We start from the raw sequence: 144179 nt of genomic DNA on the forward strand, positions 1-144179 counted from the left end.
ACTTGGTTAATCCAACAAAGTTGAATGTTTGCTGCGGCCATCTTTTACAGTGTGGACGGCTGGTCATCTGACAGGCTCGTTTACAGCCTGTTTCACAGTCTCAGAACACGAGCTAAGAGAGTGTGGAGGAAAGACAAGTTGTCCTTGTCATGTGGAGTATTTCTTTTGTCTTTTGGACTGTGCCCTTACAAGCATGTAAGAATCCCTGCTGAGTTATGCACTCTCTATCAGTCAGTGTGCATGTCTCTCTCATCATCTCAAGCTCTCACTCACACACCCTACTCGCGCTGCCTCCTCTGTCACTTTTTCTATCCCCTCTAGTTACACTTTGACTTTCTTCCCTCCTGCCTCTCTCACTCTTTGCTTCATGCTGGTATGCATGGCTGTCTTTCAGCATTTGCACTATAAGTTCCCTTGCGCCAATGTGGTCCGCCTGTCACAGTTGGGATGCCTTTCTGTCTTTTTCTCTCATCCTCACTTTATATCTTGATCTCTGGCTGCCTTTCTGGCTGGCTGAGTGTCTGCTTCTATTTCTCTCTCGCTGTATATATATAGGTGTCTGGCTGTGTGTCTCTGTCTGCCTCTTCCTCCCACTTTGTCTGTGTCTGTCTGCATTACTACATTTGAGCATGAATGTCTACTTACCACTAATGTTTTTTTCCTTTGCTCGTCACTATAGTTTTCCAGGTCCATACTTTTTTTAGCAGGTGTGCACTGCGTTCGTCACTACCTGACTGAGTCACATTTCGTTCAGCTGCGTTCACCTGATCTCTGTGAGAGTTTGCTGCTTCAGAAGGTTCCACTCCTCAGATTACCTCGGTCTTTGCATTGAAAAAATGCTGATTTATTACTTTTTGTTTTGTTTTGGACTACCTTGCACCGGTAATGCCAGAGGAAGAATAAACCAGGATTACAGAGCTGGAAAGGGTACACCACCTAAATTAAGAATTCCAATATGTTATTTCCATGTGAACACGGCTGATGTCTCTCAAGACCATAGTAATAACATATGTATGAATTTTGAAAATGGGCTTAGCTCCCCTTTAAATGTTATGTAGTCCATAGCAGATTGTAATTTTGAACATACAATTTTCCAAGTCGCAGCTTTCTGACTTCAACCGGGCTCTGTTCACACGAATTTGTTCTGCTGTTAATATGACACTTAATAAAATATACTTAACTGCGTCTCACACGGACTGCACCGGATCAGTTGATACGATGGAAAGAGCAGGTGGACCTAATGTTTTGCACACAGTGAATCTCGATGGACGAATCGTGATCTAGTGCGTTGTTGCTTTGGCTTTTGTGTAAGCCAGCTTGTTTGTGTCCCTTGGTGTCCATGTGTGCAATGTATCTGCCTGTGCATCTGTGCCACTGTCTGTTTATCTACACGTCTGTGTTTTTCTCTGCTTGTCGCATGTGTAACCGCTCGCCTCTACATGTGTACGCACACACAAGGGTGCAGTTTCACCCATACTGTACTGTTGAGCTGCTGAGTGTGTCTGTGTTTAAATCAGGTTTCCCAGTCAACACATCGAAGTTGTTGACATGGAATTTCCTTTCAAGTGTCCAAACCATTGGAGCCATTGTCTCAATCTGGGGAGCCATAAAACTCAATTTCCCGTGGAGGCGTGATCGGTGGTGTTGGGGTGGCGTGGAGGGGGTTATTTTGAAGTCCAAATGTTCTTATCTCATGCACTATTAAGCGAGGCAGTGGGGTGTGTGGGTAACGTGGTTTAGAGTCCGTCTGTCACAGCCTCAGGGTATGTTGCTTGGAGTGCACACACAGACACACTCGCAGACACACAGACACATTTACACACATGAACGTACTCATATGCATAAACACACATAAAGACAGACTGTAACACACACACACACACACACACACCTCTTTCTCTCATTCCCTCATTTACAGACACAAATATGCACACTGCCTCAGGGCTCTGTAGCTCCAGTCCTATACGGCCTTGTCGCAGGTCAGAGGGGTCGACTGAGACTCTCACTTCATTAATCACATCTGGGGAGCTCGCTGCTGTTTTATGTACATGTTCCCATATACATTTACCCTTTATTCAACTTTGACTTGAGGGTAACGTATGGACCTAAAGCTGTCTTTTCATTATTTATTTTATAGACGTTTGTTACCTAATATGTGACTGAGTTCAGTGAGATTTAGTTACATTTAGATTCCAACAGGATTTTGTTATGAATTGATTTTGTGTAGCAGTAATTTCACACAAACTTTTTGTTTTTACTGTTTTTACTGTCTATTTTCATAAGGTAGCAGAGCTTCACAAATAAATTGAATAACACAGTTTATTTCTGTGTTTCTGTGTGTGTGTGTGTGTGTGTGTGTGTGAGAGACAGTGGGTACACCTGGCTGACACTGTGCTGGGGGCAGAAAGTGACAGGACTCAGTGTTAATTGTATCAGGTCAGTTGATCTGTGTGTCTATTTCGAGTCCTCGCTGACATGCTGGACCAAGCTCTTCGGACATTCAGAGAAAAAGTCAGCAGCAGATCAGACTGATCCCTGATGCTTAAAGCAGCTACTCATTTTGGTGAAATATTTTGACTTTTCAGCACGCAAATACCCATGGAAGCCCCTAAGCACTTAATCTTCTGTCTCAGTCACCCTCAGGGAAATTTGTATTATATTTGTTTTACAAACTATGACATTCCACTTTCACCAGGGCTCTGATCATATCCATATTTCAAATGACTTCAATTTAAGTTCATAGTAAATGAAAACACAGTTTGACAAATGCTTTTCTGACCTTAACGGCCATCATTTATGTAACACAATGGCATGGGTATCTACAATACCAATATCCCTAAATCAGTCACACGATCCGGGCTATGCATGATCTGATTAAAGAAATAGACTATGGTGTAAAGGCATTAACACAGTGTTAATAGTGAGTGCCCTTACAAACCCATGCTGTCATCACCCACCTTAAGCCTGAGAGAGATACCTGAGAGAGGCTTTGGGAGAACAGTGCTGAGCGGTGTGAGGTGTTATCAAAATGCCTGCAGTGAAACTGATGTCACACTGTGTTTATTGTGCGTGTGTGCATGTGTGTGTTTTGCCCTTGACTGTTGGCCCTCCTACATGCTCGGAAATAGTAGGGGTTTTGCTGGCACGCGCGTGTGTGTGTGTGTGTGTTTGTGTGTATGTGTGTGAGAGTGAGAGAGAGAGGTTGGATCATTGTACTAAAAGTTAAAGATTAGCATCAGTGAGTTTACAGAAATACACTCGCTCTGTCTCTTAAATTCTCTGACTTTCATGCACACACACGGTGCAGGATGTCAGTTGGACAGCAGGCACTAAACTAACACCTCTCAGTTGTTCACTGTAGTTGGCAAACATCAGGTGTTTCTCTCACACAAGGTGGCTGTTGTGTGCGTGTGTGTGTGTGTGTGTGTGTGTGTGTGTGTGGGGGGGGGGGTGACAGAGAGAGAGAGAGAGAGAGAGAGAGAGAGGGGAGTATTTGTGTCTCTTTGTGTGAATGCCAGGAGAAGGGATGTTTGATGTGTGTCTGTGTGTGTGTGCATATGTGAGTGTGGCAGTGGGTGAGGGGTGTATTTGTGTCAGCACGATCAACATGGAAGCAGGGGAGAAAGGAAGTGAAGGATGTCTGAGCATATGTGACTGTGCTGTATGTGTGTGTGTGTGTGTGTTTGTGTGTGTGCGTGAGAGTCTTTTGTATCTAAACACTATGCTAACTGTGTGTTACAGAGAGGTTAAGGGGAGGGGGAGGGGGGCACTAATAGATTGACACTGTATTAGTGGCCCCCTTGTGGTCAACACTATACAACAATTCATCCACTTGGAAAGAATATACGCGGCTGAAATGTTGTGTTACCTGCGGAGTCATTCATCAGCTATCAAGCATGCTCTGAGTGGATTCTCTATCCTGCTGGCTTCAGTCTGAGCTCATTCAAAAACTCTGGACTTTACCCAAATAATCCTCAAACCTTAGAATCCATTCTTCTACTTTGTTTCCAGGTTATCCAGGACTGTGTTTTTTGGACCCTCACACAAAACTCTCGCGCACACTTCACGCTTTTGCTGATCGTGTAACGCAGAGAATGACAGACTGTGTGTGAAGTGCTAAGTGAGCAGGAGACTCTACGACAGCCTCTTACAGCGTTCGCCAACAGCATGTTGCCTTGGCAGGAGAACTGTCCTCTTTGCACAGCGAGTGGTACCACTGATCAAGTGGGTTTGTGTGTCTGCGTCTGTGTATGTGTGAGTGAGACCAGTGTAGTTCCTGCTAAGTATTTCTCAGTTCGTTCTGAACAAGGAGTTGAGACTGAGGCCCTGCTCTGATGATGACAGAATAAGTGTGGTATTCTTGCATTTGTGTGTCATCACCGCTGTCTCTCTGTATTCACGCTTGTTAGTATGAGTTGTGTCGCGTCCTGCTGATCACGACAAGTTAACGGCGACATTAGAGAGGCTCCAAAGAGAGTTTGTATTAAGATTTGTAATCAGTGTGCCATTTAAACTCATCTGACAGGCACCGAGGAGGGTGGACATCTTTGTATACACAGACGCAAACACACATTGATCTTATTCCCATTACTCAAATAGCGTGAGGAGGTAAGCAAAATCTTCTGACAGACCAGTGAACTCTAAAGTGGGTCTATCAACAAAGCACTTTGAGGAGGAGGAGGAGGAGGGTGAACAGTTGAAAGTAGCAATAGGGGTCTCTCGCTATTTTGGAAGTTTACCTGAGAGTGAGCTTAGGATCAAGGCCCAGCTGGCTGACTCTCAGCTGACCCAATTCCAGAGAAAAAAGATAGAAACACATCAATTTCAAATTTGAGGAAGTTCTACTCAAAGACTTCAGGGAGAGAGAGAGAGAGAGAGAGAGAGAGAGAGAGAGAGAGAGAGAGAGAGAGAGAGAGAGAGAGAGAGAGAGAGAGAGAGAGAGAGAGAGAGAGAGAGAGAGAGGAGAGATTGGGTTGAGAAAGAGGGGGTGGGAAGGGAGTGTCAGTGAATTGATGAGTCTGAGGGACTTTTAATCTCTGTCTTAATGTTTGTACTCATCCATTTTTTGATTCCTCCTCTTACTGTTACCTCCTCTTACTGTTACCTCATTATACTTTCCAGAAAATCCAAAATGACAGAATGATAAACACGAATGGAAACAGACTTGTGCAAACATTTGAGTCATCAGAATCACACTATGCTTTGTCAAATTTCATCAACAACAACTTAAAGAATGAACACAGTTGTGTTTTACTCAAGACGTTGCAAGACCTCATAGTCACAGCGGTAAGACAAGGAACCAACATGGCTGCCTGCAACTGAATATGCAGCACGTGAGTTATGCCCGGCTCTCATGGTGGCTTTAATTAACCACCTTCCAGCCTCATCACAATTTTGTAGGACTATCCCAAGCTACTTTGATATGACCTGACAAGCCAGCCTGTTCAATTAATTAAGCCCCAAAGTTGCAATCACAGCCAAATTTTCAAGGATGTCCCGAGGCTGCTTATAACATGGATTTTATTTTTTACCACAGTCTTCTAAATTTGGATGAGCATTGGATGAGCAGGCCTAATTAGAGGTTGGGTTTGGTCGCATAGCGTTGGCTGCACCACTGAGTTTTTTATCCAACCTTAAAGCACACCAGAGGGTCGTCTTGGTGTCTCAACAGAATTGAGTGCATATCATCACACGTGTTGATGTTTTTCCTGCCACTCTTCATTTCATGCCATGAAAATATCATAACGTGTTTAAGGAAAGCAACCTTGCTCTCATAGTTTTGAGACAAAGATAAAATCAAAGCAAAAAGAGAAACCTAGTGTGCAGTTCCCTCTTTTTAGCAAAAAACCTCTGTCTTCATTGATTTTGATTCTTATTTAACCATTACTTTATTTCAATTGTAAATGCAGAAACAAGAACGCAGTAGTCAGATTTTAACTAGAGCAGATTTAGCAATTAGGCTTAATGTGCACATCCATCCTTCAAAAAACACATGTATAAAATACCCTAAGAATGATGTCTACATGCCTTATAAGCATCATTATGTGATGCTCTCTTGGGATGTTACTTTTCACTTACAAAGAATCTGCATTGCCAGAAGCAAAGAGCCTGAAGTTGAGCCCATTAAATGGATCTGAGTTTTCCTCAGGCCTCTTCTCAGTCCAGCAGGGTTTTATGAGGGTATATTTCACTGACTCACTGGCAGAGCTGAGCGGGGAAATCCTTCTCTTCACGGTCTAGTTGGGATGACTGATGCAAATATGCTGCTGCTGAGTCCAGACACTGACACCATCATCACACTGACCCAGTGAGAGAGAGGGAGAGAGAGAGAGAGGGAGGGAGAGAGAGAGAGAGAGAGATGTTCCATCTCATTTGTGACCTACAATTATTTTTGCAGACTGTTTTGAAGTAGTTTCCAAGACCGTTAAAGCATTGAGCCACGCAGCCCTATGATGTGGGAAGGAAGAAGAGATATATTTCAGGACATTTGTTTGGACATGCAAGAAAGAAAGAGAGCGGCTTCAGATCATTTTTGAGTTATATTGTGTGTTTTCTGTGCAACCACACATGGATTTTCCCCTTGCTGTACTTTCCTAGATGACACACGCTGTAGCTGTTAGCATGCAAGCTCTGCGCCGGGCATCTTTTTGCTATTAAAGCAATATTGTGGTTTATTGTACTTCTTACTTCTCTTTCTCATTTGTTTTTAAGTGTTTGAATCATGCGTGTGGGGACATGGATGGATGGATGGATTTATACTTTTTTCATCCCCAACTGGAAATTTGTGAAAATATTATTATACTGAATATTATACTGAACATATTGAATATTATACTGAACATATTTTCAGTATAAGGGGCTGCCCTGGACATGTGCATGCGCGTGATACATGCATAGCCGTGAATGATTATAATTAACAATTTTGCGTGGAAATAATACTATAACAAGATATTGCATTAGTATAAATATCTTTCAAAGGATCTAAGAGTCACGTGACCCTCTCTCTCACCTATGTCGGGTTAGGACTCTACTGTTCTTGTTTGTATTCCATGTGAGCAGTGCTGGCCTTACTGCTCGTTAACCTTTCTTAATACGACCTGCATGTATTAATAACACTCAGCAGGAAAGGTCAATCGATGTATGTGTGCATGTGTGTGTTTGTGTAATTGTTTGTCACAGGGAATGCTTCTGCAACCTATAAGTGGCTGGGTTTAGATGGTATATGGGCTTGTCAGTGAACTGGTGAGGGTAAATTGAATTTTCTCTTAATAATTAACCAGGACTGATGGTTTGATGTTGTGGTGTGCTTATGTGTCCTGGGCTGCAGGGGAAACATCTTGCTAATGATATGCAATCAAATGCATTGTGGGTCATACTGTGTGTCCATGGCTCTATGTGGTACAGTCACCGTTTGATTAAAATAGCCCCGCTCAGCCATTTTATTACAAGTGAAAAAACAAAACAGCGTTCTGAGCCGCTGGTCATTCTTTACATCGTTTTTTTTTTTTTATTCAGTTATGAGATTAACAAGATTACAACACCTTCATTTGCACAGAATAACCCTGCCCACAGATGTACACGCTGTATTGGGATGAATTATGTAATTGAATTCAGTTTGACCTTAAGGGACACTATAATTAATGTAAACGTGTACATCTGACCAGGTTAAAGGGTTTGAATCGATTGTCCCATTGAGATGTTGCATGCTGAGTCCAGGTTGACCTTTTTAGTGTGACACCGCTTGGAAATGTGGCTCTAAAAAACAGACCAAATACAAACTAATAGCACTTCTCATGTTGAAGATATAACGGCTTTATAGGAAGGCAGTAAAAAATAAGACAAATAATTATACGAGATGATGGCATCAAAATGATCCTTTTTACATTTCTGTTTGTGTAAATAACAGACACTTAGTGAGGTGTTGTAGGTAGGTGCATGTCCTAACTTTGGACAAAGACATCCATCCGTTACTACTACCTGCTTCTCTTCATGCTAAGCTCAGATGATTGCCTCCAGGCTTCATACTTAAGGCACAGACATGTTAGTGGTATTTATCTTCTCATCTAAATCTCAGCAAAACAGTGAGCAAGCGTATTTACCAAGATGCCAAACTATTTCCTTTAAAAAAATGACTCAGTGAACTTTCATTGGGAAGGGACCACTTCACAGTATGAATGAACATTTACAGTGACCAATAACTTTGGGCACCCAAGTAAAAAAAGGTTCCTATCATTTCAGAGCAAACATATAAAAGCACAGCATTACTCCCTGGAGTGAAAAAAAAGTATACCTTGTTGCATTTGTGTATTTATGCTGTGTAGGCTCACACTGCCTAAGTAAATCTGTACCTACAAACATGTCATATACCGAGCTTGTGAGGCCGCTCCCTGGTGTAAGCTTGGTGAGCGTGGGGAGTCAAAACACATCTGATGCCAGTCCTTGTATATCCAGTGAAGCGTGACTGTCCGCTATGAAAACCCAAGGAGGTACAACAAAGAGCACAGTGAGTTACATGATAACAAATTGTGTCATAGCAAGCGTCAGTCAAAACGGCTGCTTGCATTTTCAAATATTCACAGTTGCACCAAAATGAATAAATAATTCAAAGGGCATTCTTACGCGTGGTGTGTGGGCTCTCAGTGTCTGTGTTGTTGTTCAAAGATCTTTGTGTTCAGCAAATTTTGTTGTGAAATCTCAAAAATACATATTCGTGCCCTTCATTTTGTGTTCCTTTTTCAGGTCAGCCAACTTTTTGCCACAAAGCAGATATAAAAAGAAATATGATGAATAATAAACCATCTTCCTTCAGTCGTATTGATTATCAGCCAGAGCAAGATGAAAAAACAGTAAACAGAGCTAGAGTTCAAGACACTACACAAACGGTGTATTTGACTGTGAGCCTGTACATGGTTGACTGCCAGGTGAATGTGAATGATTCACACAACCACAGCCTCACCCTCGAGGCAAAAGCAGCTCAAAAACTCCCACTTTCTCGCAGGTTGAAATATACCTATTAACCAGCCAACCAGTTTGTTGTGCAGATCAGTGACTTTAGCATGTCACAGCTTAGCAACAGGCACGCAAAGTTCAGCTTTCATTTAATTGCAACCCACCAAAGACCCAATTTTGGGTCCCAACCCATGATTTAGGAAAACAGCCGACACAACCCACTGCAGATGAACATTTCATGTTTTCTCGGTGTGTGATTTCCAATCTGACTGAGGCCTGATAACGGCGTGTTGCTGTAACTCATTCCCTTAGATCCCCTGCCTCAGACGCTGCTAATCAGATTTCTCTGGTTGGGTTATTTATCATCGCCAGCTCTGACTGTGAGTGATGCTTGGCTAATAGGTTTAGCATTCAAATCTGCTGGCGTGATGCGACGGAATCCCAACAAGGGTTGTCATTCCTGTGGCGGCAGCAGCTTCAGAGTGGCGTAAATAAGAGGGAAATGATATTGGTGAAATATGTATTCATGGCATGGTGGATTTTACATTTGGTTAGATTTGTATTGATTTTAAAAGGTGTCAAAATGCAAAGGAGGCAGAGAGGCAGAAATTCAGGAAGAAAGAATGAAAGAAAGAGGGGAAGAAAGTTGAATATTTGTGCTTGAAATGTGATAAAACGTACGAAGATTAAGTTGTCCATCCATGCATCCATCCACAAATAAACCACTCATTTTTTTTTGCCTACTCATTACTTTTCAGAGGTGACAGGACAAAGAAGACTATTGCGAGACACTCAAATGAGAGCCAGGAAATGAACAAATAAACTAAGCAAAGCAAACTATAAAACAGAGAAGCTCTTTGACAGTGTGGTGCGGCATGCACACCAATGAGGCCATGTGGTGTTGAATGACAGTTATGGTTATAACAATAATTATAAGTCACAAAGCAACAGATGTGGGTAACTCTGTCTTCCGTCTTTTTTCACGTCTGCACCTGCGCCGTGTGGTAACATCATGCGGTATCTGGTCATCAGATAGGGCCTCGTGCCTTATTGTTTTATACAATCTGCAGTGATGACAGAACTGTAAATTATAAGACAGCTGCTAGTCAGCCTCCATCTATTTTCTTATTTGGTTCTATGATATGTGGTTTAGTGTCAGGAATGTTTCTAATGTTTGATCTAAGGCCGTAAATTAACTGAGAGCACAGATAACGAGACAGTGTGCACGGGTGTGTGTCTGCGTGTGTCAGCCTCTTCAGTCTTCACTGCCCCGCCACCTGTTCCATGTAAATAGCTCCATATGTGTGAAGGAAAGGCTTTATGTGGCTCATGGGAAGCATCCTGGACACCCTTATCCCCTCATCGGTCATTATACCCCAGTTACAAATACTGACATCACTTCTAACACAGGGGGGAAGGAAGTTCTTTATTTTTTTTTAAACACTGAATTTATTGTTTACACTGAAATAAGGTAAATGTGATGACGAGGGATACTGTGAACATTTTTAGTATTCCATTTCAACCTTCAACACGACGTGTATCTAAAGCTCCTAGATTTGAGATTACTGATCAATCTTATCCATTTTGGCGTCATCCAAGACAAGTCTGGACATGTCACTTGATCTTGTTCAACACACACACACACACACACACACATGGCACCAGTTGACCAGGATTGCACATCCTCATTAGCAGTTTTAAAAAACTGGTGTTACAAGTAAGTTACAGCACGTCTCCATGACCTGACTGTAAAGCAGAGCAACCCGCTAATCAGGTAGATTTGGACAAGGTGTGAATCACTTTTGTGTGGTGTGTGTGTGTGGGGTGTGTGGTCTTGGCATTTTCACAGCTGATGTTATGTTATGATCTGTATTGTGACAAACCAACAGGATGCGCGTGTCTACTACCGGTTAGAAAGTTAAAGTGACGTGACTTGTGTTTCACAATCTATTTAATCTTCCAATAACATAACAACTCTGGTTATATTTACGGATCATAATAGATTAGCATGTGTCTAAGCAGTCTCCCTCCTTTTACCTCTACACTCTTAGGCATTTTATATTGTTGTTTTTTAAACCCTTTCTCCAGCCTTATCTTTTCTTTAGTTGCAGTGTCTACTTTGCTGGATCAGATGCTTTCTCCCTCTCTTTCACCCTTAAATCTATCACACTTACTCAGTTGCCGACATTGTTTTATCTCACTAGGATTTAATTTCATTAAAGAATCAGGCATCATTTTTCAGATTGTCTCCGTTCTCTTTATATTAATCATAACCACCATTGATGATTATCATATCACTCTGTTAAATAACTACCATACATTACTTATGCATATAGAATGTCCTATTCATTTTTCTAATTCAAGAGAAGCTTAAATGGCATTTCGTTTCCACAGTGTAGACATTGTGATCCTCCTTCACATTGATGGGTTGACAAGCCCTTCTGTTCACGTATCATTTTGAATTAGTGTCTGTTTTTGTTTGTTCGTGTGTGTGTCTACGTTATGTGTCTCAGCATGACTTCAAGTCTCCCACTTAGCTTTGCAATTACCTTTTTTCACGCAATGACTGGTAATTGGTGTACTGGAAAATCACTGTTGCAAACACATACGCACATGCAAACACAGGCATACACAAGTAATGAAAACACGACGGTGTTTGTATTACTTTTGGGGACATTACATTGACTGACATTCATTTCCTAAAGACTTACCCTAACCTAAACCTCTTGCTTAATCCTAACCCTAACCCTAACCTAAACTTAACCTTAACCTGTGCCCACAATGTGACTGTGTAAAGCCTCAGTTTCCTGGTCCACGTAGAAGGGCCGCGTCTGATGGTGTCATGTCACTTTTGCCGTGCGGACATTTGCCACTCTCGCTTTTGCGGCAAGCATAAATCACACTTAATCAAATTTATGTCCCCACAAGACAGGTAAACTCTACACACACCCACACACACATTTGATCTGTCTCGCACAGAGTGACCAAGACTCTTAAGTGTTCTTAATTATGAAGTTAAAGCTCTACGGTGACATTCATTTGTACTAATCTTTTACGTTTTTTTGTTTATCATTTGCTGAAACTGATCCTTTGTGTATAAAGTGACACTTCGACAGCCCTGTTTGTTCTGCTGTCTGTGCAAATACATTAAAGAGAAATATCGTTGTTCATGCAGACGCACATGGGGGAATGCTAAATGAGTGGGACGAATATTTTAATTGAATGAATAAAATGTTAATTCAATTTTACAGCATTTATTATTGAGTAACTGGGAAGCAACTTGTCAACATTTGTCACTGGACCAAAGAGAGATTTGATACGACATAATAACCCTTTACAGCTTGAAAAAGTGACCAACTATAGACTATAATTAAGGACTTGATCTTTAAAGCTGTTACCCACCAGATTTTTGTCCGAAAATGTCGCACGGAAATTTATAAAAACTGATATTTTTTTTTTTTATCAAACGCATACCCCTGTGAACATTTGTGCGTGATATGAAATATTTGGATGGACCACCATTTACGTGGATGTCTGCCTGCGGAAATATGTTTGACCAATAAAATCCTTTGTTTCGATTGATGGCACATGTCCAGGCCATAGCTAGCTTGCCGCCAATATGGGGAAACGTTTGATCAATTTGGTTTCAGCCATTATTGTATGACATTATATGATGCAATGGGATTTTGTGAGGAAAAAGAAAGAACTAATACAATCGTAGCCTTGGGTTTGCTTCACAGGTTGGCATATCTGAGAGTCAATGAAACAGGTTGGAAATCTTTCTGTCGGTCTAGCTTTCTTTTTCCTATCTCTTTCTCTGCTGTAGTTCACTTCCATCTCTTGCTCCCTTTGTGACTGAGTCTTAGTTTAGAGAAGCTGTTGAACAAAAAAAAACCCGTCAAGAATTAAATTCACGCACTGAGTGATTATCACCTGCAATCTGTCAGCAATGCAACATCGCTAAACTGAGATTTATTTATATCAAAATGTCACAAGTTCTTACTTTAATATAGATTTTGACAGACTCGTGGGTGAGCATTCATCTACTCATTTCACAGTGCAGAGTGACAGAAACGGGGACAGTGTGGGGAGACAGAAAGAGGAATATCAACTGACAAAAGTTATAAAACTCACATGCATTTCAATTACAATGTCAGAGAATGTCACTTTAATACAATTTCTGACAAATAAAAAACTCCCATGAGCATGAAAAAAAGAAGAAATAAGCAATAAATGCAAAAAGAGAGTCGCAAGACAGACATTCATGAATTGCCACGATTATCACTTTAGACATGTATTTTGGTTTGGTCAACCAGTTCCTATGGTGAACCCCCATCTTCTTTAATGTCTCACTTGTCAGTCTCTCAACTTCAGGGTTGTGTATGTGTGTGTGTGTGTGTGTGTGAGAAAGAGAGAGAGAGAGAGAGAGAGAGAAAGAGAGAGAGAGAGAGAGAGATAAAGACAAACTGTGTGATTGTGGCCATGGTTGAGGCCATTCCTCAGTGTGTGTGTGTGTGTGTGTGTGTGTGTGTTATTTTGTGACAAGAAAGCCACAGATTATTGCACATGAAATGTTATTCATACAAAGCAGCTCTGGCGTGACTATCCCCCTGCTACAGAACTCAACAGCCTATTGGAGAAACACAACAGAACAAATCTCAGTGAAAATAACAGTCTGCAAATCTCATAAGGGAGATTCTCTCTCAAACCTTTCTTCATTTCTGATTTGATTTTTTTATCCGAGGGAGATGCTTGCTGTAGTTGACAATGAAAGAGTTCCTTTAATTAAAGAAAGGATCTGCATATATGTGTGTGGAGACGGGTTACAGTGCAGTGTGACTGTGACTCTTGTGTTTCTAGAAAACCCATGAATGGAAAAAAGCCCATCGAGTGGATGAATGTTTATATTGACTATGCTCTCAAGCTTTAATGGGTGGTAATGTTAAAATAATCTGCAGATTAGATTAGTCGTAATATGTATAAATTCCCATTAATTTTGCTAGTTTGCTAGTTAATTATTTAACAGATCATGTAAGGTGTTACATTTCTTCTAAACATGTGCGTATAGGAGGCGTATAGGAATATAGTTAGCACGAGCAGCGGTAGCCAGACAGCAGACAAAGGGCGATAAGGAAATCAAATTCAAACAAAAAAACATAATTAACTGAAAAGTGATTCCGGGGAAGTACAGAGCAAAAACATAATTGCACTGCACCAGATATTTGGCCAACCAAAGGTAACTTGAAATTAGTGGAGTTAAGAAACATGCATAGAAAAGAACTAACAGATGAACTCGATGGTCAGTGGTTTTTACCTCTGAATGTTTTCTCTAGCTTTCCTGTCCTACCGTTGACCTTCCCTCTCTGAACAGCACAGACACTCACAGACTCCCCTCATGGACTTGTTTCCCAATCACATATTCTTTCCTATCCACTCAACATTTCTCATGTTTCTTTAAAGGTTTTATATACGGGAATCAGAGCATTGACACAGCAGCAAACAGCTACTTGCAATGTAAAGATACGGTGGAGTAATGTCGACCTAAGCCGAGAACGAGGTCGCTCTTCCTCTATGTCTGTTGTAATCCAAGCCTCTCTGTGCTCTGTTTACGTAGCCGGGTCGGCCGCACGTGCGTTTTAGTGCATGTGCGTCTCTGTTGTGCCCCACTGGCCGCTCTGCACTGCGCTGATACGGCGGCTACCGCTGATAACGCTGTCCTGACCTACGGGGTCGTCACAGAACTCCCAATCTTCAGTTCCTACCCCAGGTAAACACTGTTAGGTCAGCACTATTGCTGTTGATTGAGCACATTTTATGCTGCACACAAAACCATAACTACCTCTCTGTGATAACCATAAACTGTATGTCAGAAGTGGATACTGTCACTGTGACTTCACACATTGGTTTGTGGACTACGATTTTGAAGTCGCCATCTTCGCGACACGAGAGGGTGGAGCTAAGCACAACTGAACGCTGAACAAGTCAGATTTTTAGGCAAACAAAATGTTACACTTAACTTTCATGAACTGAAAACACGCTGTGAGAGGGTCAAAGTTGTAAGACAAACCAACGCCGTGGTAGCAACCTCTCAATAACAAAGTAGCCATGCCCTGTGCTTTTTGCTTCAAGTGGCTGCAAGAATACAACTGTGTTAATCATGACGAGGATTCTCTGTTGCATCTTATTCCTGCTTGTGCTGTTTGCGTGTCCTGTGACTTAATATAATGATGAGTGGCATCACAACCCATTCTTGTGTGCAATCAAATTTTCTACTGGAGACAAAAGTTGCGATTAACAAACTGATTTAAATGCTGCAATGCACAGGACTTGACTTGACTTTTTTCTTGATTGTTCGGAGGAATTCCCAAAGTGCAGGGAATATTGGAGATATTAACAGCTGTGATTGTATTGCAGTGAGGAAACTCCCACAAACAATCAGTCCTCAGCTCATCACAATTCATTTCTGTTTCCTCCCTCTCCTTCATTCGTGTTTCTCTCATTCTCTCTGCGTGTCTCTTGCATCCCTTTCTTCACTCAGTGTTAGAGCTATCCTCACGTCTTGGCTCGTATTGTTTTTCTGCTTCTATCCACTTGTCTGTGTCTAAGCTGGATCTTGTTGTTTTTTTCCTCACTTTGTTTTTCTCTTCTTCTCTTTTTCCTAGTTGTGCTCTGTGATTTCTACCCTCTGCTGGTCTGGTTTTGTCTGTTTAATCTCTGTGATCTCCATGTGAGTTGTTTATAACTCCTAAATGTGCCACCTCCCTACACTGACTCATTGTCCCTGAGTAACAGTGCAGAGAGAAATGTATTCATTTTCATGGTGCTCCGGCACACTTATCTTTTATTTCCCTCCAGATTATTTTTTTATGGCAGTTCAGCTTTGTAAGATGTTATATGGTGAGAAGTAAGGTGGAATGGGAAACGGTTTCCTCTGTATTCTCCCTGTGGTAATGTTTTAATGCTGTGGTTTCATGTCTTTTACTGCTTTCTCCTATTTTGAGTTTTACTGCCATGCTGAAAGTGTTCTTAGATTTTATATTCAAACAAAAACAATCACTTATTTTCTGTATGGTAAATTGAATAATAAGTATTTTATTGGTTAGCTCTCAGCTGCACTAAAAAATGTAAAGAACAACCTTGCATGGCTCATTGCTCGGATGGAATTCTGCTAATACATCGATGCAATAACAAAGGCCAACACTGTGCAAGACATTTTCTTTTTAATAAATAAGATTTAAATGTAATTTTTCCTTTTAGCAAAGTCCTTGAACAGTATAGCTAAAGTTGGGTTGGCATGTTCATATTAAAAATGTCTAATGTGGTTATATCTGTGTTTGTACATTTTAAACCAGCAGTCAGTCAAAACTAGAGTCAACAAGCTGTTTTACAGCCGTGTGCATTTCCATAGTGGAGTTTACAGTTCCTGAGGAGGTGGCTCAGTCTTGCTAAAATGAATAAAGCACAAGAATGGGAACAATCCATTTGAAGTCCCATAATAGCATCCATGGAAATGAAAAGGATTTTTCAAATTCTGATTTACTTGAGAGGCATTAGAAATGTGCTCTGCGGCTGTCCTCCATTTCTCGATGCATACAAGAGAAACATCTTTACTGTACAGAAATGAGCCATAATTCAGTCTATAGCCTTGTACTTGAAAAAATAGAAGACAGCTGAAAGAATGGCCTCTGTTGTCTGTTTTTGATGCTTATGATGCCTTCGACTTTTTAACCCCAACTTCCATTGGATGAAAGAGTCTGTCTCCTTTTCCCATTCGCTCCCCTCTGTCTGTCATACCCACCACCCCCCCCCACCTCTCTTTCTCTGTCTCATTACCCCCCCCCCCCCACACACACACACACACACACATATACACGCTCGCACAATGCCTCTCCCTTCTCTCTCAGTGCCTACGGTCATTTTCAGTTGGTGATTGAACTGACTGTGGAGCTTGTGTATGTGTTTGAAACAGGAGTAGTGGCAAAGAGAGAAAGATCCGGTGAAGAGGACAAGGCAATAGAGAGCAACAGGATGAGAGAGGGGAATGAGAGAGCCATGGGGAGAGAGACAGATGCGAGGGCGAATTGTACAGCTAGATATTGCCTTGATGTTGATACTGCCCCACTGACCTTCCATCCACCTGGTATCTCTTCCTTCCTCGCTGCCTCTGGTCTGCCTCTCAGTCTGCCTCTCAGTCTCACTGAACTTCTTCCTCTATGAACTCTATGTTAGAATGATCAGAACCAATTAGTCTTTCACAATGCCATACTCCATTTATTACTGTTGCCTAATTATCTTAAGGTGGGGCAAAGGTCCTTTTTGCAGCAAAACGTGCACACTAAGTTTCATGAATATGGAACTTTTTGAAGCCGTAATCTCTCTCTCTCTCTCTCTCTCTCTCTCTCTCTCTCTCTCTCTCTCTGAATATATCAATGTTTCTCTCTATGCCTCAGCTGTCGAGCATCCCCCCTTTCCTCTCCTTGTATTCCTCTCTTCCACCATGTAATTTGAGAGGGAACACAGTGAAAAAATCCCCCAGTAGTCTGACCCACCGATGAACCTTTGCTTGCTTTGATAGATCGCTGCAACATGAGCCTTTCATATCATCGTCGAAAAAAGGGTCTCTCTCCTCCTTTTTTTTTTTAAGTGTGTTGTGTCTTTCACCGCAAATGGAAAAAGATCAAGTCCAGTGCCATTAACGTGCGTGATATGTGTGCCTTGTGTGTGTTTGTCCACTTTGGTGCCATTGACGTATATGATCATTTGTGTGTCTGTATGGGACCCATTTGTGAGATAAGGTTAGCTATAGCAGAGATAAGGGGAGCGCAGAAAGGGGATCTGTTTTGGCCAGACGTCGCGAGAGGTGTCGCAGACAGTTATAATGATTAATTTGGTCGCACTTTAAAAACACTACTTACTGAGAAAGTACACCCTGAAGCACACCGTGCGCTCCCAACGACCTATGTATTAGAGTTTGGACTGAGAGCGATTAGCCATGGTACCAAAAAAATACAAAAGATGATTTGATCACATAAAACCTTAATCAACTCCATTTCCTCTGAATTGTTGGCAACTTTTAAGCAACTTTATTTTTACATTTCCGCTCGCAAGCACGAACATGCACTAAAATAATGCAATAATGCTATGTCAACAAAGCAAGGAGAACAACAGACTACAACACACAGAGGGGGGGGGGTGACTTCATTCTCTGCTCAGGTAGACATTACTCCACTATATCTTGATTTGACACAGAGTTTGCTGCTATATTAATGCTCTCAATGTTAAATACAGCTAATTTAAAAGTAGTACAGTGAATATTAGGTACAATAAGATGTGGTTTCAAGGTGGATCTGGGAAATGTTAAATGAACTGACCCGACACCAAAAGCCAAACTTAAATCTACCAATTGTCTAGTATTTTCTTTTCACACTATGGTGAATTGCCTGGTTATCAAAAATGCTTTTTAATCATAATTACTATCACTTGGAATGAGATGCGGCTAAAAGATGAATTGAAGCATTTCCATTATTGCGATGATAAGGCCCATTATAAATCCTTGTCAGGCCAGTGTGAACATAACAGTCCTTTTGTTTTGGACAAAATGAAAGGTTATGGCGATTGAGAGCGAAATTAAAGGTTATAAATGAAATTGAGTATTTCCTGCATGGGGGCATTTAGGAGATTGAGATTGTAATCATTACTGTTGTGCCTGACAAAGAGTAAAATGGGTACGGGGTCTATTGTGTAAAGGTAATGAAAAAGTAAGGACTTGACATTGCAAAGGTTAGACTTATGGCAAGAGTGAAGGAAGTGTGTGTGTGTGGGTGGGTGGGTGGGGGGGGTAGAGATAGATGGATGGGATGAATGGAGGCGGAGGGGGAGGAGATGATAGAGAAGGGGAAAATGGGGGAAGATAAGAGAGAGCTGGAGACTGAAAGCGGACTGACTGGCAGCAAGAAAATGCTGGCCAGGTTGATTTGAGAGGTTTCAGGAAGGTCAGTCATTTGACACAGTTGGCTGCACTGTGCCAACCCTGACCGCTTGGTCCTGCTCGCTCTCTCTTTCGGTACCTCCATCTGTCTCTATGCAAAGTAATGTCTGTCCAGAGGAAGTTCTGGCAAGATGCCCGACACCCTCTTTCTCCCTTTTCTTTCTGTCATCTTCCCCTCCCCTCCTCTGACTGCATCCTTCTGTCTTCTCTCTGATGCTTATGGCAAAACAACACGACAGAGAAAAATAATAAAAGGTAGGCTCAGAAATACACAAGTGATACATTTGCATTAATGAAAGTAAAATGGCCCAGCAGAACAAGTCAACTACAGCATCTGAGTGATAAGGACATATGCTTTTCTGTGTATCTCATTGCATATAGTCGTCTCTGTCATTGTTACATAATAGTAAACTCCCTATCTTCTACTGGGGGAATATTTTTTCCTGGTTGGGATCACATTTTGAAAAAAAAGTGCTTCTTTTATTTTTGCAATGTGTGCAGTGTAAAAGGCAATTTAGCTCTGTGAAGGCAGAGTGTCCTGTCTGGGGAACAGGTCTCTCTGTCGGGGTCGACCCATTTCCACTGACAGTCTGTTAGAATAGTTTTCAGTTTATGTTCAATCACAGTGTCCAGGTATTCTGCCACTGTGAACTGCTTGTGTAAAGAGAATTTATCTCTTGATTCCAATTACTTTGATTTGGTATTTTTTCCGCAAGAATTGACTGAGGAGATCTTCCTCACCGCTCTTTTCCTGGCAACAAAGAGCCTCGTCGTGAAAGACTTGGGTGACTGGCGGTAATATCAATTGAAGGGTTTATATTAAATGCTGTATATTGTTTCTTTTAAAGGTGACTCGTTTTATTTCCAAAACAAAATTGCAAAATTGTGGACTTATTGAAAAAGCTTTTATTTTTTTAACACGTTGTGTTATTGGGTTATTATTGGCTGCCTGATTATGTTTATGTTTTGAAGCTCGTATAGTTTGTTACAGGTGGTTCTAATAGGGCTTTGAAGTGATATATCCCTCTACATCTTAACTAGGTGCTCTGAAGACTTTTAGCAGAGGATTTTCCAGTGATTCCACCAGGAGCTTGCTTGTATGAATTCTGCACTCAAACGCAGCTATTTGCAGGTATTGGATTGTCTCTGCTTGTCTTACAGTATTGGAGATGTGCTAATATTTGCTGGATTTGTTTGTCATAGGATACAGCCTACAGCAGAGATGCTAACTAATCAAACAGAAGCGTACCCAATACCAGTAATAATTTCTGCAGTAAATTCAGGTGTGTTCTCTGCATACCTAAAAACCCATCACTCATTTTCACCTGGGCTTTTCATGCAATGACATGTCTGCCCTGACTGTGTTTTGGGGATATCTTTGGAGAGTGAATACATCTGTGAAGAGAAAGAAAAGAGCAAAGATAAAGGAGACATCAGTAAGACAGGAGAGGTAAATAGGAAGCAATAGGACAGAAAAGACAAAGGTGAAAGTTAGTTCAACCCTGAAATAACAGTTTAGAGTGTATGTTCATTTCTTGGACAGGAAGCAAAAAGTACAGTGGGAAGACGAACGTTACTTGTTTCCTATGTCAGAGTAGGCCTACACAATGCTAACATCTTTAAAGTTTTTAGAGTTCATGACCCTTTGCCCTTTTTATGGGTCGAAAGGACATGCACCGTGGGATTGGATGTATCAAAATACACACATCTCTGTGTGTGTATTTTGATGTTTCGAGTGAATTGCACATCTGACATACACTGAACCCTTAACCCCTTGCAATGCAAATCCTTGGCTCAGGACCTGCATTGCTTGGCAGGCGACTCAGGAAACAGCAATGGTGTGTGTGTGTGTGTGTGTGTGTGTGTAATTGCTAGGTGTGAGTAGTTTGTGTTGGTTTGGTTTGAGATTGTTTCTTTGCCTTTAAAAAAGAATAACGAGAACAAGCAGCAAAAGCAAGGCCACATTCAAAATATTACAATATACATCCTAATTTGCACACTGCATGAAAGAGATACTCTTATTAAACTCTTGCCTGAACTGATACGTCTCTGCACTGTATACAATTCAAAGCTAACATAACAAAAATTGCAGTTTTGATTATTTTTAAGTGTGATCACTGCACTACATCTGGATCGCGTATGTTCCCCTTATCCTGGCCCGCACGCTCATTAAAACATGTCAGTATTTGTCATGTGGAGAATCATTTTGTGTGGTTTCATTTTGGGATCCAACGCCATGGCTTGGAAAACCTGTCTTTGTTTATCTTCCACACATTAAAAGAGTTCTGACGTTTTTTAAAATCAGGTAATCTGTTATTTGTAATAGATTACATTCTGAGAGTAATCTTCCCAGCCTCTTTCACACTATAAATGCTTTTATGAGCCTCAGGCCTTGTACAGTTTAAGTCTTTCATGTATAAGGCTTTCAGCTGCGTGTTAGCTCTGCCAATAAGACATGCTGTTTAAGACTTGGCAGCTAGTCTACAGCCTCCACAGTAAATGGTTTGCAGCTGACTTTAACGCACAGTGGCTTTCAAACTTTTCAAAATGATTTTTGTTGCAGCCAAAACAGATTTTGCGAGGTAAGGTTACTGACCTCCACTCTGGGTGTGTGTCAGCCACCCTGTCCCATGTCTATGACTTTGGAGCTTGGGCAAGCCTTACTAAATAAATCCAAAACAATTAAAGGAGCCATTTAACCCCCCCAAGCCACCTTTAAAACTGTATGACCTATTGTTAGAGAGGAAGATATGTGTGTGAGCGCTAGTGTGTGTTTATCAGCAGCGGTGGAACCTGCCGTTCCTTTCTACCTGACATAGCGTAACCACATAGGCTCCCAGACACACACACACACACACCTTGTGTTTTAACAAGATAAGCCTGCTGTGCTTGTTCTCTGTAAAATCGACAAGCAATATATATCAGGAAGGGAAGTTATAATAAAGATAATAAAGGCGCTGTCGACTTGTGTTTGCGTGTGTGTGTGTGTGTGTGTGTGTGTGTGTGTGTGTGGAGGGAGAGAGAGAACGAGGGAGAGAGAGAGAAAGAGAACGCGAGAGAGGAATAGAGGTGAGGAGAGAGCAAGTAGGGGAGGACTGCATTTTAATTATTTACAGCTGGGCAACTGAAACTCCTCTCTCTCTCTCTCTCTCTCTCTCTCTCTCTCTCTCTCTCTCACCTATAATCCAGAGTTAGGTTATAAACACAGTTAAAGTTTCCATCTATCTCGCTCAACCTGGGTGGCCAAACTGTGTGTTTGTGCGTGTCTGTCTGCATGTGTGTGTTTGACTATATGTCGTTTTTTGGTTGTTTGGGTATTTGCATCTCTTGTAGATGAAGTTTTGTGGCCACACTGTGACCTCCCATGACCTAGATTGTGAAACAGAAACCAAATACATCGGATAATAATACTTTCTGTAATGTGAACTCTTGACTACTCCCGCTGGCTCGTCCCACCACAGAGAGAAGTTTAGTTTAGGTGTCTTTGGCAGAAAAAATACACTGCTGATACCTCATGTGCAGCTCAACAGCCTTAAAAGAAAACACTCAGATCACTAGAAATTGCAGGTTGAATAACATAAATCTAATGGAATAAAAATACAAGGAGGGGGTGCAAACAAAAACACATTATAGTGTGATGTATCTCTGTTATCTTTACGTTATCACAGTTTTTACACCTGCGGCTTTAAGAAAGAGTAGTTCTGTATTGGATGGGCTCACAAATTCACAGACTTGCATTCATATTGTCACACGAAGATCAGCAGTTTGTAGGGCTTTTAAATAAGTCTCATGTTTGATGTGTTGTAGCAGTAGTAATATGATGCTTTATTGATCCTTTTACTCATATTCTGTTTTTATTGAGGTCAAAGGTCAAGCTTAGCCACAGAACAGCCCCACTGCAGTCGGGACAGGCAGAGGGTGTCACAATATAACCCTGCCTTTTGCTGTTCGAACGCATTATCTTTACACGGCTAATGAAGAGTTGAGATTGAGTTTTGATTTTGTTCTCGTGCTCTGAACGCAAGTGAGATGTTGTTTGTTCGAGCCGATGATTAAATTCACCCGTCCTAATTGAGATGCTGTATTTTTGACCCATTTCCAACAATAATAAGAATGCAACAGAAATGGAAAAGGTGCGTTAGTTGAAACTAAACTTAGAAACACTTACTGTATACCACCACAATGTTGACTCCCACCAGCAACCCAGAAGGCTTTTAGTGTCACTGCTGCATTCTTGAGCTCTTTGCATTTGTCTTTCTTCGTAGTTGTTTTGTTTCTTTTAGCGGACATCCTTTTGTTGGGGCCTTTAAGGTACTGTGTAACCCTGCAATAAATAGCCTTTGCTAACAGTTTTGCAAAATATACTTTAGTTTGTTGGAATGACACCATTCATTCACCATTGGATGACAGATACTATGGTTCCCAGTGTCAGCTGGGCTACTGTATGCATAGCCGCTCAGTTGTTGGAGTAAGAAGCTTTGATATTTGTGCAAACCAGAGCTCAGTAAAACAGCGGGGCTGCAAAGTTTTATGGTGTCTCTAGATTACCAGCTCTTGCTCAGTTTAAAAAAGAAAAAAAACTAAAACTAATAAAAAAACAGTCATAATTGCAAACTTGTTGCTGAAATCAGCCTATAAGGTCAAGATATAGGAAACCAACCGTTTGAAAATGTTTAGAGCTGTGTTGCAGATCCTGAGAGTTGATATGTGCAGAGGCCGATTTGATCTGTTTTACATGATTGACTACATCATCTTTACATGAATACAAGTAGTTAAAGCTGTGGGAGTCAGTTTAACCGGACAGAGTCAAAGTAGGAAGCAACAGGATGGTATGAGAAGTTGCTGACACCCCTCTTTAGCTGTTGAGTTATAGAGAGCCTCTATATGATCTGTGGGTGGCCTAAAATGCTTTTAAGAGAGACAGGAGGGTAGTTTGAGCTTGTTCTGGGGAAAGTGAAACCAGCCAATCCTCTCAAGTCTTACATCAACATTAGAACGTTATTGATGTGCTCTATTTTAAGGTGAGAGCTTTGAGAGTCTCTCTCTCTCTCTCTCTCTCTCTCTCTCTCTCTCTTTTTCTCTCTCTCTCTCTCTCTCTGTACTGTATATATTTATCTTACTCCCTCTCTCCCTCCCTGTGTCTTTGATGCATGGAGCATTCCTCTCACTGCACAACTATGTGAAAAAAAATAAGCTGGCGTGGTTAACTTTCCCTAAAGTTAATGATTTAGAAGAGGTGTTGGCAGACTAAATTATCACCTTCTGAAAGGACCCATTGAGATCACATATCTGAACCACACATATCTGAAGCAAAGCTCAACTCAGCCAAGAAAGACGCAGCCTAGCCCCACCCAAATTCCAAAAAATGGTCAAAATTGTAATGAACTATGGCTGTTTAGCTCTCTGTCAATCAAAACCTGAAAGGAAAGATCCTCAAAAGCTCTGAGAATATTTGATTAAATATGGGTCATGGGCCATTTGGAGCCCTGGAACACACTGAAGGGAAGTCAGCCTGCAGAAGTGTTTTAAGCTGCTTTGCTATGAGTAACACATTGTATTTGATCAACTATGCCTGAATGATAAAAGCTGAAGTATCGCAGAGACACCTTTTTTGTTAAGTGACGAATTGCTGAAAGACTCTCTTTCAAGGTGTCACTTCCTTTAAGCACTTTTTTTCTGCTCGGTTGAATTCAGCTATATGCAGGTTAACCATGCAAACCTTAAATCACTTAACTGATGTATTAGATGGTTTGACTTCTGAGGCTTTTCCGCACATTCACCTCTTTTGCCAATCCTCCCGTATGAAAATCATGAGATGAAAAATCCCCGAGATGAAAGAGCAGAAAGTGAGCCAGTGTAATATGACAGCTAAATTGACGGCATTGGACGGACTAAGCTGACTGTTCTGAAGGTCTAATGAAAGGTTTCTTTGAGAGGCCATGTCAGCAAGTGAATGGAGGTGAAATATGCTGGCTCTCACCCCCCCTCCCCCCCTCCCTCTCCCTCTCTCCCCACCTGTCTTCTGCTCTCCTATCCCCCCCCCCCCCCCCCTCTACCTCTGTCTCTAGGCTGAAAAGAAAGCCTGTCTCTGCTTTGATAGGCAATTATTAGTGGCTCCAATGGTGGTCTGAGGCCTGGGTGTACTTGACTATGGTTCACAAACACTCATCAAAGCTCATATCTATACCATGCAGTGTTACTCTCGAGGAACTGTAATAATAGCTGAGGTAACATACTACATATGTGTACATATGTATCCACTAAATTGAAATTATTTTATTGCGAGTGAAGGTCTTTCCTTCCATCAAAGACAATGGACTTTTTAGCCTTTCTTCTTGGATCTACATATATTTCAATCTTTATGTCAGTCTGTGTGTGCATGTGTGTGTGTGTGTGTGTGTGTGTCATACTGCTAACAGAGGGAGTTATTCCACTACATCTTCCAACTACCTTTGATGGTCCTTCTTGATTTATAGCAACATTAAAAGGCTGTTGCCGGCGTTTGCATTTTTATTTTATGTTTCCTCTTCCTTGCATGAAGAGATCCTATATGACTTATTAGTGCGACAGATTCTGCAGAGGACAGTGTTTTGGTGCGTGTATGTGTGTGCGGAGGGGCGGGTGGGTGTGTTGGGGGCGGATCAGTTAGACTGCAGTCTGTGCTGCATGCATTTCAATGACTAGATATCAAATCTTAAATCATACTTTTCATGGAAAGTTGGAAGAAGAAAAATATGTGCTTGAATGTGCTTTTTTTGTGCAGATTTAAGAAAATGCATAGGAAAGCAAAATGTATGCAATTTTAATTTACTCAGATGCATTTTGATACTACTGGACACATTGGGCAGACCATAGCAAATTAAATTAACTCACCTGGACAGACATAAATAACTACCTTTTTTGTTTATTCTAAATTCACTGTGAAGAGAAAACACATCTGCAATGCATCACTGGTTTGATTGAGTTTGACAATAATGTCAAACAGGCAATATATCAAATTGCATTCTTGTCCAAGGACACATGATTTTACGTGATCTTTGTTTTTTCCAAATGTCTAAATGAACACTAGTGTTCAAACTGCAGCTTGAGACAAAAATGGAATCTGACACCACCTTGCATTGGGCCCCTGGGCGAGTGAGAGACAATATGTTGTTCTAATATGCTAATTTCGCATTAAGGATTCAGTGAAAATGAGCGGGTGAGATGATCACACCATTAAAAGTTAGCATTAGCAATGTAGTATGTTAATCAGGCCAGATGGGACCATTCTGTTTGTGTAAATTAACTCACTAGACTTCTCTGTCGTTAAGGCCTGGAAATATAAGCTTTGACAGGCCTTTGAGAATGTTTTCATTAGAAATACACTGAAATATACTTCATTGGCTGAAACATTTATGTTGAAGTATTTAACTTTAAAAAGAAACATATGGGCAGAAATATAATAATAAATATTAAAATAAACATAATAATAATATTTGAATTGTTCAGCATTAAAAAAACGGAATAGCGTAATTTAAAATGTATTTATTACTTTGAAACTAAATTCCAATAAACTTGAAACTATTAATATATATATTAATAATGACATTTTATACACTAAACCAGTGAACATGTCGAGTACAGGACTTTACCAGCTGCCTGTGCCATTTGCCCACTGACAATTTGCATGAGAGCCTTCCAATCAGGATGTGCCAACCTGAATATGTGCGGACCGCACTGTATAAGATGCAGTTCTGCCAGCTGCTAATTATTACACCCTCTCCAGCGAGCGGCGTGGGAGCGGCAGAGCCCCCTTGATTGAGGGCTCTTCCTGTGTTTATAGAACTAGGGTTACAATATTGAAAACTTGGTTCTAACTCACACAGGCTCTGCCCTCCACTGGATTCTATGGGTGCAGCCCAATGAATGTATACGCCCTGCCGCGACATGACATCAACCCAACCACACAGATCCCGAGCGACTATTCGCTGCAGCCGAAACTTCTTCTTTCTAACCCGCCAAAGCGGTGAAGTAGGGGGCCCCAGCCAACCCAGGTATATGTAACTGAACAGGGTAGAGCCGTGGTCTAACTCCAAGCTACCAGGAAGAACGCCAGGCTTTGAAGCTAATTTTACATAGTGGCCAAACGGTTTATTTACGGATTATTTGAATGTATATTGTCACATTTCACATAGAGTGTATTTTCTTTTTGGAGTTATTGTGATTTAAACCACACATTTGAATGTTGTGTTGGCTAACAGCAAACTCCCCCTGAATACTGTCATCATCCTAACAACACTGAACAAACTGTCTCTCAAAGAACCCATTATCCCTCTTTAGCCAAAATCAGTATTAGTTTTCCACCACTGTCCCTGGGCATGTTCTGGCTCTCTGGCTCTATAATCCAGGGCATATTCTAAGATCCTTAACCCAGTAGCAAGCTTTGTTTTGGGGTTTTAGTCCAGCTCTGCTCTTGGGAGGTCCAACAGCTCATCCAAACCCCCTCCAGTCATTTTTGGCGTGAAGGATTTTTATTTTCAATCACGCTGTCCCAATCCCCGGGACAATTAGAGGTCATCGAGGAGCAGTTTATAGAAAGTGCAGAGCTACAGAATGTTGTTTTGGAAAGTTGTAATGCTCCCTTGTGTGAGTGAATAGGCTTGGAACACCAACATTAAAAGAAAAAAAGACGTGTACAATACAGAAACAGAAATAGGTTGCTTATCTTTTAATAATTTTTACTTTCCGGAAAATCTTGTTTATCTAAATCCCCCAGGAGTCGAGGTTGTCCAAGAAAATTAAATGTTGTGCTTCGACATTCATTGAAATTCTTCACCAGGTCTTATTCAAACTCTTCTTTCTGTTGCTTGTGCTCATTATCAATCCACAAGTAACATCAAAGATCTGAGGCTTTGACACACATAGGTTGAACAATATCCCGCAGTGCTAAAAAATCATTACGACCCGTGGCATTAATACTTGCAATGTGGGCTGTTTTTTTGAGAAAACAGTCTTAGTGTCATAATCCATCTTCCAAAACCATGAAGATTTGAGACTACAGTCTCTACTGCACTAGATAAACAAGGCAACTGGTGCAACAGATTCCTCACATTCTTTCTGTGTAAGACAATTTGGCCTACATTTTTATATCGCATTTGGCTATTATCCAAATGTTGCTTCACAGCCATTTACCAAATCTATTAAGTACTAAACTATAAAGGGTTTAAAATAACCTTGGTGCACTCAGCCACCTTTCATTTGTACATGTGACTCTTGCAGCCAAACTAAACAGTGCTCTCTCTCTCTCTCTCTCTCTCATTATCTTGTCAGCATGAGATCATTGCTTCATCCATGCCCAATGATGTCATTTCCTTCATAAACAAGTTCAACTTCCTCTCATGGGTCCATATCAGCTGAGCTGTGATTTCCCCAGTGGGACTTTGGTTCATTTCAGCTAAACTCTGTATTAGTTTTCAGTCATTTCGCACAGCTGCATGAAACTATATTTACTCTGCACAATACTTTGTTTAGTTCTACAGTGCTTGTCACAGAATACGAATAGGCTACTAGCATGCTGCAGAACCCCAAAAGACCAATTTGGCGAGTCAGATGTTATCCCTGTATGTATGTAGAAATGACTTTAGTTTCCCTGACTCACAGCACAGATTAACCGAGTGAAAGCATCCGACTTTTCACCGGGTTGTTGGTGGAGTAGTGTTTGTACAGCAGTGTGGATCAAGTGAGCAACCACAACCTACACTGATGTCAAACAACTCTCAGGCACTACAGTATGTGGAATTCAACAGCTTCACTCTGACCATTTAAAAGGCCCACCACTCCCGTACATGTATTCAAGTGCAGCTTGTCCTTCTGTAAATCAGCAAGGTAAAGGGAATGCTAATGAAATGATTTTTTTAATTTTTTTTTATTGAGTGAGGCACAGCTGTTAGCCTGCCTGGAACAACATGGGCAGGGTTACCGCATTCAGCCAAGGTAATCACAATCTAGATGAGCTTTAAAGCTGATGGTTGCCGGCAGGGAAAAGGGGACCTGTTTCTCTTTGCCAAGGCCCCTCCTCTCTGTTTCTCAGGGAAGGTTGATATGGGTTAGGAGTTTAAAAACTGCTACACACCCATGTGTTTTAACAGTTCTCCACCACATGTGTTATCAGCTGAGCCGTGGATGTGGGAAAGCCCCGCAGGCAGAATGACATCATGCCTTCTGTAAAACTAGATATAGTTTAACACACAAGGGTGTAACTTGAAAATGTAGGAGATGGGGAAGATTGTTGGAAACAACCGAAACCAGTGGAAACAAACAAAGATACAAATGCCTGTTAAAATGTAACTCTCAGTGTGTTTTTCGGTGCAGCTTTTGGAAGCTAAACGACACCAAAGAAGAGGCGGTAACTCCAATCTCTGAATCAGACTGCATGTTAGATTTTAATTCCAGTAAGAGTAGTGTTGCATCTCTCAGCCTCTCAACAATAGTATCCTTTACAATATGACAGCGATGTTGACACTCTGGCCTGTATTGATGTCTTTTACTACGGCCTGGCTAAAGAAATTGATTTATTCAAATTGATTTTGCGTGCTTGCCCTTTAAAAGCTTTGGCATAGTCAGCCGTTTAATGTTGAAAGGTTTTAACAGTTAACGCTTCTCTGCATGTGTTATCAGTTTAGCCATAATGAGCAAGAAGCCCAGTGGCAGAGTGACATAATTTATAGTTTAGCACTAACACACAGGGGTGGAACTGGAAAATAGCAGGGAATCTTTGGAAATAAGTGAAATATAAAAACAAAACACGATAAGTTATACACTCACAGTTGAAACGTGAGCATGTTGAAGCAATTGCTTTTGATGGTAATACAAACAGTGAGCGCACAATGTGTCTCATAAGTTTAGCTGAGAATGGCAATGTAGGATGGACTGCTATTAAGCACTGGAGCCTATTTAAACACCTAATAAACATGTGGGCTCTTTTCAGAAAAACACCAGTAATTTCATTAGATCAGCCTAATAATTTTTGGTCCTTTCATCCTGTCAACTCATGATTGAGAGTGACATAATTGCTTTGCTCAGCTTTTAGAAGAAGGAAGTCCTTGTTGTGAAAATCAAGAGGACTACATTTGAGTAAATGGATAACACAATATATATATATACCACATCATACATCATGGCAGAAATGGCAGATATTATGTCATATTGCAGACAGAGTTAGTACATTCTTATTCTTATTAAAGTATATTACATATTTTATACATCCCCAGAGCAAAAATAAGTAATGTAGAAAAAAGGCTCCTGTCAGTCGATCATGTGGGACCAAATTACACTATAAACTATAAATTATTTACCCATTCAGATTAAAATACTTTTACCACAGTTTGAGTGTTTAAAACAAAAAAAAAAAAAAACAATATTCAAAATGTGATAATGAAATGTGATTTTATGGTGAACATTGTAACGTAAAGTAATTAAGTAAGCTTGATTTACCCACCAATTCATGGTCCATTCATGATATTAATATTAATAGATACATTACTGAGGACATTAGGAGGAGTAGTGCCTCCACCACTCAACAAGAGTGTTTTGATAAACAGAACAGAGGTAAATCAGCTGAAGTCATACAAGCACTGCTTTTTCTACAGCACTACCAAGAGAGAAGTAGTGAACTGCTCATGTTGTTAAAAGGGGGCTTTAGGGAAGATTACATTGTCATTGTCATCACCACCATGACCACTGCACTGACCAGCACCATCATCATCATCATCTACACTGCTCAAACCACCATCATCATTATCATAGTCGTCCAGAGCGCAGCACACAAGCATAATAACTCCAACATTTAGGGCCCCATTGGAAAGATGACATCATTATTTTCCCCCTTTATAACTCTCCAGGGTACAACTGACTGAGCTGAAGAGCAGGGATGTAGTTTTGTAAATGATGTGATGTGTTGGCATCTTTGCAGGGATTGTCAGCTGCTTTGCTGTCTGCATCTCACAGAAGCGGCCCTGTAGGAAAGTTGACATCATCCTCATGCTGCAGAACAATAACTGGCATCCCTAATCCGCTGACATAAAATTGACATATGTCTGGAAGAGGGGAGATATATGACAACAATGGAAGTCGTTGGCCCGTCTGCAGGAAATTGTCAGCTGTTTGGCGTTCTGGAAATAAATGGAGGGGATTGAAGTGTTTTAGCAGAGCAGTAGACTTGCCAGAGACACGGTCCATGAACTGTGACTGCAAGGGTTCAAACCTTCCTTGTGAAATGCTGTCACACATCTCTCTTCGATGTTCAAAGTGTATCTGCGCCGTAATGTCTAAAATCAGTTTAATAACCCTCTTGAGGGTGACTTCAGTCTGCGCTTGGGTTAAATTACATGATTCTCAGACACTGTGAGCATATGTGTAAATCCTGAAACTGATATAAAAATGGGGAATCAAGAAGGTTGAAAGCATCTGAAAAAAATCCTAACCGCCGAGAGCTTAAGGTTAAAAACCTAAAACCCATCCCGTTTGGGTCTAAACACAGAATGCTCCTCCACCCTCCAAATGGTTTTGATTTTAGGAAGTTAATTAGGGAAACTTGGAAGCGGGGATTAATCTGCCATAAGTGATTGAGGGAATCATTCAGCTGTGTTTAACTAAAACCAAAAGTGCTACAGGCAAAATGAGTTCAATCCTATTGCCAAGGGTAATGCTAACTGACTTAAACAGTAGTGTGTAAAACTCTTCTGGTGGATTAGCACTCTGAAAGTGACAGCATGGTGGAAAATGATGACCACAGCGCTAGAAAGGTGTGTGTTTGTTATCTGTCAGCAGTTTCCTAAGGAGAGAGAGGGTGTGTGTGTGTGTGTGTGTGTGTGTGTGTGTGTATTTGTGGTAGATGATAAAAAATAAAAATAAAAAATGCCAAATGCTCAAAATGCCAGAGTGCACGCACCTACACACACAACTATAGCAAAGTGGTGAGTTTTCCCAGAGAGGTGACAGCTATGTGATGTCATCTTGCTTATATCTAGCTCTAGCAATATGCATCAAATGTCCCTGTGGGGTGAATGGACTGTGTACACCACTGTGTCTACCTTTGCCTGTCACTTTAATTGATTTTGTAGTAGTGATTTTAATCAGCAAATACAACATGCATCTTAGTCATATATACAGCATACACTACAGGATATTAAACATGTCAGTGTGTGATTTTCCTGTGCTCATGGGTATTAGAGTCTATTTCAACCACTCACAAACACACACACACACACACACACACACACACACACACACACACACACACACACTGTATTAGGTTAATTGCTTATTTTCACGTTCTTCCTTACTGCAGTTCTTCTAATGGCCACTAGATGTCGACTCCAGGACAACCGTTACCATATGGAAGGGGCTGAGAGGGGTCCCCACTTCTGCCTTGATACACAGTGTCAAATTAAGTTTTTAGATAAGAAAACAAACTCAAAAGCTAATATTACTTCAAATGTTTGTCTTGAGGGGGATTTGGAAACATAGCTATGATAAGATATTCGGATTGGAAGCCTGATTGAGAAGGAGTCTCAGCTTATCACTCTTGGCTGTGCTGTTTTATGCTTGCTAGTCACTCCAACCAGGCCCCACCCTATGTCAGTAAACTATTATTATATGATGTATTTGACTAACTCTGTGGTACTGGATCAAAATGCTGGTTTTATTCAAAGACTGAATCATCCCGATTAGCTTAATGGGTTAGTATATATATTTGCGAAAGTGCCCCGTTCTTAATCCCTAAGCGCAGATCATTAGGATCTGCTGGATGGTCTCCATGGAGTTAACAGTTCATAGGATGATGTCTTTGCTATTTATCGTGTTCATTATATTCCTGGCCAGCTTTGTATACACCACCCAACAGCATACCAATACAGTTAATAAAATCAGGGCAGTTGTGAACAGCTATCTCGATCCTCTGTCTGAATGTGCTGACGTCTCTTTCAGGTGAACAGAACTGGGTGGCCACATTTAGTCATCTAATTCATTTCAATCAACTTTTCATAAACATACTGTACGGCCCAGTACAACGTATTGTTTCACAGGGTCGTCTGGTGGGTTCTCACATGATCAGGGAGAAGGATGAGTAAACCCTTTTATTGCTGAGACCACTGGATATTGCTAACGCCCATACAAGGGCCTGCAGGCATTACAAATCTGAATCACTGATATAAAACGAATCACTCAGAGAGACAAAGCAGGGGGCGATAGTAATGAGAGTGGTTAGGCATTCCCATACAAGTAGGACACAACATACTGTGAGGTTGACTCAGTCCTCTAAGGGGTGATGGCGTCACTGTCTGAATAATGAAAATCTGCAGCTTCAAGTGTGCTGTATACCTTACACTCTCTTTAGATGTGTCCTGAGGCACAATACAGCTTGGTCTCTGACTCACGTGAGTCACGCTGATGTCTGTAGAAGAAACATTGTGTATTGTGTTTGAATCAATGAGGAGTCTGCCAGCTGAATCATTCGGGTTATACACACCACGTGACTCATTTGCTAAGGTCCATAAAGCAACTTCCTCGTATCAGATCCCAAAACATGATCTGTGAAACTAGGTGTGGTGCTTTGAGTTCTGGCTGTCGCATAGGGATGTGAAGGTATTATATGGCAGCCGATTCCCTTTGAGAAGCTGAGAAATCGACCACAGGTGTTGACAAACATCCATGTAACAAATATGTTTATGGTCCATACCTGCGTTTGGATCGGCTTTCGCTTTAGTTGTTTTAACGTTCAGGAGGAGTGTTTTAATTTGACTTCAGCATGTGACCACCTGGCCTCAATGTGATCAAAATGTCACCTGAAGCTCTCACCTAATCATTTTACGAATCCCTCTTTTTTGAACCACGCACACGCGCACACACCCAGACGCACACACACACACACACGCATCATACTGTTGAGCTTGTCTTCCTTCCTGCGGAATGACAATGCTTCCTTGTTTATGCAGCAACCATAAAAACACAATCAGCCACAAGTCAACACTGACTGACTCCAAACAAGCTGGATTACTGCTCTAATTGAGCTTTAATACGCCCTTATTAAACAGGCCGCAGGCCTCGTTAGGCAGTTCATTAAGTCATTTCATCCTTTTATTCCTTCATTAAGTCTCTTTTCTACTCTCTTTTCTTCTCAGGAAGTGTGGGAGTGGTGAGGTCTGGGAGATCACGACCTTAATTCTCTCCAAGACACACGGTTTAATTAACACTGGAGGAATCCTCACTGGCTCCAGACCTCTACACTGGGAATGTACAGGGGAATTGGAGTGCCAAGGTAAGGCACTAAGCTAATGTGTTTTTTACTGGCAATATACACTAATAACCTTTTAAATTACAGCTACCGTGTTCCTTGCATTTATGATGTAATTAGATGTTGTTACTGAATGCATCAAAAATGGATACAAATTATGAATATGTAATTTAGCAGTGTTTGAGAGAAATGCCTGATAATGAACACTGGTTTAATTAAATGTGAGCACATTTCTTTTTTTTTCCCACCAGACCCCAACATGAGGAATAAGTAGTAAAGTAAATGTATAAATACATTGAAAAGTAGACAAACACTGTATATACCGGACTGGGAGATATAAAACTATTCAAAGTTACTGACAGAAGGGAAGTTGCAACAGACAGTTACGTCTGTTGGTACTTCCCCTTCATTATGCATCCAACTATGTGCAGTTTCCCACAGTTGACTCTGACATTTCAGCTACAGCAAATGATACCGTCACAACACTCGTGTGCACATGCAGGTTGTTTACCGGTCGAAACAGGAAATGTAGACCTATGAATTTCATAAACCTACAAAACCAAGTCTGACTGTGAACGTGAAGATGATGAAACACTGATTATTTGAAGTTACGGTAATGCTATAAGTCTTTAAATGTTCAAGCTGTATTTTATGTTTTAGGCCTCATCTGCTTCTTTGGTTTGTACCTTGCAATGAACTTTCTCCTCATTACGTCCCACCGCAGCATGCCCTTTAAACAGAAAATAGTTCGCTTTCAGGGTTTCATACGTTTTGAAATTCAACTTCATGAGGACAAGGTTGTCATGCATTTTATGACAAATATTTATTTTACGCTGAGATTTATCGTGGTTCAGTAAACAGAATAATTGAGACCAGCAGAGAGCAACCAGATGCAAAGGGAAACACACACACACACACACACACACACACACACACACACGCACACACACGCACACACACACACACACACACACACACACACACAAACATACACGCGTCATCCAAACCTGTTTTAAAGATTAGAATCTAAAACACTAAAACTGTCCCTTTGAAGAGTGCAAAGCAAATTGTTCCCCCTAAAGCTGAAAAGTTAAAGATTAAAGTTAGTAACATCTGCATGTTTTTGTGTCTGCTGGTGGGGTGGGGGGGGGATTTCCATATTCAGTGAACTCTACACACACATACCCTTTTCCCTTTTCACATGCCAATAAACAGCACCTGAGCCATTGTTTGCTGAAAGAAAGTTATACACCTGGGAATCTTGAGAGAAACAACATAATGCAGTTTAATATTGAGTATTAACTTATTGTACGAACTTGGATAGTTCTATTTAAAAAAAGGTAAAACAAATAAAAAAGGTAAAAAAAACCACCCAAACAAACAGAGTTGACAGTGATAACATACTGAACCAGTAACACACGGAGACTGGGCCAAATTTAGCCGATCTATTTCATCTGAAGGAGGTGTGTATGTGTGATAGAGTGAGAGAAAAATAGAGATTGTGTGAGTGCGTGTGTCTGCATGTGAGCCTGCCTTTGCATGTTTATTAACGGTTTGGATCCTACTGAGGAGACAGATGTTCATGGCAGAGGTATGCAGAGATGAGACAGTGCCCAAATGAATCCACTTGTGAGTGTGTGTGTTGTGTGTGTGCGTGTGTGAGGAGGAGTACTCTTCCCCATGGAAGTCAGAAAAACTGTCCTTTTCTGTGACCTTTCTGTGTTGTTTTCACGACAGTGTGTGCGTGTGTGTGTGTGTGTGTACTGTATGTTGACATGATTTAGTGCAGACAGCTAAGACTTCCACCTTCAGCCATGAGGTGATTGAGTTTTCTGAAGCTTCAGCAGACGTCCAAACCTCAGGATTCACCCCTGCCTCTTTCTATCTTTTGTTTTCTCCCTGTCTTTGTTGTTTTGGATTTCTTGAACTCCTGTTTCTGTTGTTCTTTCTGTTCTCCTTGCCACTTTGTGTCAGTCATTTATATATATATATATATATACACAGATTCAACATGCATGGACAGTACACTACATTCATATACATACACACACATACAGTATTGCTGACTGTTGATGTTGACTGATGATGCAGATAAATATGCACTCACTCAGAAACACAAGGAAGTGCTGGTTTGGGTGTTATGTAAAATTATAGCTCATGTATTCAATGACACACAAGAACACACACACACACACACACACACACACACACACACACACACACACACACACACACACACACACACACTTACTTGTCAACTGATTAGTTACACAATTAGAACCATAAGTTCCATAAAAAAGCAGAAGCTGCCAACTGTTTGTACCTTTGCAAAGGGAGAAATGAAACTTGTGAAGTCAGTTGAAGCCATATATGAGTTAAGATATTTCACGGTTGGCTGCCTTGTTTGAAAAACACATCCAGCATGATCCAGCACACAAATAAAAAGCTCAGAGCTACCTACCGTTACGTGTTATGTGTTGTTTTTAAAAAGCTCACCATCTGTCATTATTTGAAGGTGAATCTGGGACGTGTTTACAGTAATAAACAATGTGTCCAGTTCTTACATTGTCCAACCACCCCTGTTACTCAATTTAAAATGCTGATTCGTAAAATAAAGAATTGGACATTACATAGCTAAATTGGGTACTCTCCATTTAAATATAATTCAGTCATGTCTGAATGTGGAAATAACGGGGAGACGCTTTAGACAAATGCTGAACCCACAAGATCACCTTTGTCTGCTGTGCAGGCCAACCCTTAGCTGTGTGTTGTAATTGTCTGTAATCGTAGCTGTAGTCTACTCAATGAAAGCAATCAAAGGCAAGCAATTACAAGACATTGGTCTGCAGCCCTAGGGGCAGAACTTCAGATCAGCGGACATACACGTGCATGTGCACAAATACACAAACAGTCACACACACACACACATACATACAGGCAGTTACCCACACATTTCCTGTGTGTTTCATGTAAGACGGTCTTTTCTTCTTTCTCTTCTGTTTGGAGAGGAAGTGCGGGTCTAATGACTTTTCCTTTGCGTCACAAACACTGCATGTGGGAGGCAGACAGCCGCACTGCACGTGTGTGCATGTGAGGACCTTTATGCATATGTGTATCTTCAGGAGTTTGTATTTTTGAGAACATTCTCATTTGTGTGTTTGTGCCTGTGAAAGAAAGTTTTCTTTTTCATTTTCGGTCTGCGTCTGAAAAATAAGTTTTTCTCAGAGGAATTGTACACACCGTGTACATTTGATGTCACCTTGTTGCGCTTGTGGGACACTTCTGTTTGTGCTTGTAATGAGGCGTGACCATGTAGTACTGTTTGAGCGTGCGCTTTGCTTTTGTATGTGCCTCTTGCTCAGTTTTGTAAACACCGCTACCACTGAGACCTCACACACTTTGTATAACTCACTGTTTTTCCTCTAGCACTCAAACTCTCTATATCGATCCTAATCCATATTTTATTTCTTATGAGAATTACTGTGGACCGAGCTGAAATCTCAGTAATTATTTGTTGTAGTGATGTATCCTATATTTATGAGGGTTGCTTCCAATGCACCTCGTGTCCCATAGCATCATTTTAATGCTTTGATGGAGAATTCTATCCCAAAATGCGAAATGAGCTGTCAAAAAAAGTCAGCTTGTTGACATAAAACTTTAAAAAAACTTTAGAAACATTTTCAGGGTTTCTTTGCAAGTGATGCAAAGAAAATAACATACTGCGCCCCGATCAAATTCCTTCACTCATAAAATGGATAATAAAAATTGATTTAAATTTTAAGAAAATAGAAACAACAATTGTGGTATATATGCCACACCACGTCCTTTAAACTGCAGTGATGGTTAAAGACATTCTGTGTATATTTGGCGATGCAACCCATGAAAGTATTAGAAAAAATTACCTTTGGTTTTGATTTCACTTATGATGGCATGTCAGTCTTGTCTAACATTACCAACCCATATTTGTTACTAAACTCTCAATGTAAACATAACACTGATGAGTAAACTCCTAAATAATGAGGTTCAGTGATGCAGGGCTCCCCGTGACTAAATATTCCCGCAACCAAAACTGGCTCTGTTCTGTCCCATGTTGGGTTGAGATATTTCAAGCAATGTCAAACAATCAAGTGTCTAGCTCAAAACCACGTCTCCAAAAGTGTGAATAAATCTTCATGGGAGTGAAACAAGGTTAGCTAATCCAGCAATGCTTGGTTCCCCATACAGTTGTGAGTTTGCACAGTTCATCTGGGGCCACATGGAGTGTTCTGCACAAAACGAGTACCCATTCAAAGACCAAGGTTGATGTTTAGCTATAAGCAAGGCACTGTTGAAACATTATTTTAGGTGAAATGAAAAACAGAATCAAAAACAGCCTTTTGATTGGATCCAAGGCCTTTGCTGAACTCTTCTTCCAAACTCATCACTCCCCTTTTCTACCTTTGCACTCTGGAGCCAACTCCATCATTTCCCTTACTATATCTTACGCTGATGGACACCCACTCTCCTTCTGCTTCCTTTTCTTTCTCCCTCCCTACTTTATCACTCCATCCTCCTCTTTTTTTGACATTCCCAAACCGTGAATCTCTAATCTTTGTGTTCTCTTCCATGTACATTTTCCCTGTGCATTTACTCACTGCCTTCACATCCCTCTGTCTTTCTGCATCTCTCTCTGTCGCTTTCAAATTTGGTTTATTTCCATCTTAAATTATGCTTCATTGGCTTTAGGATGACAAATATGTTGACACTAAGTAACAGAAGAAGAAAAGCAAGCATCAGAAGTACAACAAGAAATCATTCATTTATTTTAATCAGCTTGTGCACTGTCATTCTCCAACCAACACAAATTTAGAAAATGGCGCAACACTAATAATGACAATATACCGCAATCATGAATGTAAAAAACTACATTTGATAGTGACAACGTGGTATAAAGACCCAAATAACTGTGGGTGGCAGGGAAAGTGGACCGGACAAACTAACACAGGACTTTCAACCAGGAGACCATTATTTTTCAAGTTACACCGTTTTTGAACTTATGTTAGACTGCTTGCATTTCACTTAGTTTACGTGGTTATTTTAATCCCAAACTGTAATGTATTTCCAAAACCTAAGCAAGTGTTTTTGTTGAATTCAGACGTGAACCCCGCGTTTACTGCGACCGTAGTGGAGCGCCATAGCTTGACGCCCTGGGCTACCCAGTCCTCAAGTAAGTGGCCCTTCCAAAGGCAAAAGGGGGTCTGACCAAGCATCAGTATGTGATGACTTTGAATGTGACCGTTTTGTTACCTCTGTATATGCAGTTCATTAGTAATTCTACGATGTATTCTCAATCAACATTACGTGATTTTGTTGTATGTTGTGTGTAATTCCAGCTGATGGGCAATGTATTGGTTTTTGAATATTGACTCATTTTAGCTCTTTGAGTTACCAAATTTCTTCACAGCAGTTTAAATGATGACTCGATGACTCGAGTTTTGCCTCTTTGCGAGGAACATGTAAAGCGAGTTTGTTTTATCCTGCTCCCCTCCGCTCTATCTTTGTTGCTGTCTTCAGCTCCCTTCAAAACCCCTTCTCCTCCAGCTTCACATCATGAGCAGTGAGACTACCGTTGCAGTTGAGTTGAGTTCAGTTGAGGTCAGACAGACAGTGTGTGCTGCCCCGGGGAGATACAGGCTGGCTACCAACCAGATAAGTTGGAAGGCAATGTCCTGGTATTTCCTCTCTCCCTCTCTCATTTCTGAGAGCTTGTTGCTCCCACTGAGCGACGAAAGCTCAGACGAGCTCCTCGGAAACCAAATCTGACCGTTAGAGCAAATAATAATGATAATAAATTAAGTACATTCTGTCTCTCATTTCCCGATCACTTTCTCAGCCTCCCTCACCATCTCATCTCCATGTGCACACGCAGACACACAGTCTCACACACAGATTTAAATGATTTATTCATGTCAGCATAAATTACAGCAATAATCTCTGTTGTCCCATAAGAGAATCAGATACTGGTGCAGTTGGTGTTCTAGCATTGATGTGTGGTGGTGCCTCCATGCCAGCTAATTTTGATCGTTGTGTGTCTGGGTGTGTGCGCGCATGTGTTTGTTTAAACTCACTTGGCTTTCCCTAACAAGTTTGATCTGAGTAAACAAGGAGCCAGCCAAATAACTGTGGAGTGAGAGGCAAAGACACAGGGTCAGAGAGTGTGTGAATCAGTGAGACAGGCAGAGAGGCAGAGGCAACCACTTACTCAGGCTAAACCCTGAAGTCATGGACAGGAAGCTGATATTTTCCCAGACTTACTTTACTCTTTTTTTTGGAGTCTGATCCGACAATTGTAGCTTCCTCTGAGGGGCTAATAATACAACAGAGCCATTGTGCCATGCGTCGTTTCCCTTCGCCTGGTTTAGCAAGAGAGAAGGCGTCTGCATGAAATCTTTCCACTCCCAGTGTGGTTGGGTGGAGCTTTTATTGCCATCAGATTGGATTGTCACACCAGATCGTAATAATGCACTATTATAGTCTGGCTCGGAGGAATATGAATACACAGATACACAGTGCTCGAGCTAGTAGCCTCAATAGGCACTACATTCCCTGTGTCCATCTTGTACTGGTGTTTTAGTTTTTTCTAAATCAGTTATTTTTAGTTGTGCAGAAAGTGTGAATTATGGGCGAATAATTGCAGTTTTCTATTGACTTTATATGCAATCGTGCTGCCTAAAACATTTGCTTCCTTGGATTTCTGTCAAATCTGCCAGAGTGATTGGATTAATGTTTGCATTATTGGTTGTTTCCAATACAACTTGTTTGAAGAATGCATAGGATAAACCAGTGTTGTTATTTCACCCAAATAGTATAAATGAGATTTGGAGTCCATGGGTCCTACGAGACCCAAAATAAATGTTGCAGATATACATTAACTCTCATGTAGATGGGACTGGGTGGTCATCATCATCATCATCATCATCATTATCATCATCTTTGAATGAGTTTTGTATGACATTTTCTATTGCTATTGCTGGACTTCTACTATTATTAATGGTACTACATTGTCTTCCTGAAACTGAATGCATCCAAATCTGATAAGCTAACTACTTTGGGTATTGTATAGATGGCTTCCTTCTGATAACAGTAAAACTAACAATGCTGATCTGAAATCTGAAATCTGATAGTTAACATCTGTTTTTTATTGCGATTAGAAACAACTTTGAGAAATAAGAACGATTTGTATCAACTTTTGGTTCTCATCGCCTTGGGTGCAAGGTGTGTTTTAAAGGTTGCTTAGTAAACAGGGGAGTAACTGCATTAGCATTTCTTTAGATTAAAAACATCCATAGTGCTTTGTGTCTCATTTGTCCTGTGGGACTGGGCCGAGTTTTATTAGAAACTGTGTTGTGAGCAGGTGTGGCATGAAAATAGTCCCACACAGACTTAAAGGCTGAATGTGAGATGAAATTACTTGTTAGATGGATGGCTTTTGTAGTGTTCTTGACACAGCCTTATAAAAAATATAAGAGATCTTGCAAATGAAATATTAACCCTAGCATTGCTTTCCTAGTCACTCCGTACCTATGCTCCACCTGCACTGCATCGAACGTGTGGGCTTTTATACGGTATAATGTTTTGTTGAATTTTTAAACACACAAACCTTCACTTATTATTCACCTTTCCCAGACACACAAATGATCAATGGTGGGCTGGGAGATGAGATGATAATATAAAATCACGAGAAAAGCATTACTCTTACATGCGTAGTGAGAAAAGAGTCGTTTTTATGACCCAGACAGTGCAACATTAATAAGACAAATCACCGTGTATCCCAGCTTACCCTTGATCATCCACACAGGCAAAGCAAAGCCTGTCTGGTCAGGTTGACCCGTTTGTCTATCTCTGTTTGTGCGTGTCTGGGTGTGTGTGACTATAGCCTTGCATGCATCCCTATCTGTTCATCTGGCTTCTGGCCTGTCATGCTGTTTGTCTCACACGTTTGGATAACCATGCATCTATCATTTTATCAGTAAGTCTATCAATTGGTGTGTGTATGTGTGTGTCCATGGGTGAAATGACCACTGAGTTTCCCGCTGTGTCGACCACATGCTCTACTCCATTCTCCTCACCTCGGGTCCTCCTTTTTAACCCACCTGGCCGCTCTACCTTGACCACCCATGTTGTTCGGTCTGGCCTGGCTTTTTGTGTTGCCCTGAGCGATCTTATTAGTCTGACTCTTTCATCCTCGGGGCCCCATGTGGGGTCCCTGCAGGTGAAAATGGTGCTCCATGAAAACAATTCCTACTGGGAGGACTAAACAAATGCAAAGTGGCATACAGGACATTTTCATACAAATGCATTTTGCTACTCTCAATTGCAAATGCATATTCCATACTAGTGACTCAACAAGTACAAAAAAAGTACTATTCTGTTTCATTTTTATGGCATCTCTGTGTCAGCAGATAACAATCTTGTGACCACAGAACAACCATAGATTTCCACCTTAAGTGAACCAACAAGGCAGTGAGCACACTCAAATTACTACATGAAAAATAAGTCCATTCTGACTATTACTAACCCAGTCATTTGCCCAGAGCACAATCCTCTATCCTCTCCCTCCACCTGATCTCAACTCGTTTCTCTCTCGCCACACAGCCACATTCTCCAGCAGTCAGAGACAATAAAGGTCTAATTTGTCTTGGTCAGAGCTTGTGAGCATAAATACCTGACCAGTGAGCCCTGTGGTTAGTGGAAGTCTAGGGGAAGTGCATGTCTCTCTGTGTATAACCTTAGCTGTCTCAATGCATGACGTGTTTTTTTTTATGTGAACATGTGCGAGGTTGTGTGAGGATTTACCCATTTGTCTGTGTGTGTGAGTGTTTTTTCTGCCTAGGTCTCTTGGCTTATCTCTTCTTATTATGGCGCTAATTACCAGGGTGTGGACTTAAAAGGACAGAGGTTTTTAGTTCAGAGACAGAAGGTTGGACTGACGTGTTCCAGTCCAGACTAATCTGGATGATTAGGTGCGCCACAGTGACATAGAGTGAAAAACAGAGGATTTGGCAGGGGGATTGTTTTTGCTGTACCTGCTTCCTTCCTCTGTTTAACAGTTTACAAAGGATTCCAGAAAAAGACGAAGCAGTTTTGCAAAAATATCGAGACAAAAATTGGAATCTGATCCAATTACATTACACGGCCCCTCTTTTCGCTGATCAAATGATTCTCTTTCAGTGTGCTCGTGAATTCTTCAAGGTATGTTACAGATATCAACTTCATCCAAAACAATTGAAATAAGTGCTTGCACCTCCTTGTCCTGCTGTGAACATTCACTTGTGCCCTCTTTAAACTTTCTTCCAGTATTTAAGGGGCAGACGCTAGTAAAACTACGCAGCTGTCTGCCCTCTCTCTTTCTCTCTGTAAACCAAGCCAGCTGTCTGCCCTCCACCTCTGACCTTGTTTTGATGAATACTGTTGTCTGTGTGTGTGTGTGTGTGTGTGTGTGTGTTTGAGCGCACACATACACATGTGCGTGTGTGCATACATGTCAATGGGCTTTCAGTGCGACCCTTGACCTTTTTGTGACTGACAGGCTAAATCTAGCCACCCTGCCTCTTGCTCTTGTTCTCGTCTCCTTTTCTCCCCTCTGTTTCCTGACTGATAGCCTGTCAGTGGGACAAGCACTCAGGCTCGGACATTATGTGTGTGTGTGTGTGTGTGTGAGGGTGGAGTGGGGGTTGGGGCGTTGGGGGTTGTGTGCCAGTGAGACAGGGAGGGAAAGAGAGCACGTTCAAGTGTGTGTTTGTGTATAGGTGAAGGTGTGTGCACAAGCTAAGGGGGTCGCAGAGGAAGACACTGTCCAGACATTTCAAAAATAACAACCCATATAGTCGTGAAGTTGTGTGTTTGGTTGTGTGTGTGTATGTGTGTGTGTGTGTGTGTGTGTGTGTGTGTGTTTGTCGTTGCAAAGAGTATCTGGTAATTATTTAGTCAGGCTTTGACCTTTGACCCTGTCCTTTGACCTCCCACATCCTGTTCAACTGGAGAGAAGATGGACACACATTCATACATATGCACACACCCACACACACTCTGGGGTTTAAGGGGGTTTGTGTTTGTGTGGGCTGGGAGTAAATTCAGAGGTTTAGCGATTTCACCAATGTGAGTAGTTCAGGGTTGAAAAACACGACTGGACTATCAAGGAATGTGTGCAAAATTGATCAAACATGCCTCAGAGATACTGTTAACACACACATTAAGTAGGAGAAATAGAGAAAGGAAGTAGTTGTTATTGAAAGTTTTTGGACAATTACTGGCAATAACATTACCATTTATTGATTACTGCATGCACCAGGGTTTTGTTCATTCATCAAAAATACCCCAAATTAAAAAAAAAATTATATTGCCTTGGCCACCAAGTTTTTTTCCCGACCAATACAATAAAGGAGAAGAACAGCAGCAGGAGTTCGCTCTGGGCTCTTTCCCTGCTGGATTACATTACTTCGTTCTTTTGTGATAACTTCTACTGAGAGCCTTATATTAGCCCTCGTTATGCCTGTCTAAGCTTTGTGTATTTGTGTGCGTATGTCTATGTGTACTAGGTAATAGCACCAGTGTATGATGTTTCCAGTTTGTTTTATGTTCTATAACCATGTGCTGTATGTCCATTTGTGGTGTGTCAAATATATATGTACAGTATGTGCAAGAGAAGGACACTCTTAATTGTCTCTTTTTTACAGCACATTAATGACAATAATTGTTTCTTTTCTCATCTCTTAGATACATTGTGTCCTATCCCCAGGACCCCCTGGCTGCGCAGCTATAGCCACTGACGATTAAGCAACAATGCAGACAAAAATGAAGGTATGGTGGCCTCCCATTTTTATGGTTACTACTGCAGTGCCTGTTCGAACGGGCCGGTCGCTTGGCCTCCGTTATTGCTGCTTTCTCGGGAACCGCTCATCAATAAAACTTCACGCTCACCACTGAACTTCCTTGGGTCACTAAACTATACACCTGCCATAGCTGCATCCCCTAGCAATGTTGACGGAGAGCGCGCTGTACCCAACATGCCGTTTGGCAGTGAAACAGTTAATAGGGCTCCCCTCTCAATACACTACACAGTGTGCACATAACGCAGTGTTAATAAATGTGTCCCATACACCTCAAGTGATCACACTTGACACTGCACGTCCTTGGGTGCTCAGTGATACATCCGCCAAGTGGGAAGTTGATCAGATGAAAGGTTGTCGAGAAAAATCAAAGGATGGACGGACGGACAGAAAGACAGAAAGATACTCACACACATTTCAGTTTGATGGATGGATAGTAAATCGATTATATGGTAAATCTGGTTATGTTTTTGCTTTGATCAGACTTATAGAATATAGTAACTACACTAGTTATAAGTGTCGTGGTTGCATTGCCGTAGCCATATCTCAACACTGCAAATATCCCAGCAGTGATAGCGGCAAATATCCTCACGAGATGCTTCAAAACAAAACATAAAAAAGAGAATGTATAGTCGCATGATGACATTTATTTCACCAGTGTTCCCAAGGTATCACACATTAAAACACACACAATAAAACAGTGCAGCAGTATAGAAAACAAAGTAAAAACAATAAAGATACTGCAGTGAAGTGGAATTCAATAAAATCACTTGAAAGCGTAGACTCAATTATGGTGAGGCTTAAGTTTAGCTGGAGGGGAAAACTTTGTTTTTTACTCCTGGGGCTGGGTGAATGGGTTGCTTGGGTGAGATATTTGTCTGGGCAGTGTGTGTGTGCGAGAGTGTGTTAGTGCGAGTGCGCGAGTGTGTATGTGTGTGAATGTTAACGGATGTCTGTGTATGTAAGCCACACAGACCCTATCCTTAATTCCAGGGTGAACTTGGACTTCCTCCCCTTTCAAGTCTTCTTGTCAACACAGACTGACACGAGACGTTTCTAAATGAGTCATCTCTCTTTCTCACTCATTCTTCCTTCCTGAGATGTTTGTTGTTCTTATAATATCCTTCTATTGTAAACAGCTAATTTAGCAGCTACAGCATATTTCAACTGTTATTTGGCCTATAAATGACGTGATTGCATCTTTTAAATGATTCTGATGGCCTGCATTTTGATTTGTGGAAAGGAATAAACATGGTGGTGCCGTTTATTTGTTGATTTTATTTGTTTAATGCCAGTGTCCCCTGGTTGTATCTTTGAGGGTAAACGTTTGGGCATGTATTTCTCTCTGTCACACTGTCTTTTATGATACTACCAAAAGGAGTTGCCAAAGTGAGAGATATTCAAAATCCTACCCATAAGGGGCTTAAATATAATTATGGCAACTGTAAGTCTTAAATTAGCGTTATATTACTCTTTAGATTTTTTGTTTCGTAACCTCCTCTCTCTCAGAGCAATTTCCGTTGTCACTTTACCTACAAAAGAAAATTGCAGTACATCTTTATATCGAATATAGTGTTGACCGCCCACATGGGATGCTCTCAAAGTTCCCAAAGGTGTTAGTTGTCAAGCCTTCAGCTGTGTGCTTGTTCAATGTCACCTCACACCAGACCTGACCTTGGTGGCTTTTCACCTTTTGAAGGGTGAACTTTAACCTTCAGAGAAATGACCTTTGATCTTAACAGGTCCTAATAGTGCAGAGAGGACTGCTGGTGACAGGAGACAGATGGAAACACACATACATGTAAATGCAGATACACATGTGCTAGTGCGCAGACATGAGACACTCTAATAGAGTGGAAAGCTTGGCTCTGTAGGCCTGAGGAGTGACAGGAGAACCGTGGGGACACACACAGACAGAGCTCGGCTTACACAGGAAACTGCTGAGACATGCAGGTCATGTCTGTTTCCATGTTTACGCACCGAGCAGGCTTAGAAAGGCAGACCAGCACATACGCATTCACTGCGTAATTAAATTCTTTGTTTTGTGTGCTGTTGGACAAAGTTTTGGCGAAAACAGCATTGTTTGCTTGAAAAAGTGGTAGCTGGTGTTGTCTACCGAGGACCACAGGTCAGCTTGACTTTGTTTTATTACTGTTGTTTGAGAACATGTATGCAAGTGTGCACAAACTCTTAAGAACATGCATGAATACTGCACATGCATACACCTTACCTACAGTAATTGAGTTTTCTGAAGGTTAAACTGGACACAAACTAATCTGTTTTGGCCTCCAAGGGCAACCCTCTCCTGAAATAATGAGCTTCGTAGTTTACCCTTTACTAAACCTCCCCAGTAGACCACAGATGGCCTTTCAATTACCAGGCTAAAACATGCAGAATGGCAATGCATGGCATTATCAATGGACATGCAACAGGGACCACCTTCTCAGCAAGCAGGCGAGCACACACACACAAACACGCACACACACGCACACAGACACACACACACACACACACAATTGCAGACATGCTCAGGCACATGCTGACAAATACACAAGCATACGGTGTATGTATACACACTTGCATGTGTGGACACGCACACATAGAGCCAGATTACTTTGCCTATGTGCTTACCAAGCAATCTTTGTTGGGGTCACCACTCCTCACCCCTGCAGTGCAGCAATCTATAAAGCCAGCCCTCTGGGACACAGTCAAGCCAAAGTGTTTGTAGAGTGATCTGAAGTTAGTTTCTGTGCTGCTGTTGCAGCTGCTGCTGCTGCTGACTGGTCTACCTTCTACCGGAGGTTTCAGATTAAAGATAAATGGAGTATGCAGCAAAAGAAGACAGACTGTGAGGTTTTTTTTATTCTATCAACTCATCCATGTGACATCAGGCCATTTTCTCTCTGATTTGCCCTGATAACTCTTCATCACTCACCGTGTTACATTAGACAGGTCGTTAGGAATATCCAAAGTAAGAAAACAGACCTTTTAGAAGTTGCTGCTAATTGTGGGCGAGTTGACCAACAGCTTCATTTATCATGATCTATTATGAAAATAACATATGTGCACTTGTTCATACAATATTTATAGAATATATGCTGATAGATGGAAAAACAAATCATGATGGGTAACCTCTGTAATCTTTACATCAGTGTGACAGCTAAATGTTACTTTTGGATGCTTTTAGTGATGTTTGCCTGAATGTGTATTTTTTCAAATAGGCTCATTCTCTGACATGATGAGATGAGACAGTTGTGAAAAGCTATATGTATGCAAGTCCTACTGTTTAGGAATATATAATTCTCTATTGATATGCTAAAAAGACATTTGGGATTTTGAGGGTTTTAAAGGCAGATATCCAACAGGGATTTGTGGGCTAGCAGAGGGTAGCTGCATAATCAGCTCCACCATCAGCTAACTGATGTTCTGCACACTAGAGATGGGATTTCTGGGTCAGTGTGTGCATGTGTCTGTGTGCGTGTGTGTGTGTGTGTGTGTGTGTGTCTGTGTGTGTGTGGCGGTAGTGGTGGGGTTTTTTCCTTTTATCTGCATGAATGTGTGCATGTCTGCATGTGTCCTTTCTGCATGCGTATGCATGTGCGCTGTCTACGTCTGTATGCTAATCTGTGTGTTTATGTGTGTGTGTGTGTCAGGGGCTGCGACCTCTTTCCCCACAGGGAGGACAGTCCCTGTCTCATTAGGAAAGAGAGACTGAGTGAGACAGACAGATAGACAGACAGATGGGAAGGAAGAGAACAAACAAAAACACAGAAGATGGGGGGAAAGAAACACAGGGAGCAGCAGTGGAAAGCAGGCATAGAATGTATTAGGGGGTCAAAGGTCACTTATCCATTACCCCAATGAGCAGAAAGGGCCATGGCAAAGGAGGTCATGTAGTTTTCTTATTCACACACACACACACACACACACACACACACATCTCCCACTTCCCTCCATATGATATATGTCACAATCCAGACTTGACTGTAGTTTAATTGGATCAAGAGGCTGTGTGGGTGTTTGAGGTTTAGGAAACAGGGGAAGAAGGGGTGTGGGGGTAGATGGCAAAAGTGTGCGTGCTTATATAGACAGAAAATTAGATTGTTCAGTTCCATGTGTGTATAAATGCACCCAGGGCTCTGTCTGTATATGTGTGTGTCGGTGTCTGTGTACGTGTGTGTTTGATTACTCAGATCTTAAGAGTCTTCATCCAGCCTGTTTGGCTATATTGACACAGAAGGCAGGTCAACATTTCTTTTAAGTTAGAATAAGGGTATGGTATCTTTTATTTTCTTCAGACAGAGCAAGGTTTATGTAAGAACAGAGAGAAAGAGGAGGGAGGGGGGAAGAAACTATAAGAGCAGCTATAAGTCTGAGAAAATCAAAGGACAAAATGTAGCTCTGGTTATTGTACACACGTATCATAATCAAGTCATTAAAGGATATTGAAGTCACACTTTGTGGGAGAAAGAAAAAAGGACTGGGGGTGAGAGAGAGGCAGAGGTTGAGTGATGGGAGAAATGCTGAGTGAACGTCATGATAATCCCGGAAAAAAAGAATAGCACTGAAGTACAAAGCAACCACAACTGAAGCCCTAAACCTCAAGGAAGCCCACCACCTTATGATTACAGAGCCATGCGGTTTATCTGGCAGGAGGTTCTTATATTCATTACAGTCATAATCTAAACTCCTCCTGTGTTCATCTTACAAAATGTAGGCAAACACATGCCTAAAAGATCAGGTTCTTTAACATTTGTGACTTTTACGTAACAAAGCTCTACTCATATTGCTGAGCTCGAGACATTTACACTGCCGACTTGAATGCAGATACCATGCCGTTGGATCACTGCATATGCTTTTCATCTTTGTGCCTTGCCTCTTAAGAAAGTGAGAGATGGAGGGGTTAAGGACGAGAGAAAGATCGATGGATATAGAGAGAAGAACATGCGGAGAAACAGCCGAAGGGAAACAGAGCGTTGGAGCGAGAAACAGACAGGGGAGCACAGACCGGGATGGAGTGAGAGTCAGAGACGGAAAAAAGAGAGGGAGAGAATTAAAGTAACCACAACAGAAGCCCAAAGCCCACTAAGTCCCCTTCTCCTTATGATGGTGGGGTGTGGTGTTGGGGATCTGGCACAACTTCCTACAGTACAGCCCCTCTCTAAACATCTCATATATACACCCAGTCAGAGACAAAGTCACATCAAACCACATCACAACGTTTGTCCATATGTGTGTGTTTGCTCGCAGGCTCACAGAAAACATACGCTGCCTGAGCATGTCAGAGCTGTCTCTTGATCTCATCTGTCTTTTTATTGCCTAATCCCTCTTCTCTTCTCGTTCCTCCCTTACTCCTTACAGTATGTAACCCCCATTTCTGTCCCTCTTCTTCTTCCCTCACCCTCCAACACCCCTCTCTACTTTTTCCCTTTAGAATATAACCTTAGCTGCTCCGGCAACAGACGATCCTTTTCATTCAGGCCAATAAAGGTTGTGCCTTTTCCTACCCACGCACACATCTGTCTTTCTCTTTGGGTTTGATATGGGCCTTTGCTCATTGAACCTTACAAAGTGTTCCCGTTTGCCATAGATGAGTTTCAGCCAACCCACCATATGGGTCATTCATGCACTCTCCCAATGGGTTGAGAGTGAGACGCTGGTTTGCTCATGAATGTTTCATTCCGGTTTACATAACAGTGGCTCAGCTCTTTGGTAGCACACACTGAATGTATGATTACAAAATGCTGTCTGTTCCTTCTCGTCCTCGTCTTACTCTGTGTCTGTCAGTCAGTCAGTCTCTCATACGTTCTCTGTCCCTTTAAATTGGCGTCTCCTTCGCTTTCTGTCTCATTTTTTTTTAAATAACATGCAATCAAGACATATCATCATCACATTGCACCCTCTCTCATTTTGTTTTCATTTCAACCTGCCTTATTGGCATGACAGTTTACATTTGTGTTAAAGCATTTATGGAGGGAAATAGTAGATAAAGGAACAGAAAGACAGTAGGCATAACGAAATATGATAATTGTAAAAATAATAATAATAATTATGATCTCTATACACGCAGTAAAACTAAATAAAGATGACTGGAGTAAATATGAAACCGTACAAATCTGCATCAAAGTAAACATAATGACATACGCTGAAGAATATCTTCAAAAAAGAAGTACATGTTTATTCAAGTGCATCCAGATAAATGTACACACAGTCCTAAATCAGATTAAATATTTGGGAAGAATGTTGAATAACAGTTATGATACATTTCAACAGGTAGAAATAGTTTAGCTTGAGATGGAATTGGATGACCAAGAATCTCTAGCCACATTTTAGGCTGTGCGAAAATGTACTTTAGGCACAGTTCACAGTTTATTAAGTTTACCATCTTAATTTAGGGTACTACAATGCAAATAAACACAAAATGAAGCTGAGGTTATTGGGAATGCCATTTGTTTTGCAGGTATTGGTCATAAACCAATGTACTTCTGTGTCTCCCCAATAGAAAAGGAAGCTTTTCATTTTTCGGCAAGGTCTTGAGTAACTTTTTCATAACCTTGGTGAGTTTTTGGAATGTGTATCGGAAATGTGTTTTCTTTCTCCAACCTGTTATATTGTGGCATAAGTAGAACTTGCAGAGCGCTGTGTCAACTTTTCTTCCCATGCTCTTCTGCTATTGTTTTTGCATTCCTCTATGTATGAGGGAAGGCTTCATGTTGCTTTTATCAAATACGCTTCTATGTTTTTGCCTACGACTACTAAAGTAGGTATCAATTTTGTCCTCCTCGGGCAGAAGCTTCCTTGATTTTGTCGGTCCGATATTCAGATACAATAAACATCTCAATCAACTTATTAAGTTCAAACTTTCAACTTTCCTGCCTCTAAGGGCAGGATATACTGTATGTACATGAAAGCACAGTTCAAATTGCATTCAATTTGTGTGCAGAATCTGCCTGTAATTAGCGTCTGATTCATGAAGGCAGCAGAGTGACTGGTGCTGCCTTCTAGGCGCATTCTGTGAGGGAAGCAGGATCAACTTTGTGAAACATTTCTAGGGAGCACTGCATGTGTGTCAGATAAAGGCATTCTGTACCCACCCACCTTTTTGGTGGTCCAATCAAATGCAAAGGGTTATATTTAAATCCCTCTTGTCACTGTACACAGCTCAAATATTCTATGTCACCTGGAAATACATCACAGTGCAGAAGCTAAAGACGCTCTAATTTAATACCTGTTCAAATTAGCACATCAAATAATGTCCTTGTCTCAGTCATGCAATCCCCACTGTCTCTATTGACAGACATGCATCCAAACACAATCCACTGTCACACATTGCAAAGACACAATAGATAGGACAGTGTGAGTGAAGTGCGCCATCAGCTGTGCTCCAACCGCAGCTCCAAAAGCTGCCATTACATTTTAGCTGCGGTGCTAAGTGAGGACACCACGATGTATGAGTCAGGTTCCTCTCCGCCATTGAGCCGAGTCCCTCTCACCACCCATAAACGTGAAAATAGTTAATGTGTTTCCATGCTGGTTCAAATGCCTATTTCTAGATCAGTCGTGGTCCAACCTCAGTTCCTTCTCCATTATACGTAGCCACCACTAGTGTGTGTGTCAGGGTCTTTTAGCTACATATAAACATGGTGCTGAGCACTCATAAATGTCGGCGTAGGTCTCCACCTTTTGGCAGATGCTTAGCAGGGGCTTAACATGCCACTGAATATAGTTTGGCTCTTATCATTCAAACATATTAGGACCCATGTTATCCAAGTAATAATAATCATCTCCTTAATGTCATCTCACATCTCCCTCTCTCTCTTTATCTCTTACTTGGTCAATGTCTCTGACTTACACTCTGTCTAGGTGTTTGCAGTGGTGATAACTATGAGTCAGGCCTTCTGGCATGTTCTGTTGAGATTTTCTCTCTCTCTCACTCTCCGTCAGGTCGACATTTAGTAGACTGTGAAGCTGACAGACGATGCCCATGAATGATGAATGATGACTGGAGGTCTGTCTGGTGCCAACATAATGCATAATACAGCATAGATACAGCGATTCCAGTCCTCCCCATCAGACACACGGTGCAGTCACTGTATCGGCAGATCTGCTATGGGCAGAAAAGTACAACCACTTAAAGTGGAAAGACACCAAAAACAGCATTCAGGCATGAGAGGTTAGTGTCAACAATGCATAGTGACAAAAAATCAACCACCAGTGCCTGGGCGTCCTTTATTGACAAAGTGAAAGACGAGGTCAAAGACCCTTTACGATTACTGTTATGTAAAAATGTAATTGTTTTTATATTATGGTCTGGGTGAATACCCGATTCTGACTGGCTGCAGGGTGTCCATTAATTCCTGATGATGGACACCTACTGAGTAGTTCTGATCTGTTCACCATTCCAAAAAAATTTAAATAATATATATGCATATCCTTCAATCAGAGGATCGGCGGTTCGATCCCCGGCTCTGCTAGTCCATGTCGATGTGTCCTTGTGCAAGACACGTAACCCCAAGTTGCTCCTGCAGGCTGTTCCTGCGGTGTATGAATGTTAGATAGTTCTGATGACCATGCAAGTGGCACCTTGCATGGTAGCTCCTGCCATCAGTGTATGAATGGCTGCGAATGGGTGAAGTACATGTAGTGTAAAAGCGCTTTGAGTGGTCGGAAGACTAGAAATGCGTTATACAAGAACAGTCCATTTACCCAATTTTTTTCTTAAGACCCGTCTACATAAAGCAGCAGGCTAAGTTTATTTGACCCCTACTTAACCAGCTGAATAATATGTGCAGAACCTTTCCATCCATCATCACATCACCGTTTTCAATATAGATTATTAATAGTTTTTGACCTTTGAAAGAAGATGTGGGAGTGCATCTTTTCCTGTCTGTGTACATTTTGTGGAGTGGGTGGCACCAGACACGTACATCTTATGGACATGTTTATACGCCTGCATGTCTGTGTGTATCTGATTGTGTGGGCTTAGTTCTACCCAGGGTGTACAGGTTTGTTTCTGTGCCTGTGCGTGCATGCATGCATGTGCTGCAGATGCCTGTACTGTAGATGTCTGTGTTCTAGTATAGAATCATTTGCAGTTATGCCAGTGTGTGTGTGTGTGTGTGTGTGTGTGTATATGTGTGTGTGTGTTCCTACTGTAGTATGTAGGTCACCAATATATTCCTGATGAGGTCTAGTCCTCTGGAGAACTCTACAGATATGAGGGCCTAAATTAGACACTATTATCTGTGTGTGTGTGTGTAACCGTGTGAGAGAGTGAACTAGACACCATTATCAGACAAGAGCCTCACAGGCATGTAATTTCAATTTTGTGCACATGCATGCTTTTACATGTAAAGAGCAGTATCATGAGTGTGTTTGTCCGTCTATGTGCGTAGGTGTTAAATTGCATGCTATTTCCAACATAATGTATTTGTGTATGCGTGTGTGTGAAAATGACACACTGGTATCATCTGACAGGCTGCCTGTTACCACTGACCTGGGACAGTAAACCTCAACCCTCAGTTTTAACGACCGTTGGCTCAGAAAGCCTGTCCATATTGCTGTTGCCGAGCCAAACTGCTAATAAGCCTCAAGCACCACTCCAAAAGAACTAGGTGGCCATTGGCAAAGCAGTGGCTGAGTGTTAAGGTGTTGCCAACTGAGGAAACACATATAACATCCATAAGGGTTGTGTTTGTGGCATGAAGGATGGGAAAAAGTGATTTCATTATGTGTAAAATGTGCTAAATTCAGTGATTTTCTTGCTTGAAATAAATGTAATAAGAACTTAAAAAGAACTGTCATGCACTGCTTCTTGTATTAAGCACTTTTGTATGGCTAAAGAACCAAGGGCAATGATAATGAGGTTTCTTTTAATCACACAGAATTCCGCATTCTGTGTCACTTCCTCAGTAGAAATAGCATAGTTGCTGATCTACGACAGTTTGTTGAAACATCATATGTAATTCCCCTTCATTTCAGGATGTCTACGTTTCCAGCTGGCCCACTGTCAGTAAGTCACAGGGACAATACCACATGCAGCCAATCTGTCAAACCAATTTTTGAATTTTGCCAGAGCTCAGCCCAAAAGTTACACTGAACCTGAGAGAGATAAAATAGGAGTGAGAATGTCTACCTTTGAAAAGCTTCATGCTTTGACCAAATCATATGCTGTCACTCCTAAGCTTTAGAAGGCCTGCACTTTTCATCAAAGCTCTTGATGGCTACCTTTCACAGTACTGTCGAATACACCCTCAAAAGCTTCCCTCCCTCCTTTCCTCCAGTCCCCTCCCAAATCTCTTTCTTCTTCCCTCCAATGTCTGCTACCCCTCTTCCCTGCCTCTCCTTCCCCCTCCCTCGATCCTTCCATTCCCCTTGTCCTTAATCCCTCCATCCCTCCCTCCTCAATCAAATCCTCAAATCCCTCCAGGTTTTTTTTCTTTCTCTGTGCATGTGTGACTTCAGTACTGTCAAGGTAGATGAAACACGAAGAATTCAGATTCATCACAGTCATAACCTGCCATGATAATAATCCACTACTATTCTTCCCATGTGGCGGTAGGCCGATGTTACTGGCCTTTTCGGGATTTATTTGCATATTTGTTTCCCCTTTGTTTCTTTTGATGAATTATTTACTGCGGAATGAAATGACAGCAGAGATCACTGATGATTGCTGTCGCGGGTGGATGGGTGCCTTTTTCCTCTTTGTAATTATTCCCTTTTTTCCTGATTTTCAATCAAGTTTTTCCACTCATGTTCCCCCGGTGACAACAGACAAGTAGCCTAAAAACACACACACACACACACACACACACACACACACACACACACACACACATACATTTTAGCATTTCTAGTGGAACCTTTCCACTGTCTAGCGGGAACGCAGCTTCCTTTGTTGTTGTAGTGATTACAGAGTAGGAAACAGCAGGAAAAAAAGAGGAGAAAAGGGAGAGAGTAGGGATCAAATGGGGAAAATAATACTGTAAACACAAATGTGCTGGGAGGGCCACCTCCCACACACAGGACAAATGAGTGAAAACTCACTCACATATAAATCCTGGTTTAAATCATCTGACCAATCGTGAGACTTCATTGGCATAAGATGAACTACAACTACTAATTGAACGGCAGTGTTTGTGATCCTTTGGAGAAAAGTTTGAACACAAAGTCAAAATGAGCCTCCAGGAGCTTAATAAGATGTGGATCGTGTACATATTTGCACACAAAACAATTTCTTCAGAGTTGTAATCACAGTGAGTTGTGTCCACATAGGTGATGTGATTGTAAGCCTCAGAAATTGTATCTACCAGGGTACACATACTCTCTCTCTCACACACACACACACACACTGCCACACTGCCACACTGTCCCGGTATTGCCCTATCCCGAAACAACAATGCATAATTCATGTCCCGAAGTCTCGTCTGCAGACAAAAGTCAGCATTTGCATATATTATTTATTGAAAACAGCTCACATGATGAATCCTTTAACAAACAGAGCTTCCAGTAAGCATTGTAGCTATTTCTTCTTCTCTTGCTGTTTGTGTTTTGGCATGGATTTAAGTGGGCTCATTAGCAAAGATGAGGATGTAAGGAGAGGAGAGGAATGGCAGGGGAGAGAGACGGTGAGAAAGGGGGAGTGAGAGAAGAAATTAGGCCAAAGGATAAAGGAATCATTTTTGTAAAGGTATGAATTAATGAGAGGCTTGTGCATCACAAGCTAATTAATTTAACAATGAAATGCTTTAGGGACTAAGTTCTAACTTTCAGGACTTCATCTCATTTATAGAGTAAAAGTTTACTATTGCTACCCAGTGGGTATTTGAAATTGACTTAACTCCGTTGCAAAACCTGGAGATGTCATTGTATAATTTTCTTGTGCTAATACAGTCTAAAAATCCAGCGGAATTAGTACAAGAAAAGTGGCTAGCACACGTACAGACACGCACACTGTCACAGTTACACGTGTTGTGCGGACAGTTTGCCTTGAGAATGGGAGGCAATTTATTGTAGAGCGAAAGGAGCATTTGCCATCCTATGCTAATGCAGTCATCACTTATCCAGAGAACTTGCATTTTTTTTCCCCAGCTTCTACTCCACCCCTTCACCATCCATCAATCATCCAAGGCATGAGGTATTATCTTTGCGGAGCATTTTATATTCAGTCTCCCCTTAGATGGGTGGACTCACACCCATACACACATGCAGTCATTTTTGCTAAATCAAAAAAAAAAAAAAAAAAGAAGATATATCAAATCTGGTCTAGCAAAGGCTGAATAATTGATGTGTTATGTTAAAAAAGGAATGAAATAATCATACCCTGTAGGATGTTGGAGGAACATCAAACCCAGTGTTGGAGCTTGGCAGACTGGGCTGAGCAGGGTAGGGGCCGTATGTCTTTGGGACGGCTGCCCTGTGAAATAATTATGAATAGCAAAGAGTTAGAGGATTAGGAGATTTTTGTTCTGCACTGTACCTGACACTTTGTGCGTGCCCACCCATGCTTTTTTACAGCATGACCAAGGTACATGTATCCTGCATTAATACAGCAGGGTTTTTCCGAAAAAAAAAACGTTTGGTTTGTTGGGCTGGGAAACATTCCAGCAGGCCTGCAAAAATGTATAAATGACTGCAGTAGGAAAAGGCACATTGCTCACAAGAAGTGCTGATCTAATAGGAAGATATTGGTGCCAATCCGTAAGCAATGCATCTCAGGGGCGCAGCAACAGCTTAGCCAGCATGTTGGACTTCAGTAACAGCAAATTGTTCCATTTCCAAATCAAAAACTCATCTGATTTTACTTCAATACATGAGTATAAAGTTTGAAACAGATTTGACTTTAATAAAACTATGATATTCCAATTATATATGAACAACTTTAATTTAATTTACTCATCGTAAGATTTACATTTTTTTTATTTTTACTTCACCATTAACCAAATAGTCGTACAATAATATTTCTGTACCCATTTTTGTATCTGCTGAAAAAAAAAGACCACTCCAGACTAATGAGTATGCATAGTGTTCAGTTCTGACCACACATATTCGACTTGGGGGATGGTTTATAATAAACTATCAACACTCGGCTTCCCTTTGCTATAAGCTCATGGTGATGAAATGGAATAATATCTGCCTGTTTGCTACCGTGGACTAGTGGGCCTCGTTTTCATGGCTATAAAAGTCAGCCATGAATATATAAACTGTACATCTCTTAGAACCCCCCCCCCCCCCCCCCCCCCCAACACACACACTATGCATCAGTGCTTCAAATGAAGATAAACTGTTTTTTATGTTTAGGACCACCTTTTAAGATTGTCCCCATTTGGGATGCAACAACAGTGTATGATGAATACATTCATTCCAAGCTCCAGTGAGAGCTGTGCAGCCGTGCATCTCTGACCGATACTTTTTTATGATTGTATGAAGGCTGTACAGTATAGATTTTCCCATACAGCAACAGAGGGATATAAATGTTTATTATTATTACTGTTTCAGTTTCCCATTCGCCATCTGCCTTTTTTTTTTTTGCCCACCAGTTCCAATTTGCGTTTAATGAATGATCTCAGGGAATGAGATGTGGTGGGGTCAAGAGGTGCATTTGCTCTCTTTTACTCTGCGGGGGTTGGAATTAGGATTTTATAGATAGTTAGGGGTACTGTGCATACAAATAACAGACACTGTGTGACCAACATGATGAGTTGCTGGCGAGACGGTGAGGAGGGAGGGTGATTGACTAAAAAGAGTGTCCTGTAAACTCACGGAGTCAGAGTGGAGAGGCTTATTTGGGGTGGTGACCCCAAATACAACCTTGGAATGACCGTGTTACTCTGTAGGGAACAAAGAGACAAAGTTTGAAATAACTTGTCTGCATCCGTCAAAGATAAACGCATGAAACATGGTCAGCATGCGTCAAGCTCTTATAAGTCCAGAGCAGATGTGTAAACCTCTGGGTGAATGGTTATAGGGTTAGAAAACTGGCAAATGGTGGCATATCGTCTTTGGTCCCTCTTTTGCTTTACTCCTAAAAACTCTGCTTTCCATCCCGTATCTGAGCCCTCTGACTTAGCGTTCTACTCTTGGGGGCTTATTTTATTAATTCACTGTTTCCTCTGTTACAGCCCCCTGTCTATATAGTCCACATTGCGAGAAGACCACCTCACAGGGATTTTCCCCTTCACCAGGTAACCACAAAGGAAGAAAAGAAGCACATTATCCACATGTACAACATACCCTCCCAACACACCCACGCGCAATACTGACCACCAGCACAGCAAGAAACACGCGCACGCACACACACCATATTATCTTCATGAGGTGTTATACATCAGTGACCACCAACACAGGGTCTCAGTGTTCTCTAATCCACAATCAGGCTGAATAAGGCGCTCCATGCAATGGGGGGATTACACTGTCGGATTAATGGGACTTTTAATTTGACTCATTGTGAGTGCCCATGATAATACGAATAGGTGCAGGAAAGAATACCATTGCCTCCATATGATATTGTTAAATGTGTTACAACTGCACATTTCATCTACTGCATTCACAGCTGTGGCACAGACACACGTGCACACGCACTGTGAAAATGAGCATACAGAAGCTTTAGAAGACTTAATGCTGTTACTATGAAAACTACTGTAGCTGTTGGCACAGCCACCACTACATCATCAGGTAGAATTACTACAAGTACATTTACTCTTTTTAGGGCTTGGAATAGTGTTGTAATGTAAAGTCACTCATCTGCCATGCAATTTAATCGGAGAGAAAGTTACCTCCTTACCTTCCAATATGAAACAGAAACTGAATTACTTCTACTGTACCATCTTTACGAATACAGTGTGACGTAAATGTGTGTTCATAACTGATTGATGAATGAAAGAAGGCAAAAGGCACCTGATAGACACTTTGCACTTGAAAGCCCCTCAAATACCCAGAATGCAGCAAGGCCTGATGATGATTCCCAAGCCCTTCTACTACTTGATTACTGCCACGAATATACAATGATTCATCCTTTAATCAGCTTTAGTTTAGTTAGCTCAGCGAATACTGTATAGTAATATATAGCACATGCTAGCACATAGTTTGATGCCTGCTGCCTAAATAGGTCCAAGATGGAGAGAGGAAGAGAGAAAGGAAAAGAAGAGGCCAACAGTCAGGCAGAAACAAAGCGAGAGAGAGAGCGGCCCAAAGAACCTCAGCAGCAGAGTGAGGAAAGCCTGGTGAATGGATGGGTACAGGGAGGGAGTGGAAAAGAGAGCTGTTTAGTGTTTACCATTCCGAAAGGCAACAATAGAAGCACAGATTTAAACATAACCATGGGTAAACAAAGGCAGGCTTAGAGAACAGCAGCACATTTTTATTTTTCTTCTCCTTCTTTTCTCTTTTTTTTTCTTCTCTTTTGTGCATTCTACCCGAAACCCGACAGCTGCTCTGATTACAAAAGAATTGTATGCTAATTAAATAAATTTGGATTCATTATATTTTGCACAAGGTCAGTGTGGTGCATGATGATTTCATCTTCCTGGGAAAGAGAATACAACCACCAAACCCTAAAATCTTAGTGGTTGTTGAGCTATTTTGCAAAACTGGCTTTTCTGAAACTGCTGGTTGGAATATGAATCAATCCGTTTCCTTAAAATTAAAAACAACAAAAACTCAACAGATGTTGAGAGGAAGCTGAACATTGATCGCTTTACCTCTTGTGCAAAGGTTGCGGAATTATTTGAATTCTATCATTGATATAAATTGACAAGACCTGTGTCATTCTAATTCTGGCTCGACTTCAACCTCATTTTAACCAGATTCCACATACACGCTTACATATGTTCTCTGGATGCCAACCAAATGTATCAAAAACCTGAACAGCCAGACTGCATCTTTTTAAGTTGAATTTACTGTCTTGGGAAGTTTGCTTCTAAACAAAGCATCTGCTGAGTTACTGCTTCAAAGGCGCACTTTTGAATAACGACTCCCATAAATGTAATTATTGCGCAACACAAACAAACATAAGAGATGAAAACTGAGGTAAAAATAAGGTAAATATTAGGCTTTTGAATACTTGTCTTCCCTTTTCTTGACACCCCACTGACTTGTAAGGCCTACATTATTTTATTTTTTTCTTATTAGGCCTTGTGTACGGCAACCTGCCTCGCAGAAAGCGATTACCATCAGCCCAATGAAAGAGCTATTTACATATTTGTATTCAGGTCTTTGAATAAGCTGTATGCATCATGCTGATATACCATACAAGATATTACTGCTCAGACTTCTGAGGCAGGGATAAGTGTCACATATAAGAGAGAGATGCCTCTTCATAGAAACAGTAAGGTTGACATTTGATTAACATTGCATACCCGTAGTCAGTTAATATTTATATTATTGAAAGACCAGCATTGTAATGCAACAAAATCAAAGTTGAATCTGCCCCTTTCATTTATTTTCCATCCTTTGCTTTCATGTCAATTCATGCATGATATGGTTAGACAAAGCCAAACAAAGGTCTTGTATATCCATGATACACAACTTTTAATCACATCACTCTGGATACTGTTCTTGAGCGAACAACAGACAAGCTCAGTTAGGTGCAACTTTGACAAAATCAAAATGGAGAAATTCATCTTCATGCAGAATGAAGACAGAATATAAATCAAGGAAGTTGTAGATTCCTCAACTTGTAATCTTTTTAGTCAGTCCGTTGCACAAATGATAAACCTCAACATTGGTAGCAAGCAAGAATGACTTGAGAATGTAAATGCTGAAACAACAACAAAAAAACAAGACTTGAGCTCCAAAATGTAATGTCCCCCTTTTTTACCAGGAGGTGCACATTTGAATATAGCTGCTAAAATTGTAATGTTTTACAGTAAACATGGGATTGGGATGTGCTTCAAATTGGCAAATTGGGACACCCTCGTTGATATGGAGATGCGTTTGGCAGGGAAAATGGCACGCCTCATATATTATGCTACAAAAATACACATTTGAAGGAAAAGTCTGGTGCTGTAACCAGGAAATTGGGGGTAAATTGGCACATCCACCCAGCTTTACATTAATTGTGCTCGTGCTATTGTCAGGGTGTTGCAGGGTGACAGACAGATGGGTGAGGGCTGACACATGTTTTTGGAGGAGTTTAAAATTCAAATGCTCCTCATGTGTGAATACAGACACCTAGGGTAATCAACTGGCTGTGTGTGTGAGGTGTTAGTGACTGCAACGCTGTATTTACCCATAAGCCTCTCTGTCCCTGCCTGTCTTGCTGTCAGAGTCTCTCCCTTGCTCTCTGGTGTCAGGTACACTGGCACACTGTCATGTTTGCGGACTGATATACGAACCGTCCTGTTAGGAGAAATAAACATACTTTAGCAAAATGTTATATAAAAAAATTAGGTTTAAATTATGAAGGCAAGGCATTTATTTCAGTTTGAGCTCCTGGTACGACTGATCTCAATGCTATTAAAAATTCATTCACTGGTAATACCCTCCCACACGTCCTTCTCCATCTCCCTTCCCCTGTCTCCCTCTGTAGCGCACTCATCATTGGTATCTCTGTCTCTTTGTGTCAGTTCACTTCATTTTATTGGCATGGGGTGTGATTCACTGTCTCTATCTCTTTTTGTTCAGGTTTTTTTTCTCTCCTTTCATTCTGTGTCTCCATCCCTCTCTCGCTTCTCTCTTCAAAAATCTGGCTTGGAATCGAGACAGGAGAGCGCCTGCTGTTTTTCCTGACACACTCTTCCTCTCTTAAATCAAAACCAACTGAGGCGAAATCAGGTTATTACCTGAGCTGTGTTTTTGCTTGCTCCCTCTCATCCATTCTTCCATTTTTGCTCAAGGTCTATGAAATTCTTCACTCCGAGAAGAAGCAGAGGGTAGCCAGTCAGTCGGAGGAACGGGTGAGAGTTGGATTCGAAAGGGGATTGCTGCATAAATAAAGCAGAATGAAATAAATTCTGAAGTGTGAGATGGATGCTTGACATGGTCCGTGACTATGTGTGTGTTTGTGCATATGCTTGCCTCCCAGCCTCCCTTCAACCACCCCCCACCAGATACACACAATCACACTATATAGGGTGGTGTCGACTGTCTGGCCCGGGTTTGTTGTTTGTTCGCAGCCTTTTATCTTAGGAGAGAAAAAAGCATCAACCACAGCGTTTGTCTGTGTATGATCTTATAAGGAGACAGTCTGCAAATGAACTTTTAAAGTTGAGACAGGGAGAGAGGGAGAGGGAAAATAAGTTGACTGACGGGGAATAAGGGACGATATGAAGAGAAATTCTAGAGTCAGAATTCAGAAACCCAAATAACTGCAGATACCTTGTCTAAGAGAGAGAGAGAAGGGTGGGGGGGGGGGGGCAGGGAGTGATGGGGAGGAAGAGAGTGATGATGAAAGAGGTAGCTATAATATAGGTCCTAATTTTCATAAAAGATGAGAGGGGAGGATGGAGGGATGGAGAGAAGGAAAAAGTGGTGATTTTTATAACCTTGAAAAAGTCTGCTCTGAAGTGATAGATGGATGGATGGAAAAAGAGGAAAGAAGTTATAATAAATAGGACAGGCTGAAAAGTTGAAGGAGAGTACTCCAAAAAAGCACGAATGGTCAGTAAACAGCATGGCAGAGAGTCAAGCAGGCATAAACAACCGCTTCTAAAGACGGATGGAAAAAAGATGGTGGAATGGCTGCATGAATGATGGACGATCAGCAATGATGAAGGATGAATGATGGATTGGAGGAGGAGAGAGGGCGGGCGAGTTGTAAACAAGTCTGAATAACCTCATAACAGAGAGGAATCCACAGGAGGAAGGATGGATGGATGGTAGGTTGTTATGCAGAATATAAAAGAAAGTCAGAATTAAGTAACTTTGAAGAGGGATAGAAAGATAGAGGAAATGTGAAAGATTGAATGAAAGGATGGGGATCACAGAAGCAGCATGACAACGTAAAAAAGGAAAAAAAATGGATATGTCTGCAATAGGATATAAAGGGCTGTGAACTAAAAAGATACATGAGAATTGTTTTATATAAATAGATTAGAGACTAGGTTAGATGCTCGCTCAAACAAATATAGGATGGATTTTGGAGATGCGGGAAGGATGCCAGTGTGTCTACAAGTGTGTGTTTGTCTGTCTTTTTGTGTCGCTACAGGGCCCATGTGACAGGGCCAGACTGCCACTTTTGTGCTTCTTCGCCCTGTCAGCGACAGCTCCACGACATTATCCACAAAACTTTCAGTCTACACAACTGACCGAATGAGCACACTTGACCACTTGACCATAGGAATGCAAAGAAAAGGAACCAGGCCAGCACAAATGGAAGATTGAAATAGCTTCAACAGAGAAAAACTGCAAAAACAGCTTATTTTTCAACTAAAATGTGACTATGATTTATTCAGCTGAAGTATAATTGGAGCCCCGACTTGCATGCTATAGGGAGGTTCCTTTCCAGTCCAATTCACCTGATATGTCTTTGAACTGGGGGAAACTGGAACACCTGGTTAAAAGCTACATAGACATATGGGGGAAAAAAGGCAAACTTCAATAAAAGCCCCATTGACCCTGTTGAGGATCAAACTCACGAGAGTTTTGCTTTGAAGAGACAGTGCTTACCACTGAGCTTCTGTGCCACCTCTATCATTTCACTCATCGGACAAAAGGTGATTGTGGTATTAACTTGGTTATTTCACACGTGTCGCTTGAGGCAATTTTGTTAATGAAAAGTCACTTTCAGCTAAGGTTAAAAAAAACATGCTTCATTTAAACTGCTGCATGTTCGTACTGTGTCATGTAGTTTTAATGTATGCAGAATTAAATACAGACTCCCCCCTGTTTTGTTTCTGTACTGATGTTACAGTAATGCTCCCACCTTGAAATAACTCTATTCAATTCTATTTTTAAAACTGTTTCAGAATATTTGTTTTACATGTTTGATTTCAAACATGAACAAATCTTAGTCTAGGATTAATGAATGAAATTAATTCATGACTTTTCCAAACGGCCTCCATACCCCAGTGGAGGGGGACTAAACAAGGCTCCGCTGTATTCATCCCAGCAGCCCAGCCTCTCTCACCTGTGCAAATTACTGTGTGTAAACAGACTGGATCACACTAGCTTCATGTGGTTAGCCACTTCCCTAGCTGGGACTTGGTCTACTCAGGAGAAATAAGCCATTTCCTGTTCACTGGGGAAAAGATATGGCCAACTGTAACCAACTGTAATTCTTTCCAGGTGGTGGCTGGATTTTTATCTTTTTACAGGATGTACAGTACTCGACAGGAAACATGTTCAGCAGTGTAAAGTCCCTTAATGCTAGGGCTGGTAATGTTGTAAAATAAAAAGAAATTGTGAAATTTGTTGAAATTTTAATGACATCCTGAAAGCCATCAATAAATCACATACTCTGCCAAAAAAACAACAACCCGGGCTGTCCAGCCTGTTCTCATTCTCAGGGCGTCAAATACAGGTGCTTTGTCGCGCCCTACGCCATCCGATACCGACGCACAATGCACTCTTTAGTGTCCGGGCTTTCAAGTAACTACAATTAGGGAGACGGATGGATCTAACAAACACAGGTCTTTTAACCCGGAGACTGGTGATCCAAAACCGGTGTTCGGGTCCCAAAGTGTTGTTGAGTTATTTTGAAGTTACATCTATTTGGTACTTATATGTTACATTGTGTACGTTTTTTACCTCCTACCCTCTGTTATATACTTATTTTAAGCCGAACCATGTTTACCCTAAACCTAACTAAGTGGTTTTGTTGCCTGAACCTAAGAAAGTGGTTTTGTTTGAATTCACAACATAAACCACATGCTTACCGCGGGTGTAGTGGAGTCTCATATGTTGACACGCTGGGTTAGAGAGTGATGCCAAAGGTTATCATCAAGCGTCAGTATGAAGAGTTCAGATGAGAATGTGTTGGGCTGTTGCAGGACTGTGATAACCCCGTCCAATCATTTAATTCTACGTGCCCGTCTACTGTCTATTGGAGCTAGTGCTGCTACTTTCATTGGAAAACAGTTGCAACACTGGGCCGGGTTTTTTGGGTGGATATATTTTAAGTTCTAATGTATTCTTGCTAGTTTCTAAACTTTACCATGCCTAGCTTTACATTTTATTTCACTGGTTTAATTTATTTAAAACATGCAAACTATATACAGTTTTCATGGTTAAATATCACACCTCTTTAATTAAAAACATTTAGGTAAGCTTATTCTACTAGTTACGATTTTTAAATAATTCCAGTTGGGGCAATATGAAACTGGGTATGTGGCATGACATTTATGCACACAATTTAATTTGGTAATCCTGTATTGATATGACACATTTAGAGTCAATTATATGTCACACTCAGCTTAAAGTAATATTTAACTTTACGTTAGTATTTAAATTTTTGTCGGTGCTGTTCCAAGGACCCAGTTAGCTCCATCTTGCAATAATCTAAGCGTGAAGGCTGAATGCAAAGCAAACAGAAATACAAGATTGGTTTGAAGATATATAATATTTCTACAGAAAAACTGTAACTGTTGGTAGACGTATTGTCAGTCCTCAGGACTAATTTTAGCACTTTAGTTGCATCTCTTAGATAGAATGTTTGAATTATGTGGACTCATCCAAATAATAATAATACAAAAAAAAAACACATCAGGAAACAGTCTGACTTTGGTTGTAAACACAGCACAGAAGCTGTCTTACTTGAAAAATCCTCTTCCAGCATTAGATGTAAGTAGTACATCCGCGGCTCTTCCTCTTGTTTATCAGACCGATCATCTGGGAGATAATGTTGAGAAAAGACCCTTTTATTAATTGGTTTATATCACTTTGTCACATAATTTGATGTATTTTTAATGAATCACATTGCAAACTTGGGAAAATCCTGAATGCTACTGATCTGATCTGACATCTTATCTCCATGACAACTTATTTTAAACTCCTCCTGTTCTTCAGTGATTTGCATGTTGCGCAATGTAAAATATCTATCAGGGAAGTAAAAAAATACACACATACGGACATTTAAGAAAATATGCTCCGTTTTTTTTGTGACAATAATGCAGTAAGTTTTGCATTAATTATACACAAATAATCAAATATTTATCACGTTTTTAAATATTAAAAGCAGTATCAGCATTTAAAGTGTATGAGTTAGTTAGATCATAAATACACAATGAGCTTGAGCTACAAGAATATATGATGTGATATGTGTTAATGCTTTGGATGGATCATTTATAAATCCTATACACTTTTTAACTGGTTTCTATTATTATGTTATTACATAAATATCCTCCCAAGGTAATTTGAAACACTGCTCTAATTTCCAAGCCTGACCTTGTGCTTGTGTGTGTGTGTGTGTGTGTGTGTGTGTGTGTGTGATAAAGAAGCATTCCAGCCACAGTGGAGGCATGTCCTGGCTAATCCACAGGCCAAAACACACAGGCGGTTAAGTTTCCATGACCTCAACTCCATGCTGCTTGAACATGCACACGCATACTGTACACACACAAACACACTTGTGCACACACAATGTTGTGTCTTCTTCTTGCTGTCGCTCTCCACTTTCTTTCTTTTTTTTCCTTTCTCCCCTCCTGCTGACTTTCATCTCTTTGTCTCGCTGCTGCCTCCTCTCTCTGAATTGCAACATTTTGTCAATTACCATTCAGTTCATTGTTAACCCACTGAGGAAAAGCAAAGTGTGTTCTGTAATACCACAGGAGTTCTGTCGTCTTCAGAACAATTACGTCAATTAGCTCGCATTTAAATGGTTTCCAGAGAGGAGAGGCTAGGCTAATAACAGTCCAATGAAGTGACAACCAACCAATTAATCTCACTCTAATTGCTCAGTAGGTACCGTCAATCAGTCATAATCTCCCCCTCTCTCTCTCTCTCTGCGTTGTTTCTCGCTTTTCACACACATTCCACCACTCAGTGGCCTGACTTAGCAACTGTCAATCAATCAAATATAAACTCGCCCTTCCACCCCCTCTGGAGATGGTGGTGCATTCCAGTGTGTTGACATCACGGCCATGCTGCGAGTCAGCACATTTTAGCTTCTAACACAACAGTGAGAAATACTGTGTTGACAAGAACAATCACTTGGAGAGAGGAAACTATAAGACAGAAAGTAGAGAGAAAAAAATGAAAGAATGAGACACAAACCCATATTTCAAGGAATGGGATGAGTATTACTTTTGGACCAACAGCGACCCATAATCAAAAACTCATATTCATGTAAGAGCTTAAATGCATGCTTGCATCGTAGATAAATTCACTGAAACAGTCTGTATGCAGCAGACTGATGATAGATTGCTGTATCACTGTGCCACATCTTACAGCCTGTCTTTGAACTAACAGTCTCACAAGCTCAAATGTTTTCCTTTGTATTGGAAGAGATTTACTCTTAAGTACTATTTTTAGAATGTGTCTGGAACGCTACAGTCTTTACACTCACTTTGAATGTCCTCTACTTTAATACTGTTGTAGCTTTTCAACGAGGGCTGTGGTTTTTGAAGACATGATAAAACTAATACGTCCAACAATGAATGTCTTCTGTGATTGTTTTTCCATTTCCTCGCGTTGAAAGGAGCTGTTGTTGTCGTTAGCTGAAGCCTATCGAGGGCCAGATGTATGCCGTGATGCATTGGGCCGAGTCTGTCGACGAATCAGAAACTGTGTTGCTGAATGGGCAACAGTGCATAACAGTACTGATCTCAGGAGTATGTGCACAATGGAATAACATGATATTCACCACATTCTAGTTTAAGCAGATCAGTGCTGCAACCAAAGTAATGAGCAGAATATCATGAGTGTAATAAATAATGTAGATTATTATGGGCACACTTGGATAGTATTGAAAGGCGTGCGCCCAGGGTGTACTGAGCAATCCATTGATATATTGCTGTTATTCTGTGTTTACACATTTTATTTTAATAGGAGACTATTCCCTCTGAAGTATGCTCAACCGACAGCCGGGCCTGTGTCAAGGCACCCCGCCAGGGGCTCCCTCACATCTCTGAAAACTATTGCAACAAATTTCCGAACAGGCGTTTTTTTGGAGGATAAACTTACCACATATTGGTAATCTAAAAGGTAACTTTCTCGCATGAAAACATTTAAAAGCTTTTAGCCTAGCTCAAAATCCTTCTCAAGGCCTCCCAGACGCAATGCATTGTTGGGCAGCTGAGTGTGTTCAGTAGGCTCACGTCTCGTACGGAAACATTTCTGCGAATGTATACATCCTGGCATTTCTTGAGAACACAAAATCCCCAAACTATACAGCGTGAACGCACTACATACTCAAATTTACGTAAAACTTAGTATGAATGTTAATATGCAAGATAATAGAAATCACCAATGAAGTGGCTCCTTTAATGCTCACTTGCTGAAATCTTCCTGAAAAATTCCCATCATTGACTGATGTGTCAGGCACAGACACCCCAGTCTGTAAACTTACACCTGACACCTTTACATTCGTCATTCCTAAGATTATTAACATCAGTGTGCGTATGGTTCTCTGTGTGTGTCATTTACTGAAAGAAAGAACACACACTTACTTAAGCCAATGCATATACTGTGCTGCATGTATCATATAATTACTTTATATATGAAGTTTTCAGCACATTTGTAGACTTTAAAGCTTTGCTCACCACATACATCTGTTAGCTGAAGACTCCTTATCTCCAATAGTTACAGGAATTCCAATGAATATCTTTATTTAGTCATTTGACAATATGTTTTGAGTTGGACATGCAGTTTGATGTGGTCTCACACACACCACAGCATTCTGTTCTACAGTACGAGCGAGAAACACATTAAAATTCACCAAAAATGTCAGCTCTTACTAAAAATAGAGATTTCTGCACCGATATCACTACATATCTTATTCCACTTTTCTCAAGATGTGCTGATAGAAAACATGCTCCACCATTGTTTACAAAGCTAAGATTCACATCCATACATTATCCAAAACAACAAAAATAAAAAATAGTATTTCATTTTGGTTAGATACTAGGATTTACCTCGATAGACATTGTGAAGTTTTAGCTACAACTGTATTGTATCAAGTAATGCTACAACAGAGTGGAAGAGGAGATATGAGACACATATTCTCCAACATTAGTTGAAATCCACAGCATCATGAGTATATGTTATGTGCCTTGTGTGGCACCATCACACGCCATGATGTGAAATATTGTTTTCCCTCACTGATGTTTAATTGTTCCTCGGCCGATCTGCTTGTTCCCTTTTTCATTCTGGTTCCCACCACTAATTAGGAATGGGATTTAACGGCCTATGACTTTAGTGCAGGATCAGAACACGCCCAGCCATTATAAAAAGCCCAGGGACCCATAATGTGGTGTGGGCTTGGCGGCTAAAACCATGGGGTGGAGAGACAGGAGGGGAGGGGAGAGCTGGTAACAGTTTCTCTTGGTAGCTCTTTGAATTGTTGGTTGTGTCCTTTATCGCCTTTGGCCTGTCATGAGAGGTTTCTCTCCCCCCTTTTTGAAATGTTTTTCTGTTTGTGTCCTCTGCTCTCCGGCTCTTGTTCTCAATGTCTCTCTGTTTCTCTCTGGTCCACCAGTCTCACCTCGCTCTCTACCCTCCAAACCCTCTCTCACACTCTCTCACCCTCTCTCTCTCTCTCTCGCTCTCTTCCTGCCTCCCTTCCTCACACACTCTCTCGCCACAGTAAGACCTAATATGAACTTTTGACAGGAGCTGGGATCTTTGTTTAATTGCCAGTGTTACTGCGAATGCCCTCATAAATCTAATGCTGTAATGCCTTTGAAACGCCTTCTAGGCCCTTGCAATCTCTCTCTCTCTCTCACACACACACACACACACACACACACAAAATCTCTTTCTCACTTTCTCCCACTTTCTCTCACTTTCCTTCATGCACACCCACGCGCACACACAATCGCACGCACAGATGTGATGTGTGAGGACGAGGGCTTTGAGGTTGTTTGTGCTCACATCAGACACAACAGCTCCAATGTTTGTTTGCAATTTCCACTGGCTGTGGTCCAGTCCACCAAACACATGGGAATTTTAGGATCAGCATCTTCTCAAAAAGCTGCTGGGCGTCAGAGTATAAGTGAGCAAAGAAAGAGTGCAATGAGTTTCTTATTGTTATGCGTTTTTTTTATGATGTAATCTGTATAGACTGGTTTTTAGTGGAGGGTGAAAGGGGGAGAAAGGAGAGCAAGACAAGTGGTGATATAATACAGGAGAGTCTAAATAACCAGATCAATCTGGTTCAGAATTCACATCTAATGTATTACATTTTGTTAATGTTACCTGGATGGGTCTTTTGTAAACTTGTATGTGTGCCTTTTTCAACTATGCATTCCTGCAACTTTATATTGCTGTTTGCTTAAATTCTTCTTTCAACTTAAATACCTCATCCTTTATATTACCTTTTAATATCAGTTACTCACTGCGTGTTCCTTTGAATTCCTAAAGAAGACTCTCCCATGCCTCCATAGTAAATCCTTTATACATTGAAGGAAACGGAGGCCAAGTTGAACAACAGTAAAACCATTTCACCATCTCTTTACAAACTCTCACTCAACTCGTGCGGTGTTATCCAAGTCTTGTTTATCCAGCCGCATGCTCAGTACTTCCAAAAGCGCATTTTCGCCAAAGAATATATACATTTAAATCACTTCCTTCTCTGCGCACACGGAGCCGCAGCACGCATGTGCACACTTGGACGGTAGTGGCGGAAGAGTCTTAACTAGGCGAGTAAGATTTTGGATAAAATGCACGTGTTTGAGAAGTACTGAGCGTATACGGCTGGATAAAAGAGACTTGGATTATACTGCACAAGTTGTGTGAAGTAAATCATATATCAGAAGGCAGTACTGCAGAAGGTTTGATAAAGCATGGCTCTTAATTAACTTGCCATGCATTTAATCAACCTAAATACTAAAAATAAAACTTGAACACTCAAACATTGTGAGCTATAGTTATATATAATTGCTGTTACATATGTAATATGTTATATCAGTTCAGCTCCCATGACAATATTCAGAATATTGCAATCACCATATGGTGATTTGTAATCACCATATGAAGCTACAGTACATAAATACCTTGTCGGAGGAGTCAGACATGGGATTTCATTACTCACGTAGTTGTTTTAGTTTTTGCGTTGTGCAATGTCCCAGGCAGCATGAAGTCCAAACTGGAGGCCTGTCCACCTTTACACCCATACCAGAAAGTGGAGCTCACTGATATACTTACTGTAATGTGGTCAAAGTGTGAAACATTTTGGTCTTTGGTGACAACAGGCTGACTTTTTAATGTCAATGGTGTCACTCAGTCGGCTCATGCACAAGCACCAATACAGTAGGAAGCACCAACATATGCAATAGTGTTTGACCTAAAATGAAACATTACTGGTGCCAGGGGTTTTAAATTGATGAATAAACAAACATATAACATGCTGTAAAGGCACGGAGCTTTTTGTCATCATAGGCCTGAAACAGTGTGGATCATTGTAGTGGGCTTTATAGCAGACATATACACAAACCTAATAAAGTTCAAGCATTATGTCAAAAGCTTACAGACAATCAATTTCATGGGGATATATATTAACTCATGTACAGGTTTAGTTGACATTCATAACCTGGAAGCAGAAATCTGAAGCTGTGCATGTAACCAGAGAATAACACTAAACACAGTTATTGTTTTTTCAGGTGTGGCAGAGAGAGTCAGAGGGGAACACCACTGGGTCTAGACAGGACTATTAACCGGGTAAGTGTTACAATCTCTTTCTGTTGTCTATTACACTATACAATGCCTGTTTGTCTTTACACATCTCTCCATTTCCATCTCTCTTCCTTTCTCTCTGCAGACCTGTCTTTGTCTCCATCTCTCTCTCTCTGTGCCCCTACAGTTGATTACATGAATTATTTACAGCACGTAAATCCTCAGCAGCTGCTCTCTGTTTGCTTTTTTGCCCTCCTTGGTCCTCTCTATTTTCTCTTTCAGGGTTAACATGGTAGGATTTTTCTCAACTTTGTCACCTCTCCTTCCCTCTCTGTGCCTGGGGTTAAGCTCTCTCTCTCTCTAATTACACAGCCCTTAGTTGCAGCCTTGTATTTTCCCATGGCTTTGCTTGGCCTTATCTAAGGACTGGCTGAATTCCATTTTTTTATTCTGTCATGATGGGAATTTTAACCGACAAGTTCACAGTCATTTGTTTGTTTGTGTGTATGTGTCTTTCACTATGTATGTGTATGTGTAGATCGGTGGTACATACATATAACATCCTTACAATCAAGACTTGCATGTGGACTCAAAATTAAAAATTAAAAAAGTTTCAGAAAGTTTCAGAAACTGTGCCATATATACAACAGAGAAGATATTTTCTTTCACTCCAGGCTTCAAATGCTTTAATAAGGATTCCAAACTAGGTTGTCAAATTACTCCCCCCCCCCCCCCCCCCCCCCCCCCTTTCTTCTTCTTCTTTGGTCCCTTCAATCAAATCCCTAGGTTGGACTCCAAGCATATTTTTATCATATTTCATGTTGAAAAGAAGGAAGAAATTAGTGGTTCCACACAAGAAATCTATCAAAAAAATAGCATGAGGCTAATTCAAAACAAAAAAAGACAACGAAAGGGAAGGCATTACCTTTGGCTCTGTTAAATAATTTATTTTTCCCCCATTCACTTTCCATTGTTCGAAGCCAGAGCCGATCTGTCCAATATTACTGCTAATCTAATTTCAAAGGGTTGCAGTCATGTTAAAGCACTTTTTAATTGTGATAAGGAATATGCTTTCATGCTTAAACCCTTCTCGTCAGTTCGTCTGGACAGAACCCATAAATATTGAGGCCTTTTTTTCATTGGCAATTAAAATTAGAATTGGTCACATTTTTCACTGTCAGCCATTTCCTTTGCACACAAAGACATGTGCGCCCCCCCCCCCCCCCCCCCCCCCCCCTGCCCGCCCACACACGCACACAGACACGCACACACACACACGCATTTAGACACATGCAGAACCAGACATTGCCATATGAGTTCATGCAGAATCACATACAAAGTGTATAAATAGTGTTTTTTTTTTGCCAAAGTTAATAACACTTAACACAAAAACCTTGCTCTTGATTTCCTTGGACATGAAAACCTCTGCAAAACTAAACGTGCTCAAAGGCTTTTCTAGCTTTGCAACTCTGGCAGGGCTGATGATTCACCACAGGCTTCCCTGTTGTTCCTATGACACATGAGATGTAGGCTGTGCCCGTATTGTCCAGAGATAACACAGTGAGATGATTCTTGAGTGAATCACTCGCACTGTAGTGCTTTTGACACGGAACATTCTTGAAGTTTTGAAATGTACACAACGTTTTGAGGCAGTGGAGCAGAAAGATGTAATTCTTGTTGTGACAATGGTAGTTTGGAAAGCATGTACATTGTCTCAACATTTGCCTCAAAACGATTCTCTTCTGTTTTGGGCCTTTGCGAATGTGCACGTCTCAAGATTGTTTCCACAAATAAGAGGAATACAAAAAAAGAAGAAGAAAAAGAAGAAGAGTAACTGTGTTCTCTGCCAAATCCACAGTCACATGAGAAAATTGATATTAGTTTTATCTTTGTGCGTCCAGCGTGTCTACAATAGACCCGGAATGTGTTAGCCTGGCAAAAGGAAATATAAGCCTAGCTCTTTTAAAAGCAAACAAAAATACACCTTCTAATAAGTTATAAAATGTATCCAAGGGACATTGAGTTCAGTGTGAATAGAGTCTGAGTCTGGAGAATGAACTGATACTAACCGCATAACTAGCAGTTTTATTCGATTATGTGCATATTGGCCATTGAGTTATATTCACACTGCGGTTATGGTATGACAGACATGTTTGACAAACCCATTAGGACCATCATTTTACTTTATGTTAAGGTTCATATGTTGCCACTTATACATTAATTAGCATGTCATAAGTGACATAAGGCTAAGAGGTTGGTAAGGGGACCCCCCTTGTAAAGGGCCATCAATTCAACAGAGAAGAACTCTTTTCAGTCTGACATGCAGCGTTACTAACGCTGCATGTCAGACTGACAGCTCTAGCTTCACTGTACTAGCTCTCACACTTCACCGCAGCACAACTTCGCACTGCAGTCAGTCAGGGTTTTAGACATACTGCAAATTGTTCAAACTGAGTTTCCCACTGACAACACATGGAGCGAGATTTGTTTCTAAGTTTGGAGAATAAACTATTAGTGACGGTGAAGGAACAGAAGAAGCTTGACTTCGGTTCGTTCCCCCCTCACCTCAGCTCACTACAGCGTGCCTTCACCACTGCAGTCAGTCTGGGTATTGAGTTTTGGCTGACATTGCTGGGTTGGCTCACTGCTTCTTTAGCAGTCTGAGCCAAGCATGTGCATGTGTGGCTGTCTGAGTGAGAGTGTGTTTATGTGCATGCATGTCTGCACTTGTGTTTCTGCAGGATACGTGTGCATGTGTGTATATGACTGACTGTGTGCACGCCCCCTATGTGCTTGCATGTGTCTCGTGCAGTGAGAAAGGTCTGTAAACCTTGATGGGGTGGGGGGGGGGGGGGGGGGGGGGGGGGGGGGGGGGGGGGGGTGGGGGGGGGGGGGGGGGGGGGGGGTTTGGGAGCCGGGGGGGGGGAATGATGACTGTCTGCCGGCAAACATCGCCTGAGGGAAAGATATAGGGCGGAAGAGAGAGAGAGAGAGAGAGAGAGAGAGAGAGAGAGAGAGAGAGAGAGAGACAGAGGGAGGTTGAATCATAGAAACACTGCTTTGTATCTATCTATCTATCTATCTATCCATCTATCCATTTATCCATCTATCTATCTATAGCACATCCATGGGTGCATGCCTCTGTGTGTGTTTCTTTTTTCTAAATGTGTGTTTTCATGTGTGTGTCTGTGTGTCTGTGCCAGTCAAACCCACACTGGCAGGTCATTGGGTTCCTCCACTCCTTCCCCAGTGGAGGGGGAGAGAGAGAGAGAGAGAGAGAGAGAGGAGACATACAAGCTGTTGACAGGGATTTATGAGCTGATAGTGTCAGACTGCAAGCACAACAACAGTCTCCCTGTCTCTGCCTGTCTGCTCATAGAGAGAGAGAAACAGAGACTGACAGAAAGAATGGAAGGGGGAGGAGGGGTGAAGAGAAAGTGAGGCAGCACAATTAGTTGAAACAGAAAGAGCAGATAGAGGGAGGGAAAAAAGAACATAGAGGAAGACAGGAAAAGAGAATTGGGATTACATTTGTGTAGGGTTATCTCTTCTTTCTCCCATCACAATGCATGTTTTTTTTTTCTTTCTTCACACACCTTTTCCTTTCCGCTTCGCTTCAACATCATAGCGTAATGAGCTGACTTGTTGTTGCTGTGTTGATTGGTGACTGCTTTTATTTGTGCTTGTTTTTATTCCTGCAAGTCAGAAACCACGTGTTCACGTTTTAAATATAAACCAAAGGCTATTGTTGGTCTCGCGTGACCCCTGAGATGATGACAAGGACTGCACACATATCCTGGACAATAATATATCCTCCACCATATTGTTGTGTCACATTTTTGACAAAAGCTGAGGATTTCACGTTTGATAAGATAAGACTGTTATAATGAAGTGTGGACAATTGTTCATTTTCAACTACTGTGCAGGAATAAACAAGCTATTGCTAACTTTGAGCACATTACAGAAGGCAGTGTTCCGATTTGTCATGGTGAGTCAGGGGTGTTCACTGAAAGATGACACACTGATATAGTTGGACTGTCTGACTGTCTAGAGACACAGTCTGGCGGGAATTTTGTCTACTTTTCTGTTCTGATTTGATGACTTCTACAATATATCCTCTTTTAACAGCCTATTTGGCCTGGGTTCCTTCTCAGCTGAGGCTGTCGTTTTCATACAGCAGTGTTTTCCTCACCAGACTAATCGAGTTTGCTGTTACCAGGAAATGCGTCCTTTATGAGTTCCATTCTTTCACATAAAGTCACTTTGCTTCCACAGACATTGAGAAATGTGTCAAGGACCTAAATCTGTATTCACATGCTGTATCTGTAAGTTATTGATCAGTTGTATTTAGTTCTACTTACAGTTTACATGGAATTCATAAGTGAGACCCAAATGCATAACCCAATGTTGTCAGTTGTTCCCTTGTATATTGGCTTTAGCTATAAGACACTGGCTTTCAATGTTGGATGTTTAAAATACCATACCCTGTTAAATGTTATGATTTTCATAATAACAGTGATCCAGAAATCAAGTCTGCCAGACTGACATGTTGGGAGACAGACAGCCTGACAAAGTGCACATACCCCCTAGGGATAATATAGACTCTGTAGTGATTTATATGTCAGATCCTGTTTAATGATATAGTATCAAAGAGTGGTGATTTATGAGGCCATTTTCATTTTGCCCATACACTCATATTCAGACTAATCTACACTCTGCAACATGCTGAGTAATGATCCCATGTTGACTTCCCCAGAAAAGCAAACGTCATCTTACAGAGGTCCTCGCTATAGAAAATGGCCTTAAGTCGCAAATGCAATACATGAGCACTAATTGTTATTTGTACAGTAAAGGCAACATGTGGGACCCTCAGAGAGGCCATAAGCGGCAGATCCCCTTAAGGCAAAGTTGGTCCTCTGATTAAGGCTTTCAGTCCAAGAGCAACAGTGCAGGGGGCTAAGGATAGCAGGTAGTAGGGTTGTTCACATGGGGTGTAAAGAGCAACATAACCTCTAGGGACCGCTAGATTATCTTACAATTACTTTGAATTTCTTTTTTTTGAGTTTTAATGTCTACTGTAATTAAACCATCATTGTCTTGGGTTGTATTCAAGGCGTCCACATTCTTACATATTCTAATTCTGACAGTGAGTGAAAGATATTTGGGCAGTGAAATTTACAATCGAAGGGTAAATATATATATATTAAATATACAAATGATCTTGGTGATCATTATGGAGACTGTCACATTGGAGCTGATTGTGTGAAATATCATATATCATCACAGGCGCCCCCCCCCCCCCCCCCCCCCCCCCCCACACACACACACACACACACACACACACAACAGGGAAATGAAAACATGTTTTAAAATTCAATTCATTGTGTTCATATTTACGGGCATTCATCTTTGTATATGTTTGCTATTTGTGTGTGTGTGTGTGTGTGTGTGTGTGTGTGTGTGTGTGTGTGTGTGTGTGTGTGTGTGTAATGCAGATCTTCAGTGAAGCCTGTGTGGAAATGGAGAAGAAAATGAAGATAAAGAGGAAAACTGCTTGATGGAGTTAACAGTTAATTATGCATATCAATCACATATATACGATAACGTGTTCATCATCTCTGTTGTCATATAACTCCTTCATTTCCCAAGTGTTACTTTTCACAGGATATCACCGACTGTAAATAAGTGAGAAAATCATTATGCATTGATGTTACTTTGTGTGTGTTTTAAGGTGTGAATCATGACAACTCTTGCTGCAAAGTTTTGTTAATGCTTCTCAAGACAATGAGTTTGTATATAGCTCTATCAAAATTGACTAATTAATTCATTGCAAATTCAGGGCCACCATGAGCTTTACTACGCTGTACGTGTGTATGATGTATTTGGAAATGACTATTCTTGTTTATGTTCACTGATACATGAGAAAGTGCTGTTTAGATCAGAACAATGTATGCATCTAAGGATTCACAGTGTTAGGCAGCTTCGACAACCCCACTGTGTGGTACAACGACATATTCATGTATGTGCATTGTTTCCGTTAAGAAGTAATACTCCCAATGTGGTCACGGGGGAACAAAGACGACATTAACAACATGTACTCATACAATATGTAAAGCTCTGTGTAGAAATATTCCCAGAATGTAGAGCTCTAATGTGACAATATATGTACAGCATTCCACTTTTATCATCCCACCATAGATTATTAATGCATCTTGTATTGTTCTGCGACAAATCTGGGTAATATAAGGTTGAATAAAGAATTTTTAATGGTGTCTCAACAGACTCATGAAAACATGGGACTACACTTGTCATATGAGAATCTAGCAGTGTAGGAATGATGCACTGTGTAAAGTAGCTCTTATATGCGACGTCTTCCACATCTGTGCTTTAAAGCCCTTTAAGAGTTGAGTGGCTTGCTGCAGGGTGCTGTTGTAATGTCACTAGAGACTTAAGATGCAAAGTGAGCAATGTGTTAGAAATACACTAAAAGCCTTCTTAAGCCTTGTTTTATAATATCTTTGTGGTTCACTTACTGCATGTCCCTTATTTGTGCACGTCCAGTTTGACCTGTAATGATAGAAACAGAACTGTTGTACGGGCTGTGCAAAGTGTGTGACCGCACACAGTCTTTATGTATATGTACTTACATATATATATATATGGGATTACAAGCATATAAAAAGCATATATATATATATATATATGACTGTTCTTGACATGCTTCATGAAATTCTAAGTCAATTTCACACTGCATAGTCAAGACAGAGCACTAAAAATGTTTTGAAATTATGAACGATTCTCTCTCGTTTCCCCTCCGTCTGTGGATTGCTACAATGGTATGGAAGAATGGACTGAAGGCTAAAAGTTCTATTAACAACCACTAAAAGCAAATTAAGTGACGTGTAGTGTTTGTCTGTCTGTTTCTTGTTCTCCTCCACTCAGTTTCAGTGATACACGGACATAGCTGTGCGAGTGTAGGTGCGTCTTTACCCACACACAATGCTGTCCATCGTTCCACAACAACAGTCACACCTATTGGGCAAATAATGTAGCTGTTTTTGTTGTTTATGTTTCTATAGACACATCAAGTCCAAAGGTGCTAAATGTAATAATTCAGGGGGGAACAGGAGGCTGGGCCTCAGCCCAATTGTGGCGCCAAGCCAGAGTGCGTACAGTAGAACTAGAACAACTATGTGCACGTGACTGTGATTCATGCCCATACTTTGCAATGAGCAGGGCCTCGCACCCCCATGCGACGACCATGGATGGAAACCAACTTCAAAAATAATAATAGGTGTACTTTACTCTACTTACCCTCTACAATTATGTGGTTTCCTTTTTTGACTTTACCGTCTACACCAAACTTGTTTATTTATTAAAAAGAAATCACATATTTTCATGACAAAACTCTTGTCAGCATGTTAACTATATCTGCCCTTACATCAGGTTATAATCATATTGGGTTACTTCTGATGTAATTTCTCTTAAAGCCGAGATTGTTTTGATGACTTGACATAGGCTAATAAAACCAAGACTGAGAATATATTCTAGCAGCTTTGCGGGGCTAGGCATTGACTATGACGGTAATAAAAATGCTAATGTTATCCATGTTCAGCATCTCAGTTTAGCGTGCTAACCATGCATACACCTGAGGCTGATGTCAGTGTCGTTAGTTTGTTCATATGCTTGTATCAAATTAAATGGCAATCAATCCATCAGCAGTCAAGATATTTGACTAAAATCCTAAAATGTGACCTGCTGGTGGCTCTGCTGGAGTCAGGACATCACCAAAGGCTTTATCCTTCTGGAAACAATTTCTGCAAACAATGTTTAGATAGTTTTTGAGAAATGTCAACAGCTTTGGAAGTTTAAAACAGTCAAATGTTATAAATCATGAAATTAAACCCTTTTGTTTCTTTTAAATAAAAGAAAACAACATGTAGATAATTTAAAATGCCAGAGCTGGGTTAGCCCATCACACCCCTGCAGTGATCAGTTTTGAAGGCTCCCTCGATCTTTGTCTGTGGTTCCTAACCCCAGCTTCAGTGGTCAGGTCTGGGCCCCAGCTGTCCATGGGCAGTTCATCACACTTCCTTTCCCTCTGCTCTGGGCCCCCAGTCAGTCTGCCAGACAGGAAAATCAAAGACTTTGGGACATACCATTACAGTGTAAATGGTATATTGCAGTGTACAGCATGCTGATGATATATAACATTAATATCTCACTAGTAAACACAAAACAGGAAGGAGGTCTGAGCTGAGCTTTTCTTTAACAACCCTCACAAGTGAACATAAATGTCTGAAGCACACATTGGATTGATTTAGAGTTAGTCAGAATGAGCCGATATTCGATGGTATGGAATTGAATCGTAGGTAAAATTGTTTTACTTGAATGTCTGTGAATGTTATTTTCTATAGGCACTGTATGGGGTTGAGTTTTTATTAAATAAGGCGTTTAATAAATCATTCATGATTCACTTCATTTCACTGTCATTATATGGTATGGATCTAAATGCCAGGCAAAGGGATTTTATTATTTTTTAGGGCAGTTTGTCATACTTTCTGTCAGTCTGGCGCACAGTCATACCGTCAAACATTGAGACATTCATGAACAGATTTCCTGAGAGGGAACAGAGCGTAAAACCTGCTCTGTCCAACATCTGGCCTTATTCCTGTGAGCTGCTATCTGGATCATGAATTGTGCTTAAAAGGTGGAATCAGCTTTAATTAAGAAAACAATAGGAACAGCATTTTTTGTGGATGAGTAGAGTAGACATGGTTGATAGATTTTGAGGTGTAATGTGAACACGGCCCTTGTTTAAAAAAAGACCTTGTTTCTCTGCTTCTTACTTTTTAATGATATTTGGTTAAGCACATGTACATGTGAGGTATAAACACTCAGTTCCACTGAAGTAGGAAACATATGCGTGGCATACAGTATAACGCATTAACTTTAAGTAGGGCAAACATAAGTTATGGAATAGTCTACTAATGCAATATGTTTCTCACAACTTTTTTGTTCACCACGTCATCTCTTAGGGACTTACACATTTAAAATCGAATTATATTATTAAACTTGTTATAAGTGATTTTTCTTTTTCAAAAGTCCACAAAAACCATCCCCACCAGTAGTGCGTACCTTACATTTTTGAACATCACCTGTCTGCTCTTTACCATTGATTGCTTTTTTCACTTAAGCTACAACAATAAGCTGATTTCACTCTGGCTGAAAAGTTAGGACGGGGCCATTAGACTTAAGCCATTAGACAGTGCAAGCAAAAAAAGCCTTGAGGGTTTCAATTTTGAACTTTCTGGAGGAAGTAGTTTGATAAATGACATCAATTTTAACACTCTACAAATACCTTACTGCAAAATGCACTTTTTCTCACGTTTCAAACAGTCTGTACCACCGCTTGTCCTCCTGAGAGGCATACAAAATGCTTGTTTGCAAAGTTAAATAAAAGCTCCCATTTCAACAAGCAAAGGTGATGTTACGTGCTCTTCTTTTGATCAACTAGGGCTCCAACAGATACATACTGTGTAAGGGGGAAGCAATAATGAAAAATTACAGGTTTTATTGGACAATTAAGGAAGACGTATGATTATCATAGCTGCATGATGCTTTATGACACCTGTAATCAACTGGCTTAATTGGACATTATGCCGTGAAATGCCACCATACACATGCGATCTTCCACTTGTTAGCGCCCATGACAGCAATGGCTCCTATTTCGTTTTCCCTCCTACAGCATGTACCTCAGCCAGGATGTGTATGAGCCTGCCAGCCGTTAACCCCGCAGAGGAAGTGTGCAGGAAATGAGATCAGCCTTGAAGAAAGGTAACGCCTGAGCCACTGACACCAGACCAATAACTGTCACTCACTGCACCTGATACTGAGATACTAAAAACACAGCGAATAACAGGAAGGTCAGAAAACAATAGAATAGACAAATGTGATACAGCAGAGTTGGAATGGAATATGCAAATAAGGGAAAAAAGCTTAAGCAACTTAAAATAGAGCAGACAACGCAAAGAAATCAAACACAGCACATCAGAACAGAGAAAAGTGACACAAGAAAGCAGGAAATTTATCACACTTTTCACCATCAGGCTGTCTCAAAGATAGGTTCTGTTGGAAAAACTTCTGTCAGAGGAGTTAAAAATATCTGTAAAGGGGTGGAGGTTGAATTCTAGCACTGTATGTAACTGCAACAGCATGTGGTACACATTTCCCTTTGTGCTGCGATATAATATAAAGGAGTAGGAATTGACAAAAACAAACAATCTACACTAAAGCATTGCAGACAAGACCAGACTAGAAAAACAACAACCCAGTACTGTGCAGAAGAAAGAGCGTTCAGTACAATGTGAAAGGGGATTAAAGACGACAAAGTAACTATCAGACAGATTCAGTTTGAAATCATTTTTTTTCCGCCAGCTAAAAATACCAGCAGGGTTGGGCCTAATTCAGTGGTTGTGTATGTGAAAATGTCACTATGGCCTGCACACATTGTTTTTACCATGATGAAAGACACACTGGAACTTCATCGAAGAAACAAGGTCTGACAGGCCTGCAGTGTGCATGGATGTTGTGCATATGTATACGTGTAGCTCAGCATGCACACAAGCAGCTGAATTTCTGAATTTTCTAAGATTGAAAAAGAAAAGACGTTTTTACTTATTGAGACAGGAGCCAGAAAAGAATGATGAAACATTTACAGTGCCAGCTATCACCTACACCCAAGAACAAGAGCCGTTTGATCAAATGCATAGACACACTGCTTGTTTGGAGGCACAATACAGGACTTCGGTAGACAGAAACCCTGCTTGTTATGTTTTATTTGAGATAACTGATTTGTGTTAAACTCCTGAATACATTTCAAAGACCTCAGAACAGATGGATTGAGAAGTCCACTGACACTGCTCCACGAAGAAATGATATCCTGAATATTGCAGTTGTCAATCACAACTTCATTTATTTGCCTGCCTTGGATCTCCTGTTCCTGTCTCATGATCTGGCTGCCTGACATGTTAACGACACAGGAATACAACTTTGTTATGCTGTTTTTTATGTTGCGATGCTTTTTCATACCTGAATAATGGATGACAGGAGTGAAATGTGTGCATAGCCTTCCTTAGTAGATGCAAAATATAATACAGTCTGTTTTACACTTGTGGGTGTTAAATAAATGTTTCTCTCTGTCTGCAGATCTGACTCTCTGACAACAGAAAATAGGGGGACAGACAATGTTACCTGATCACAGGGCATAAGACCAAACGGCCAAGGGGACATATGAAGATATATTTTGTCATGACTGTGAACTGTCGACTTAGCTTTCCCCAAAAATAGAATTAATGTGTGATGGTGTTAAAGTCTTTGTATCACATTATATGACTCACTGGATGATTGATGAAACGGGCAAATATATGAACAAATAAATGAATAAGTAATGAAATGATTAAGCCTTTAATTAGTTAAACAAAACAGGCGCGTGACAGAGGCTGACAATGGTTCAAAGTCTCATCACCATAGTTGCATAATCAGAAAATGTTTTCTGACAAATTCAACCACATAACTAGATGTATTGTCAGTGATAACATAATTATATCTTGCATTCTTTATGAAAATTATATTATGAAATATGTACTGTATATTCTAATACATATTTCATGAATATTGATTTGAGATGGAAGATACTTTTTAGGAGGAATCTATAATCTATCCTTTGTATGTGTTGCTGGTACTTTTGCAACTTGCCAAAGGATATAATGGGCTAAATTAAAAAATCAGAGCATATCGAGTGCCTCCAATGACGAAGGCTGGGCCGGCGGCTCGCAGCTAACGTTGCTAACGTTGCTAACTGTGCAAACGACGGCAACAGTGCTGAGACAGCTAACAGTGTTACCGGAGGGGAAACAGGAGGGTGGACGCTTTACGTTTCCTCAAGGATGCCGTCAGTCGAGACAACATTATCAGCTGTAACCCCCATATGAGCGCAGTGTAGAGCAGGGGCCATGAGCTAGCCAGTGGGGCACATTTACATGCACTAACATGTTAAATGGACTTGTACTTTTATAGCGCTTTTCTAGTCTTTCGACAACTCAAAGTGCTTTAACACTACATGTCATCAGTAGATGCGCTAAAAGACACATGCGGCTACACAGAGAAGGCCGGATTACAACAACACACAGAGGGAGAGTGACTTCATTCTCTGCTCAGGGAGACATTACTCCACTATATCTTAAAATATAAATAGTTGTTTGCTGCTGTGTTAATGCTGAATATTGTAAAGAGAAGCGTTAAGAGTATTCCGTTAATATTTCATTTAAAAAAAGTCCTGAAGGAACAAATTTGCGTAGCAAAAAAATGAAACACAAAATGACTGGACTTGCCTGCATGTTCAAGTATTTGGCGTAAATTGATCAATGTAAAATGTGTCCCTTTGTTTTTGATTATAAAGCAGCTGTCTACTCAATTCATGCTATAATGTTCCAGCTCAACAATCTATTCCCCATGTTTTGTCTGTAAAATATTTTATGCTTTGAAGTCATTACAAATACATCTAAGAAATTCTGAGGACAGAAAAAAGTATGTGGGTAATGACAGGGAATGAAACCATATAAAAGATAATATATCGATACAGCTATGGTTCACTTTAAATGTGAGATCGAAACGTCATTCGCACTGCATACTCTGCTGTTTTATTTGCTCTAGGAAACGAGGGCAAACTAATTTAGCAAAAACACAGCTGGCTGGCTGATGCAACACAGTGAAATTTGAGGAGCATTCATGCACAATAAACCACTTTTGTCAGACCACCTATTGAGTGTGTGCCTGTGTGTTTGTGCATGTGTACAAATCAATGTCAGTATTTGTGTGTACTGTAGAAGTGTGAGTGTCAGTGTGTGTACCTGCCACTGATGTACGTAAGAAATAGATGCTTCCTCTGTTGTTCACTCCTACAGCGCAGCCTGAAGGCAAGTTTCGTCACTACCTCTGTGTTGTTGCAGGTATTGTGGCCCATTCCTGCAGAATGTTTGGCTTGGAGAGTAAGGATCCTGTAAATAACCCCACTTAACTGAAGTCAAGTAATTTAAAATCAAGCCCATAACCAGCCTGTGCAGTTTAGTGTGGCTTTTGGCCTATTGGTCACCTAGTGTATGACAGAAAGTTCCAAACAGAACGATAGCCCTTAAGAAAAAAACAAACAAACAGATAAATAAATAATCAATAAATAATAGACAAGGAACAACACAAATCATGTGTCTTCACTGGGAAATTATGATTGGGCATCACAACTTGAGCTGTTGGTTGCAGCCTTTTTGACTAAAGCTATATTCAATCTATGATCCAGAACCGAGTCCGAGCTGTTCGTGCACGTCTTTGAGCTTGTTTCTGGGACCCAACAGCCTGGTGATTGGCTTGGCTCAGTTACATTTTCACACCGTTCATGTCTCCTTCTATCTTCTCCTTGATCCACACAGCATTGTTCCTGCTCCTCACCGCAGAGTTCAGGATGCTCAGCATGGAGTCCATCACCCTTTGGCTATTCTTCTTAATTTGTTCCATTTCCTCATCCTTCTCTGCCAACTTCCTGTCCGCTTCACTATTGACCTCCATGTTCAGCCGAATCTGAACACACAGAATCTTGGGCTCCTCATGCTGACTCCTTATCAAGGAACTTGAAATATTGCAGACCAATTCAATAAACCACTCTGATGAAATCCATTAGGGAGGTGATACCATACATGTGGTTCAAATATCATACTTTACTGACGTTTTGTTGTAGATATACTTTCTAAATAAAAATAATTCTTGAGGTTGTCTTTGTTTAGTTTGCAGTGCATTTTACTTTACCAACATGTTCTGGTCTGGCAATCCTGATGTGGCTGTGTTATGAATATTCCATTGACACCGATAGTTGAACTAGCACATTGCCATCTGTGACAGCGACAGACAAAACAATCAGACAAATTTCTTTCTTATTGTTCGAATTCAAACGGTCCCTGTAATATTACAGTATACTGAAACCATTTGACAACCGTACAACACACACTACTGTATGTTATGGTTAAAAAAAGACATTCAAGTAGATGAAAGGAGAACGAAGTTACAATGTACTAAAAAACGTTTCATAATATTAGCTACAATGTAAAGTCATCATCCTAAGCCTCCCATAAGACACTTTTAAATTTTTTTATGTTGCCATCGTTGTTAATAGTGTTTTCCCCAACATAATGTTTGGCTCTAACACACACACTTAACTAGCAGAAGCTAATGTTTATTTATAAAGGGTAACCTTTTTATTTTATTTCTGTCATGGATGAATGCCATCCAACTGATTGAAAGTAAGCTTTCTAGTCTGCATGTTACTGATGGTGAGAACCTTTTTCATGTCTTGTATTGAAGCATGCATCTCCATATTATTCCATATGCAGACAGAAATGAATTGGTCTAAAATGACACTTTGGAAACAGAATACTGCAAAGACGCCAATAAGAAAATGTAGGAAAGATATCAGCAGCTTGTATGGCTTGGGTTTCCTTAAACCACCTACATTGAATCTACTTATATAAAGGGAGATGTAAGACCAATTAATTCAAGTGTGTTACATTCTAAATTTGTTAAACTTGAACAGAAAGTTAAGCGTTAATCAAGGGAAGAACGTGCTTGATGTACTCGACACTGCAGGTTCTTATTCTCCCTCTACACAGTCTCTAATTGAACTAAAGCCTCCTTATAGGAGTTCTTCATTTTAAAGAGCTCAGCGCTCACAGATCTGGCCTCCTCCTGGGCTGCCTCCAGCTCCGCTTGGCCCTCTTCCTACGTGTGCTAGCAATCTGCTAGAACGCAGTGTTATTAATACATCAGTGAAAAGTGAGTAATGACGGAGAAGAGGTTGGAGGACAAGATTAGAGCCGGCGATACTGTAAGCACAGTGTACTCATAAGCCTGCTGAGTAGCCAGCCACCACTTGGCATTGCAGTAAAGTAGTCATAGAGGGTCATTATCAATAATAGATCTGCTATCTTCTCATTATCTGATCTCGTAATGTTATTCACATGCTTTTCTACAAGTGGGATGATGTTGGATTAAACCCTCCTCTTCTTTTACTGATTAACAGCATCTCATTTTTTTCCCATCATGTTTTTTCATAAATGTCATTAAATATATGACTATCTCTTGATGGACCAATAGATTTCTTCACAGCAGACACTTTGACTTTAGCAGGAAAAGCACAGCTGATACTTAGTTAATTAACGATCGCTCAATTTCATCAAGTGACCCGCTATGTCGCGGCAGTGAGTGAAAAATCACAATATCCTGGAACTAACTCACGTAAAGGGAACGCTGTTGTCATGTTATCAATTAAGCCAGTGCATTTCCTGCTACAAGCCAACATATCTGCTGTGTAAAAGGTCTATTACTTTATCAACGTTCCTCTCTTTCCTTGTCAAGGTCAGTGGCCAGCAGCCACGCCATCGCCTTTCTCCACTTCGCTCATTAGATCTGATAATGGTGTGACGTATGATGCGTAATACCATGTCACATCACATCATTTACTATCATCCAACGTATCTGTGTGTGTCTTTTCTTGAAACGTTTTTTTTAATGATGTAACAACGAATAGACCTATATGTCTGCACTACAACCATACAACTTTGTGTTTCTGTGACACATCACAGCACCAGTCAACATGCCAGTAACTTCTGCTCACCACTGACGCTCAGAAGCTCACTGGGAGTCTGGAATAGCGCTTAACATTTGAGCTCATCCATTGGTTTATTCTCAGTCCTTCTCTGCATTCTAAGTATTTGGACAGTGACACATTGTTTGATGCTTTAATTACCATGGATGTGAAACGACAGTAGTTATTTAATTGTTCACTTCATATGGATGAATATAACCGCTAATTAAAGCTGCCAGTCTTTTAGCCCATAATTACTGTGTCATTTCATATTCAGTAAAGTAATAACAGTAGAGAGCTAAAACATCAAACAATGTGTCACAGTCCAAATCTTATGGGGCTCAGCAAATTACTTTTCATTGACTTGCGTCTGTGGCAGTGAACTCTGCAGTGGCATTAATGCACTTGATAGTTGTGTCTGGATGATCAGTGGCCATACCAGTTGGTAGAGATATAAGATATAATATTTCAATTCTGCGTTTCAAAATAAGCATCACACTAATTACAGTACATGCCAGGGTTTGAACACCACACATGGTGATGCATGAAAATGTATAATCTCATCAGTTTTGTTTCATTCTTAAAAAAAAAAAAACTGTATGCTGAGATACAATTTTCTCACATGTTCAAAAATAGATAGCACATAACTTATGTATTACTTGCGGCTCCCTGACTTTTGAAAGGAGCGTTGTATCTATGCCATCGAAGCCAGTTTGTTGCAACGTGCCTGACACAATCAGCCAATAAAAGCTCCAGTTTCCTCACTGTTTAATGTCTTGTGCCTCTAAGGTCAGACAAATGTGATTTATTTTGTTTATGGGCTAATTATTTATTTCCCTATTGAACTGAAAACTCATTCATATGAAAAAGTGTCATGTTTAACTGACAAATGTTAATGATATCAGTAGCTTATGGCTCATATGCAGGCAACTGAGGCAGCTCATTATTTTTTATCATCCCCACCTTTTCAGTCCCTTACCGCTGGCTTTGCCAATGTCACAGCTCTGTGTCAGCAACTGTACTGCTGATAACATTTAACACAGCCGTCAAAGTAGAGGCCGTCCTATTAATACCGTGTCAACATGGTGATACACTGAAAGAGGGCTCCAATTTGAGGAACCTCATTTTGTTTACAACTGCCTAACATGGGCTGTAGATATTGACACATCTTTTTTAAGGTTGAAGAGGTGATTGTCATTCTGGTGATTTTATGGCATGGTCTTGTACCAAATACTTGTGACACGAGGATCTGTATATTAAATCATTCTTGTTAATATTATCTCATCAAAGATTTTACCTTAATTTTGCAAGTGGTGGATTCTGCTGCCTTTTAGCCTTCAGTCACTGCAATGGTGACATTAACGGATGTAAAAAGCCTTCCTGGAATTACTCAGTAAAATACCAGACAATTCAGGAAAACTTGCTTCTTGGAACACGTCCCTGATGGCAGGCAATACACATTATCCACTGACCAGACTAGCTGGACCTGAGAGGACTTGGTTGGTCCTTTGCCAATAGGCACTCTGGCTAGAATTTCCTCCTTCATTTAAGTCAAAAGGCCAATTTGGAGTTGAGTTGCTGCTGTTATGAAAATTGTGTGCTTCAGTTCAGTATTGGATCATTATAACCCATTAGCCTAAATCAAGCACAAAGAAATGAAGAGGTCAGATTTTCTGTTGCTCTATAAAGTTTAACAAGTTTTTAGAGTATCATATTTCTATTCAAGGAATAGGCCCGCCAAACAACTGCACACAAATAGTTGGGGATTACCAACAAATAAACAAACCTAATCAACCATGTTTGCTGAAATGAGCCATGTTTATTAATGCCACATGCAGTATCATATTATACATTTTGTTTTATGGTGACCAAGTAGAAGTAAACCCTTTAAAACAAAGGTCTACACATTGTTAAAATAAAGGCTACTTGATTAGTAATAGTGAATAGAATATGCGGCAAAAGACAGGATAAATCCCACTATGCACACCAGCTTGCATGTTCCCATAAATAGACACAGGGTGCCAGGAAATAACCAAACCCCAAATAATACTGTAATTGTTCCTGCTGTCTCAGATGCTCTCTCCCTTACTGTCTCTCATAATAAAAGCCTGCTTGACAGGCCAGTGCAGTATGTGTGCGGCACAGGAGGGGGTCTTCTATTGCTGCTGAACACAAAATTGTATTATTGAAGGCTGCACCCAGCACAGTGCCTTCTTATTCCTCCCCCCTGTGTCCGTCCTTATATTAGAAATGTTTTCAGATGCCAATAAAAGCATAATACGGTCTTATACATGCAGCATTTGCAAGTGAATTGCGGTGCCCCATATTGCCTCTGATGGTAATCAGAAAAACATTGTGCTATGAGAGAAAGAATAGCCAGTCCAATATTGAGTGTGATTGTGCTGAATGTTATCTGATGGAGATGTTGGAAATAGAGGCATACTGTATGTAAACTGAATGCCACGCTGCTTGGTCATATGGGTAGCAATAAGATACGGGCATATGAAACAGCAGGAACAAATTATTCTTAAATTATAGCCAGAGCACTCTTTGCATGTGGAACCGTAAGTAAATGGGACAAGCATATGGTGCAGAATAACTTAAGGGTGCGTTATATGGGAAATATAGTTAAATTGTTTATGAAGGAATGTGTGTGGCATCCTTTGTGTTGTCAGTAAACGGCATATCAATTCTCTTCCTCTGTCTCATTTGTGTCATCTCATTTTCATCCCAATCAAGCCTCCATTTCACTCTTATCTCTCAGCTGCCTCAGCCTATTATTATTTCCCCTGTTTGTGTTTCTCAGTGTCTCCTACTCTCTTTATATTTCACTCTTGATCTCTCTGCCTGTGATTTCTTTTCGTCCCTATACAGCATCTCTCTGTTTCATCTACTGTTGTTCTTTTGCTTCTAGCCCCCCCCCCCCTCCCCCCCTCCACACCCATACAGTGTATTTCGATTCAATTTTGCACAAGCCATGTTAACTAAATAGCAAGATCTCAAATTACTCCTGTGCACATTTTTCCCTCCAAAATCCTAAAATTCTACAGAATTACTCACCCTACACCGGATAGTGGGATCTTTTTTAGCTCCTGCTTGACATCTTCAATACTGACAGTTTGATCGGTGGCAGGTGCAAATATGCTGCTGGCTGTCTAAAATAGCAGCAAACATAAAACAGTTGAAGAGAGAAGCACTGGAACTAGGAGGGAAAAAAAACAAAGATGCAAGAATAAAGAGAAAATGACTTTGCATCAGAATGAAGCGCAAAGGAGGGAAGACAGTAATGAGGGCAAAGGAAAAGAAGATAGAGACAGATGGGAAAAAGGTAGACAAAATGATTGCGATTTAGGCATGATAATACACTGGATGCTGTCAATGAATACTGCATTTAGACTTTAAAAAGCCTAAAAATCCACACCGCTATGCTGCAAGAGATTTACTTTGAACCACCTGGGACCTGGATTCAGAGACATTGAAGAGTTTTAGCTGGAAGGAACATTTTTTATATCAACCATCATGATTTTATGTAAACTCACACACAGTAAAAACAATTCTCTACAAGGGGAACTAATATGGCAAATATGTTCTCGTGCATGTCAGTGTAAGAGTTGTGCATCTTAGGAAATATGTTAATAAAACCTAAGGGAGCAGCACAGATATATTTTGAACATGAGGTATATTCAGTAAGAGGGTAATGGGTTTTATTGCAATACAATAAAAGATTTATTGCAAAAGGGGAAAAAAGGACAAAATGATGATAAAGAGGAGAGGGAGGAAACTGATGGAGATTGAAAGAAACACAGTGCAAAAAAAGGTAATGCCTGCAGGAGTGAAAATGTGTTACTGGTACTCAATGCACGCTCCCCTTTTTCCTCCCTTCCTCTATCTCATGCAATCCCGTCTTCTTCTCGCATCTGTTTTGACCCAGTAAACTTAGTAGTGAACCTGAATCACAGTTTTCTGATTGGCTGCATCAGTCATGTGACAAACAAAACAAACAAACACACGTTCTGTCTCTCTCTCTCTCGCTCCTCTCCTCTCAGTATCTTCTTGCTGTTCAAACCACTAATGAGGTGTGAAGTGGGATGTCATAATTCAATCCACTAATAAATAAGTTGTAAATATGACACTTCTGACAATTCTCTTCTTTTACTGTTCTGTCTCGCTCTCTCTATCAAAGAAGAAAAAAAAAATCCCTTCCACTGGTTGAACTTGGCTCACTGTCTCCCTCCTCTGACAATCTCTTATTTTCACCTTTTATCAGTTTAGTGTCACATTGTGTATTATTAACACTTCGATTCAGTGGCTTCTTCAGTAACTCACTGTTGTTCAAATCCAGTTAATAAAGCTTACGTCACAAAATTGCTGTTGCTGAATCTGGCTGTCTTTAGATTATTTGTTTTGATGATGTGCTACAGATTTTATGAATAGAATAATAAAAGGCCTACTCACATACAATTTACACCTAGTTCCTCTGTTACAAGAACTCTACTGAGACAGACATTTTACACCAATATATGAACACTACTGTGGTATTAGTAGGCTATATTGTCCTAACATTGTACAGGCTGTAATCCTGCATGTTTGATGGACTGTAGTGGCAATAGGAGCAGTTGAACATTTGAAACACAGATTTGGTGGTACTAAGATGTATTTAAAGGTGCTCAATTTAAAATCCAGAGCACTAATATAGCAGCAAACAACTATTTGCGGTGTAAAGATATAGCAGAGTATAGCATAGTGCCCACCCTCCGTTATTTTGAACCAGGTTAACACTGCAAAATAAAGAAACCGTACTTTAATGCTGACTGAAATACATTTGAAGTACCTCTTTCATTCCTTATAATTAGTATTGAACATGCCATTATGTCAGATTATTCAAGAATAAAAAAAAAATATTACTGAAAAAAAGCTCTAAATGCTTCAAATAATCATTTGTTTGAAATAATGGTGGTGATATAGGAAACAAAACATAATCATTTTATGTAAATGTTATACCGCAAGATCAGCATTCTACTTTTTTGCCAGTGAGCAGCTTGATGGTGCAGTGAAGCAGAGCCAACCTGCTCTGTCACGGGAAACAGATCTTTATTTACTGCCCCCTCACAGCCAGCTTAACTCTACTTTCCCACGATGCAAAATGATTTCTGTCTTTACCCCTGTCCTTGTCCATTTCTCTTTCTTTTTTTTCTGCCAGAATCTTGCACCAGCATACCTTCAACACCTCTGTCTAATCCTCCCGCTGTTCTCCCATGCTTTCATGCCCATAGCTGCAGCAGATCTGACAACTCTCTCCTCTCTCGTGTCCTCTCTCTGCCCCGGCCTCCAGTGGGAGGACCTTGTTTCAATTTGTGTTGTGTAACAAACTGTAATACATGGGGCAAAGCTTTGTACAACTCCTTTCCCTTCAGAGATTTAATCACATTTTTTTTTTTGCCCATTTTTCGCCTTGCCACTCCGGCTGAAAACAAGAACATCCACCTGCATTTCTTCAAATGTTGCTGTATCTTTGACTTGACAGTCTCCCCTCTGTCTGTTTTTTGTCTTCATCTATGATGTAGCTTACATCACTTCCTTGTTCTATTCTATTCCTACTTTACGTGAGACATACATGAAAAGCCAGCTCTTATCTCAGCAAAAACTGCTTTGGAAGCAACTTTTGACCCGGTAATAACTTAATTCTAAATACTGTTGGCTTTTTTTTCAAAGCATTACACAACGCAGTAATAGCCACGGCTAGAGGACATTTTTATGGGTTTGTTCTTTGTTCAGATGCTATCTTTCTTTATTTTCCTGTACTTTTCAGCAGTTAAACTGTGGCGCAACATACCTGATCTGAATCTGGTAAATGAGGCCTGCATCTCCAGCTGCTGACTAGGCCAGACACGTACAGAGAGGACTAGTGTTGGAGCCCAATGGAAACTAGGACTGGATATTGTTGCCACAATATGTCAGGTTTTACCATTTTTTTCTTTAAAGCGATGATTAGCTTGTTGCCTTTACATGAGATGTTCCTAATATACCATGGCAATCTCTTGCAGCTGCTGTACATTGTTGATTTTCTTACAAGCATGTGGACAAATGTATTGAACTGCCATTCATTACACAACAACAATGTCCATATCTCTGAAGACATTATAACGACTGGATCTGCCAAATGACTCAAGCAATTTTCACAGGAATGCGCTTTCTATCCATTCAAACCATGTTTGTGTCCACCCGCCCTGCTTCTCTCAGGGCCAGGCTATAACAGACACATTTGATGTAATCACAAGTCTCACAGAGGGACTATGTGAACCAGACTCTAGACGATGAATGGTGGCATTCATAAACTAAACATCTGACGTTAGCACTTTCCCCTCAATAATAAACATGCTCTGTAACAGAACACTTCAACACACAGAAAAATGTACCCGCAGGCAAGACCTGGTTCAGACATCCAACATGTTAATATAACTGATATAAGTTGTTTTGAGATGGGCAGTATTACAGACTACCAGTAAACGTACCACAGCCTCTGTTCTCCAGCTGACTTTCGTCGTCTCTGTGAACAGTGGCAAAAGAAGAGATTGATTTGTCTTTTTATATAAAGACAAGGAAAGATGGATGCAGACAGTGGCAGAAAAGGGGAAGAAAATGCAAAAACATATCAATGGAGATTGATAGATGGGGTATTGAATGAGAAGACAGATGCTCGGATGCAAATACATTTTTTCTAAATATGATTACAGAGAAAATTCAGTTTATATGATGAAGCACACGTCCACCCTGCTCACGCTTCTGTGTGATGTTCTGATATGAGATATGACTGGTGGTGTTAATTGCATTTTAACACAGTAGGGTTTATCATGCTGTTAATTATACACATGCTGTCTGGGAGTAAGTCACGCACACACACACACACACATAGACATCTAAAAAAGTAATGATAAAGACAGCTTTGCTGACCTGATCTGAACTGAGCTTATTGAGAAAAGAAAACTACGAAAAATTAAACAAAATGAAATAAAATCAAGCCACAACATGCTCAAATTAAAGATGGAATAAGACTGTAAATTTAAGTTCGACCAAACTGAACTAACTGAACACACACGCACACACATACACTAACATTGCCAAACTCAAACCACATGAAAGCACAGCTGGGTGTGTGTCTGTTTTGTATCATGCAGCTTCATTTTGCCATATGATGTCTGTCTTTCCCAAAGTCTTAAATATAGACGTCCTGCCTTTTATTATATTGGCATTAATTATCAAAATGATAGGGAACTCATCCCTGGTGTGTGTGTGTGTGTGTGTGTGTGTGTGTGCCTGCATATGTACCTCCCTAATCTTGTTTCGTAAGAAGGTTGAAATGCTAATTATACAGTGACTCTGCTGTCGTTTGAGGATTAACTTCATATATCAGCCTGCTGTCTGCGTGAGATCCTTAAACAGGGAACTTAGCTGTCCCGACTAAGACGGATCTTATCTAATCACTGCATTTTACATTGTTGTTTTAAAGCATTTCTAATGCACTTACATTTACATTTTTGGGATTTCACATGAATAAGGGAAAATTGAGATTTCCCTCATGTACGTTACAATTATGACATGATTTATTTCAGATCACTGCACAGAGTAAAACGCATCTCAGCTGACACCGCAGCTGACTTAATATCGTTCACCTCTCACTACCGATGACGTGATCGTGCTCTCGCTCCCTGTCTCGCTCTTCTTTTTCTCCCTGCTTGTCTCTTTTTCACTTTCCTCGCTCTCTCCCTTTCCACATCTCTCACCTCTCTTTATCCCTATCACTTTTACAATAAATAGTTCAGAGGCAGAACTCAAAGGGAAAGGCCATGGTTCTACACACACACACACACACACACACACACACACACACACACACAGCGGAGGTCCCTGTGTGTTGCAGTTTCCATAGACTAGAGGGGGTTCTGGGAGCAAAAATAATGAGCTCATCAGTTCAGCCTGGAGGTGGTGTTGGCAACACACACACACACAATTTTTTTCTTTCTTTCTCTCCTATACACAGACACAGAGGCAATTACCACGATCCATGCGCGGTAGGATATTCCATCTCCAACCGACTTCACCGTGACTCACTGTAAAGACTTTGGGCTGCTGAAGCGATTGCTCCCCTGCCCCCCTGCCCCCCTTTTTGCCTTTTCCCTTTCTTGTAGCAAAGAAACGTATGTAGTTTCAAAAGAGGAGTGCCTGCACCTGTGCGCATGTGTCAGAGTGTGTGCTCATGTTTGGCACCATGGCTGTTTGTATATGCACAAAACCGTGTGTGTCAGTACTGTATCCTTGCTGAGATCTGCTCTTCTGCAGCACTGATATGGAGATTTGCAGTTGGATGTGGGTATGAAGGGAAGTTTATGCGCAGCGAGGATATTGTATATGTGCATGTCTGAAGGCATGCATAGAGTAATGAGAGAGGAGATGATGATGAGGAGGAGCAAGAGGCTGGTGATGGAGTGTTTTCAAGTGCTGTCTGCAGGAAGCCTTGACTTGTTTGTTTGAAGGGAGGATTATCATTTGAATGAACTGCATGAACTCAGAGATAAAGCGTGGCAGTTTGAGAAGCGGAGGTCATGAACTAGTAGATTGAATAATTGCCTCAGTTTTCTGTGCTCACTGCGAAGTAAAACATCTAGTGGGTGGTCTAAACCCATACAAATGGGGATGAAAAACATCCATAAAGAAGAAGCGGTGGATTTTCTCATTGAAATATTGTTACTGTTGTATAATCATTTGTAATGAAAAGCTATACGGCTGAGAAAAAAATAGGTTATTTTGACAGGGAAAGCAGATACTTCAATGGAAAACATGTCACATTACTGTGGAGTACATTGCAGAGGATAACTGTTGTTGTTAAATTTCTAAATTTATAAAACAGTTTTTAAATGTTAACAGTTTATATATATAATAATAACTGAGTCTCTTCATTTCTTAATTAACTTATCATGTGTTCTGTGTTTTTATTGTCAATAATGCCTCTTCACAATCCCCTGTGTTCAATATGATAAGCCACTGAGCTGCCAAGTCTCACTTAACTTTGAAGAGACAATACATTTGACCTTAAAATCGATCCCAGGTTAATTAACACATGGTGGTTTGTTACAGCTCATTAATCATTCCCAGCTTGGGCTCCTTGGCTTGCTGCAATTTGCTCTCATTGGTTTAATTGAGATTTCTTATGAGTGAAATACAAAGACAACAGGATGTCTTGTGGATTATTGATTCGATTGTTTTGTCTAGTCTTTCCACTGTCCCTGCTAATCTTCAAGCATTTCTGCTCCGTCTTCATGTCCAGACTCTTCTCTATTCTTCACGATACCCCACAATCTTCACCATTTTTCCTTCCCCTTATCTTCCACCTCTTAATCCCTCTCTATTCTTCCCTCCACCTCGGTCTTCTCTCTCCCTCTATCATTCAGTTGCCAGGTGTTATTTTGGAGTAATGATAGTCTGCTATGTGGTCTCACAGCTCTGGGTTATTAGATCCAATATCATTTCTAAAGCAATAAATGGGAGACAGTACTTGTGTGTATTTTATTCTTTGTATTTCTTTTTTTCATTACTCCCAGAACGTATTAACAAGCTTACTTTTTATCCTTACAGGCTCAAGCTTAATTACATTCAGGGAAACGTCACTATCAGCCATGGAGCAGAATAAGTAACGAAGGCTTTTTTGATTAAGACCAAAGTTTCTGTTTTGGGTTCCATTTTTTATTAGTTAATATGTGGATTCTCAGTCATGACTGGAAGCTGGGATGTATTTTTCAATAACCTCATATTCACATGGAAGTTTAAGCTCTCAAAATCCAGGATGGTGAATATTTAGCAAGTAAAATGTCAAATAGGAATATGACATTAACCTTCTAATATTGAAACACTCTATGCAAGTTATCAACATATTTATTTTTTTCCTTCCAACTGGAGCCTCTGTATGTGCTGGTGTTTGTGTGTGCATCTTTGGTCAGGAAGGTCAGTATACCTCATCATCAATTGCATCTTTTTGTCAACACATGCAAACACACGGAAAAAACAATTCTAGCACGGTTCCACTTCACTTAGCTTGGTAATATTTACTTAATAAATTGAAGCTCCAGTGCCAAACAAAATGGTATTTCATAAATACTGTATGAGGGCTGACATAAAGTATGCACCAGTCTTCTTGATTATATGTCAAGTAGCTGTCATGCAACTGTTTCAAGAGGCACATACGTAAGTCTGCTTAATTCATCAAGATACAAGTATAGAGATGCCAGCCGGTTCAGATATTTGAGCAACCCAATGTCATATTATTTTGAGTCAGGCTTTGGGGTGACAGGAGACTGGAAAGCACTCATCAATTGTACATGAGAGGAAATATATCCCATCCAACTTTCTGACCAAAATTAAAGGATGACTCTGGGGATTAAAGACAGACATCATGCTATAGCACTTTGCATGGTAGCAGTTTCAAAAGTCAGAATGCAGTAACTATTTAGTAGATAATGAAGAATTGAATAACTTAACACTTTATTACCAAATCAGGCTGTAGACTTCAGTGCATTACACTGGCCCAAGGTTTGCTCACAAACATGCATACATATTAGTTTTTGCCACTTTGGGTTAGCACAACAAGCTTAACAGAGCAAACAGCTACCAAATTACACATTCAGCAGACACAAAGCAGCCTTATCTCTAATTTAGAGTCGTATATCTGGCCATATAATGGATGTAAGTCTTAATATTCATTCTCTTTTCAGCTTTGCTTTGGTCTCAAAATCCTCATATGGTGAGGGGGTTGGTGGGGGAGGATGTGTCAAACAAATACAGGAATTTCCACCAAGAGACCTGTGTTCTAGACTGGTGTTGAGTTATTTTGAAGATACGTTAGTGATATTTGTGACGTGTATTCAAATATATTTCTTGTCATGACTCTGGCCTGACTCTTGGAATCTATTGTGTTTGCTGGGAATCCAATCATAACCACAGCTTTGGCATTTGCAAAGACACAAGCAATACAATTTTCAGAGAGAGTTTTCAGGGCAACCTTTCAAGGTCAGGTGGTGGTTTTCTTTTAATAACCACTAACGTTTTTTTTTTTTTATCAGTGACCACACCTGAAAACCTGAAAAGAATAAAATGTTGTCATATTAGGGGAATCTTAGGTAACTCAGTTGCATGTAGAGAATTCTGTCCTCTCTTGCCGAACAGGTCTGTAGACGACGCCGTCAACATGGCCCTTGCTTCATCCTCCAGCATCTGGACGCCTCAGGAAGCTACACCAGGATCCTGTTTGTGGACTTCAACTCTGCCTTCAACACCATCATCCCGTCTCTGCTGCAGGACAAGCTCTCCCAGCTGCACGTGCCCGACTGTCTGTGGACTGTGGTTCACAGACTACCTGTCTAAAAGGAAGCAGTATGTGAAGCTATCTCTGATTCATAGACCATCAGCACCGGTTCCCCTCAAGGGTGCGTTCTTTCCCCTCTGCTCTTCACCAACAGCAGCACCTCCAGTCATCAGTCCGTCAAGCACCTGAAGTTCACGGATGACACTACCCTCATTGGACTCATCTCTGGTGGGGAAGAGTCCGCCTACAGGTGGGAGTTTGACCATCTGGCGACCTCGTCTGACTAACAACTTGGAGATCAACGCTCTAAAGACAGTGGAGATGGTTTTGGATTACCCCACCTGCTCCTATCACCCTGTGTGACTTCCTGGTGGCCACTGTGGAGTCCTTCCACTTCCTGGGCTCCATCATTACTTAGCCCCTCAAGTGGGAGCTTAACATCAGCTCCATCACAAAGAAGACTCAGCAGAGGATGTACTTCCTGAGGGAGCTGAAGAAGGTCAACCTGCCAAAGTCAATGATGGTGCACTTCTACACAGCCATCATTGAGTCCATCCTCTGCTCCTCCATCACAGTCTGGTACGCTGCAGCCACTGCCAAGGACAAGGGCAGACTGCAGCGCATCATTCGCTCTGCTGAGACGCTGATTGGCTGTAATCTGCCGTCCCTCCATGACTTGTTCGCCTCTAGGTCTCTGAGGTGGGCAAGGAAGATTGTAGCTGACCCCTTTCACCCTGGACACAAACTGTTTGTGTCCCTTCCCTCTGGTAGGAGGCTGCTAAAGACCTCACAACAAAATAAACGCTTCTTGCTGTCCACAGTTTGGCTCAACAACAAAGCCCGGGAACCCCACTGACTCGGACACTTAAATCTCCAGGACAATTACTTACAGTTACAAACCTTAGCAGAACTCTACAACTCTACTACACTGCACTTTAATAACATACTTGTTTTAAACATAATCTTAATTTGAGTGTTTATTTATCATATTTTATTGTACATTTTAATATTTTCTATTTTCAAAACGATGTCTTTTACTATTGCACTGTGTATTGCATGTTTATTGTCACCCACCAATCACCGAGCCAAATTCCTTGTTGGTGTAACATACTTGGCAATAAAACCGTTTCTGATTCTGATTCTTTCAGTAGAGTCTTGCCTTTTGTGTGAAACTGAGTTATAGCAGTCACGTAAACCACTCCTTTTGGCTAAACGTGCCGGCCAATGAAGAAAATGTTTAAACACAGAGCCAGAGTCACCTAATACACATTACATTCACCAAAACATATATGTTTCTTGGTAAAAATCTGCTTCAGAATACAGATACGACAGGTACAATATTGGTGAATCAAAGAATCACATACCTTAATACTCTATACCGGTCTGGTCTTTATAAACACTCTATTTAGTAGCATGATGTCAACAGCTGGCTTAGTGCATGGAAACATTCACTCTACAATGGAGAGAAAATGAGTAAGAGTCAGAAAAAGAAGAATTAAAAATGTGAAAGAAGTGAGAGACTCAAAGAGAAAAGATGGGAAGTGTGACAGTACAAATGTTGAATCAGAGAAAGACCGAAACAAATGGTTTTAATTTTCATTATATAAACTCCACCAGTTATGAAATACTAACAATGACTGTGGAGCGTTAATGCAGTGTTATAATCAATAAATAAGTGTTCTGATGCATATCGAAAAAGATAATCTTACTTGTAATGGGTTTTTTATTCAATATCTTACTAGTGCAAGGATATTGCAAAACAGAGGCTATGTAAGTACTGTATCTTCCACTGTTATGCTTAATCCTAAATTTTGTATTAATATCAACTCAAAGACAGAAGTACATTAAAAATGAATATGATCCTAGTTAATGGCCTCCATGTTTTGCAGAATACCCTGATGTATTTATGCAGGCTATGTATGACTTCAAGCACAGAGTCTTTATGAATAGATAACACCAATACTTTTACTTTTAGAATTATAAACCATATACCATTACTGAGGCTGAGTAACCTGTGATTGTGCCATGAGGAAAATGTCATTGTTGTAGCTGGTCATAGCCTTAATGCTTTGCATACTGTAACCTTTTCAGCATCCATCTTATATGCACTTAATGGACATTTGTATGGATATGGGTGATGCTGATATAATGAAGTTATGTGTCGTCATTGTTATATTGCCACCAGTACAATATGGATTCACAATGAATGGGTGTATCATCAATGGTCTTCATGAAATTAGCGATTAAGAAATTGTGAAAAAAAAGGTTAATTTACCCACTAACAAAAAACGTAACAATGCTGTGTAAAGATTTTGCTTTGTCCTTGAGTCATAAAACTTAATTAAACCAAATGTCGGATGAACTGTCAGTGGTCATTTACAGAACAATACAAAAATGGAGATACAAGGTTTTTTACATAAAACTGACAATGAAGAAAAAATACCACAAACCATTCCGAAGCTTACTTTTTTCTTCTCATGAATACTGATGTGAACTACAATCCATTTGCAGCCGCACGTTCGCTCAGTCTGCAATTTATGATTCAAGCTGTAACTACCTCATTTGATCCCATCCTTGTTATGCTAATTTCCTCTCACAATGGTAGCAAATCAGTTTGATTTAACTGTGCAAACTGTGTGAGTTGAGGACTGTGTGTGTGTGTGTGTGTGTGTGGCATTTGGGAGGAGTGGTTGCTACCATAGCTGTGCCTGTGTGTCTGAATGGGTTAGCTTACACACGTGTGTGCATTTGTGTGTGTGTGTCGTACAGCATACAGTTGTCAGAGAAGTGAGAGGTGTTTTTGTGCCAAAGCCAAAGCTCCCAATCTGCATTTTGATGTCATTAGCTTGCCACATCAAGCTGCTCCAGTGGTACTTTAAACCCAGATTGTGTTTTCAAGAGCACTAAACAGAATATGAAATGAAAGGCTTAAAAAGCGTTGAAAAGACCCTTACAATGAAATCAAAATTTATTTTAGATATTGGTTGTTTAGTATTCTACATTTTGATGAGAATTGTTTTTCTAAAATCAGTATAGTGACAATTTGAAAAATAAATATTGGCTCATTTGCAGTGAGAGTAATCATGCACTCTTTTTTTAATCACACACAGGCAGTGGTCTTTCTGTTCAGGTCATATCACATCAGTCCTGCACTAGTCATATCCAGGGATATATAAACGGACGAAAAAAAACATGAACCTATGGTAATTATCTCCACAATGAACATGTGCAAAGACCCCACACATTTCATAGCCTGACATCACTCACGTTGTACAACACAACACAACTAAAACTGTAAGTACTTCTGTACAGAATGTAGTCTCAGTCCACAGAGGAGGCAGCATTGGTATGACCTCTTAACGAAAACAACAGAATCAGCAAAGGGCTGTAGGCACACACACGTACACGCACGCACACACACAACATAATACACTTCCAAGATTTGAACAAAAGTGGTTAAAACTTAAGGTAATTTGGAGAAGTAAAGAACATTAACATCTGAGTAGCTCAAGGCTATGGTGACCTTTGAACTCCAGTCCTTGTTTTTCAAAGTTGACCCTTAATGCTTATCCCCAATTCTGTTCTGAATAATGTGTGTGTGTGTGTGTGTGTGTGTGTGTGTGTGTGTGTGTGTGTGTGTGTGCGTGTAGGTGTTTTTGTGTGTGAGAGAGAGAGAGAGAGAGAGTGTGAGTGTGAGTGTGTGTACAGGTGTTTTATGTTTAAGTCTTTCCTGCTGGGATCTCTGGAGCATGAAACTGAGGGAAAACAAACCAAAGAGGCAGACGATGATTGAGTTAGTAGGCAAGTGATAGTTTCTCTCTCTGTGTCTAACTGACAGCTGGAAGCCTGGAGCTGAGTCAGGGTGTATCACTTTGAATAGTTTTAGCCAGTGTTGCCTCATATTTCGATCTTCCCACTTAATCCGGTAATGTTGATTTTAACACTAGCTTTGCCTTCCATCGCACACACACACAATAACCTCGCCATTCAACCTCGGATGTGGACGAGATTCTTCACCTAAAGGGCATCAGCAGCTCTCCTTCTCATTTCTTCAGCTTCTACAGCGAACAGTGGACCTGCTGACATTCCTTCTGCTCACTGCTTCAGATCAACATCAACTGTAAGACACCACCCTTATCTTCTTTCATGGAACATGTGTTACATACAGCTGACGTCCCACCATGTTAGGTAAAAGCTGAAAGCAGTTGAGGAGGTATTGTAGCGAGAACCCCTTCAGATCAAGACTACCATCTCTGGCTTCACAGATTTCACACACTTGACAACAAGAGGGGGTGGCATGTCACAACTTATTCAGTGTGGGAGTCCAGCAGCCAACCTTGTACTGCTGTGTTCATGTCAAATGTGTCCCACTTTGAATAGTTTAAAAGAAGAAGCACACCAGGCCCGTTGCCCTAATCACTTTAGATGTCCAAAATATCTGGGTAAGCAATATCACCCTCCATCCAAATGACTGGAAAGATCTGCTGAATGCTTTATCTGTCCCACAAGAAATAACCTTAATCAAATACCATATTTCTATAGCATCTACTCTGCCGTTGTGTCTCCTTTTGTCACTAGAGATACAGTACAAGTCAATCAGTCAATCAATCACTTTATTTTACCCAGATAATCCACAGAGTGGCTTTATGTGCTTTGTGCATAGTGAAAACAAAGATGAAACAATTCAAACTTAATAAAAAAAAATAACTGTCAGACACAATCCCTGGGTCATATTATTCCAACATAGCTGCATACTAGCATGCATACTAGCATTATCTTAAAATCAACTGTCTTTTTTCAGTATCTCTCTGTCTCTGAGTTTCCTACAACCTAAATCTAACGAGTTTCCTATTTTCCCCTCCTCTACTTGTCTTTCTCTCTCACTCTGTAAATCAATTTTGGGCTTGAGGCTGCCGTGCCTTGCAGCCATCTCTCTCTTTGAAAGCGTTCCCACCACTGTATGTGTGTGTGTGATAGCACCCACCACAGCTCAACAGGAAGCGAAGCCAGATTTCAAACTTCTTTGTAGGATTTTGGTTCAAACTCAGTGCTGTAGTAGCCAAAACGGCAACTTAAAGACTCAGACACATACGCACACACACGCACACGCACACACACACACACACACACACACACACACACACACACACACACACACACACACACAAAGAAAGACACACAAACAGCCGTACATCTCACACACATGGCTTTGAACCATGGGGATGTGAAATGAGGAGTTTTGTTCTCCTGCTACACATGTGTAGGCTTAGCATTAAAGAGACTGACACACAGAAGGAGAGAAAAAGATAGGCAGCGCTTTGAAAGCAGATGCACCTAAAGGGAATGTCCTTCAAAGAGTTTGTTGCACAAAGCATTTTGATAAAAAAGTGTTTAAGACAGAGAAAATTATGCGTAAATATGAGAGATGATGAGCTGATTTCCACATTTTGTAGTTTCTTTCTCTGTCTCTCTCTCTCTCACACACACACACACAGACACACACACAAACACATGACCTTTCCTGTGTGAGCCTGTCAGTGGAGACAACGTGGGAGTCCAAGCTCAAACAGGATAGGATCTGTGAAACTACTTTAATTAAACTGTAATTTGAAAAAAAGTAAACTCTTTCTCTTTTAATATGAATCTAGGGTTAGAGTAGAATCTGTGTGTTAAACCGCTGGCACATCAACAACGCATCTTTACACAATTTTGTTGTAAGAGAGTGTTTACTGTTGATGGCAGGTATACATTTGAGCATTATCTACTGTCCCCTCTGTACTCTCTGGCCTGTGTTATAACTGAAAGAGATCAATTTATATCTTTCCATCTGACTTGACCATAATTTATAAACTCTGAGATTATCTGTGCCAAACAGTCCTGGTCCTCAAAAACAACTGGCTTCACCAGGTTAAGTATGCATAGGAAAACTGCTGCGAATGCACCTCTCAAAGCCTTGTACTAAACCCTCAGTGCTATTCTAAACTGCAGCGGTAAACAAATGCATGGAAAAGCCTGCAATGACTGAGCGTGGAATGTAACACATAAGCCGGCATCGTGGCCACCTGTCTTGCAAGTGATCCCAGACTTTGAACTCACATTAGAAGACTGCAGTCAAGACCTCACAGTGGGTCATGCTTGGTTAACCGTCTATGGTCCATCTCATGTGAAATAGCTCCACCTGTTGACTGATGACTGTACAGCTGGTGAACGGTTTACTGTTGGATATACTGTACAATACAGCCACAGTCGTGTACAGTAATGCAACTGTATCGTGTCCACATTTGCAGTTGGCTTTTAAAAGAAGACAAAGTGCTATTCTTCTCAGAGTGGGCACACTGAAATGAAAGGGAACTACAGCTGCATTTACCGAGAACAAAACAATCTGGTGCTTTGTGTACGTGTGTCTAAAAATGTCTTGGCACACACAAATATCTCACTGATGACTCAGAGTCCACTTTGCCCACTCAATTTGCAGGGGTAATACTTCATTTTTAACCCATTTACAACTGGGGTATACAGTAGCAGGCACATTGCTGCATCAGCTGTGTGTTTACCTGTGATTCTGCATTTTTAGATTGTTTAATGGTATTTAGTCTATAGATAAACCCAAGTCTAGATTTATACATATATATATATTTATATTTTAGAAAACATAATGTATTATTGATGAAGGATTACCAGATTCTACCTTCACTTTAGATTACATAAATATTCCACTGCAATACCCAACCAAGCCCTTATTAGCTTTTTTTCAAATATAACATGATTACAAGGAGAGCCGAAGTGCCAAATGATCAAAACTCCAACCTGGATTGGTTGACAAAGTACAAGCGCTCTGATTGTTTTTTTTTTAACACTTATTTCTGTTTGCCACTGGTTTCCCTGAAGAGATGTGTCTGGCAGTGAGACACTGAGATGAATAAAAGCTGCCATAAGATGTAACAAATGTGCTTCTGATGATTTTCTATTGAGATTATGAAACGTGAACTTTGAAGTTATAACATTAAGTCAAAGCATGACATCATGACATGCTCTGGCAGATGTTGATGTCAGATTTTCTGCCACAGTGTTTAAAGCCGGTGAGCCCCAGTGGGTGGAAATGATTTCACAAGATTGCCGGAATATAATGAGCTGATATATCTGTGAGTAGATAAGATCTTTTCCTTAAAATATCATTCTAATGATAGTTTTTCCCTTTTTCATACAGTATACACAGAGGAGAATAACTGTGAAGTTTAAGAAGCCAGAAAAGATAATCTTGTGATTTATGTCACAATGCTGCACTGTGAAATATATGGCTTGTATTTTAACATGTCAAACTATACGGTAATGGGGTATCCTTCAAATATCTTTCAGCAGTAATATGACTTGGCCAACCTCTATACATTGCCAATTGACCTTATGATCCTAATCTTTAGGATAATCTTTCACAAAGACCTCCCAGACAAGTGGTAGGCCCCGAAATCCACCATGTGTTTGGATCTTTTTTTATAGTCTAATTAGACCTGCTGTGTTGTTAATGTTAAATGCTTACAGATAAGTCTCGTAAATTCCTTTTAGCTACTTGGACTGCAGATATCAGTGAACTAGTTCAAATTTGTTCTACACTTTACATGCTACAATCATTAGTCGGGGTTTTCTGTTTCAGTTCTCTTTTACTTGATCATAAGATAATTGACTTACTAGATTATGAAATAATATGCTTGCTGTGATATAGCCTTTTCTTGCATTTTTACTTGACTTGCATATTTTAAATAATGAAGAGTTTAGGTTCTGTAGTTTAAACAGACCATGGAAAACACTTGTTAAAGACTTCCCTAAAGAAGTTAACGGCACTGTGTCCCATATTTCCCATCTTCCCTTACTGACTCATTAGGCCCCTGCGGCTTTATTAAACCTACATGTAAATACTCACAGCTGAGAGTTTTAAACTGAAACATGTAATTTATGAAGTGTTCTGTTTAAATGTTCTCATCAATTGTGTGTATGGGGTTGTGTACCATACAGCCAAAAGCAAGGACGTAGAAATGAGTTTTGTCAAGAAAGGCCATACAAAAAGCTAAGACAGCCTGGTCTCACCCCCAGGGTGTCAAATGCTGACGTTGTGGCAGTGCCCCTCAGCGTCTTGATACCAACACACAAGGCACCGTTTAGCGTTTTTACGAAACGCACCGAGCTTTAAACTAACTCCAATATAAACCCATCTGTGTCATTATTAGACCCTTAGAGCAACTGTTGTTGTATTTAAAGAGCGATAGTCCTTGAAGGGTGGGATTGGTGATGGTGGTGGGGGATAGGGCAAACAAACACAGGACTTTAACTCGGGAAGCCAGTGTTCGTGTCCTGTGTGAAACCAAAAGATGAGTGTTTTTTTACTGACAGTGCTATACCACAAAGTCTCATGACGTTATGTCCCTATCTTACATTACATTACAAGCGCAGTTATTTTTGGCCTTTTATCTGGCCTTAGTTAAGTGGTTTTGCTGCCTAAACCAAACAACCTTAACCACGCATGACGACGTTAACTGTAACCGTTTCATAGCGTTAACCAAGCATGAACCCTTAGGAGCAACATACTACTTCGCTACAAGCCTTCCTCAACTATGACACCAGCCGCTTCTGCCCAAACAGACAACATATGAGTATTAGGGATGACATTACGTTGGCTATGATGGAGGCAATTTGAGAATGTGTGGGCCACAGCAGCAAATGGATTGTCAGGATCAGTACCACAGCTCTACTGAGATCCTGACTTTGCCCACAGCCCACAAATCCAATTCTTACACCTGTGAGTAGCTAAATCACACAAGTTGCTTTTCTGACTGGAGACTAAAATGCACTACCGCTAAAATCAATCAGTTCCAACATACAGATCCCACTACAGCGTTTTATAACCTCATGTCCGAAGTCTTAGGGGCTGCACCAGAACTCTCAGCAAACATAGCAGCCTGCTATAACTCAGTTGTACAATTCTTTCTCCATGTCTGTATATCAGGCTCACACGTCAACTCTTTTCTTCCATGCTTGTTTTTTTTAACTACACATAAAGGAGACTTAGTTGTATTAATGCAGACTTTGTGTCAGCATCAGAATCATCATTTTTTTTCCACAGGAAGATGTTGAGTGATGATTTTCAAACCGACTGTAAGAAGCTGAATGCATTTTAGCCGTGCAAAAGTTTAGTACAACAGGCTGAAAGGTCTGAAAGAAATTAACTCAAATATTTTTTAAGAGACGTCAACAAGGAATAATACAACACATAATATGTCAAATCATACGCCTGTAATTTTGTGGAGCAAATATTAAATGGTGAGTTAGAAAGAAAGAAAACCAAAAGAGGTATGCACAACATGTAAAATAGGCCCATGTTTCTACCTAACCAGGCTTCTGAAATGTCAATGAAAACTCCAACATGAAAACTGTAAACCACATGTTGATATACATGACTTGAAGTCTCATTCCTCTCACACACTTTCTCACACATATAGACACAGGTAAGGTTGGGTGTTTCAGTTATCCAGATGTGGTGCTGTATGCAGTAAGGTCCAATGGGACAGAGAGGAATGTACAGTTGGTTTTGGACATACAGAGGGGCCTCTGTGCTGCTCAACTATCCCCAACCCTGTAGTGTGTATATGGAAATACCTGGGTCTAAATGTGTGTGTGTGTGTGTGTAAATTGTATGTGCATGTGTATGATTGCTTGCATGCATACACAAGCAGACAATCTCTCTCTTTCATGTACACACACAAGCACACACATGTGCCCTTGCATATGACCCTTAGTGGCCTGTGAAGGGATTAAACCACAGCAGGGTGCCATGGCTGTCAACCTATCCTCAGTGCCTGACATGCACATGTGCGGGTGCACACACACATGCACATACACTCACACAGTAGTTGTCATCCTGTCCTCCACCTCTGTAACCTCTTCCACAGGCTTGCAGATGTTTCCTGAGACCAAAGTCTATGGGAACTGAAGCAAGACTTGCACATTGTTGTCAGAATGTTGCTGTCCTGTTCACTTCTACAAGGTACACCTAAAGAAAACCGACTGAATCCAAAAAGCAGCATCACAATCAGGTAGTTTGTTTTTATTGAGGACTGTCTCAAAAGCTGCCTTCATGTCTTTACAGTATAAGACTTATCCTGTGTCAAACTAATTATTTGAATGTATTGTCCATTCTATGGCATCAATTAGTTGGGCTGTTTCTCTGTAAAGTCCTTGTTTTGTGATGCATCGTATTACTATCTTATGATCGAATGATTACTGCTGCAAACTCTGCATCGCAGCCATTCAAGCCACTCAGCTTCAAACATGATGATGGTGCCACCTAGAGGCACATTTGCATACTCTTGATGAATGAGCTCGCACAGATTACAACAAGTTTTCTACAAGGCAGTGCATAAAAGATACAATACAGTGATCAGGCTTTGATCACTTTTTACATCATGTTGAGTATACAGAAGCTTTATTATACTTTGGTATACTGTGGTTAATCATTCTGGGGGGAAAACTACAAAATGGACAGTAATGGATATATATTTATTTATATAATCCAACAATTTCAAATTCAAATCTGTACGTACAGTGAGACTACATGCACAATGTGTAATCACAAGATTACTTCTTTTATGTTTCTCCCATCAAATACATACCTCATACTGAGTTAATTAGATGTCTGTCATTAGTCCTAATTTACCTCTTAATTGTAATTAGTAATTCAAATCTGTATCTCTCAAATGCCTGCGTGGGCACCCACCCGCACGCACGCACGCACGTACATACACACACACACACACACACACACACACACACACACAACTTGTCTTTCTGGGCTCCAGAGATAGGATGACCCTCCTAGTGTGTAACAATGTGTGTTGGAGCTAACAGCACTTCCGGGGGTTGCTGTTGTGTGCGAGTGTGTGCGTGATGTATGTATTTGTGTGTGTGTGTGTGTGTGTGTGTGTTTTTTCATGCATCTCTTGGGGTACCCCAGCTGAAGCCAGCTGTATATCACAGCAATATCCCAAGTGTAACTTCAAAGTCGCCGTATGCTCGGTTCAGGCTATTTATGACACAGTCACAGGAAGGACACATGTGTTTATGCTGGGCTTTGTGTAACAAAACCTGGACATATAATACTGCTCACCTTCCTACTGGATATCATGTCAGTAAGTCTTCTCAGTGAGATTCAGATCTTATAGGACCGCAGCGAAATCTCTCCGGCCCTGGACAGAAGAGGCCTTCATGCATGCCGTATGTCCTTCACACAACTTAAAACTAAAATAACCGTGCTTTGAAAACAGTCTTGCCATAGAGAATTGGACTTTCTTCATTGTCTGGCTTTGTTTTTCACGTCTGCTCTAAAACTTTGGGACTGTCACTTGGGTGAGAATGAGATGAAAAAAAGAGAAGACACTGGATGGGGGAGCGGGGACAGAAATAATCTTTAAATAAACATAATGCAAAGTGCTTTGCATCTGTACAGACTAGATTTCTACAAGAAGGGGCAGTGTGGCTCCTCCAGAGCTGCAGACCTGCCTTTTTCTGTCTTCATCTTGAGTTTTATTTACATTGTTTGCATTTTTCTTTTCTTATTTCAGGATGGGATTAAGGTAGATCTGGATACCATCTCAACTCAGGCCTAGACCTTATGTTGACTATACACTAATTAAAGGTTTTTTGGATCACTCATAGCTCTGTGGAGCATTTATTTTATTTATTTTTACAAGGAGCTCCCTTTATTGTATGTATTGTGCACAAGGAGGCAACTATGGGATAATGTGGGCGGCGTTTGTGCCTGCTTCACGCTATTCCGCGGACCAACAGTTTGTGGCGGTAGTAAAGTGCCAATGAACTTGGTGAAGAAGAAGACTGATATCAAGTAATCAAGCATGTAGACAATGCAAGATATAAAACATCTAAATATTTGCAAATGTCTTTTGAAGAAAGAAAAGATTTGCAACAACACATTGGTTAGACCTCAAGGATACACACAGTGTGGTTTGGTGAGAAACAATGACTTTTGTTTGTTTACAAGGAAATTGTAGAGGACACCTTTAATGTCAGTGCCAAGAACAGTTTACTTTAGTTTTGTGGCTGGATCCTGGATGTTTAGGGTGAAGTCACCTTTATAGACTTCTATCCTAATCTACTATTTTGTTTTGAGAATACATGTTGCCACCCAAACTATGTTTTTGAATCAACATAAATTGGAAATGATGTCAATGATTGAATAACAAAACGTTCACTGAGAATATACTTAATTAGTTTTCCTACAAAAATATACTTGTAGCAATACAATGTACGCTTCTGCATCTTAAGCCTAATAACGTTTTGTATGCTTATATGTAGGAACTCAAAGCACTTGCCTAAAGTTAGGTAAAGGTGGGGATTTTGGTTAAACATTGAAAAAGTAAAATGCAAAAGACAGAATGTTTTGTACCCTGAACGTTTTGTACCCTGAACCTAACCACAGGTATTCCTCAGGATTCCTCAGAAGTCCGGTCTCTGGTGCCAGCATCCTTAGCACTGTACGCTGACCATTTCCAAGACCACCTTCGATGTCTGTGTTACAAGAATCTAGCACTTTTCTCTCTTTTCACTGGAAAGAAATGTTGCCATTAAATCCAAGCAGCATTTATATTTCTTTCAAAACTATCAAACGTAATTTCTCGGAGACAAGACTATGAATTTGATACAAGCACCCGCAGGCAGCAAGTGGTAGGGTTGGTGCATGGCATTGCAGTGTTTTGGATGAGCTGCACTACTGTTACTATTTATTATAGAAATAACTTTAAATTTCCCAAAAAGAGCTTTAAACGAAACTGCAGAACATTCATTGTTACAGCGTTTGCAAACTCAAAACATCATACACATTACTCCCAAGCTCTCACATTCACTCCCCCTCCCACCCTCTGTCTCTCCTTCTGTCGGTTCCTGTGTGACAGAGTCAGTAACACCACAGCAGGAGGTGAAAGAAGGAGAGCTGGAGGCAGGAAGAGAGAGGTGGAGGGAGGGAGATGGTGCAAAAGTGGAGCACAAAATCACGCTTGACATTAGAAGTGAGCAATGCAGAAACGTGTGACACCGCAAAAAAGAGAGAAGGGAAGAATTTTCACTAAGTGCTTCTGTTTGTGCGACAGGGTGTGAGTCTCTCCTAATAACTGCGTGCATGTGTGTGTCATTGTGCAAATAAGTGTGTGTGTGTGTGTGTGTGTGTGTGCACACTGAGCGGGGTGCCAGGCAGCAGCAGCTGGGAAGGCCTTCCTCTGTTCTCCTGTCATCAATAAATGATCAGAGTGGGCCATCTGGAGAGAGGGAACCACCAACCACCAGGACCTGGCACTGAACGAAAGACAGAGAAAAAGAGAGAGAATGTGTGGATAGATGGAAGGGGACGGAGAAGAAAGCAGGGGGAGATAGGAGAGAGAGCGGGAGCGAGGGGAGAGCAAAGAATAGAATTACTGTAAAATTACACAGGATGGCAACAAAAGAGATTTGTGTTCATGTGTGTCTTCAAAATGTACCCGTTCATGTGAATATGAGGAAACAAAGTGGGCCCCCCGTTTAAAGACAATTTAGGATGTACAGTAAGAACTGTACAAGGAGACAGACAAGGATGCAAAGAGAAGACAGGAAGACAGGAAATGCAGAGAAGACAGGCAGGAGAGGATGCCGTGAGATGTCAGGAAACGCTAAGGGCAACCTTCCTGATGTTGAGCCTAATGGCACGCACAAACACACACACACACACACACACACACACACACACACACACACACACACACACACACACAAAAGGACACCAGATTTATTTTGACTTGTTTCATTTCCTGAGCTGAAATGGAACAAAATATTAAGACAGTTTGAAGCGTAATCTTGAGTTACAATTTACCGGTGTGTTTTTAAACTAAATGTGATCCTCTGTAGAGTATATTTAATACGTTCAATAAGCTATTTATGCTATGAATTAAATTCTGCCTTGCACGACATTCACAATTGATTTCATTGTTCAAAGCACATCATACTGCAATAAGCGATCGGAAGACAGTTTCTGGAACCATCTGGTCTCAGAGAGACAAAATATGTAAAAAATGTAATTCTCACCTAAACCAAAGAGGGGAATCTGATTTTTTTCAGAAGTAAGTATGTGATTTTTAATACCCACATATATTATTCGTTCATTCATACATATTCACTCATTCCGAGTTAGGGTCACAGACAGGCTATTGGCTATCCCAGGCAGCACACACCGAGCAGAAGGCAGGGAAACACATTCATGCAAATTCACACCTGTAGGCGATTTACTGCCCTCAGTTCACCTTACTTGTTTTTCAGTGGATGGTGGGAGGACACTGGAGCACCTGAAGGAGACCCATGCAAACATAACAATGCTGATATATGACCAGTGCCAATTCAAGTGTAACCTCTGGAGCCGTGTCTGGATCACCTCCAGCAACAGTATCAGCAACTGATGTCAGACAGTCCTCTCTGGGCCGAATCTGCCTCTGTTCATTCATAGCCAGCTTTCCTGAAGTCTTTTCAACCACCACCCTAATTTCCCTTCGGCATGTATAGTCACAAATCATATCTTGAACGTGAAAGAATTGTTGTCACTCCTTTCCATTTAAATGAAAATAGACAAGTGTTTTGCTTTACCTCCTCGATACAAAGTAAATGTAGAATGACGACACCATTTGGGTTTAGATTGGTTCCCTATGAGCCTCACCTTCACTTTGTACCCATTGGCATACAGAATTACAATCTCCCAGGAAAATTAAGGATTGATTTACGTCACAAAGGAAATGCGCCAACCATTGCGCAAACTAAAGAGATGGACCTTCAGTTATTGCGTAGCAACTCAAATTCAGCCAGAGCAAACCCCAGCACCGGGGTCACAGCGGGCTGGTGGCCAGCTGTTACGGGGTGCCTCAAAACCGGCTTGGCCATTGCTTATTTAATTGTGAACAGTCTGCTGGTAAAATCACAGTTAATCGTCCATTTAGTTGGCAGCAGGTAGTACATACTGATTGAGTATGTAGTGTGCAGTAGTGTGTAATTTCAAACCCAGCTGGGGGGGGGGGGGCATGAAACCATCCTTTTGGGCAAAAACGTAGACAATTAAAGTTGCGTTGGCGGAGTGGCGCTGCTCACGTTAGCTAGCCACTCGTGCTCGTTAACTCCAGGGGAGTGAAGTTTGGTTGTAAAGTTATCCAGCATTCACGAAGCATTAGCAGGCTGAGCAGCCAAAGTGAACTGGAGTCAATGAGCCGCGGCCTTCCCGCTGCGGACGATATGCTGGACTCTGCAGATCCTTGAAGCCTCCCCCGGAGCGCTGTTCGCTGATTAATCAGGGTGTATTAATATTGATCTTGTTGCGTGTTTAAATTGTACCACTCCCTTTGGTCCGCAGCAAAACACCTGCCAACTGTGAGGTAGATCAGATGAGCGGTTCTTGAGATCTGCAAAGGACACCCAGTTATAAAGCACATTGAATTGCATTTGATTTGTTTGAAAGGTGCTATATAAATAAAGCTTGTTTGATTAATTGAGTTGCAAGAAAAAACTAGCACATGCAATCATGACTTAGTGCAGCCATAATATAATTCCACATATCTACCTTATTGTCAATATGAAAAAATACCTTTTAAAGAAGCAAGGAAACAAAATGTATGACCATTATGAATAATCAAAGCTGCTGTTTAGCCACATGTCAGTATTTAAATTTATTCATGACCTTTTTCACATCATAAATAGGTATTTTATTATCTGAGGATTATTCTAGGCCTATTTTGAAAGATATTTTTTGCTTAATTTACTAAAGTCATAAATGTATATTTATATTTCATTAATACCATATTGTATATTCTTTTGCTCATTACTGTGTTAATATACTGTATGTCTTTCATATGCACATTTATTTTATATTTTATTTATAACATAAAAGCACATGGCCAGGCTTTGATTTTATATGATTATACTTTAAAATTGAAATGTGTGCATTTGTTCCCTACATTGTCATTTAACATAATAATTCTACAGTGGTCTACCGCTTACCCTGGAGATAAAACACTAAATTAGGAATTCATATTTAACATCCCCAAGCTATACTTAACAGCGAACCACTATATCGGAATGTGTGTCTACATGCTTGTATGTGTACAAGTATGCCTAATTTGAATATGCATGGTCATTTCAGATTGAATTTGACTCACCGTGTGACTAATTTGTGCTCCAATAAGTAGAATATACCCCAGGCCATGTAACCTTGCCATTCTTAGGTTCTAAATAAGCTCTTATAATTCTTAGATGCTAAAACTGTGTGCAATGATTAGCCACTGTACTAAAATGAACCTATTAGAGCTCAGTATGGGTAAGCCAAGTATAGGTAAGCTACACAGCACGCAACAAGCAACTACAACATTATATGACAGAAACAAAATAATAGAAGCCGTATGTTCAATTCAATTCAATTTAATTTATACAGCCCAAAATCACAAATCACAAATTTGCCTCAGGGGGCTTCTTATGCTGCAATTCTTACAAAGTATGGTAATCCTTTACATTTTTTTTTATTCTTAAAAGACTGAATACAGTAAGTGAAGGCTGTACATTGATTAGTAGCCACTTTATTACTGTTCCTGCTTAGGGTAGGCCCATCTCTCCCATAAGAACAGCCATTATTTGTTTAAATGTAGACTGCTGAACAGCTATAAATATTCCATAAATTCCATGCAGAGTCCAACTAGCTCTCACTCCCAAGTTGTCAGATACCGCCGCTTGGTCAGTACCCCTCGGTGTTGATACTGACCAACCGAGGCACCCTTTAGCGCTTGTCCAAGGCTTTCTACTAACTCCAATGCAAACTCATCCACGTCAATATTAGAGGGTCAGAGGAACTGACACAGTATAAAGAGCAAGAAAGTCTGGTAGGGCAAGGGGGAGGGGTGGTTGGACCAAGTCAACGCTGTCGTCTTTCACTTTGTTACTTAACGTTACATAACTACCATAACAGTTACAGTTACATACCAAACATGGTTTAACGGTATTTAAAAATTATTTTTTTTAATCAGATACATGGCTACAATGTTATTATATTCTGCACAACAAGCTGTATAAGTGACATGACCACAGTGAAAAATAATATCTACCGCTTATTTCTATCGAAACAGAAAGTGATACACTGAATAAGAATTAAAGTTGTTAAATTCTTGTCTATGGTGATTTAATGTGTATTTGTCAGCCACATTCCAAAAGCCAGTGGACCCCTTATTTAACAATGACATTTGTGATGTATATTACATAACACTGTAAGCTTTACATCAATATAAACTGGACACATCACAGTAATGTGTTGTCAACACTTTTTTGATGTATTATCTTTTCATCATCATCATTATCACGTTAACTGCAGTTAGAATATATACAACGGAACGCACCAACCCCGTTTTTTTACAGTCTGATTGTGGCCATCACTGCTAAGTATGAACATGATAAATGTGTCATGTTTAAATTACTTCCCCTCATTTCCTGTTTCATAGAAGCTCTTTCAACGGTGGAAAAATGGTGTCTATCCACTACCGATATATACACTTATAGCACAGTAGTCTGGCACTTATCCAGGTACCAGCAATGATATGATGAATTGTCTTTATCCCTTAGTCTCCAGATTGGGTAATATAAAGACAGACATCTATCCACTGGGGATGAGCTTCACATAATTGAATCCTCTGTGGCTACTTAACCTGTCATTGCTGCTCTGTACCATGCGGGTGGAACATTGTAAAGCCCTCTAACCTTGTTCTCAGGTACGAGAGTCCGTCACAGACACAGAGGGCATAGGATGAATTAGACGATCTATTGGAGCCTTGGCAGTAATCATAAAAAGTATGCAATATAGTAAATGGGCTAAAGCATTCAAAACACTGGTGTTGTCCTTTCTATATGGAGAATAACTCGTAAGAGGGGACTTTGTCAGGCTTGTTTAAAGACAAACAAAATTAGTGCAGGACTTTGGCTGAATGCTAAAGTATGACCAAAAACATCATAAAGTGAATGTTATGTTTCAGTTCATGTTCACACAGTTATTTGTTGTTCACACCATGTGCCATTTAATGTAAAGGAAAGCATTGATGTTCTCCTCATCATCCAGCCCTCTCGTCATCCATCTCTCTTTGCATTCATTCGTCCTCTCCAATCTGTCTCTCATAAACACACTTGAGTAACACGCCATAAGCACCAGCAAGAGATCCTGCCATATTGTATACAGTCATAAATCCCTTCTGAGCATGGAGGGTCATCTGTTTATTAGTGAGTGCATATAACCTCATTAATAAATTAATTATTCACGTAAACCCAGTGCTTTCCAAACTATTTGCTGCAGCAGTGCCACTTGTAAGGTTTGAGAAACTCTTTGAACAATGTTATGCTGAAGGTATCATGTATCCGTTCCTTTTTTCGGCGGGTGTTTTTTTCCCCTTCTCTCACCTTGCTGGTTGTGATCACTGACAGAAAGTGCTTTTTGAGTATTCACATGTGCTAGAGACCACCTGCCGAGAGAGCTGCTGTCGACAGCTTCACACACATGCACACAGACACACATCTTAGAATGCCTGTGATGTAACCTCTACCCCTCCTTGTCAAGGAAAGGTATTTTATATAAATGTTTATGCAGGACAGAGAGGGTTACCACCAACTCCTGTTTTCGCTTCTCTTTTAGCAGAAAGCAAAATCCAGGACATTTGGAGTAAATCAAACAGCTTCAGATGTTTATTTCGGTACTCCGTGTTCTCAGGGGTGTTTGGTAGACTTTCAAATAGTCTTTGATTAAATACATTTTTTTTTAAAGTCTGAATATGACAATGTGTACAGTGCTTTCATAGATAAAGGCACAATTTGTCAAAATCAACAGATTTGTCTTTTATTCAACTTTTATATCTATCAAGGTTAGCTAGTAGTTTATCGCACAAGTTTGTGTCATAGTTATTCATCAAGGCTATCGAAAGCTGACATCTTGGCATGCCTTGGCTGCATTTACACCGGATCAGGCTTACTGGCTAAAATGCCAATCCTCCCATTATTTTAAGTGGGGGTAGTATCTTTGGGTTGAAATAGTTGGCATTGCAGAGGATGCCCCAAAAAAACCGCAGCGGCGAAAAGTTTAAACGGAATCAACTTTCGAAGAAACACAATTCGGAGTCACAATAATGTGATGAATCATGTAACCAGTGATCCAGAGCTGAACAACCCAGCCAAGAGGGAACAATAATACAATAATTGCTTTACAGTCGCCTGGTATTTATGGGCCAGTAAGTGTCACTCCGACATTTACTGCAACGTGTGCAACCCTGTGCTGCAACGGCAACATTTTTCGTGAATGCAGCCTTACAGCTGCCTACATTGCAGTTCAGTCAAACCAACACCTAAGCACTTGCAGGCTGCATGAGGAGCTTGTCCTGATAACTTGTCATGCCTATAAGAAGACTAAGAGACAAGCTGAAACTCAATAGACACTTCCAAACTACCCTCTATAGCAGGGGTATTGAATTAAAATTCGACGAGGTCCATTTAGAGAGAATTTCTTCCTGCAAAGGTATGGAACATCACAATAATGCTTAACTTGCGCTATGATTTAGTCCTATATATATTGAATTAGTCAACAGTTGTATTAATGTAATGGTGGACCGTCAGGGCCCGCAAGGGCTTCTCTACTGGCCTAGACAGAATCACAAAGTTATAGCTATTTTTTTTAATAATTTAATTAATTTTCAAAATTAGTATTCTAAATATGTTTTCGCATTAGCTTATTATCTCATTACATAGCTACTCTCTTCCTCAACACAGCTTGTTTTAAGTAGAGCTTTTATCCAATCAGATTTCGTAAAAAAAATCTGCCCGGAGGCCTTCAGAATTACAAGTGAATCCCTTTGCAGTTTAAGTGAATGGGGACGATTGTCATAGTCTTTAACCAATCAGATCTTTAGTTTGACATATTGGGCGTATTCTTTGACATGTCAGAGCCTGGCCTACAAGTACGTCAGCATTAACGTGCGGCTTGATTGGTCAGTGGGCTAGCGCAACTGTTGTGAAACTAGCTAGCAGAACTTTGTAGTAGTAAGAGTTCAAGTTTAAAGATATGCAAGACGTTTTTACGTGACATAATATTTTTAGCGTTTTGGCATGTTTGGCGGTGACAATCCCAATATCTACTGCCTCTGTCGAGCGGACATTTTCAGCCCTCAAACGCATTGAAACGTATTCAAGAAGTACAACAGGGGAGGCTCGACTGTCATCACTGGTGTCCATGAATCGAGAAGGAACTCTGGCTGGAATTGAACCGCACCGATGTTCTGTACAACCGTGTCATTGAAGAAAGGAGGATGGACTTTGTCTTTAAATAGTGAACAGGAGCTTTGGTAAGTGAACTGCTTTTGTTTTTACATCTGCTGTAGGGTTACTACTGTGTTAATGCGTCTATCGTGTCATTTGTATGATATGGTTAATATTGTTCCCTCTGATGTGAATAATATTTGAATGGCCCGTGCCGTCAAGTCTGTGGCAGAATGTGTGTTTTAGCGCCGCAGTTTTGCTGGAATATGCAGAGGCCTGTTGAATCGTGTTATTTGGGTTTTATGTTATTCTACCTGCTTTGTTGTCATATAAATATATGTGACTGGTTCTTTTGAGTTTGTTCTTGTCATTGTGTTAATTACATTGATTTTGACTATATGCATTGCCCGTTAATGACGAAGCATCCCGTCATGCTGGCATCATAATGAGCCTATTAAGAGGTGGTTCACCTGTAGTAGGACAGCACTGAAGGCCCAGGTATAAAATACACAGCACGCCACTGCAATAAAGGCACATACTTCATGTATATCAAGAAGTATTTATGTCATCTGCAGAAGTTCTCTGATGACTCTGCAGTGGTCGGGTGTATAAGGGACGGACGGGAGGAGGAGGACAGGGCAGTGGTGGATGACTTTGTGGAGTGGACCGGTAGAAATCACCTGCTGCTGAACGTGGCCAAGACCAGAGAGCTGGTGGTCGACTTCAGGAGGAAGACGACGGCTCCACAACCACTGAGAGTTCTGGGAGAGGATGTGGACATGGTGGAGGAGTACAAGTTCTTGGGTGTCTCTATCGACAACAGACTGAACCGGAAGACCAACATCAACGCTGTGTGTATGTGTTCTTTGTTCTGTTCCATGTTCTGTTCTGTTTCCTGTTCTGTGTGCTGTTCTGTGTGTTCTGTGTGTGTTCTATTCTGTGTTCTATGCTGTGTTCTGCTCTGTGTGTGTTCGGTGTGTGTTCTGTGTTCGATGTTATGTCTGTGTTCTGTGTTCCGTGTTCCGTGTGTGTTCTGTGTTCCGTTAATAACATCTGTATGTATTCAACAACTGACTGTCAAATCAAATAAAGAAAGTTCAATTGAATAATATCTCAACAATATTCATTGTCAGTTTTCAAATTGAACTGGATGAATATTAGAATACATTATCTAATTATAAATCAATGTTCTTCTCTCCTTTCAAGTAAAATAGGGCTGCATTTATGAATTACTTAAATGACAGGAAGCTTTTGAAAAATGTGACTCTTAAAATAAAGTACTTAATTAAAAAAAAAATAATAATTACACTAAATTGCCCTGCAGCTTTAAATTCAGTTCATTCAGGTTGAAGTGATGTCAACCAAGAAAACCATGATATTATATTCTTCTCATCTTCTAAAAAGAGAAATGTGTGCACAGGGACTTTATAAGTTGTTATTCAAACCACTCGTTTCAGCTCTATCCCTCTCTGTTATCATCATTGTTGGACAGCTAATTAATGTGTTTGGATTCTGATCATATTGGGCACTTAAATTTATTTTTTTCTGTGTCTTCATTTTGGATGTGAGTGGGTAGGTTTGCTCAAAGGTTTTGTGCTTTTTCTCGTGTGAAATAACTTCTCTGACTCACGTACTATTCTCAGACTACTCGGCCTGTTGCCCGTCTCTCCTGTGTGTGTAAATCTCACTCGAGTCTGGAAGTTTATCAGAATACATTTATTTGATTGGCTGAGTAGCATCACGTGAGATGATTTACAACACATGTAATTGGTCGGTGTGTTTCCTGGACCGCTGAACGAGTACCGTAAAGGCTAGAAAAGTTGCACCTGTTCAAATGGAAGAGCTCTGTCCTTATCTATCGGTTGTTGGTCCAGGGTCCAGATACAAAGGCATCTGGTTCTGGGTTTGCCTAGTAGTGACCCCTGCTCAATAGTTTGATCGTGCCAAGCAACTGGAGGTCAACAATGGAGCTTTCAACCTCCAGTATCAGGTTTTAAGGGTCATGAAGACATTTAGTGTATTATGTGTATATATCAAGACTCAGGGAGGCAGAAGCGTGCACAGCATGTGACTGTGGAGCAGTTACTATCTCCTTTTGTTGCGCACAATGGACATTTTGGGAACACTGAACATATTCTTCGTATTCTTCTCTCTAGAAGTAATCTTCTAGACAGATAATGAATCCATTGCAACAAATTTGTACCCACTTGCATTATAAATCAAAGCCTCACTCAGAAGAGTATTTGCTTGAAATCCAACTATGAATCCAACCATGTATATATCCATTAGCATTACCATATTCTGTTCATTCTCTTCAACAAATACTATACTATAAACCCACCGTTCTACACAATCACTCTTGTTTGTTGCAGTTATTTTAATTATAAGTTTTTAGTGGTATTACAAAAATTCATGGAACAATCCAGTACATGAGTTTTCTTTCAAGCCATGGTCCCCATCTTATTGTTAAAGATATGTGAACCTGTAATGTAAATGAGGCAAAAATAAAAAGAATTCATTAATTAATAGAAATAAAACATCCGTCTTTGCTATGGGCCTATTTTTATTAAGTTATCCTTGATTGTGTACAGTGTGTGTCTTTCATTTTCTTGACATTTAGCCAACCGTCTCAAGCTTGATGGGGCATGAAGACGGAGTAACAAGCACAATAATGTCCCTATTTTTACTCCCCCTTCTCCTTCCCTCCCTCCCTCCTCTTTCTTTCTCATTCTTTATTTGCAGCGTACATTTTCACTGTTAAATGGAATTATGATCAAAGAGTTTGTGGCTGCGTATTGTGTATCCTAACGTTAGTCACACATCAGTGAGTTGAATTTTGATCTGCCTGGAGCGTCGCAGACTAAAAAGCAAGGCAGACGGAGAGAGCAGTGAGGAAGTGGAGGAAGGGGAGGGGGGGAAATAAAGAAAGCGAAAATAGGAAACATGGCAGAGAGCAAAAACAATGCACTCTGGTGCCAGGATGTTTTTTTTTATGTATATCACTGCCTCTCTCTACCTCTTTCCCCCTCTCTCTCTCTTGCCATCTCTTTTCCTCTCTGTCTCCCTTGAAGCTTGTCAGTAAGAGCCGTGGCTGCCTCCAAGGGAATTGGAGGGTATAGGATGTGTGTGGAGCAGTGGAGGAAGGGTAACAGACAGGGAAAGTGAGATGAAGAGAAAGAGAGAGTGAAAGAGTCACAGGTGGGTTAAATAATGAGGTAATGTAATGAGGTATTGTGTTCTCTTTGTGATGACACTACAGATTTTTTTTTTTTTTTTAATTTCCAAATTCTCCACCGTTACATGTCAACCTTAAGGAAATCCATATATGAATGCAGAATATGTTGTGTATATGCAGCCTTAGATCCAGTACTGAAAACGTGTATTAACATAATAAAAAAAGCATAACATCATTTTATCTCTTCCTACCCTGTTTATGCTGTACCCACAATACTGAAAACAGTTTTATAACAACCCAATATTACTGAATTCCCTGTTTATTTCTTTCTAGTTTCTTGCCTCCCACACATCCATAGTGATATGGAGACGATGACAAACCACATATCCTCCAAATACACAGATGGGAAACTAAAGCAAGAATTTCAATCAAGTGCACTCTTTTGAAGATATGAAATTTCTGCAGGGCACTGAACATATTCAAATGAAAAAAATAAAAATAAAAACAACCCACAGCTTGTTTGTCTGTAGACCCAAGTTACACATTTAGTTGAGTCACAAATGATCCTGTCACTGGCCCTTTGGCGCTGTAGTCTAATTGTCATTAGCTTTGCCTCTGGTTTTGAAGCCACAGTGCGTAACCCAGTGCTCAGTTTATAAAGTGAGCAAAAGGATGATATCTTTTAAACTGCCCTGTGTTAATATTACTAATGTATTGAATATAAGGGTTGTTTCTTTACAGGAAGTCTTTTTAATCCATTGCCTGTTTCGCGATTTGTTTCTGTTGTCTTTGTTCTTGACAACTTTCCCCACTCACTTATACAGCAGATACTCCAAATGCTCAGTTCCTCTCAAGCTCTTGTCTTTTGAGGGATTCGAGGGCTGATATGTTACATCAGCAAACCCAAAGCTGTCAGCAAGCTCGTGCTTATACAATAAAGGCTCGCTAAAAAGAGTTATTTGCAGTACTTGTGATGAATAACAGTAACAATGTGTTTTCATATCAGACTACAGCAACCGATGCACATATCATACACACATAGGTACACACACACACACACACACACACACACTCAAATCGATAACTTCACCTTTGCTTAACTCACCATACATTCTCTAGCCCCCAGAGGTTTGACGTTGAACCTCTTGCAAAGACATTAATTTGCAAAAGCCTGAACAGTGTGCATGGATTTGATTGTGTGTGTGTGAATTGATATGACATAACTGCTGAATAGATATTTAAAGGGTGGGAATAATGACAGGCAGTATATACTTGCTTGTGTGTGTTTTTTTTTTCCAGTAAATCTATTTGGCTATTGTTGGTACATCTTACAAAGACCATGACCCTCCCTAAGACCACTCCATCACTCTTCTCAAGAGGGTCTGGAGGTCGTGTCCTGGGGAAGATAATTGAGAGCCATAACACAGGAAGGCAAAGACAAAAATGCCAAAGCAGTTATAGTTGTAGTTTACCATGGCTAACCACATATAGACCACTCACGGCAAATCCAACAGCAACATTGCATGGATTAAATTAATTATCCATCAGTTAATAGAAATAGCAAATATTGTGAACATTACAGTGATGTCAACTAAAGTATACAATCATGTCTCGGTTGTAGGCTAGAAGGCTTTACAAATAGTTTGAACAGTCCGACCTATCCACAAGCAGGCAGAGATCTCTTGCCTCATTGAAGCAGTACTGACCGGGCCAACCTTCAGTGACACAACTACAGCACACATGGGATCTACACATCTGTCCTAAGAGGAGAGAGTTCAGGGGTTTTGGCTCTGGGAAAATAATTGGGTAGCAGACAGACAGGCCATCGTCAAGCCAGGCCAGATTTATTCAAGTTGCAGTCAGACATACAGACATAAACTAGGCAGTTAGTGAGTCCAGTGAGGCCAGAGCAGCTTTGACCAGGGCAACCAGTATGTTGACATGTTTTCACACCCAGAACACACCAGGGGATATATAAGGGTTCTGCTGAGACAGAGATGTGGAACTGCTCTGAAGAAGGCTGGTCTTTCAATCAGTGGTCTGTCACTCAATAGTTTTTTACAAAAACCCGGTAAAAAAAAGGAAGCATTTAATGGAACAAATGAATTAAAAGATATATACTTTTGTATGTTTAATGTCTTGAATTAACAACAATTTGCTTGTTGTAAAGGCTATGAAATATTTTCACTCTGGTGGATATTATGTCAGCTTCAAGTTCAGTTGAATAAGCCACATGTTAAGTATGGCCAAAACTAAAGTAAAGCCTGCTCTTCTGTCGTGAGCTGACTGAAAAATAAAACTGTGTTGTCATGGAAATAAGTTACAATAAGCTACATTTTTGAATAGCTTAAAAAAAATCAACCTAAAATTGGATTGTTTGACACAGTCTTAAATTGAAATTTCAGGCAGGTAATGTTTTGCCAAGACAGCAAGTTGTATTTTCATTTCCTGTGCACCTAACCATTTCCTTCTTATTTTAAATATGTATTATACATATATTTGAAGCACATTAATTACTGCCCTTATAAAAACCGCCAGCAGATTCATATACAGTATAAAAGATTAATTAAAAGTCATTAAGAGTCTCCTAATTTAGATTCTGTGGCCCAAAGCCAATGTGCATGCAACCCAGCAAAAACAGCAGTAACTGACTAAGCCAGCCTGCCAGATGACATGCCCCCACCATGCCTTCACATCCACAACACACTGGGGATCTATGGGGACAGCCGGAGCAGACAAGGTGAAAGCCTCAGTTCTCGGTGCTGAGACAGATACAGTAATTGGCCAACAGACAGAGACAGACTGCAAAACCTGCCCAACACAGTTTCAACTTGGGTACTGTTACATTTGAAGAAGTCCCACATCATACATCTATAGCATTGCATCTACCCTGCATTGTACTTCTTAGAGACACGGGGAATCCTGCACAGAAAAATATTAGCAGCAAACTAAAAACCAAAAAGAGTAAGCAGCGGTCAAAATCTGCATTCAATGTCATTCACTTAATCACTGTAATTGAAATAGTCAATAACACAGGTCAATTTAAACATTTTCACTCATAACATTTGACTTTTTATATTTGAATGCGCGCCGTGTGTCGGCCCGTGTGTTGGTCAGTCGATCAGTCAGTGCACACCTTTGGTCCATACTGAAATATCTCAACAAATATGAGACAGATTGTCTTGCAGTTTTGTGCAGACATTCATGGTCTGCCGCGGATGAATACTGATGACTTTGGTGACACATGAATTCTTCATCTAGCGCCGTCATCATGTCTAGATTGAATCTTGTCCGAAAGTCTGGTTTGTGAGCAGACACCTGCCTAATGGTAGATCATTGAAAGATCATGCTGTTTGCAACCGTCATCTGCATCAAGTGCTGGAGATGTTTTCATTTGAACCTTTCACATTTTTCTTTCAGATTTGGAGCCCTTGCTCTGTTATAAAAACACTGTCGCACATGTGTTGTCTTGTTAATGTCCTTATTAAAGAGCATGCCCAAATATATAGTAAAGGGGATTTGGGCCAGGTTTGAAATAGAGCATGTGCACATGAGTGCATACAAGTGTGTGTGTTTTTATTTGTGTGTGTGTGTGGGTGTGTGAGTGTAGTGTATATGTGTTATTGGCCCTAGGGAGTCCGACTCAGACCAAATTACCTGTCAGGGGTTGACATCACCTACCCCCCAGCCAACCATACACAGAGGACAACTGGGCCCTGCTCCAAGGCTCCTGCGATCTGTCAGCTCAACTAGCCTCTCCTTCTTCCTCTTTCCATCTATCTGAATATGTGTTTCTTCTTTCTTTTTTCCCCATCTCCTCTCCTTTCATTTCCTTCCCTTCTTTCCGTGATAGTATAAGGTCAGGAAAGTCAGGCCAGTCTCTTAAAACAGAGGTGCCCAATGTCTCCCTCTGGTGCTGGTTATTATTGCAGCCTGATGACACTACACTATACACACATTCCCACACAAACACGCACACGTGCACACAACCACACACACATACACACACACACACACACACACGCACACCGAGCACATGTTAGACAGATATAAATGCTGGTGTCTCTTTCTGTCACACACACCTGGAGGTAGATGTGTCAGTGGTCTTTGTATCCTTGGGTCCTAAGGCCCCTGGCCACTATCGCCACTTGTGAATGGATGCCCCCAACAGCCAGATACTCATTCAGACACTGAGACACAGCCCAAATTGCCCCCAAACAAGCCCACATACACACACATAATTGAAAATGAATGTCACCCATAAGCATACTATCCACACAGAACGATACACAGTTTCCCCCACACAGTTTTCTCTCTCTCTCTCTCTCTCTCTGTCCCTCTCATACACACACAGAGACACACACACACAGAGACACACACACACGCACCCTATGACCCCCCCACAGTCACCAAAGGGTGAGAAAATGGAGCCTTAACCAACATGTCTGATTGGGCTTCACTTGTCAAAACAGCAGTAGGAGGCATGGAATGAAGCTGAATGTTCTCAAGACTGTTCTCTCAAGGTCACCAATATTTTAACTATAGACTTCCTACAGGGAAAAGACTTGACTGACTACTGACTGAGCACATACAATATGTGATATGTATAATGCATTTTTTAACACTATGAGCCAATGCTAAATACAACTGCTGTTGCTTGTATGCAACAATGTTTTGCAGTAAATGCAACCCCGAGCTATGGGTGTCCAAGAGTTGAATGATTTCATCACAACCCAAAACAATGCAAACCAACTACTGTATTAATGGTTGCTGCAAGGTCAGTCATAAACTTGGGCCTCTTTAGGGAATGTATAAGAAAATTAAAAGTTGTTTTCAAAGTGCTGGTTTACTGTTGGGACAAAACACAAATTTAGATTTTGTTATTTCAATTATTACAAGATAGTTTAAAACTCAGGAAAGATTCAATTTCTTTAGTATGTCAGAATGTGAAATAATGTAGCGATTGGCTGCATTAATACAACTGTAGAGAACCCCTCACCATGTCCAACACTTATCCACTAGTTCTGTGAATAAATAAATCCAACATGGAGTGCTTTATATGGTTGCTTCAGAGATGTAAACCCGTTTTTTGGCTTTGAAACTACCACTCGTGCCAATTGTTGGTATTTTACTGGACCATCCTTGTGGCCCTATGGTCCAAGATGCATTCTTAAGAAGATTCTTAAAAAATGATTTACACCATTACATGTTTGATATGAGGGGCGGGGAATCGTTGATGGTATTTTTTATAAATCCATGCTGGCCACTGAAAAACAGGAGCCAACGAGTTGCCTTGTAATAGAGAGGCACCTGTCCATGGTGTACCCCGCCTCTTATTGTAGCCCTTGTAACATAAGAACAGGATAAGTGGGAAAAAAAGCCTCAACACTGTCTGAGAACATTTGTATTTATCTCACAGGGAAGAGAATAATAAGGCATTTGCTAATAGTTTCTCTTGTACTTAAACTTTTTTATAAACTAAAACAAGTCTGCAAAAGTTGCAACATATGCAACTTATGCTAAACCGTCTTAAAAAGAGAAACATACTTCTCAACGCAATAGACCAGAGGATAACAAACACCTAAGCTTAATGGGGGATTTTTGCAACACCACTGATATTGCCTGATAAATCAACTCCTGCATGCACACAGAAATGCATCATCTGATTTATCCAACCACCGTGAAAGATTGAAATTGCTTTTTTCCTGTGTGACAACACTCCTGCTTCATGCTGAAGGGCTTCTTTTAAGACCCAGGAGCTTCAACCAGTTTTTCGATGTGTCAGGACTTCTATTCATTTGGCGTCCAGGCATGTAAAACCACCACAGGCTCACCTACATGTAAATGCTCTGAGTACAAGACGACGTAAGCCCATTTTCAGTCAGGGAAAGCTGGACTTAAAGTTATTTAGTGATGCTGTCACGCGATTTATTCTTACTTGCTCCAATTTACATGGAGCTTTCTCCGTCTTGGGCAATGCGGCTTCCTTGTTGAGATTGAATGTGTGTGTGGAAGATCCGTCCTTTTAAGCAGACTGGAGTTTCAGCATTGAGTCTAAGATTGACTAGCTGTCACCAAATATTGATTTCCTCTCGCCTACTTAGTTCATAGCAATAAGCCAAGGGTAAATCCCAGGGTACCACACAGTTCCTGCATGGACAGGCGGCTGCAATTCACTAATGGAGTGTTTTGGTCTTATTTCTATCCTGTGATGTAAAATCCATGTTACACTAGGTAACTTTGAAACATTGTCCCAGCAATTATACAACACAAAACACTGTATTTTCTTTTTTTCTCTCTAGAAAGAACAAACATGTCAGTCAGAGACATAAATAAGCTATATGGCCCAAAGCAGGTAATACATGAACAATTAAAGGTTTACTATTAAAATGCCATCAAGAAAAATGAGACTTACAAGTTCCTGAATTATGATGTTGTGGTGTTCATCAGCTGATTAGTGATAATGATCGTAACGATCCCAGTGGTTAATCAGCTCGCTAAAAGAATAATGAGAAGGCGCTTGTTAGAAAGCCAAACACCTGCAAGGGCAGACGCTCTGTTGGCGTGCGTGTGTGTGTGTGTGTAGGTATGGTGTGCGTGTATGGCTGGACGTGGTCCAAGTGGAGTACTAATACCTGCACTCGTTGCCACTCCAATAAGAGAATCTGGCACAGACACCGCTCCTCATCACCCACAGCAGAATAACAGATCTCTGCGGCATTCCTTGCTTCTTTTTGTCTTCACTACCATGTTTTCTCTGGCTTTTTCTTTTACTCTGATTTGTTTTTTCTTCACTCTAAAACTTTCTCGAGATTCAATTTCTTTCTTTAAAAACAAACAAAAAAAAGTTTTCACTAAAACCAATAGAACAAAACAGGCAGGTAAAGGGGCAAGGGAGGATTGTGATCAACGTAATATATCTAACCGGAACATTTTTGTTCTAAATGAGACTTTTTATTGAACAGACAAATACATACAACTGCTAGTTTATTAGGCAAAACTGGCTAAATGCAATGCAATTCAGCATCACAATATAGTTGAAGCTTGCAATTTTCAAATTTTCTAAATATTTTGTTCATCCAAGTTAACATAAATAAGGTTCGACAAACATTACTTTCAGTTTATGATGCCACAAACTACACCCTCCAAAATCACAAAGACAGATAGATACAGTAGACAAAGAGACATAGAGCAAACAGTGTTTTCACTGTTGTGGCAGCTCTACAGGGTAGTAATATTTATTCCTGCTAGTGTGAGCCCAGATAACTAATAAATGTTATATTCAGTACTGTGTGTGTGTGTGTGTGTGTGTGTGTGTGTGTGTGTGCGCGCGCAATATGTGCATGTGTGCAGTGGAGGGTGATTTGTGTGTTTGTGTGGTGGGGAGATAGTTATGTATGCAGGACCACTAAGTCAGATCAAATAAATGTTTTGCACCCTCCAAATTTCCTCGGCCGAAGCTGAGTAGTCTATGGCGACCAGCGGTAGCCCATGTGCATTGCCCAAGGAGAAACATACAAGTAGCTCTTCACTTACGATTACATCTTGGTAACTCGGAATTCCCAAGATTTGCCACTACACACAGTCCAGCCTCGCTAAACTTTTTTTTCCCCCAAACAAACAGGCAGGACAGAAAAAAATGACAAAATACATGGCTCACAGGGAGGAAGCACTGCGAAAACAGTAAACTTGGCAAAAATATCATTATGTCAGATTTGTGAAGCCTCTACCACAAAAAACAACAACTGTCTGAGTCAAGTTGCTTGCAAGAATGGACTAAAGTAATCCAGTATCATTGATACGTCAATGAATTTGTCCAGTTCGAGATGTTTCTCTCTATGATCCATGATAAGTTAAAATGTTACAAGCTGGTTACCTTAGGGTACCAACCAGAGGATGTTTTTTCATTTTATTTGAAGAACAAAAAATAAATTTGGTCGCAATATAAAAACCTCCAAGCTTCAATTTAACTACTTGCTATGTTTTCTTAGTATCGGTCATTGGATTAGAGCATTGTTGGCACATAATTTCCTGAGGAAAACCCCTTTTCTGCATTGTTTTCCAGTGAATGTCACACCAGATTAGGGGCAATGCAGAGGGACAGTGGAGGGTGAAGGGGTGCGTTTGACGTGCATCATGGGTCGGGGCAGGCAGACCCCCTGCCGGGTGGCCTTGGCTGTCGAAACCTTTAATTACAGCTTCATTGACAAGGTTGCAGATGGTCCAGCTGAAGAGGGATTAAAGACACAGGACAGTACACATCCTCCTATCTTTGGTCTTTTCTGTGTGTGTGTGTGTGTGTGTGTCTTTCTTTCCTACTATCATTTGTCCTTGAATACAACTGCATGTGGCCTTGTGCAACCAGCTTTCTGCAGAAAATTATAGGTCAAAGTGTGATTTTCATAAACTATGAAAGTAAAGTGGCTTGTGTTGCGTTCAACACTGACATTATGTTTTTGCATCCCATCTCATACTTGTTGTTAATGTTGACATTTTAACCCTGTATTTTTCAAACTACGTCATCTGATGTAAATGATAATCAGGGTGTAAATATGATATAAAAATCATATTCTATGAAGACAATTAATGATCCTGTATTAATACAAAACCTTGCATTCATGCTCCTGAAAGCCCCAATTCCCCTCATTTATACAAACACAAGTTATGCTTTACTTCTGTGGGATGACCGAAGAAAAAGCTCTCAGTGATTTATGTCATTACCATGCATCACCTGTCATTGCCTCATTAAATGCACAGGGACTCACCCAAATGGCAGCGAGGAAAAGTCTGGCTCAGGAAAGGTGAAACTACACAATGGAGTGCACTTGGCTAATGGTATGCATTTGTACCTTAAAGCCACATACAGACGGGAATAAAGACAGAGAAAGACTGACGTACAGAAGGACATAAAAGGAGGAAGAGAAAGACACAGAACAGAAATAGAGAGGAAATGCTAATGAGAGAGAAGAGAGCAATCATTTCTTCAAGTGATTGCATAGATGAGGGATAATTTATTATAAATGTGTGCCTAGCTTCCTTTGACTTAGATGCATTAGCTTTGCCCCACAACTGTTTCTCAATAGATCTCTGGAATTGCAATTTTGTCCCCCAGTATCATGCAAATGACTGACTGTTGGCCAGCTCCTCATTCATAGATTGTATTCGGTGGCCCCTCGTCAAACCATTGTGCCATAATTAATGACTCATTCCCAGTTCTTTCCTCAAGTATGGTTATTACTATTTACAACTTAAACCTTGGAGGGAGAAGAGGAGCGAAGCCAAACTACATTTATTTACAAGATCAATAAAATATTCATTAAGGATTTCTAAACTTTTAACCACATACATTTCACATAATAATAATAATTATAATAATAATAATAATAATGTAGGTGATACTAAAAGTAACATTCAATTTACAGATTGTTATAGCAAATGTATTGTCATAACGTCACTTATCGTCTGCACATAATGGACAACTCTAGGTAATAAACACAGCATTCACTCAACGCAAATTAATTTGTGAAGCAGTTTATGAAATGATGCATCCAAGCAAATTGAATTATACCATCTGTGGTTTATGTGGTTTTAAGCCTCAAGGGACAGCTTAGATTGCTGTTGACATGTAGCCATTATGGTAGCTACAGTATGTCTGTATCGCTTTGTGTTCAAACATCTAAACACATTAACACATGCACATCCAAGTCTGGCTTCAAAAATTAAGCGTGTAGGAATATCTTTTCATCAGTGTCATTTAACTTCACAAACATACAAGCACAGCTCTATGTCTACGTACAGTGCAGACCTACAGATTGGTTGTCAAATTAGTGAAATGGCTGTATTTCTGTATGCCACTACATTTGTGATGTTGAGATACAAATTGGTACCTTTCTCTATCTTCAAAAAAAATCTACTTTCATTGTATATTTTCTACCAAAAGTATGCCTCCTGTGCTTTACATATGTGCATCAGGCCTGGGCCAAAGGCCAGTGCTGTCCCACATATGTGCAGAATCTCACAGGATTAAGCAACATAGAGCCTATATAGGAAATGGTCCAAGCAGAAATCAAATCTGCCCCTCTGAATAAATATCATCTTATCGTCTGAGGCACATCCCTCCAAGATAACCTGACTGCTGAACGCAGCTGCTTGACACACATACACACGTGCACACACAAAAACAAAAGTTGCTGCCTATATATGCACGTACACACACATACACACACGCACACGCGGATCCGAGCTGGGTGAAAAATCTGCTTTGGACATGACAGGAATGCAGACAGACAGCCATGTGTAAAAATGCCTATCCATCCATCCATTCACCCATCCACTTATCCAACCATCCATTTGTTCATCCGTCCATCTGTCTGCCAATTCGTTTATCGGTCCATCGATCCCCCCATCCATCTGTCTGCTTATCCATCCATCAAACGTGGTTTAGAATTAAGGTCTGAGGCAGCAGCCCCAACCAGGCCTAGATGATATGGAGGGTTCTTGGAATAATCCAAGGGAATAAGGTAAAGGTGTTGACGATTTATAAGTGTACTGCCATGTCTTAATTGTTGTAATGATTGCCACAGACTTGCTATGTTAATTGCACATTGTTAGTATTAGATGTGTTAAAAGGTGTGCTTTCGTCATGAGCTGAAGTGCTATTAGTAGAGTCAAAGAAAGAAGAAGGAATTAGAAGGAGAAAAACAAACAAATCCTTTTTGTACAAGGTTAAGAGCAAGGATTACACATTTGGAGATGTCAAATGTTTATTATAGTTTCAGTTTCAGATACAATTATGTAATTTATTGGCTTGTTTTGAATGCTGAAGTAATTTATCAAATGTTATCTTTTGGCCACAAACAGCCAGTATGAGTTGTCTAAATGCCAGTATGACTAATTGAGGTATAGCAGGCACATACTGCATGCAACCGATCAGACAGACTGATTAAAACAATTACAAGAGACTCCTCTATCTCTGATTCTCCTCAAAATTGTGTTTCTGTTCCTGTCTCTGTACGTCCATACGTAATACGACTTTAGATCACCTCATATTTTTGCTCAGGAGTACACACTTTCACCTCAGTTTGCTCTCCTCTGTCCATTGTCCATTTAGTTTTCCATCCGAAGTGAACTTGTGTATTTTTCTTAATCCAGTGGGAATACAACTATGATTTGATTTTTGATTTTGTTTCACTGAAGCCTAAATGCCTGTCATAGTCTGTTTAACAGTCCCAAACCAAAAACTGCAGACTAACTTGATCGGACATTATCATCCTTGCTGATTTCTTAGGTCTCCTGTTAAGATCGCAAACACCTCCCAGTGTATGGAGCCCAAAACATCAGGTACCAAGCGAGGGACTGTGATCTGATGTCTACTGTCAACATTAAATGTATTTCTTTCATCAATAACAATAATTACTGACATTAACAAAGTCAATGTGTCAGGGTTTACTAAACAGCCAATTCCGCACTTACTCGTAGAAATGAGTGACTGAAAGGAATGGTAACATATTTTTCTTCTTACATTTTTTATTTATTTTTCATAGTACAAGATTGTTTGGATTAGAATTCCAATTACAAAATAATTGAATAGGATATATAGGAGAAAAATATGAATTATTCGGTTTACAGTCTAATACTGTTTGTATAAAAGCAAATAGTGCAGCTACAGTCCCCGTGGTGACCAAGAGTAACATTGATGACTTTGTGTGTAACATGTTTTTGATTACAACTTTTGGCTGTAATAGCCCGTTTGTAACCAATTATTTTTTCCCTAAAAAAATCCCTAATTCAGTTTGCAGCCTGTTAACAGTTTGAAAGACATTTAAACTGAGATCAGCTATGCCCATGGTGCCTACACCATTCATAGAAAGACCAGCATTAGCACCGTTGACAGGAGCAATTAAGAATCAGACAGGTTCAGCCATGTACACACACACACACACACACACACACACACACACACGCAAATACAAATGTATTCGGCACACATGGAATATGTGCAAAATCAGTGTGTATATGTGTCTGCAATAAAACATTTGTACACTTGAACATCTTGTATACTCATGCACACACCTCACACACATACACACAACTAACCTGCCCACAGCCAAGGTCAGGCAACCGCAATATAGATGAGCATATTTGATCAAACTAGGAGAGGTTATGCAAATAGGATCCCCACAATTAAACCAAATTCATGCATAATAGATAAAGCCTCTGCACTGGTCTGTGCATGTGTGTGCGCGTGTATGAATGTCTGCCTGCTTGCAGTTTTATATCTGCGAGACAAAAAGGGATGTGACCACCTTCTCCAAAAGTGGTATTGACATGTTCGATAAATCATTTGGAAAATACAATACAACAGCAGTTCATTTTGTTGTTTAATATTGCTGAATTATTTCCTTTAGCAGAACATGTTCATGCCCCAAACCAGAATTAATCCTCATCTTTGAGATTTCGTTTTAAAGCTATGTAGCATATCTTTCTACTGCAAATAGATTCCAAATAAAACAGATGGGACAGGCAAAAGATGGTGGTTTCAACAGTCTATTAATCAATTACTATTCTTTAATATGCATTTAATTTTAAAATATTCAAACATTCTACCTTGGCTGAGTGCTCACAGCAGGTTACAAGCTGTGCTTAGTCAGTGGGAAATTGATTTTATTACACTGAATAAAGTCAATAAGGCATTTTTGAGTTTTTGTCTTCTGAACAGACCATACCGATAAAACTATAGATGCCCCGGCAGGTGTAGCTCAGTGGGTTGAGTGGGTAGTCCTTTACCACAAGGTTGGTGGTTTGATTGTGTCTTGAGCAACCCACGGTTCCTCACCAGGTGCTTTAAAGCAGCCCATTTCTCCTAGTGCTCGGATAAGTGAAATGCAGAGGTTCAATTTCATGAACGATTGTTTTAAAGTTGTTTTTGTTTAGATTATGTGCATTCATTTAGTGAAGTGAGTTTGCGTTATGGTGTTGCTGATAAACCAAAGGCAGAGTTGGTGGTAATATTGTATAATATGTTGTAATATTTATTGAAAATAAATAAATAAAAAACAATTTAGAAAATGTAGATTAGATTAGAGATACAAAATACAGTTCACAACATACTACAGAACACAAATAGATTCCCAGTGGGTATAAAACATGTTTCAGGCATTACATTTGAGATAGACTGGTAACCGTATTTGTCTGGCTGGGACACTTGCTTAAAGACCTCACCATTCCCTGACTGCCTGTCTATCTCCCTGTAATTATGCTTATCCTCTTTTGGGGTGACCCCCACTCACCCACCCCCATTTGCCCCTTAAATCTTTATGGATCCTGAGGCGGTTGTCATGGAAACAAGAAGTACGCCAGGCACATGGTCCCCCTTTGAATGCAATTAATATGTATCCTGATTCATCCCTCTTTCTTCGGTGGGGTGCAGGGAGAGGGTTGATGGGGGGAGGGGGTCTTGTAATTGGGGTAAGAAAAAGAGGGAGGGATAAGGGAAATGAAATTAGAAGATTTTAAAATGCATTTAAAATTCAGGTTGTGAGGATGTGAGGAGGCGGTGTGAGGCCGGTTAGAGGATGGGCGCATGGACGGACTGATGGGCGGAGATAAAAGAAGATAAGGACGTGGAATGAAATGATTCAAAATCAATCTTTTTGCTCCCTGCAAAAATGTTTGTCCCCTTTCATCTTCGAATTGTGACATTTGTGACAATGTAAGGATGGGTAGGTCGGTGGATGGGGGTAAGGATGTTGAAAGGAGAAATGTGTCGTCGACCATCTCTATAGCTTTTACAAAATATGACTTTACATCTAGAAATAACTGCACCATGCTTAGAGAGAATGTCAGTCAGTTTTTCAAGAAGACAAAGAGAAAATGAGAGAATGCTCTTTGCTATACGGTTGAAAATCATTTAGGGTGTTTGGGAAATTAAACCTTAAAATTATTTTTGTATATACAGTATGTACATATTTCGATTTTCTGTCCATGTATCTCCTCTATCTCATCTTGTATATCCATCAACTATAACAGCACACATTATCCTCCCTCATTAGACACAACGTGAGAGTCCTTCAGCTGCAGCAGAGGGCTTGATCTTACAAGGGGGCCACGACACTGACAGAGCAGATAGAGATAAAGAAGCAGTGGAAGGAGAAGAAGGGGACATAAGGAGGAGTGAGAATGAGGGAAAGGGAGAGATGGGGAGGGAGAGGAGGGAGGGGGTAGAAGAAAAGAGGAAGAGAGAGAGAGAGAGAGAGAGAGAGAGAGAGAGAGAGAGAGAGAGAGAGAGAGAGAGAGAGAGTGGTAGCGAGAGACAGGTGACAGCCACACAGAAGCAGTCGGGTGGAAAGAGCCAAACGCTGGAGCCAATTAATTCCTTCCACATGTTTTGAGACAAAAGCCTGTGCACTTGACCCTCCTGTGAGCTGAGGGAAGAGAGGGAGAGGAGGGGTGGGCGGGGGTGACAAACTGAAGAAGGAGTAAGAGGATCGAGGGGCTAGAAGAGAATGATGGAAGAGGGAGACAAACAAATGGAAGAGGGAGGGAAAAAGGGGCAGTGTGTGGGGGTGACAGTATGTGAGGGAGAGGGGGAGAAAATATAAGCATGGATGAAGATAGAGGTGAAAAATAGGGAGTGTGAGAGAGAAGGATAGCAAGAGATAAAGGGAGGTAATCAGATCCAGCTTGTGCCAAGATTTAGGGAAGGTCTCTCTCCCAAGATTTGTTGCACTCCTTTTTAAATTTGTTGTAAAATGTGTAAGCTTGGCGCTGTATTTTGGCACACTTCAGTCGAGGTGTCCCTCAATGGGATATCCTATTATGACAGTGTGAGTGCATCACAGCTGCACATAGCAATGTGACTCTGACGAGTTGAAAAGGAGTTTGTTGCACGCCAACTGAAACCTTGGGATTGGACAACAACAATATATTTTCAGGCTGCTAAACACTGGGTAGCCTTCAGAGGCACTTCCAAGCCAAAACTCAGCTAGCCCTCTGACAGAGTGTGGACTCCTCCGGGTGTTTTAAAAGAGATTACAAACTGAATAGTTCTCCCAATACTCTCCTCCAATCACAAGCACGCATTCGGCCACTTACAATTTGCATCAGCGTACCCAGTTTATCAGCACGTGACTACCCAAATACGTGCAGACCCCAAAGTATATAAGGCAGCACACATTGCTTTCTGCCATCCTACGCCCTATTCAGCAAGTTGTGGAGGAGTGACAGGGCCCCCTTGGTAGAGAGCTCTACCTCTGGGTTATTATGTAGTAACTTTCATGGTAACTCACACAGGCTCTGCACTTCACTGGACTCTATGGGTACAGTGGGTGGAGCCCGATGAATGCACGCCCTGCCATGGCATAACATTGACCCAACCACACTGAATCTGAAAGGCTAGAAGTTGGTTGCCGAAGCTGCCCTACTTCTTAATAACCTAGATCGCCACAGTAGAGGAGTATGGTGCCCCAGCCAGCACGGGTAGTACCTAAGTGAACTGGATAGAGGGCAGATCCATGGTCTACACAACAGATTTAACACCAAACGTCCAACTGTATAATGCTTGATTAAAGAACTCCTGAAGTTTTTGGGAACATAGGAGGTTCCCTCTAAGATCACCACAAAGCAGCAAGCAATTGGGCTTCACCAACAGGACGGTAAGTCGACATACTTTTAGCTGAAGTCAGTGAAAGCAGCAAAGCTGTCTGGAATGACAACGTTTTCAGAGAGGAGCACTCCAGGGAATCAAAGGGACCCTTCATAAAGGCCACGAGCACCAATGGCAGGTCCCACTGTGGGGGGAGGCATGCATCACTAGGTGTCGCCTCCTGACCCCCTGCAAGAAGTGCTTAACGAGAGCATGAGTCTCCAAAACCCTTGTGACTGGAAGAAATGTATTTTATTTTATTTTATTTAACCGTTATTTGTCCATGATAAACCCATTGAGAATTTATATCTCTTTAATAAGGGGTTCTTGGTCAAGATCACTGCTGTATAAACTTTAACAGTGGCATGAGACAGTCCTCTATCACTGCCAAACGGTAAGAATAGACCTAACTGCACGGGACAGGGGATCTAGCCTCCTTTCCTCGCACTGTGGTTGGAACCCTGACGACTTTGCATTGTAACAGGTAATGGTGGCTCCCGCTCTTAACGTCTTGATGGTCTGCACAACCTGTAGAGATAGTCCAGCACTCCACAGCCTGTCCTTCTCAAGAGCCGAGCCTTGAGAGGATGCCCCAGAGTGAGCAACGTGCCTATTGCATATGCCCCCTAAAGCTTTCTTTATACTCATGCTTGGTGCGGTAGCCTGAGCCTCCGCCGACGGCTCACAAGCTCTGAGCATGAACGGGGCATTTATACTCTATGCGCTGCAGTATTCTCCGAAACACCAGAGGGCGTACAAACTAAATGCACTATGATGAATCTAAAAGACAACAAGTTTAACCCATAGATATGCCCATAGACTGTAGGTGGAACCATGGGTGTAACCGGCAAAAAGCCATAAATCAACCTCCACAATGCGAGAAGGGATTGTTATTATCTGTATACTCATATCTTATATCCATGGACTACTTTAATAAATAAAAAGGTAATTTATTACATGCATTATAAAGAAACAATGGTTCAATATCCTGTAAACTGGCTGGAAAAATATATACTCAAATGAAGATTATTTCTTTAATCTGTTCATTTTTTTTATGTATTCTTCAAGTAATTATAGGAAAGCTGGAGGAGCAACCTTTTACATTTAAAAGTGCAAGTACTTTAGTCAGCTGAGCCACCTAGCTTTGCTGCTTGTGGATAAGAGGAAGCACAAAGCATTGGTATTCAGATCTCTGGGAGGAGAAATGAAAGACAAGTAACAAGTAAAATTACTTATTGTAAAAGAGAGGAAGAAATGACCTCCGTGGACCTGATGGCAAAGGAGGGACGGACAACTTCAATTTTATGAATACGACTATTATTATCAATTAAAAGAAAAAATCCTTGTCTTTGCAGCACTGAAAGCCAGAGGAGAGGAAAAAGACAAGCTGTCAAAAATGATTGGAAGAGAAAATCCTATCATTTGATTGTCTGATAGACTGCCTCCCCTCCACCTCCACATGCTCAACACTTCCATGTTAGGAACATCTCTCCGGGACAATAGACTGAAACAAGTACTCTAGCAGGGGAGGCAATCTGGTGCTAGAGATGTCATTAGAGGGGACCTAAGAGCAAGTGATTGAGCAGAGAGTGCTTCCCTGGAGAGCTGGTGTAGAGTCTGGTCTTTCACTGAGATTTTACAGCATTATTTTTTTTCTCATCTTACTTGCTTCTGTCAAATATGTGACGTCTTCACAGATTTAACAAATACATTTTAGCAGTGTTTATTCAAACCGTAAGATCTTTTTTGAAAACTGAGGCCCTTTTGCTGGAGAGAAAATAATATTTTCCTGCATGTTAATCAAACATGCAGGAAAATAGTCTGCACATATATAATGACTGATTAGTACTTTTTATCTTTTAATTACACATTTATTTCACAGAATACAAAACCAAACAAAAAAACAAACAGTTAATTTTGTAATAATGTTCCGAGACCGCAGTGGCTGTTAGCTGACACTGTACCTAGTCCAGTTATGCGTACCAATACATAGGTCATATAATAGGACATTTAAACGGCCATGGTTGTCCATTTGCTCTGAATAAAAAAAAATGTCTCTTTGCTACAAAACAATATCATTGGTTGATAAATAATACAACCTGATGGATTGAATGAGTTCAAAAATACCATTATCGCTGCACTCACATTGAATCAGGCATGCAGGCTAAAAACACCTTCTGGACATTACAGGAAAAACAAACAAACAGTCCGATGCAATGGCAGGATGGCCCAACAAAACACGCATGACTTTAGGTTACTGTGGTGATGGAATAACATATTATTATTATTCATATTATATATCATTTTGTGTCTATTTTATGTCATTATTTAAGTTTTACATGTAGCTATAAAATACAGCTTTCCCTTTATATTCTATTGCAAACTTAAACAACATCCTCCTTGTGTGAGCAAGCTGAATAACATCTGGTTCTAAATGTTGTATTTGTGACAGTCACGTGACCAGGCGCCACGCACGCCAAGTTACACAAATTCAGTGGTGCATGACGAAGTGTCGGCCGTGATTATGTCATTTTCTGGCGCGCTTTACTATGGCGAGTATGAACTATGCATAAGACAGAACCCCCCAACACTAGGGGATGGTCCATGGCTGGGCCGCAATCATCTCAGTCATCTCTGCCATTGCTGAGTGGCCACTTGGGGCTATGACAATGACAGACAACTGCTCCTGCCTCATTCTCTGTGTGAGTGTGCGTGAGCTAAGTAACATCTGGTTCTAAATTTTGTCTCGGAGGACGGTATGAAGTAAAAATATTTTAACTGTGGATGACAATGACGTCTACCGTTACCGGTATCTATTGCTGGCGACACTTAATTTTACGGTTCTGCTCTTGTCTACTAAAATGATATCTGGCTTGCCGTCTGCCTGATTCCATGTGAACATAGCATGATTTTCGAGGGTTCTGCAACAGAGTAGTGTACTGGATTGTAAGGTAGTATTTGATCCTTGCTTATAGATGGTATAAATGGTGTCTGCCATGAAGTCTAACCGCAGGAGAATTGAATCATCTATAGGCCATCCACGCTGTGACAGCGCAAAGCCGGTAAGAGTGCTAACACAGCAGCAAAGCCTGGCAAAAGTCAGGTTATTTTGTACCTGTTTGGCTTCAAGGTCGTCAATTCCTCAGGAACAACACTGTGCTATTCACTAACATTAGCATAGTGGCCACAGTTGGCATTGAAGGTTACATGATGTGCTTGGGCTCAGAATTACTTTGTTTCCATTGCGCAACTATTTTGTTAAGAAAGAGGAAAACTAATTATCATTGTACATATTCAATGTATAATCATATTTGGACTTATTCTGTCAACTAAAATTAAAAAAAAATAATATTTTAATGCCATTTGTGTGCGAGAATTCAGCCGGCTCAGTCAGACTGACTGAGGATGAAGATGAAGATGGAAAAACGGCAAACAACACTGAAGAAAATGGGGTGCTATTTTGTAACAGGGAATACAGCCTTAATGCTGTACTGTATATCTATTGTTAATCCTGATTTCAGCTCGTTTATAAATTTGACATTTTATAACCGTATTTACTGTCACCATATGAACCATCAATCTGCCTGTATCTTGTTGATTACAAAGTTAATATTCAAGCTTTTTGTGTCTTTTCCGAACTTGCTATGCAGTCATATCAAATAAAATCACGGCATTTTATCTTATCCTTAACTGAAATTTAAAATACATGTCCAAATGCATGCATCGCCATCAATTTCCAACGCCACATGATAATTCCTGTCAAATTATGTCTCCAAATAATTGCTGAGCTTTTGACCAGGGACCAGATGGTGTGTACATTAACCACATCACACACCATTTTATTACTGTCCCCTCTTCTAACAAGAGGTTAAGTACTCTGGAGTGTGTCCCTTATGTCAGACTGTCAGGCAGTCTGTGGCCAGAATAATGTCTGGCTGATTTGACTGCCCTCTAACAAGGCACTATGTCAATGTGTCACCAGAAAATTCAGGTTCTTATTATTACAGTATGTAGCTGTGCAAACACTCATTGAATGAACATGAATCATAAAAAATACATCAGCAGGCAAACCCGATACATTAAAAACAGAACAGACAAAAAGATCAGTTTATAGAAACTAATGCAATAATTAATACACACACACACACCTATGGTAGGCAAGTCAGGTCAGCATACCGTGGCATCATTAGAAAAGCAGGCCTGACCTACTTTGAGTTCCCTTTCTGTAGTGAGCATGTGGCTTGTCACACGCAAACACAAAAATGCACACACACATACAAGAACAGGCAGATCATAAAGAATGTAATGCAAGGAAGAGGGGGATGAACAGAAAACAGGAAAGAGGTTAAAAAAGAGAACTGTACAGGGGGATTGAATAGAGAGGGAAGATAAGAGTATCGAGAGACACCGATGGGACAGAGGAGAAGGGACAGAGGTCACACGGGATGTTGAGGTATCAGGATAGGCAGCAGTTGGCAAGAGAAGAAGGGAGTTGGGAATGAGTACGCAGAAGAGTAGCTAAATGGAAGGTGGAGAGAAAAAATTAAGGACATGTAGACAGAAGAAAAAGAATGGAGAAGAACTTGTACAAAGTGGACCTGGAGAGAGTAAAAAGAAAACTGAAAAGCTAGGGAGGAAGTGCAGAGAGAGAAGAACAAAAGCTAGTGCAAGTGTGTGCTGCATCATGTTTTTGGAAGATGGTGAATTTTCAAAAGTACCAAGAGCTGTTTCAGGCACTCTTTTCATTCCCAGCATGAACAAAACACTTAAATAACAAATACTGTTTTCAACCAACTGCAGCACTTCAAAGGTGCCTTCCCTCAGCAAGCTGTTGCTGAAATAGGCGCAAAACCACCTGAGTCTCCACTCGTATTACATGCATTATGTTCTTGCGTTTTAATGAAAAGCATTGGATCATTTTTGTTTAGTGGTGTGCAAGGAAGCAATAGATTACAACAACACAATTACCAGCAAAGAAACTGGCTTAACATAGCCAATACTAATCAATTAAAAAGGCCTTCATCAGCATTAGAGACATCTTTTCTCAATATCCTACATCCACTGAGGGTTATGAACCATTCATAATCAAATAAGTTCAATAAACATTTAAATATTCTAGTTCAATGTAACCTGCTGTCAAAACCTAATCAAGAGAGGTATTCTGTCGTGCACAAGCACGACATGTCTTGCGTACGTTTCTCAGGC

At 40.6% G+C, this 144179-nt stretch overlaps 1 long non-coding RNA gene across 1 annotated transcript; it reads left to right on the forward strand.

Moving 5' to 3' along the window:
- Positions 1-34095: 34095 nt before the first annotated feature.
- On the forward strand, positions 34096-79172 carry LOC306700324. Its single transcript, XR_013767202.1, has 4 exons — positions 34096-34232; positions 44964-45047; positions 72769-72826; positions 78277-79172. It is a non-coding gene; the product is annotated as an uncharacterized lncRNA (long non-coding RNA).
- The last annotated feature ends 65007 nt before the right edge of the window (positions 79173-144179 follow it).

This window comes from Pholis gunnellus (assembly GCF_910591455.1).
Source record: "Pholis gunnellus genome assembly, chromosome: 8".
Taxonomy (NCBI): Eukaryota; Metazoa; Chordata; class Actinopteri; order Perciformes; family Pholidae; genus Pholis; species Pholis gunnellus.